We start from the raw sequence: 144,179 nt of genomic DNA on the forward strand, positions 1-144,179 counted from the left end.
TTCAATAACCAAAATCGAATCTTCGAATCTTAATTAATAGCAGATATTTAATCGGTTTTTTTTGTTGCATTAGTTAGTCACATATAATTGATGGTTGTTCATATGTCTCTGAGGTTACATTTTTTTAAAGTATATTTGTAGCGGGGAAAAAAAGATAGAACTTGCTAGTTTATCTGCCTAAACCCATTTGAACTGCAATACAATCACAAGCCTGAACAAATACAGACCGACCAATCAAAACACATCCCACTGGGCACACGGCTTGAGTCAACGTTATTTCCGCATTATTTAAATGAAATTACATTGAGCCAACGTGGAATAGGCGTTGAATTGACGTCTGTGCCCAGTGATTCGTTGCTGTCACATCGTTGTTCAGTGATGACAGTTATTCGTCTTATGATTATAATACATTTCTTAACGTATTTGATGATCTGTTTTGACCCTTTCTTGGTAAAATAGTGTTATTTGTAATTGATGTATTCAAATAGCTACAGTTTTCTTCAAAACTGAACATGTCTAATTCAGAAGTGTCAGATAGAACCTATCTGCAATTACACCCCCCCTAAAAAAACAGAGGAACAAAATGTCTCAGGATTTTGATACTCTTTAGGTACCTTCAAGGACACGACCTTAATGATTCATGAAAGAACAATAGACTAGAGAACAGTTCTGAGATCTGGGATGTGAAAACCTTGATGCTCAATATCTCAGCTATGATTTGCGCAGATAGAACCTTATAGTCCCAAGGTCATGCCGTGTAGATTATTCACAGTAGTCTTAGTGTATGGTTTGGTATACTTTCAAATCAATGGTTTTTGTTTGGAATACATTTTAAAGTGAAAAATCTTAGTCTCAGCTAATTACATGAATTAACGACTGAATGAATAGATTGAAGTAAAAATGTCACTGTTATTCTACACCTGTTGTTTATGAAGCATGGGACATTGCCCTACAGTAAACCAACTTCTGGTAGGCTTGGGTTGACTTAGCGGTGAGTGGAATGGATTTACATTGGTAACAATGCATACAGTCTTACATTTTAAACAGTCATCAATTGACACCTTTGCTTGTTCCACAAGTCTCTTATGACAATTCTATTAATTGCAACACAACCACCATTTTGTTTATAATTCAACTTTTCCACCTACATTGTTTATCACTATGGTTGAAAATGACATTATGATGCCTGGAGGTAACAGTTCCTTATGCTCTTTCAACCATTCATACATTACCCATTCTCATCACTTCCTCATTGTTGCCATTGTCTAAAATATTTTATGGTCTACTCATCCTCTATTGTTCCGGCAAGCAAGGGTGGAGGCCGATGACATCACTAATTCCCATCAGACCAACTCCTTGAATGCCCTAGTCCTTGAAGTTTGCAGTGTGTACTTTGCTGTATTTAAACAAGGGGATATTGCTTTTCAACAGTGAAACTTCAAAAACTGTTGGATGAGAACATTGTATACATTCTCAAGTTTCGGTGCCACACACACTCACTCACCTGTCTCGCAAGAGCGATGACATCATTTGCAACAGAGGAGCATTCTCTTTGATTAGAACTGAACAACGCTCACCACATGGTCTTTTGTTATGAGATGGCACCACCCTGTGGTTGAATCTGGTACTTCTTATCTTCAAACTATTGCAGTAGCCTATGAAAAACACAATTTGATGGACCTCCCCGAGGAGGAAACAGCACCGCTAAAAAAATTGTAATAACAAATAAACTGTATACACAGAGAAATGATGTGCTCGGCAAAATAAATAATGATAATTTTACAAAACTACTTCCAGAGGACAAAAAATGTCAACAATAAGCAGATATGTGAGAATGCAATATGTTTTGCTCCCTAATCATTGTTGCATGTAAGACGCATGGCGTTAGAATACAGTATGACACATGCAACTTAGGTTTCATCGGTTTTTAAAAGCTATCATTTTTTTTCGGAACAGCGTGGGCAACACAAATGGAAAACAAACCATAAACACAGCCTTACATGAATGACACATGCAACTCTACAAATAAACACGTAAAACATAGTTGGGCCAGCCAACATAAAGTATGAACTTCACAATACAACAAGACACAACAGCCAAACATAAAGGGGGAAAAAAACACATGAACGACATGAGGTGCAGTGGGGTTACAATACCAGCAGGTGGAGGCATAGAGTACAGGACAGTACAGTATAGTACAGTGCTGTGATCGAAGCCAATCACACCATTCAGAGGTGAAATCACTTCAGGTAACTCAGTTTACAATCCAACTGCATGGGAGTATATCCTTGACTACATCCAGAAACAGTGTTAAATAAGCACTGGGCTTATTTAACGACGACATCACCTGCTAAGACCAATAGAACCATTGTTGAGAGAAAATCCTTTTAACAACCTTCCAACTACAGGAGATGCAAAATGCCATACAGTACTGTACTATGATCCCATACAGTTAGTGCTTGTTGGATTGAACAGAGCCTGGTTAAGACTCCATCTGACAGACAGACAGGCAGTGTGAGACAGGATGGTAGACATTAGTGGGAGACCATCAAAGGGAGGGCGGATTCATAAGGCACATGTTGGAAACGTTCATTCAACATCTATTCCATGTTGGTTCAACCTAATTTCATTGTAATGACGTGGAAACCATGTTGATTCAACCATTATGTGCTCAGTGGGATAGTAAGTAGTGTGTGTCTGCTGTACATGACAGTAGCTGGTGCAGTTTGGTTCCATATTTTCTCCGTTTGTTTTTGTGTTATGGCGGTAACCTTTGGGACATATATGTTCAACACTGGTATATTATTACTTTGTCCAAGTCAGTGAATAAATGTCATTTTTTTTCTCAACCCTACAACCAAAATCAATACTTTCTCTTTTATTTCATTTAAATAAAATATCGCTTCAATCCCCACAGCAAAGCAGTGTGCGGGGAGTTTCCGTCAAATGTAATCGAACAAAATTAAATAAAAAAAATATTGAACAAAGACACATCGAGGAGGAACAAAAAAACACGAGGCAAAGGTCATCCAAGAATAAAAAAAACACACAACACATCTGACGCTGACAGGTTAACTGTGAACAGTAAACGTTGAATAATTACAATACAGTACATGAGTTTCAGATTCCCTTCAAACTCTGAAAATGCGGTGGGACAAGAACAGCGTTAAACATTTCAATACTGCATTGAAAAGGGAGGAAATGAAATAAGAATAACCCTAGACTGACAGTGTGTGACCACTGGCCCTGTTTTTCAGCAGGGAAAAGACAGCATTTCCTTGAGCAATACAATGCTTCATTGACCTGGCCTTATGAATCTTTCATTGAATGACCTATGAATCTTTCAACTACATTTGAGTTGGTGTGGCCTGCAGGATATTCACTGGGAAAAGCCAAGGTGCACCCAGTAATCTGTATACAGTGCATTGAGTGGATAAGAATGTGTGGTCGAATCTATCCACTTCATAAAATAGAGAAGACACTGCAATTCCCTAGTACAGTCCTGACAATCATTTTGATTTAGGCCTGCCGGTCAGAAAACATTAGAAAATGCTACAAATTAATTCATAAATTAATGATTATACATATTTGGTCCTGTGCGCTCAATAAATGACCTTAGTAATATATATAGAGAAAAACTATAATACTGTCGTCCTACTGTCTATACTGAACAAAAATATAAACGCAACATGTATAGTGTTGGTCCCATGTTTTATGCGCTGAAATGAAATATTTCCATACACACAAAAAGCTAATTTCTCTAAAATGTTGTGCGCAAATTAGTTTACATCCCTGTTCGTGAGCATTTCTCCTTTGCCAAGATAATCCATCCACCTGACAGGTGTTGCATATCAAGAAGCTGACCTTCGATGACCACTGGCACGCTGGAGAAGTGTGCTCTTTGTGGCTGAATCCCGCTTTCAACTGTACCAGGCAGATGGCAGACAGCGTATATGGCATCAAGTATGGTTTGCTGATGTGAACAGAGTACCCCATGGTGGTGGTGGGGTTATGGTATGGGCAGGCATAAACTACGGACAACGAACACAATTGCATTTTATCGATGGCAATTTGAATGCACAGAGATCCTGAGGCCCATTGTCGTGCCATTCATCCGCCGTCATCACCTCGTTTCAGCATGATAACGCACGGCCCCATGTCGTAAGGATCTGTACACAATTCATGGAAGCTGAAAATGTCCCAGTTCTTCCATGGCCTGCATACTCACCAGACATGTCATCCATTGAGCATGTTTGGGATGCTCTGGACTGACGTGTCCGACAGTTTCTTCAAGTTACAGCCAATATCCAGCAACTTCGCACAGCCATTGAAGAGGAGTGGGACCACATTCCACAATCAACAGCCTGATCAACTCTATGTGAAGGAGATGTGGTGGCAAATGGTGGTCACACCAGATACTGACTGGTTTTCTGATCAACGCCCCTACCTTTTTATTAAGGTATCTGTGACCAAAAGATGCATATCTGTATTCCCAGTCATGTGAAATCCATAGATTAGATTAGATTAGGGCCTAATGAATTCATTTCAATTGACTGATTTCCTCATATGAACTGTAACTCAGTAAAATCTTTGAAATTGTTGCATGTTGCGTTCGTATTTTTGTTGAGCGTAGTTTACCATACATGTGTATTTAAAGAGTCTTAATATTAATACGGTAGCATCATCAGTCACCTGGACATATTAGGACAAACGTGGACATTGTGCTGAAGCAACACAACATCTAAACAAAGCTCACGTAGAGTGGGGCGAGTTACAAACTAAACCTAGCAGTGCTCAGTCATTAAAGATCTCTGGTTCCACGACTGCATCGGTAAAGTTCTGCATGGGAGTTGCTGCAGTCTGTTTATTGCGGGTCTCTGTCTGTCTGTATCCAGTGTTGTCTGCTCTGAACTCTGATTTGAGCTGTACAGTAGATGGAGACCGTTGAACTCCCTCACGCTGTCATAACACAAGGCATTGTGTGGCTCGTGGAGGAAAACAATGTAATCCTGCACCGAGGGAGTGTTTTGACAGTTGCGCATATCAATATCATGACGGAAAACACAAAGCGTAGAAAGAAGCACCAAAGGGAGAAGTAAGAAGCTCTTCAGAAAACTAATATATACCTCATGGTAAATGGTAAGATGCCTCATTGTTAAAGGTAACATAGGTATCAATGTTTGAGCCTAAATGACAGATGTCCTACTGGTAGAGAAATTCCACTGTAGGGTAAAATGTTAGGATGTCAAGGCAGGATGAGAGAATCAAACCCCATTGCTTATTATCGTCACACAGAGAGTCTAGAATGCTGTTTCAAAAGAAAAGAAAGCAACAACAACATAAAAAAACTGGGCTCGGATCAGCGGTCATGGCCAGGCTTTGGCAGAGATACCTTGGCCAACGCTGGAGAGCAAGGGACCATTCACCTTCTCCCTCTAACCACTAGGTCACTTGGTCCAGTATACTGTATGCCATAGGACAGTCTGGGTTAAGAAAGCCAGAGGCTAAGATCCAGCGCCTAGAGAACAGTTAATTCATATCATGATTCTAGCCATGCTAACGCTACCAGCTGGCATATGAAACAACCTCTTCATTCTACCCAGCCCAGCAGATAGGTGCAATAAAATGTGTTGTTTTCCAGGGTCAGCCATTTTAGTATGGCGCCCCTGGTGCAAATGAGGGTTAAGTGCCTTGCTCAAGGGCACATCGGCAGATTTTTCACCTTGTTGGCTCGGGTATTCAAACCAGCAACCTTTTGGTTACTGGCCCAATGCTCTAGCCGCTAGGCTACCTGCCGCCCCAAGACAGTACGGTCTTGTCTTTCTCCTCCTGTACAACAGAACTTCCATGGGAAGCATTGCTAGGTTGGAGCAGGCAGGCAGGGGCAGTGGTATGACTGGTGGATGTAGTATTAGAGGTTAAGGTTCAGTGAGGACCAGAGGAGGCCATCTGTGATCAGCTGTGGTAGCTAGGCACGGCTTGCTGTTTCTGGGAGAGGCGCAGCAGCTCCTCCCTGATGGCCTTGATGAGGGAAGCAGAGGAGTGATTGGGGGGAGAGGAGGACTCCTCTGGAGGGTAGCCGAATCCGGTTGTGTGTGTGTCCAGGTGGGCCAGGGTGGATGAGGGCTCCCTTAGTGCACTTCTACTAGGCATCTGGAACATAGAGGAGGAGGAGTAGTCAGGGTAGCCCAGAAGAACCTGACGCAAACAGGGAAGGAGGGACAGAAGAAGAGGGAAAAGAGAAGAGAAAGAAGTTTTAGGAGAAAAGAGGAAAGTGTGTGTTTTTACATTGCTTATTTCACTACAGTTCTCAATTGATCATCGGAACTTTCATCTCTACAGATTGACAGCTAGGAGGTAAAATAACTACAAATGCAGGATCTTAATTTGCACCAGTTTGCTACAGCAGGAAAATGATTCTGCAGCAACAGCAACAGGAAATGTGAAATATTATGTGGATTATAATTCATGGACATTCGTGACCCGTTTCAGGAAACTAGGCCTTTGTCACAAGTCACGACTTCACAGGAGAGCCATTTTAGCATTAAAAAAAATAGAAATAAATGGAACATGTGAACATTTATGTGCCTTAATAACAAACTTGTATTCCATCTGTAAATGTGAATACAATTGTTAAATTATGAGCCTTGTTGGTTAAGCCAAAGAAAAAGTCAGAAACCTTCCCACTAGCCATGATTGGCTGAGATAATGAGTGGGCTGGACATACCGAGACAGAAGTTCGGATTGGTCTGCCATATAGATTGCTTCTGTTTATTTGAGCTGATCAGTCTATGTTGGTAATTCTGTTAAGCGCGGCATAAAAACAATGTGTAGTGTAATGGAGCTGCATAAACGTTGCTATCCACTTTCTGGAGGATCAAGTTATGAAATCAGTGGAATTAGAGTTTGCTAGCTAAAGAGATGGAAAAAACACCTGTCTCCAGATTACATCAACAAACTAAGGGCAAACGTGGCATAGCATCCGTGACAGGGAGACGCGTCCATCATGCATGATGATGTATGTGGGTAAGATAGTCTAGCTAGCTACATTTTCAGATATTACACGTTTCTAATTTTGACAAAGTGGTTTCACTTCAAGCTAAAGTGTACTGTTAGCTAGCTAGCTAACATAAGCCGGCTCTCCCTAGCTAACGTTACATGTATGATGTTATTATTTGTATCCCAGAACCGTTTGCTTTGTTAGTTAAAGCCTAATGTTAGCTAGCTAAAATTGAACTTGGTTGGTTAACTCCCAGCAGATTCATACACGGTAGTAACGACATGATTTAGCACTATGCTCATTGTTGTTTAACTAGCTAATGTTAGCTGGCTGGCTCGTTAGCTAAAGTTATGTGACGTGTGTGATCTTACACATTGTTTTCCGAGCTAGGTTCATTGTTTACCTAGTTAGCTAGCTTCATGTTTTAAGCTAAAGTGTACTGTTAGCTAGCTAGCTATGGCTAGCTCCCTAGCTAACGTTACATGTATAACGTTATTATTCGTATCCCAAAACTGTTTGCTTTGCTAATTAGATCCTAATGTTAGATAGCTAACATGTAACCTGGTTGGTTAGCTTCCAGCAGATTCATGCAGGGTAGTAACATTTAAAAAAAGTAGCATGCTTCAGTTTGTTTTCTTCGTGTATTGAACATAGATAATCCAGTCTTCAATTTGAGCGATTATTTACGTGAAAAAATACCTAAAGTTGTATTACAAAAGTAGTTTGAAATGTTTTGGCAAAGTTTACAGGTAACTTTTGAGATATTTTGTAGTCACGTTGCTCAAGTTGGAACCGCTGTTTCTCTGGATCAAACGCGCCAAATAAATGGACATTTTGGATATATATCGATGGAATTAATTGAACAAAAGGACCATTTGTGATGTTTATGGGACATATTGGAGTGCCAACAAAAGAAGCTTGTCAAAGGCCATGAATTATATATTTATTCTTGAGTTTTGTGTCGTGCAAGCAGGGTTGAAATATGCTTTCTCTCTTTTGTTTACAGAGGTGCTATCCTCATATAATAGCATCGTTAGCCTTCCCCGAAAAGCCTTTTTGAAATCTGACACGTTGGCTGGATTCACAACAAGTGTAGCTTTAATTTGCTATCTTGCATGTGTGATTTAATGAAAGTTTGATTTTTATAGTAATTTATTTCAATTTGGTGCTCTGCATTTTCCCTGGCTTTTGGCCAGGTGGGACGCTCCACATATCCCAGAGAGGTTAAGAGGGTGTGAACAATGCTGAATGGGTGTAGACAAAGAAGAGCTATTCACTAGATACCAAAACATTCAAAGGCCATTTTCTCAAGTGAGTTTACAAGTTTTATCAACTTTCAAAGCAGAATTACTTTCCCATTGTTCCTTAACTGTAGTGATATACCATTTTGTAGCTCTGAGTCTCTACTTTTATCCAATGTAAAAAAAACACAATTTCAAATTGTGCTACATAAGACCAAATCCAGGTGGTGAGATACATTTTTCTTCTGACATTTCAAAGTGAAAATTACAAACTTCAGAAGCATTTAAGGTTTTATATATATTATTATTATTTTTCCCCCCAATTTTGTGGTATCCAATTGGTAGTAGTTACAATCTTGTCTCATCACTGCAACTCCCGTACGGACTCGGGAGAGGCAAAGACCGAGAGCCATGTGTCTTCCGAAACACAACCCAAGCAACCGCACTGCTTCTTGACACAATGCCCATCCAACCCGGAAGTCAGCCGCACAAATGTGTCGGAGGAATCACCGTACACCTGGCGACCTGGTCAGCGTGCATTGCGCCCGGCCCGCCACAGGAGGCGCTAGTGCGCGATGAGACAAGGATATCCCTGCCGGCCAAACCCTCCCTAACCCAGACAACGCTGGGCAAATTGTGCGCCGCCCCATGGGCCTCCCGGTCACGGCCGGCTGCGACAGAGCCTGGACTCAAACCCAGAATCTCTGGTGGCACAGCTAGCCACCCGGGAGGACCCAGAAGCCTTTTTAAACCTCAAATACATCATTTCCATTTCCTGGGTTCCAGGCAAGTTCTCTTGCAACAGGGTGATCAAATTAAGAACCTACATCTGTACAGTGAACCAACATCCATAACTACAGAACTCAAATTGATATGCAGCAACATAGAGTCCAGAAGAACAAGAGCATGCAATTGTACAGTATATTTGGAGATCTAGAGAGGCTAGTTGGAGGAGGAAAGGATTAAAAACGAAGGTATAGTAAGTCTCATAAGGAGGTGTGAAGTCAGATCAGGACTCACAGGGTCTCTGGTGGGTCTGAAGTCATCGTCAGCGTACGGTCCCCACCCCGAACCTCCAGTCTGACCTGGAGGGGCCCTGCTCCCCGCCGGGTACCCCCCGTTGATCCGGCTCCCAAGACCCATCTGGGTCAGGTGATGGAGCTGGGCACCTACAAACAGATGCACACACAAATTAAATACAAATTTATTTGTCACATACACATGGTTAGCAGATGTTAATGCGAGTGTAGCGAAATGCTTGTGCTTCTAGTTACGACAATGCGGTAAAAACCAACAAGTAATCTAACCTAACAATTTCACAACAACTACCTTATACAGACAAGTGTAAAGGACTGAAGAATATGTACATAAAAATATATGAATGAGTGATGGTACAGAACGGCATAGGCAAGATGCAGTAGGTATCGAGTACAGTATAAACATATGAGATGACTAATGTAGGGTATGTAAACATTATATGAAGTGGCATTGTTTAAAGTGGGTAGTGATACATTTATTACATCAATTTTTACATTGTTAAAGTGGCTGGAGTTGAGTCAGTATGTTGGCAGCAGCCACTCAATGTTAGTGATGGCTGTTTAACAGTCTGATGGCCTTGAGATAGAAGCTGTTTTTTCCAGTCTCTCGGTCCCTGCTTTGATGCACCTGTACTGACCACGCCTTCTGGATAATAGCGGGGTGAACAGGCATTGGCTCGGGTGGTTGTTGTCCTTGATGATCTTTATGGCCTTCCTGTGACATCGGGTGGTGTAGGTGTCCTGGAGGGCAGGTAGTTTGCCCCCGGTCATGCGTTGTGCAGACCTCACTACCCTCTGGAGAGCCTTGCGGTTGTGGGCGGAGCGGTTGCTGTACTAGGCGGTGATACAGCCCGACAGGATGCTCTCGATTGTGCATCTGTAAAAGTTTGTGAGTGCTTTTGGTGACAAGCCAAATTTCTTCAGCCTCCCGAGGTTGAAGAGGCGCTGCTGCACCTTCTTCACCACGCTGTCTGTGTGGGTGTACCAATTCAGTTGTCCGTGATGTGTACACCGAGGAACTTAAAACTTACTACCCTCTCCACTACTGTCCCGTCAATGTGGATAGGGGGGTGCTCTGCTGTTTCCTGAAGTCCACGATCAACTCCTTTGTTTTGTTGACGTTGAGTGTGAGGTTATTTTCCTGACACCAAAGTCCGAGGGCCCTCACCTCCTCCGTGTAGGCCGTCTAGTCATTGTTGGCAATCAAGCCTACCACTGTAGTGTCGTCTGCAAACTTGATGATTGAGTTGGAGGCGTGTATGGCCACGCAGTCGTGGGTGAACAGAGACCCAGGGTCTCAAGCTTGATGACGAGTTTGGTGGGTACTATGGTGTTAAATGCTGAGCTGTAGTCGATGAACAGCATTCTCACATAGGTATTCCTCTTATCCAGATGGGTTAGGGTAGTGTGCAGTGTGGTTGCGATTGCGTCGTCTGTGGACCTATAGGGGCGGTAAGCAAATTGGAGTGGGTCTAGGGTGTCAGGTAGGGTGGAGGTGACATGGTCCTTGACGAATCTCTCAAAGCACTTCATGATGACTGAAGTGAGTGCTACGGGGCGGTAGTTGTTTAGCTCAGTTACCTTAGCTTTCTTGGGAACAGGAACAATGGTGGCACTCTTCAAGCATGTGGGGACAGCAGACTGGGATAAGGATTGATTGAATATGTTCGTAAACACACCAGCCAGCTGGTCTGCGCATGCTCTGAGGACGAGGCTGGGGATGCCGTCTGGGCCTGCAGCCTTGCGAGGGTTAACACGTTTAAATGTTTTACTCACGGTGGCTGCAGTGAAGGAGAGTCCGCAGGTTTTGTTAGCGGGCTGTGTCAGTGGCAATGTATTGTCCTCAAAGCGGGCAAAGAAGTGGTTTAGTCTGTCTTGGAGCACGATATCCTGGTCCACGACGGGGCTGGTTTTCTTTTTGTAATCCGTGATTGACTGTAGACCCTGCCACATACCTCGTGTCTGAGCCGTTGAATTGCGACTCTACTTTGTCTTTATACTGACACTTATCTTGTTTGATTGCCTTGCAGAGGGAATATCTACACTGTTTGTATTTGGTCATGTTTCCGGTCACTTTGCCCTGGTTAAAAGCAGTGGTTCACACTTTCAGTTTCGCGCGAATGCTGCCATCAGTCCACAGTTTCTGTTTTGGGAATGTTTCAATAGTTGCTGTGGGTACGACATCGCCGATGCACTTGCTAATATACTCGCTCACCGAATCAGCGTACACATTAATGTTGTTGTTTGACGCAATGCGGAACATATCCCAGTCCACGTGATCGGAGCAATCTTGAAGCATGGAATCAGATTGGTCGGACCAGCGTTGAACAGACCTGAGCGCGGGAGCTTCCTGTTTTAGTTTCTGTCTATAGGCTGGAAGCAACAAAATGGAGTCGTGGTCAGCTTTTCCGACAAACACGCGTACACACAAAAACATACATATCAACCCTCAGGCATATCTGACATTTAATCCTCACTGGCCTGTAATACACTTTTATGCAGTTCCTTCAATTAACATGCACTCTCTGTGCAGCAGCAGCACTTCATAAGGCAGAGTCCATTTATGTTAGTGTAACTCTCACAGCACACCAAGACCCAGACTATTTAATAATTCAATAGACTAGGCTGTTTGAGGCTGCCAGGCTCATGGGAGAGAGGTGAGTGGTCTGGGTTAGACACACATACATCCAGTGACTGTTGAGCTGTGTGTGTGTGTGTGTGTGTGTGTGCGTACCTGTGGTGCCCCCTACTGGTCGTGGCCTGGCTGAGAAGGGGAGGTCTTCAGTGTACAGGCCCCTGGTGGAATAGTGGCTGTCTGGGGGGAGCTGGTCAACATGTCCTGGGTCACCTGGTGGCAGGTAGCTGGAGCCCTGGCCCTGTCTGAAATACAGTACAAATGTCAAATACAGGTCCTATTGTATAATGTCATAGCTTATATGATGTGCATCAGCTGCAGACGTCGGTCATTGTTTCTGTGTGTGTGTGTGTGTAAATCAAAAGAAGATCAACCAAAGCAAATTGCCACCATCTCTGTCTTTTATTAGGCAGTTAGGAGAAAATTAAACCATTGGTTCCCAACTCCGGTCCTCGAGTAACCCCAACAGTAAATATTTTTGTTGTGGCCCCGGACAAGCACAGCTGATTCTACTTGTCAACTAATCATCAAGCCCTTGACAAGTTGAATCAGGTGTTTATGTCCAAGGCTACAAAAAAAAGTGTTCTGTTGGGGTTACTCGAGGACTGGAGTTGGGACACACTGCACTAAACTACTAAAATAAAGATGGAAAAAAATCATGTATGAGGACAAGTCCCTGCCCTCCGCATGGACACACGCAAAGGAAAACATCCCCCCACGAAAGATCTGGGAATACGAGACCATAGATTCAATGTATGGCTCAATGTAGCCTACAGTCGTGGGGGAAAACGCAAGAAAAATTTAAATGCTCTTCCTATCCTCTCAGAGATAGTTAGCTACACATACTATTACATTATATAACAAACAGTTGAAGTCGGAAGTTTACATACACTTAGGTTGGAGTCATTAAAACTCAATGTTCAACCACTCCACAAAATCCTTGTTAACAAACTATAGTTTTGGCAAGTTGGTTAGGACATCTATGTGCATGACACAAGTCATTTTTCTAATAATTGTTTACAGACAGATTATAATTCACTGTATCATAATTCACTGTATCACAACTCCAGTGGGTCAGACGTTTACATACACTAAGTTGACTGTGCATTTAAACAGCTTGGAAAATTCCAGAAAATGATGTCATGGCTTTAGAAGCTTCTGATAGGCTGATTGACATCATTTGAGTCAATTGGAGGTGTACCTGTGGATGTATTTCAAGGCCGACCTTCAAACTCAGTGCCTCTTCACTTGACATCATGCGGAAATCAAAATAAATCAGCCAAGACCTCTGAAAGAAAATGTAGACCTGCACAAGTCTGGTTCAACCTTGGGAGCAGTTTCCAAACGCCTGAAGGTACCACGTTCATCTGTACAAACAATAGTATGCAAGTATAAACACAATGGGACAACGCAGCCGTCATACCGCTCAGGATGGAGATGCGTTCTGTCTCCTAGAGATGAATGTACTTTGGTGTGAAATGTGCAAATCAATCCCAGAACAACAGCAAAGGACATTGTGAAGATGCTGGAGGAAACAGGTACAAAAGGATGTATATCCACAGTAAAACAAATCCTATATCGACAAAGGCCACTCGGCAAGGAAGAAGCCACGGCTCCAAAACAGCCATAAAAAAGCCAGACTACGGTTTGCAACTGCACATGGGGACAAAGATCATACTTTTTGGAGAAATGTCCTCTGGTCTGATGAAACAAAAATAGAACTGTTTGACCATAATGACCATTGTTATGTTTGGAGGAAAAAGGTGGGCTTGCAACCCGAAGAACACCATCCCAACCGTGAAGCACGGGAGTGGCAGCATGTTGTGGGGGTGCTTTGCTGCAGGATGGACTGAGGCACTTCACAAAATAGATGGCATCATGAGGATGGGAAATTATGTGGATATATTGAAGCAACATCTCAAGACATCAGTCAGGAAGTTAAAGCTTGGTCACAAATGGGTCTTCCAAATGGACAATGACACCAAGCATACTTCCAAAGTTGTGGCAAAATGGCTAAAGGACAACAAAGTCAAGGTATTGGAGTGGCCATCACAAAGCCCTGACCTCATCCAATAGAAAATGTGTGGGCAGAACTGAAAAAGCGTGTGCGAGCAAGGAGGCCTACAAACCTGACTCAGTTACACCAGCTAGTGTAAGGAGGAATGGGCCAAAAAACACCCAACTTATTGTGGGACGCTTGTGGAAGGCTACCTGAAACATTTGACCCAAGATAAACAATTTAAAGTCAATGCTACCAAATACTAATTGAGTGTATGTAAACTTCTGACCCACTGGGAATGTGATGAAAGAAATAAAAGCTGAAATAAATCATTCTCTCTACTATTATTCTGACATATCACATTCTTAAATAAAGTGGTGATCCTAACTGACCTAAAACAGGGAATTTTTACTTGGAATAAATTTCAGGAATTGTGAAAAACTGAGTTTAAATGTATTTGGTTAAAGTGTATGTAAACTTCCGACTTCAGATGTAGGTATTGTATCTGTATGGTAAACTACTCACCGCTGTAGTAAGCCTTGGACTGAAGGAGGGGACATTCCTAACTCAGCGTATCTCTGAGGAGAGAGACATTTTGTCAGGACAAAGACACACAGACACTGGGATGGACAAGTAAAGATTACAGGGACCTCACTGAAGCGTGCAGATCATGTACAAATCAAAACCGATATCACCCACTAACACAGTATATATCCAGATAAAGCACTTTACACACAAAAGGCTGGAGCATAATATTGCTATTTATGTTGATTGAATTTTACATTACGCCATGATAGATTTTGGCTGAGAGTCTAACACCGTACAGCACACATGTTTTGCTGGGAGACATGGAGAAATAGCCTATGGGATTCTCTTGTTTCAGCTGGATGTTGTTTTCCTGCTCTAAAAGTGACCTTTCAGAGCACATTAATGCACTGAACCAGAACAAGCACTGAGAAAATGGCTTTTATGAGAGCACAGATTAATTTAGAGCTCTCTCTACACCTGAGGTAGCCAACTGTCTTTATTGGGCTGGTTTTAGACAACAGAGCTATTACTCTGCTACGACGTCTGTATGAATTTAAAATGACTGGGAGTGAACTTTATAAAACTAAATAGGAAAGGTCAAAGAAAATGTTCATAAAGAAAGCTGAAGAGACTAACCTTTATTTGCTCTTATCAAATGTATTAAGGTCTGCTCTTGCCTCACATGCCCTAAAATCAACTTTGAACAATGACTTAAATGTAAATGTAACAGCAGAAGGTTATATATTTAAGAAAGGAATGCAGTGTACATTTAAAGCACTGGTATATCCACTACTATTGTATTATACATATAGTGCTGGTATTTGTTTGAAGAGGTTGAATCTGGACTGGAAACTCCCTAATATATATAATTCATGATAAACAGCTCCTTTCTGACATTTGAATGTATATTATATTGTAAATCTTCATAATATGATCAGTGTAATCGGGAACACACTCTATAGCAGTAATCTTATATAACCACACGTAACACAATGCAGTATCTTATCATTTAATTCATTTGCATGGTACCGCCTTGAGGGCAATTACGAACTTGTCATTTTCTTTTTTTAAGCACAGTCAACGGGTTGCTACATTGCACGTTAAACAGAGGACTGTACTGTAGTGTTTTGTTACGCCTTTTGGTAAATAACCATACCAAACCTCCAGCAGCCTTACGTCTCATATGGTTGGGCTGTGCAGCTCACATGTCCTAAGATTTAGGAGTTTGCTAGGAACATATGTACAGTATTACTGTAGACTTATGGCTCGTGCAATGTACTGTAGTAGTGTCCAGCTGCATGAAGGTCTCATGTGCTGTAGTAATGTAGAGGTGGGTGGGCGAGACAAGACGGAGACTTCCTTCACTGATTAGTAACTAAGAAGATCTCATTAAACCGGAACATGTTGGAAATGCAGTGTGTCTGTGCGGAGAGTCAAACTGACAGTGAAAACCTGAGAGTGGCGAGGTAAAGGAGGAAAAAGAGTCAATCGTGACGTATGTAACAGTTATCCATATTACATTAGGAAAACGGTGCACTGCTACACTTCACGCTTACGAAAGCCGGTGAAATCCCCCCTAAAAACCTCAAACTTACGAGACACCCTTCGGTGTCAATTGCACTCGTCTGTAGCAGGACAAGGACCAACCAGAGGTGTTAGTGAATCAATAGAGTTGTGGAGGGGGAGGCCATACAGACTCACCGAGGAGAAGGGGCTGAGTGCTGGGTAAGACGAGCCCCAGGGGCGGGTTCCACCGCGGGGTGGGGGGCTGGAGCTGGGGAGGTTGGAGTTGACACCAGTTTGGGTGAGGCCGGCCGTGCTGCCCTGGGAGGTGGGGGAGACCAGGGCAAAGGCATCGTCCAGCAGCGAGTGCATCTGCTGCCGGGCCTCCTCGATGGAGGGCTGGGGGGGCATGTAGGGGGGCGGAGGAGGGGCATGCCCCGGAGGGGGCGAGTTAGGGCCCAGGAAGACGTCGTCGTTGGGGGAGGGGGTCCCGGACTCTGGGGCCTGGTCAGGGTCCGACTGGGAACAATAAGAGATTAGATTTGACTAATGTATTACTAATGTAAAGAAGGGAGGAGAAAGATGGTCATTAGCCAAAGCCATTATACACATCATGACTCTAATATTCATTCAGATCAGTTTGGAGTTGAAAAAATATATATACATAAAACGAAAAATTATTATTATTATTTAACTTTTTTAAATCACAAAAATGTGATTATGTTATATTTTTGTAACAACGCCAAAAGGAACAGAAACGTTACATCTGGACCCCGACCAAGAAGACATTCCTCTCCGTTGACAACATAAAAGTACCTTTTACTCTCTGACTGAGATTTCTATTGTGTGTGTGTGTGTGTGTGTGTGTGTGTGTGTGTGTGTGTGTGTGTGTGTGTGTGTGTGTGTGTACAATATGCTCCACAGGTATACTCACCACATAGGCCACGTTGTTGACCCCGGGGTATTTCCTGTAGGTGCCGTCGCTGTCGTTGGAGATGAGGCGGTCCTTGTCTGCGTCCGTCAGGCTGCCGTTCAGCTGGTGCTTCTTCTTCTGCTTGGGAGAACGCCTCCCCCTGCCACTGAGAGAGAGAGAGAGAGAGAGATGTCAATACAGAGTAGCAACACATACAACACATACAGTATTATGGAAGGGCAAACAAACACCCACAAACACACTGAAATGGCACCCTATTCCCTACAGTTAACTATTGTTGACCAGTTGGTCTAAAATAGTTGGTCTAAAATGAAATAGGGAGCCATTTCCGACGCAGGGACAGAATCAAAGGGTTTAGGCCTGATCTCTTATCTACTGGTCGTTTGGAATGGAATGGAGGCCCGGCAATCTGAATAGACATCAAACGTGAGGGTTTTTTATTCAACGGAGACATCTTTATCTTTCTCCCTAAAATGTTAGCAAACTGAAGGTGCCTTTTTAAAAACTCCCTTCTACTTTCCCACTGTCTCAACTACTCTCCTACCGGTAGGAGACTTCTCCTCATTGTGACTGCAAAAAACACCGGAAGTTTCTCCCAAGTTCAAAGTGACCAAAGCAAATGAGTCTAGATGTTTCTGGGGGGCGTACAGCTCCAAAAAAGAATTTTCTGTGTCAGTCATCAGTGAAGAAAAGCTGGATGATAATTCTCTTTAGAAAACGTTCAGAATCGTGGTATCTTTTATAATGAGAAACATACAGCAGCTCCCTCAGGTACATTTACTGCACAACCACGCATGCACACCCCTCACTGTGTGCACCCTACCCCTCCCAAACCCCAAATAACTGACCCCTTTTTAGGCTCCATGAACAGCGAGGCCATGTGGATGTCGGGGTCCAGGATCTTGTCGATCTGCATCTGGGCCTTGTGGTAGATGCGGTCCTGGTCCTTGGGGTCAGTGGTCAGACCGTTGTCCACCAGGTCGTCCATGGCAGGGAAGTCATAGTGACCCTTCCTCTTGGCCCGCAGGCGGATCTTGTTCCGGTGGTGCTCGATCTCAGACTTGTGCCTCAACGCCACCTGGGTCTTAATAACAACAGCCAGACATGAGTGCAGTGACTCACTTGGCCAGATGCAGCTTTACTATACGTACTGCACACTTCATTTGACCTTGATTTATACAGCTGAGTCTGACTGAGGATGACATCTCTTTTGTCTGTACACGCTTAAGAGAAAAAGGTGCTATCTGGAAGCTTAAAGGGTTCCTCGGCTGTCCCCGTAGGACACGGGCGTCAAACTCACTCCAAGCAGGGCCATGTGTCCATGGGTTTTCGCTCCTCCCTTGTACACTAATTAGTAAGGAACTCCCCTCACCTGGTTGTCTAGGTCCTCCGTGGAATGTGTTTGACACCCCTGCCATTGGAGAACCCTTTGAATAAGCCTTTTTGGTTCCAGGTAGAACCCTTTTGGGTTCCATTAACCGTTTTTGGTCCCAAGTAGAACCCTTTTTTGGTTCCAGGTAGAACCCTTCTTTGGTTCCATGGAACCAAAAAAAGGGTTCTCCTATGGGGACAGCCGAAGAACCCTTGTGGATGTCCAGACAGTAGGGAGACTAGAGAGGATCAAGAAACTCATATTAGAATCTACTGTTCATTACTGTAACCTGCCTTTATGTGTCTGAGGAAGGGTGTTAGTGGGTCCTAGAGGTTCAGCGTCTCACCTCCTTGTTGAAGATGTTGTGTGTTTCTTGCCCACTACCATTGATACCGTTGACAGTGGCGCCGTGGTGCCGGGCTGGGAAGGCCATGGGCTGCATGGCGATCAGCTGGATCTTATTGGACAAGCGGCGGCTGTCGTCGGCCGAGCGGGACATGCGGTCCACATGCTCGAAGATGGAGGCCGACGACAGCTGCTCATCATGGCCGTTCATGGGTGGAGGACCTGAGGGGGACCAGGGAGGAAGACTAAGGTCAACATCACAGCCAGGCAAGTTTGTGATAGAACTTACAGGTGTCATGCAACTATTTTCACCACCAGGGGGCAGATTCTTTGAAATAGATTCATTGAACAGTGTACTTACTACACAGGCATGTAACTGCATTCAATCGGATTACTACTTTTAACATGATCAAGATATGTTTATATATGCATTCCAATGTAAGCTAATGTTGTTTTTTTTTGGGGGGGGGGGCTACAACAAGAGAAAGGCAAGTTCATGGCAAAGCTAACGTTAAAACTACTGTTGTTCAAGAACATTCATTGCTCCCCATCTCTGGGACGACATCTGACTTCTGAATAGTGGTGATTGATGATAAGCACGACACAAAGCAACCACGACACAAAGCAACCACGACACAAATTAACCACAACACAAAGCAACCACGACACAAAGCAACCACGACACAACGGACGTCACGTCACAGTCGCACAGACAGCAGCTACAGGTCCCAAAAGCCTCATGTCTACTTCAACACAGAGAGAAGTTGAACTGACAGAAAGCAAAACTCTTACCAATTCTATTCTTCCCTGAAAGCCAAAACAGACAAGACAGAGAAAGTGAAGTCACGGGAAAACAAGGGACAGAAAGATTCAAGTTAAACAGATGACAAGGTAATTCTGTTTAAAACATATCCATATAGGCTAAAGTCTCTCCCTACCATTTCTACGGGACTAAGTCAGTGGCAGACCCAGAGCATTTAGAGCAAATACTGGAGGAGTCGGACATCGCTCTGCACTACATCATCACTGGTGTGTATACACTACTCTGTCAGGTCTTTGACCATCCACAGCAGAGGGTCATTTAGAAGAATAAATTCCAGTGCTGATAACGTCCTGTCTCCTGGCCTCAGCCAAGCCTATTTAGACTGTGGAGAGAAGCGAAGGAGCCTCTGTTTAGCATGTTGAGTAGCAGCCCTGAGAGGTAGTGTGTGTGTGTGTGTGTGTGTGTGTGTGTCAGTGTGTGTGTGTAAGTACTGTAGCGTGCAAGAGGAAGGGCTTTGAGGTCGTACTGCTGGAGCCATTCCTCTGTGGTGAGTCAGGTTCAGTCTGTGCCTGGCTGGCGTTGTCTCGGTCTCTGTCTGCATAGTGTACACACCCAGCAACCAGGCCAGAGTGGTACTACACAGGTCTTTCAACACACTGTCAGACATACTACCTACCTCGCTTTCACGCTAACTCAGTCTCTCCCCCTTCTCTTGCTCTCTGTCCCTCTCTGTTCCTCCTTCACTCCGGGTCTGTCTATCAGTTGCTTGTTTCTCTTCCTCCAAGTCTCTATTTCCCTTGTTTTCCCTCTCTCCCTCTCTGCTCCCCTGCCCCGCCTCCTCTTCTCTCTATGTTGCCATGGACACTTGCCATTTAAAACATTGATGGGGATCTTGCGGGCCTGCTTGCTGTCGTTTGGCGTGGCGATAGCTCTCAGGTTCTCCTCGGCTGACTCCCTCTCACGATCACTGGACCCAGCACTCACCATGGAGTCCCCGTCCGATGGAGAGATCCTGTCCCCGGAAACACAAACTTGTCATGTTCGTACAAACACGCGAGCACGCACACACAAACATGCTTACACACGTATACACAATTCCGAAGCTCTATATACTATATAGAATGAAAACAACAGTGCTTTTCGTTTGTAATGGCTTTTTCTCAAAAGAAAAAAGCTTTTTTGTCATAATCTATCACTAGGATTATTCCCATTGACAGCATAATTCAGTTCCTAACTTGGTAGAGCAGCTCTCCAGAGTCAAGGACATGTCAATATCAATCCTCTCTTTCAATCATTACCGCTCTAATCCCCTACATTAGTGACAATGTGACAGCAAACTATCACACACATCACCGGATTCAGAATGCTGACTGCCACTCCTGCATTCAAGCCTAAATGATCTGCTATTAGCTGAAGCAATTAGCGAGGAGAAATGATCTTTCAGTCAGAGCGACCATTCTCCCGTCTCACGAGAATAGACCATCACGTATTGACACCATTGATTTAGCTGTGACAGTTCGGCCGTGGGGAGGCCAGCGATAGGCTACTCCACACAAACTGCTAACCCTGCTGTGTGGGTCATGGGACAGAACATGAACTAAGCTGTCCACAGTAGGTCAGAAAGGAAGTACAGTGGGGAGAACAAGTATTTGATACACTGCCGATTTTGCAGGTTTTCCTACTTACAAAGCATGTAGAGGTCTGGAATTTGTTATCATAGGTACACTTCAACTGTGAGAGATGGAATCTAAAACAAAAATCCTGAAAATTACATTGTATGATTTTTAAGTAATTAATTTGCATTTTATTGCATGACATAAGTATTTGATCACCTACCAACCAGTAAGAATTCTGGCTCTCACAGACCTGCTAGTTTTTCTTTAAGAAGCCCTCCTGTTCTCCACTCATTACCTGTATTAACTGCACCTGTTTGAACTCGTTACCTGTATAAAAGACACCTGTCCACACACTCAATCAAACAGACTCCAACCTCTGCACAATGGCCAAGACCAGACAGCTGTGTAAGGACATCAGGGTGACATTGTAGACCTGCGCTAGGCTGGGATGGGCTACAGGACAATAGGCAAGCAGCTTGGTGAGAAGGCAACAACTGTTGGCGCAATTATTAGAAAATGGAAGAAGTTCAAGATGACGGTCAATCACCCTCGGTCTGGGGCCCATGCAAGATCTCACCTCGTGGGGCATCAATGATCATGAGGAAGGTGAGGGATCAGCCCAGAACTACACGGCAGGACCTGGTCAATGACCTGAAGAGAGCTGGGACCACAGTCTCAAAGAAAACCATTAGTAACACACTACGCCGTCATGGATTAAAATCCTGCAGCGCACGCAAGGTCCCCCTGTTCAAGCCAGCGCATGTCCAGGCCTGTCTGAAGTTTGCCAATGACCATCTGGATGATCCAGAGGAGGAATGGGACAAGTTCATGTGGTCTGATGAGACAAAAATAGAGCTATTTGGTCTCAACTCCACTCGAAGTGTTTGGAGGAAGAAGAAGGATGAGTACAACCCCAGGAACACCATCCCAACCGTGAAGCATGGAGGTGGAAACATCATTCTTTGGGGATGCTTTTCTGCAAAGGGGACAGGACGACTGCACCGTATTGATGGGAGGATGGATGGGGTCATGTATTGCGAGATCTTGGCCAACAACATCCTTCCCTCAGTAAAAGCATTGAAGATGGGTCGTGACTGGGTCTTCCAGCATGACAACAACCCGAAACACGCAGCCAGGGCAACTAAGGAGTGGCTCCGTAAGAAGCATCTCAAGGTCCTGGAGTGGCCTAGCCAGTCTCCAGACCTGAACTCAATAGAAGATCTTTGGAGGGAGCTGAAAGTCCGTATTGCCCAGCGACAGCCCCGAAACCTGAAGAATCTGGAGAAGGTCTGTATGGAGTAGTGGGACAAAATCACTGCTGCAGTGTGTGCAAACCTGGTCAAGAACTACAGGAAACGTATGATCTCTGTAATTGCAAACAAAGGTTTCTGTACCAGATATTAAGTTCTGCTTTTCTGATGTATCAAATACTTATGTCATGCAATAAAATGCAAATTAATTACTTATAAATCATACAATGTGATTTTCTGGATTCTTGTTTTAGATTCCGTCTCTCACAGTTGAAGTGTACCTATGATAAAAAAAAATTACAGACCTTTACATACTTTGTAAGTAGGAAAACCTGCAAAATCGGCAGTGTGTCAAATACTTGTTCTCCCCACTGTATATGTCACTGCTTTTACATTTTCTACCAGGATTATGATCATAATATTTCATTTGTAAAGCGCATTTCCCACGCTCAATGTGCACAAGGTAGAAACCAAAACACAAAACAAAGCTCAGCAACAATACATCAAAAAGTAGAAAAAACAATCACAATAAATCAAACCATTACCTACTAAAATATAGACTATATGGCATTTCTATAGAAGGAAACCCCTTTAACAAAATACATCAAATGTCTAGTGTAATCCATTAATAATTGATTAAGATGGGCTTTTGTGAATGGAACATCTTTCAAAACCTGTCTACTGGAATCTCCCTGCTGAGGTGAATGAGGTAGAGCTGCACAGCCAGCCAGCGCCACACACACAGACACACACACACACACACACAGACACACACACACACACACACACAGTGGGGGCTACTGACCTTCCTCGTCTGCGTGCGCTACGGGAGGCCTTGGTGGAGGAGACGGAGGTCCCCTTTGACTTAGGGGTGGGGACCTCGCCGTACTCCGATGCGGCTTCCTTGGAGCTGAGGTTGGGCAGGGGAGGGCCGGGGGCGCCGGTCTCCTGGATTACCATGATGTCATCCTTACTGTGCTGGCCCAGGTGCAGCTTGGCAAAGTCAAAGCCCTTCACACTGGGAGCCTGGAGCTGGCAAGGAGGAGGATAGAGGACACACAGAGGAGGAATGGCGAGACAGAGGAGGGAGGGAGATTGAGAGAGAGAAAGAGATAAACAGAGGGCGGAGGGAGAGAGGAGGGGGATAAAAGAGAGAAGAGAGGAACAGGAGCAGGAGGATATATAACATCAAGGAAAATGGAGAGATTGAGAGTGGAGGTGAGAGGGAGAATAAAAACAATCAGTCATCAATTTGCCAGCAGCTTTCAGAGTCGAAGGACGATGTCATCAGACAGATAAACGACCGCAGCGGGAGGGAGGACAGACAGACAGAAGTAGGCCAGGCAGGCTGCCTTTCCCCCCAGGAGAGAGAGAAGTGAGCGAGCGAAGCGACAGAGAGATGGAGGGGTAGTGAATTGTGAGTGACTGGGGCTGACTGAGTGATGGGGAGAGCGCAGGGAGAGTACAACAGGGATGAATGAATTAAAAGCAGAGGGATAGTAAAGTGGGGTAAACACAGGACTGTCTCTCTGTCTGCTATCCTCAAGGGGGTTCGTGCACTGGAGTCTAAAGCCTCACAGGCTGTCTCACAACACAGGAGTAGACAGAGAGACCTGAGCTGTGTTAAGTTAGTGCAGTAAGTGGGTTTCTGGTGTTAAGAAATCAGTCAAGTCACAGGGATTCCTTATAGAATATTGAATGAAAAAGAGGAGACTGGTTGACACTGCCACCGTCCCACACTATAACCCTCGACAGCATACATTAAATCGACATATGGGAATTGATTCTTCTGGTGGATCACACCACTTTCTCTAAAATGTCCTGCTCTGATGGAGCGAAACATGGATGGCTTCACGAGAGGCTTGCTCGATGTGCGTTTACCACTGGGTCCACTGGGAAGCTGTGTGCTGCTCTGCCTCTCTCCTCCCCATCACTCTCTATTCTGCATGTTAATAGCTAATATCCCCTCAACATCGGACACCTTCTAATTTCAGACACTCTCTAGCTGTTGGAGAATGTGTATATATATATATATATATATATATATATATATATATATACAGTTGAAGTCGGAAGTTTACATACACTTAGGTTGGAGTCATTAAAATGTCACAAATGTCTTGTTAACAAACTATAGTTATGGCAAGTCGGTTAGGACATCTACTTTGTGCATGACACAAGTAATTTTTCCAACAATTGTTTACAGACAGATTATTTCACTTATAATTCACTGTATCACAAATCCAGTGGGTCAGAAGTTTACATACACTAAGTTGACTGTGCCTTAAAACAGCTTGGAAAATTCCAGAAATGTTTGTCACGGCTTTAGAAGCTTCTGATAGGTTGATTGACATCATTTAGGATGATTGACATCATTTGAGTCAATTGGAGGTGTACCAGTGGATGTATTTCAAGCCTTACCTTCAAACTCAGTGCCTCTTCGCCTGACATCATGGGAAAATCAAAAGAAATCAGCCAAGACCTCAGAAAAAAATTGTAGACCTCCACAAGTCTGCTTCATCCTTGGGAGCAATTTCCAAACGCCTGAAGGTACCACGTTCATCTATACAAACAATAGTACGCAAGTATAAACACCATAGGACCATACAGCCGTCATACCGCTCAGGAAGGAGACGCGTTCTGTCTCCTAGAGATGAATGTACTTTGGTGCGAAAAGAGCAAATCAATCCCAGAACAACAGCAAAGGAAAGGACATTGTGAAGATACTGGAGGAAACGGGTACAAAAGTATGTATATCCACAGTAAAACGAGTCCTATATCGACATAACCTGAAAGGCTGCTCAGCAAGGAAGAAGCCACTGCCCCTAAACCGCCATGAAAAAGCCAGACTACGGTTTGCAACTGCACATGGGGACAAAGATAGTACTTTTTGGAGAAATGTCCTCTGGTCTGATGAAGCAAAAATAGATCTGTTTGGTCATAATGTCCATCATTATGTTTGGAGGAAAAAGGGGGAGGCTTGCAAGCCGAAGAACAGCAGCAGGTAGCCTAGTGGTTAGAGCGTTGGACTAGTAACCGAAAGGTTGCAAGATCAAATCCCCAAGCTGACGGTAAAAAACTGCCATTCTGCCCCTGAACAAGGCAGTTAACCCACTGTTCCTCAGCCATCATTGAAAATAAGAATTTGTTCTTAACTGACTTGCCTAGTTAAATTAAGGTACAAGGTACACCATCATGTTGTGGGGGTGCATTGCTGCAGGAGGGACTGGTGCACTTCACAAAATAGATGGCTTCATGAGGATGGAAAATTATGTGGATATATTGCAGCAACATCTCAAGACATCAGTCAGGAAGTTAAAGCTTGGTCACAAATGCGTCTACCAAATGGACAATGACACCAAGCATACTTCCAAAGTTGTGGCAAAATGGCTAAAGGACAACAAAGTCAAGCTATTGGAGTGGCCATCACAAAGCCCAGACCTCAATCCTATAGACATTTTGTGGGCAGAACTGAAAAAGTGTGTGCAAGCAAGGAGGCCTACAAACCTGACTCAGTTACACCAGCTCTGTCAGGAGGAATGGGCCAAAATTCACCCAACTTATTCCGAGAAGCTTGTGGAAGGCTACCTGAAACGTTTGACCCAAGTTAAACAATTTTAAAGGCAATGCTACCAAATACTAATTGAGTGTATGTAAACTTCTGACCCACTGGGAATATGATGAAATAAATAAAAGCTGAAATAAATCACTCTCTCTACTATTATTCTGACATTTCACATTCTTAAAATAAAGTGGTGATCCTAACTGACCTAAAACAGGGAATTTTTACTAGGAATAAATGTCAAGAATTGTGAAAAACTGAGTTTAAATGTATTTGGCTAAGGTGTATGTAAACTTCCGAATTGAACTGTATATATATATATATATATATATATATATATATACACACATTTTGATATATATATATATATATATATATATATCACACATTTTGTGGGACTGTATATTGTACAATTTGAATGTGCAGAAGACCACACATCATTTAATATACAACTTTTTTTTACCTAAATGATTCATACTAATTCAAATGTTAGTATTAAACTTTTATCTACTTTCTCAAAACATAATATTCATCTGTAAAAAAAAATAATGAGACATTATTTGGTTACAACACTAAAGAAGATGTGGGTGAAGAACCATTTTTAAGAGTCTACAGAAGGGCGCAGCGGGATGCGCAATGAAAGGTTGACAGGCAAGTCTTTTTTTTACTGGAAGGTTAGCCTAGGATCTAGTAAAACACTTCAAATACGAGGTTGGTGTCTCTTTTTTGAACACAATGAAATGGATATATCTTGTAATAGAACAAAATAGTAAGGTGGCCAATAACTGGGGGCTGTATGCCAATAATACAGGGATGTATTTGTTTCTGCTAAACCTCTTATCAAAAAGCTGATAGTACTTCAACTGAAATGTCAAACATGCTAATTGCTAACACGTTAGCGAACATTTTTGCGACACGAATAATCACTAGACATTGATGGCTTGAACCCTGTTGAAGGTAATATATTTCTTAAACGCTGTTGAATATGCATATAATACAGGGTGCTACGCTAAGCTTTTGTCTTTGAGAGGGAAATCTCTCCAGTATGATAAACCGGGCATGCTAAGCAGTAAGCAGTCTTACAGTCACCAACTGAATATCTAGGTAAAAACATCACTACCCCACACAGATCTAGGCTATGCTACTGATTCTACTCACACACTATTCACAAAGTTGGGAAATAACAAAAGAGAGAAAAAAAATATTGAAACCTTGGCCTAGTCTAATGGGAACTACAGTACTTACTAAAGACTGATACAGTACATTATAGTATGGTATCCATCCAATATATGGCCTGAGACTACAAAAACTATGATGATAAGCATCAAAAACATTGAAGCCAAGTATTCAAAAAATACTTTGTTTTATTATATGTAAACATGAGTACTGCGCCAAACTAGCTACCATCTCTGTGTCTGACCAATCGCTCTCTCAGGCCTGGAAACAGGCCAACACGTCTAATAAGGAGAGGACTACTTCCTTTATACAGTACATTGTACCTTCTGCTTTGCCTTCTTCCCTTTCAACACGGTTTTCTCTTTCTCCTTTTTCTCTTCCTCCTCATAGCTCTCACTTTTCTGCGTGGGCTTTGGTTTTGGCTTGGGAGGAGGAAGCTTTGGCCCCTGAGCAGATGGAGATTGATACATGTGATAAGTTGACAAGGTCTCTGGGTGTTCACTACCATGGGACTTCATTGCCCCTTTAGTACCGGGACAATATGCTACCATCCTCTGCTCACAACAACCAATGGATCCAAGTCCACTACACAACCCATTTTCTTCAGGGTCTTCTACAAACTACTTGCTTCTACTTTGTACCTTCCCCTTTTTCTCATCTTCCTCCTCCTCCTCCTCTTCTTCTTCCTCCTCTTCTTCTTCTTCCTCCTCTTCTTCCTCCTCACTCTCACTAAAGGTTATTTGCCTCTTGATTGAAAGAGGAGACCTTGATTCCCTGAACGATGATTCCCTGAATGGTGATTCCCTTAACGATGATCCCCTGAACGGTGATTGAGTGGACTGAACAGAAACAGGAAAGAGAAATAGAAGTGGAAAGAGGGGATGTGTTATGTGATGATGGATGATAGAGGGGTTGGGCAAAGGTAGGGAACGATAGATGTGTCTGATCATCAATGTGTATGTGTGTGAGGATAGAGATTAGACAGCCCCCAGCAGCAGCAGCAGAAGGCAGAGCAGATCCTAACTGTCTGGGTAGCAATGAGTGTGTATTATGCAGGGTGTCTGTGTGAGCGCGTGTATGCGTATATGTGAGTGTGCGCATGTCTGTGAGTGTGTTACTGTCAGCCAGGGGGATCTTGCAGAGCAGTGTAGAGCTGCAGTACAGCAGGGGCAGCCATGGGCAAGAACACAGCCGCTGTGCCTTACAGCAGTGAGAGCCAATTACTGTCGGGCTTGCCTGCCACATAGGGAGCTTGCGATCCTCTCTAATGCATGGGATGCTGCCACATAGAGTGCCTGTGATCCTTTCCATGAATACACTGGATCACTGGACAACAGGGGAGGGAGATAGTACTACTACTCTATACTCCCATATAGTTTAGCCTATCAGCACAAGGGCAAAACTCCCACTTAAGTCACATTTTCACTTAGTCTCCAATTGAAACAATTCTACTTAAGTTGTAGGATTCACCCCAGAGACCCAGCCTGAGACTACCACAACCACCCTATATGGCGAGAACTACAGCCTTCCAATCATAACAAGGAAGTAGTGTCTCATACAGACATGGAGAAACAGAAGTGGTTTAGAGGAGTGCACTGCCAGGGAGATATAGAGACCTAGATATGGATATGTCCTTTAGAGGGGCGATAACCGTATAACACAAGCAGTGGAGACACAGAGGAGTCGACTGGCTGATAACACATCACTCTCTATGCTGTGTGTGAAGGTGGAGGAGGAAAAATAGCTGTCAGTATCAGAGATAACTGAAAGTACAATGTACTACGCACAGAGATGCTGCAGATTGATATATATACAGTGGGGAGAACAAGTATTTGATAACCTGCAAAATCGGCAGTGTTTCCTACTTAAAGCATGTAGAGGTCTGGAATTGTTATCATAGGTACACTTTAACTGTGAGAGACGGAATCTAAAACAAAATCCAGAAAATCACATTGTATGATTTTTAAGTAATTAATTTGCATTTTATTGCATGACAAGTATTTGATGCATCAGAAAAGCAGAACTTAATATTTGGTACAGAAACCCTTGCTTGCAATTACAGAGATCATACGTTTCCTATAGTTCTTGACCAGGTTTGCACACACTGCAGCAGGGATTTTGGCCCACTCCTCCATACAGACCTTCTCCAGATCCTTCAGGTTTCGGGGCTGTCACTGTGCAATACGGACTTTCAGCTCTCTCCAAAGATTTTCTATTGGGTTTAGGTCTGGAGACTGGCTATGCCACTCCAGGACCTTGAGATGCTTCTTACGGAGCCACTCCTTAGTTGCCCTGGCTGTGTGTTTCGGGTTGTTGTCATGCTGGAAGACCCAGCCACGACCCATCTTCAATGCTCTTACTGAGGGAAGGAGGTTGTTGGCCAAGATCTCGCGATATATGGCCCAATCCATCCTCCCCTCAATACGGTGTAGTTGTCCTGTCCCCTTTGCAGAAAAGCATCCCCAAAGAATGATGTTTCCACCTCCATGCTTCACGGTTGGGATAGTGTTCTTGGGGTTGTACTCATCCTTCTTCTTCCTCCAAACAAGTTCAGAAACAAAAAGCTCTATTTTTGTCTCATCAGACCACATGACCTTCTCCCATTCCTCCTCTGGATCATCCAGATGGTCATTGGCAAACTTCAGACAGGCCTGGACATGTGCTGGCTTGAGCAGGGGGACTTTGCGTGTGCTGCAGGATTTCAATCCATGACGGCGTAGTGTGTTACTAATGGTTTCCTTTGAGACTGTGGTCCCAGCTCTCTTCAGGTCATTGACCAGGTCCTGCCGTGTAGTTTTGGGCTGATCCCTCACCTTCCTCATCATCATTGATGCCCCACGAGGTGAGATCTTGCATGGAGCCCCAGACCGAGGGTGATAGACCGTCATCTTGAACTTCTTCCATTTTCTAATAATTGCGCCAACAATTGTTGCCTTCTCACCAAGCTACTTGCCTATTGTCCTGTAGCCCATCCCAGCCTTGTGCAGGTCTACAATTTTATCCCTGATGTCCTTACACAGCTGTCTGGTCTTGGCCATTGTGGAGAGGTTGGAGTCTGTTTGATTGAGTGTGTGTACAGGTGTCTTTTATACAGGTAACGAGTTCAAACAGGTGCAGTTAATACATGTAATGAGTGGAGAACAGGAGGGCTTCTTAAAGAAAAACTAACAGGTCTGTGAGGTCCGGAATTCTTACTGGTTGGTAGGTGATCAAATACTTATGTCATGCAATAAAATGCAAATTAATTACTTAAAAATCATACAATGTGATTTTCTGGATTTTTGTTTTAGATTCCGTCTCTCACAGTTGAAGTGTACCTATGATAAGAAAATTCAGACCTCTACATGCTTTGTAAGTAGGAAAACCTGCAAAATCGGCAGTGTATCAAATACTTGTTCTCCCCACTGTATATATCCATATGCAGCATCTCTGTGCGTAGTACATTGTACTTTTAGTTATCTCTGATACTGACAGCTATTTGTCCCCCTCTACCTTCACACACAGCATAGAGAGTGATGTGTTATCAGCCAGTCGACTCCTCTGTGTCTCCACTGCTTGTGTTATACTGCTTGTGTTACATCTAAAATACATATCTATGTTCATATATCTAATAACTACACAGACAGACCAGACAGACTGATCCATCAGAGAGACAGGATAGCAGTGTAGAGTAGGGCCATTTAAGACCGTGGTTATGGACAAAGAGACAGGCAACATAAACATGTAAGACCCAACACACCCAGACATGACAGCAGGTTAAAAGAGGTGAATAAACTCTAGGATCATGCTCCTTTCTATCAGGTTTTTAATCACCTTCTGTCTCTGCTGGACAGTGGTCATGGCGTCGGGCTGGAACTCCAGCTTGTCGGTGCGACACAGCTTCCAGTACAGGATGGAGATGATGACGACTGCCACACCTAGCGGCACCACCACGCCGACGATGATCCACACGCTGGTGTTCTCCGTGTCCGTGGGAGGGTAGCCCGCCACCTTCTCCACAGCTACAGGGCCATAGAGACATACTTAACACGTAACATGATATAGAATATTATAGAGTGTGTGTACATCATGTATGTGCAATTATATGCATATGTCTGCCTGCCTGCCTGTGTGTGTGTGTGCGCGCGCATCTGTCCGTGTTTATATATCCCCATCAGAAATCCAAACTAGCACACCAAGTTCATTTCTAAACAGCTAGAGTAGATGCACTGCATGGTACACACTGTGTTCCACGCACAACATCTTTAGGCTGTCGGTTCCCCTGCTGTAACCAAGGGACTTCATTAGGATTAATTAAGGCTTGTCGTACCCCTTGGGAGAACCCTTGCCTGCCGTAAGATGAGTCTTACAGCAGGGACAGAAGTCCCCTGAGGTGCTCTGACCGTGTGTTAGGTTTTCATCCCGAACATGGGTATATAATGAGGTTGATAGACATTTGACACAGTCTATAGGATAAAGTCATTAGTTGAGACACTGCTATAAATACATGTCAACATATACTGAGAAAGCAATTCATTAGTATTCTCTTTTTATCCTTTTTTACTGTGCAGATTCACTTTACTATGATCAGGAGCTCCAAAAGCTTAATGAACACGTTCTGTGTCAATGAATGCACTGGTGCATGGATATGTGCCTGAACAAAGACAGGATGGATAAAATCGATAGATAAGATAGATAAAATAGGATAGATGAAAAAAGGATAGATAAAATAGGATAGATAAAATAGGATAGACAAAATAGGATAGATAGATAAAAAAGATAGATAAAATATATATATCTTATCTATCCATTTTATATATATATATATATATATACATAAAGATAGATAGGATTTATAGATAAAATATATATAAATAGAAAAAAAAACAATATATCTATATATAAATATATATATAAAATAGATAGGATAGATCAAATAGATAGATCAAATAGATATATAGATAAAATAGGATAGATAAAATAGACAAGATATATAAAATAGATAAGATAAATATATAGATAAAATAGATAGATAGGTTAAAATATATATATATTTTAACCTATCTATCTATCTATCTTATCTATCCATTTTATCTATATACAGTGTCTTGCGAAAGTATTCGGCCCCCTTGAACTTTGCGACCTTTTGCCACATTTCAGGCTTCAAACATAAAGATATAAAACTGTATTTTTTTGTGAAGAATCAACAACAGGTGGGACACAATCATGAAGTGGAACAACATTTATTGGATATTTCAAACTTTTTTAACAAATCAAAAACTGAAAATTTGGCGTGCAAAATGATTCAGCCCCCTTAAGTTAATACTTTGTAGCGCCACCTTTTGCTGCGATTACAGCTGTAAGTCGCTTGGGGTATGTCTCTATCAGTTTTGCACATCGAGAGACTGACATTTTTTCCCATTCCTCCTTGCAAAACAGCTCGAGCTCAGTGAGGTTGGATGGAGAGCTTTTGTGAACAGCAGTTTTCAGTTCTTTCCACAGATTCTCGTTTGGATTCAGGTCTGGACTTTGACTTGGCCATTCTAACACCTGGATATGTTTATTTTTGAACCATTCCATTGTAGATTTTGCTTTATGTTTTGGATCATTGTCTTGTTGGAAGACAAATCTCCGTCCCAGTCTCAGGTCTTTTGCAGACTCCATCAGGTTTTCTTCCAGAATGGTCCTGTATTTGGCTCCATCCATCTTCCCATCAATTTTAACCATCTTCACTGTCCCTGCTGAAGAAAAGCAGGCCCAAACCATGATGCTGCCACCACCATGTTTGACAGTGGGTATGGTGTGGTCAGGGTGATGAGCTGTGTTGCTTTTACGCCAAACATAACGTTTTGCATTGTTGCCAAAAAGTTCCATTTTGGTTTCATCTGACCAGAGCACCTTCTTCCACATGTTTGGTGTGTCTCCCAGGTGGCTTGTGGCAAACTTTAAACAACACTTTTTATGGATATCTTTAAGAAATGGCTTTCTTGCCACTCTTCCAAAAGGCCAGATTTGTGCAATATACGACTGATTGTTGTCCTATGGACAGAGTCTCCCACCTCAGCTGTAGATCTCTGCAGTTCATCAAGAGTGATCATGGGCCTCTTGGCTGCATCTCTGATCAGTCTTCTCCTTGTATGAGCTGAAAGTTTAGAGGGACGGCCAAGGTCTTGGTAGATTTGCAGTGGTCTGATACTCCTTCCATTTCAATATTATCGCTTGCACAGTGCTCCTTGGGATGTTTAAAGCTTGGGAAATATTTTTGTATCCAAATCCGGCTTTAAACTTCTTCACAACAGTATCTTGGACCTGCCTGGTGTGTTCCTTGTTCTTCATGATGCTCTCTGCGCTTTTAACGGACCTCTGAGACTATCACAGTGCAGGTGCATTTATACAGAGACTTGATTACACACAGGTGGATTGTATTTATCATTATTAGTCATTTAGGTCAACATTGGATCATTCAGAGATCCTCACTGAACTTCTGGAGAGAGTTTGCTGCACTGAAAGTAATTTTGCACGCCCAATTTTCAGTTTTTGATTTGTTAAAAAAGTTTGAAATATCCAATAAATGTCGTTCCACTTCATGATTGTGTCCCACTGGTTGTTGATTCTTCACAAAAAAATACAGTTTTATATCTTTTTGTTTGAAGCCTGAAATGTGGCAAAAGGTCGCAAAGTTCAAGGGGGCCGAATACTTTCGCAAGGCATTGTAGATAAGATATATAGGATAGGTAAAATAGATATATATATATATTTTATAACTAATATAGTTAGATACATAAGTTAGATAGATAGATAAAATAGATTAGATAGATAAAATATATAAGATCGATAGATAATAGATTAGATAGATAAAATAGATAGATAAAATAGATAGATCTATAGGATAGATACGATAGATAGATAAGATATATAGATAGATGAAATAGATAGGATAGATAAAATAGATTAGATAGATAAAATAGATAAGATAGATAAAATATATTAGATAGATAAGATAGATAAAATAGATAGATATATAGGATAGAACAGATATATAGAGAGATGAAATAGATAGATAGGATAGATAAAATCGATTAGATAGATGAAATAGATAAAATAGATTAGATAGATAAATATATTAGATAGATAAGATAGATAAAATATATTAGATAGATAAGATAGATAAAATAGATAGATCTATAGGATAGATAGATAAGATATATAGATAGATAAAATAGATTAGATAGATAAAATAGATTAGATTAGATATATTAGATAGATAGATACTCTATAGTCAAGACCATAGGAGTTGGCAAGACAGCATAAAGCGATCTGGGACCAGGCTGTGGCAGATTGGAACTTACGTGTAGCCAGGATGCCCTCCACTCTGTATCCCAGTATGATGGCTGCCCTCTGCACGTCAAGACGGTTCAGCAGGTTGGCTGTAGTGATTGCAGGCTGCCGCTCCCCGCTGGGACTCTCCACAAAGTACACCATCTCCAGGGGGTGTTCCGCTCCCACCAGCCTGGTCGTACTCACAATCTGAAGGGAGGAAGATGTGTGATTTTTGAATGACTAACCCCATACATGTAACATCTGTATGGTCCCTCAGTCAACTATTGAATTTTAAAGACAGATTCAAATAACAAAGATCAGTGAGCTTTTCGAAAGCCTCATAAAAAAAGGGCAGTGATTGGTAGATGGGTTACAATAACAAATCAGACAATGAATACATCTTTAAGCATGGTGAAGTTATTCATTATGCTGTGGATTATGTATTAAACCATCCAGAGACATCAAAGATACAGTCATCCTTGAACTGAGCTGCAGGACAGGAATGATACTGCTCAGAGATGTTACCATGAGGCCATCGGTGATGTTAAAACAGTTACAGAGTTCAATGGCTGTGATGGGAGAAAACTGGGGATGGATCAACATTGCAGTGACTCCGCAATAATGAAAAGAAGAACACAAATACAGAATGAAAATATTCCAAAGCATGCATATTGTATGCAACAAGCACTAAAGTAATACTGCAATAAAAACACAGCAAAGGAATACACTTTTTGGCCTGAATGCAAAGCCTTGTTTGGCTGACCTTTTTTTCCAGAAGAATAATGGGCAAATATGGCACAATCCAGGTGTGCACAGTTCTTATAGACTTACCCATGAAGACTCACAGCTTTAACCGATGCCAAAAGATAGAGTATTGTTTGTAAATTGTCAACCAAAAAAGTACAATTAAATACATTTTAATCCCACTTAGTAACACAATAAATTGTAACGCAATAAAACGTGTAGCTCTGCAGCGACAATGCCTGGTACTAGCTTCCAGTGGTTTAAATGTGGTTTCTATTCTGCCTCTACTTTTCTTTCACCATTACCCAATAATAACATAACAATACTCTGTAGAAGGGTATTGGTGCATGTGGTTGCAAACAGAGTGGACTATACGGTGTTAGTCACATCAACTGGTAAAAGCTTCCTTTCTACTGATTCAGTCGATATTATTCCTTGTGGTGAGCTCTCTATGAATCGGAACAGTGAGACTCATTATCAAGGGCTTGTAGTCTTTTCTACCCAGAGCACCACTGCTTTACTAATCAAGCTCGGCCTTTTGTGGAGCTCCACAGCACCTGCTCTACTCTACTCCCCTCTCTCTTAACAACATTCAGGGGACAGGATAGGCAGGAGTATCCATGGAAACTCCACCTACAGTATTCATCACAGCGCCAGCCACTCAAAGACCAACCACCAAGTCAAATGGTCTTTCTTTCAAGACCCGTTACTCGACTGCTGTGTGCACCAGTCGCTAATAGCAGATCAATTATTAATTCTCTCTCTGCCTGGCAACTGGAGTTATTATAAACCCAGGAGGTGTGTGTGTGTGTGTGTGTGTGTGTGTGTGTGTGTGTGTGTGTGTGTGTGTGTGTGTGTGTGTGTGTGTGTGTGTGTGTGTGTGTTTTGGAAGGGGGTGGTTCAGGTGGGGCCACACACTGTTCATCATTCCACTCTAATAAACTTGGGGACTGGATGTGGATTAGAGGCTGGCTGAGGGAACACAGGTTGTTTTTCTGTGTCAGATCACACACGACCCAGACTTACTCTCTTCAGTAACACAGTACCTAGGGCAGCCTAGACTAGGGGCTATTACCACAGGGGGAGAGCTGTACTTGCTGTACTTAGAGTTATGGTAAAGCACAACATGAGATAACTGTAATTTGAGTTCTCAAATGTAATGCATCGTGTGTGTGTGTGGTGTGTGTTCATGACTTATTCTGTATAAATGTCTCTGAGTAGCAGTACACTTTTAGAAAAAAAAGGTGTTACCTAAAACCTAAAAGGGTTCTTCGGCTGTCCCCATAGGAGAACCCTTTCCGATTCCATGTAGAACCCTTTCCACAGGGGGTCCTAACTGAAACCAAAAAGGGTTCTACCTGAAACCAAAAACGGTTATCCTATGGGGACAGCTGAACAAATATTTTTTCTAAGAGTGTAGTACACACTCAGTCAGCCTTACCTCAGATAAACTGTACACACACATCTACCTGTGTATAGTATAGTGCAGGTGTATTCAAAACTTACCCTATGAGGTCCGGAGTACTGCTGGTTATCTGTTCTACCTGATAATGAATTGCACTTACCTGGTGTCCCAGGTGTAAAGGGAACATTGAAAAAAAGCAGTGGAACTGGCTTCAAGGTCCAAATTAGAATTTGATGGGTATAGTCGCTCCGATGCGGTTACCTGAACACTGTGGTTAGCCACGCTGGTGGCCCTCTTGGTGCGCCTGGCCGCCCCCAGCACTTCTCCTAGCAGCAGGGCCACACGACGTTCCATCTTGGCCTGGAAGGTCCGCTCGTCCACCCCCTGATCCAGCACACCCAGCAACACTGGTCAAGGACAGGAAACAGAGAGTTATGATATCACTCACAGGACAGGAAATACAGAACCAACACATAGCCTATCACACAGCCAGAACATAGGCCCTACATGTGTATGTCTTTCAATCCATCCTCTTGCTGCAGTTGAGATTTAGATTGGATGGAATATTTAAAGGAGCGTTTCCCAAAGTCAGTCCTTGGGACCACAAGAGGTGCACGTTTTGGTTTTTGCCCACAGCAGATTCAAATAATGAACAAATAATTCCAACAACCAAAACATGCACTCCTTGAGGTCCCCAGGACTGAGTTCGGGAAACGCTGACCTAATGTCAGAGTTGTTGACAAGGGGAAGCATACCTGTTCTAACCCAAGACGAGCGAAGCAACTGGGTGGTGTTCAACTCCGGGTAGTGGAATGCTATTGGGAAAGAACAGAGGAAAACCAGACAAGTACAGACAACCTGAAAATACTCTTTATTGAGGTTAAAATAGGTGTATAGAAGGTGAAGCAGATTGGCTAATAGAATACATTTGATTAGAATATATTTATTTTTCCCCAAGTGAACTTCCCCCAGGAGTGGCGTTTGGCATAAAATCCCAATCCATTAGACAATGATAATAGACTCACGCTCGGCGATCTGCAGCACGGGGAAGCCCAGGTAGTAGCTGAATTCCACCATGTTGAGCAGCCTCAGGTGGTTGCTGACCTCTGACCCCTTCAGGTAGCCTATGGCCCCACGCACCGCAAAGGTCACGTCCACCGGCTCCCTTTGCTGACTACTTGGCTGGTTCATGGTGATGTTCAGAATCTAGGAAAATATGACATATCCACACATCTTTGAGCTAGGGACGGATATCAAAAGTTCAGTAAATGGTAAAAAGATAAACCATGTGAGCATACACTGCAGTGTGATGTTCGCAATTTGCCACACATTTACTTATTTATTTACACTGGGCAAAGATGTAAATTTAACATTGGTTTAAACATTATTTTTTTTTACAAAAACAAGATGTTTTAAGCTTAGTTATAGTGAAACACGTCAATTCTGGTCTTCATTTTGACAGTTCGTTGCAAAAGTGATATATGTTGGTCTTTTAGTAGTAAATCTAGCTCTTTTTCCCCCTAGCGGTTCAACTCTACCATTTCAATTGTGATTGAGAAAGTGCCTCTACATCATCTTAAGGGAGGGTACTTCTAGATGTGCTGGGAGGTACAGTACCACATCAAGGCTTACTATAAAAGCAGGTGACAGCGTGCCTTATTTGGCATTGGTCTTGGTAATGACAATATATATTGCATGATGCTTCCTTGACTGACGTTACACAAAATGAAAGGTTTTTGCTTATGGTTTCAAACACATCTACAGTGCATTTGGAAAGGATTCAGACCCCTTGACTTTTTCCACATTTTGTTACATAACAGCCTTTTTTTAATCTCATCAATCTACACACAATACCCCATAATGACAAAGCGAAATGTTTAATTTATTAAAAATAAAAAACAGAAATACCTTATTTACATACAGTCAGGTTCATAAGTATCAGGACAGTGACACAATTTGCAGAATTTTGTCTCTGTACGCCACCACAATGGACTTGAAAGGAATCAAGATGTGCTTTAAGTGTAGACGTTCATCTTTAATTTAAGGGTTTTGTCAAAATGATTGTATGAACAGTGTAGGAATTACAACCATTTTTATACATAGCCCCCCAATTTTAGGGGCTCAATAGTAATTGGACAAACTAATATAATTATAAATTAAAGGACCAGAAGTAATTGGACAATTTGCTGCACAGCTGTTCCATGGTCAGGTTTGTGTTATTCCCTCATTAGTGAATTTACAAGTAAGCAGATAAAAGGTCAAGAGTTGACTTCAAGTGTGACATTTGCATTTGGAATATGTTGCTGTTAACCCTCAATATGAATTCCCAAGAGCTGTCACTGCCAGTGAAGCAAGCCATCATTAGGCTGACAAATCAAAACAAACCCATCAGAGAGATAGCAAAAACATTAGGTGTGGCCAAATCAACTATTTCATACATTCTTAAAAAGAAAAAACGCACTGGTGAGCTCAGGAACACCAAAAGGCCTGGAAGACCACGGATAACAACTGTGTTGGATGACAGAAGAATTCTTTCCTTGGTGAAGAAAAACCCCTTCACAACAGTTGGCCAGATCAAGAACACCCTCCAGGAGGCAGGCGTATCTGTGTCAAAGTCAACAGTCAAGAGAAGACTTCACCAGAGTAAATACTGACGGTTTACCACAAGATGTAAACCGTCGGTAAGCCTCAAAAACAGGAAGAGTAGATTAGAGTTTGCCAAACAACATCTAGAAAATCCTGTACAGTTCTGGAACAACAGCCTATGGACAGATGAGACAAAGATCAACTTGTACCAGAATGACGGGAAGAGAAGAGTATGGAGAAGAACTGCTCATGATCAGAGCATACCACCTCATCTGTAAAGCATGGTGGAGGTAGTGTTATGGGGTGGGCATGTATGGCTGCCAATGGAGCTGGTTCCCTTGTATATATTGACGATGTGACTGCTGACAAAAGCAGCATGATGAATTTTGAAGTGTTTAGGGTTATATTATCTGCTCAAATAGAGCAAAATGCTTAAAAACTCATTGGACGGTGCTTCAAAGTGCAGATGGACAACGACCCGAAGCATATTGCGAAAGCAACCCAATACTTTTTTAAGGCAATTAAGTATAATGTTCTGCAATGGCCAAGTCAATCATACCTGAATCCAATTGAGCATGCTTGCTAAAGGCAAAACTGAAAGCAAAACGCCACAAGAGCAAGTAGGAACTGAAGACAGCTGCAGTAAAGGCCTGGCATCTTTTACCAGATCTAATGTGTTATATTCTCCAACATTCATTTCACATTTCCACAAACTTCAAAGTGTTTCCATACAAATGGCATCAATAATGTGCATATCCTTGCTTCAGGTCCTGAGCTACAGGCAGTTACATTTGGGTATGTCATGTTAGGTGAAATTAAAGCTGAAAGTCTACACTTTATTGAATTAATTAAACTTCAATATGCTGTGGTAGACATCTAAAATAAGAATAACTTGGTCAATGTCCAAATATTTATGGAACTGACTAAGTGGTAAATTCAATTGATTGGAAATTATTTGGAAAGGCACACACCTGTCTATATAAGGTCCCACAGTTGACAGTGCATGTCAGAGCAAAAACCAAGCCATGAGGTCGAGGGAACTGTCTGTAGAGCTCAGAGACAGGATTGTGTTGAGGCACAGATCTGGGGAAGGGTAGCAAAACATTTCTACAGCATTGAAGGTCCCCAAGAACACAGTGGCCTCCATCAGTCTTAAATGGAAGAAGTTTGGAACCACCAAGACCGGGCCAGCCGGCCAAACTGAGCAATTGGGGGAGAAGGGCCTTGGTCAGGGAGGTGACCAAGAACCCGATGGTCACTCTGACAGAGCTCCAGAGTTCATCTATGGAGATGGGAGAACCTTCCAGACGGACAACCATCCTTGAAGCACTCCACCAATCAGGCCTTTATGGTAGACTGGTCTGACGGAAGCCACTCCTCAGTACAAGGCACATGACAGTCCTCTTGGAGTTTGCCATAAGGCACCTAAAGGACTCTACATAATGGGCAATTCCCCCACCCACAACTTTTCACCTGAAGGCATTTGAAGAGGTTGGGCAAAGGCTGAAATTGGGGTTGAGAGTTACCCTTTAACGTAATTTCAGTGAAATGACGTGGAAACAACGTAGATTCAACCAGTGTGAATATACAGCAGAAGAGCTTGGGTCAGATTGATCTCATTTCATTTGCGGAAATGAAAGGGAATTGAAAATGAAATGACCAGGCATAATTAAAATGGTGTTCTCCAGATATTAATTTATTATCCAGTCTAATCCGTTAATTTACTGAGTATGAAACCTACAGTTGAAGTCGGAAGTTTACATACACTTAGGTTGGAGTCATTAAAACTAGTTTTTCAACCACTCCACAAATTTCTTGTTCACAAACTATAGTTTTGAAGTCAGTTAGGACATCTACTTTGTGCATGACACAAGTCATTTTTTCCAACAATTGTTTACAGACAGATTATTTCACTGTATCACAACTCCAGTGGGTCAGAAGTTAATATACACTAAGTTGACTGTGCATTTAAACAGCTTGGAAAATTCCAGAAAATTCTGTCATGGCTTTAGAAGCTTCTGCTAATTGACATAATTTGAGTCAATTGGAGCTGTACCTGTGGATGTGGATCTCAAGACCAACCTTCAAACTCAGTGCCTCTTTGCTTGACATCATGGGAAAATCAAAATAAATCATCCAAGACCTCAGAAAAAAATGATAGACCTCCACAAGTCTGGTTCATCCTTGGGAGCAATTTCCAAACGCCTGAAGGTACCATGTTCATCTGTACAAACAATAGTACGCAAGTATAAACAGCATGGGACCACACAGCCATCATACCGCTCAGGAAGGAGACGAGTTCTGTCTCCTAGAGATGAACGTACTTTGGTGCGAAAAGTGCAAATCAATCCCAGAACAACAGCAAAGGACCGTGGGAAGATGCTGGAGTCAACAGGTACAAAAGTATCTATATCCACAGTAAAACAAATCCTATATCGACATAACCTGAAAGGCCGCACAACAAGGAAGAAGCCACTGCTCCAAAACCGCCATAAAAAAGCCAGACTACGTTTTGCAACTGCACATGGGGACAAAGATCATACTTTTTGGAGAAATGTCATCTTGTCTGATGAAACAAAAATAGAATTATTAGGCTATAATGACCATTGATATGTTTGGAGGAAAAACGGGGAGGCTTGCAAGCTACAAGAGCAAAGGACCATGTAAAGATGCTGGAGGAAACTGGTGCACTTCACAAAATAGAAGGCATCATGAGGATGGGAAGTTATGTAGGTATATTGAAGCAACATCTCAAGACATCAGTCAGGAAGTTAAAGCTTGGTCACAAATGGGTCTTCCAAATTAACAATAACCCCAAGCACACTTCCAAAGTTGTGGAAAATGGCTTAAGGACAACAAAGTCAAGGTATTGGAGTGGCCATCACAAAGCCCTGACCTCAATCCTATAGAAAATGTGTGGGCAGAACTGAAAAAGTGTGTGCAAGCAAGGAGGCCTACAAACCTAACTCAGTTACACCAGCTCTGTCAGGAGGAATGGGCCAAATTTCACTCAACTTATTGTGGGAAGCTTGTGGAAGGCTACCCAAAATGTTTGACCCAAACAATTAAAAGGCAATGCTACCAAATACTAATTGAGTGTATGTAAACTTCTGACCCACTGGGAATGTGATGAAAGAAATAAAAGCTGAAATAAATCATTCTCTCTACTATTATTCTGACATTTCACATTCTTAAAATAAAGTGGTGATCCTAACTGACCTAAGACAGAGCATTTTTACGAGGATTAAATGTCAGGAATTGTGAAAAACTGAGTTTAAATGTAGTTGGCTAAGGTGTATGTAAACTTCCGACTTCAACTGTATGTGTCTGAAAACTTTCCATACCCTTATGGTTTGCTACATTCAAGAACAGCAAACCCGAACAGCGAAATAAGCACTTTCTCAAGCATCTGAATACTTTTAATAGTGGAATCAAACCTGATTCAATTAACCAAAGCTGGTCATTTTGGTCTTGAATGAGTGACCACTGATCTAAAGACTTGTGTGCTGGAGACGGAGACCAACACTTAGGTTGTATTATTGCAGCACACACAGTCACGCAACCATACATTTCAACCATTACTCCCTGTCGCTCCACAAGCTTTAACAATTGTAATATAAAAGTCGAATATAAAAGCTCCTGCCTCTCTTTCTCTCTCCAATCCGAAGCAAGCCCCTGCAGCTGCAATCGGAGTACTGCTGGTGCAACAATCGTTAGAGGCAGTCCCAGTCTATGTTCGTCGAAGTCAGCAAACACGCACCACCAATTAAGACTGCAGTCTAGGCCAGGGGTATTCAACTCTTACCCTACATGGTACAGAGCCAGCTGGTTTTCTGTTATACCTGATAATTAATTGCACCCAGGTCTAAATCAGTCCTTGATTAGAGGAGAAAAATTAAAACAAGCAGCGGAACTGGCTTCAGGGTCCAGAGATGAGTTTGCGGGTCCTAGGTACTGCATTTGCACACAGTAACCCAATTAGTTTCTAACTTTCTAATTTCTTGGCCTCAGAGCTTTTCTCTCTTTTCCTTTCCACTTCCAGACTTATTTCAGCAGACGCTGCTCTTATCGAGCTCTCGCAGTAAGAGCATAGCTAAAGTACACGGCCAGTGGTCTTTAGAAATAACAAATGTGTGAGCTAAGGGTTCCTGACAGAAATGGGTTGCGATTAGGGGTGATTCCAGACAATCAGTACCAAGGCGTTGGACTCTAGGGTTGAAAACCTTGGAAGGAGTAAATGACTGCTAATGATAACAGAGCATTAGAAGAAGCTCTACTCTGTTCTAGTTGACTGGAGAGCTAAACTATATTCAGTCAGTCTCCACTTACATCCACAGTGAAGTTTGTGGACTCCAGCGAGCGCCGGCGCACTTCGGCGTACGCCATGGTCAGGCCTTTCTCAATGCGCTCGCTGAAGTTGCAGACGCGCACGTCAATGTGCCTGGGCACAAACTGCAGCACTGGATGGGAAACAGAAGAGAAGAATTACATTCAGACACAACACTAACAACATAGTACGTACTGGGAATGCACTATTCAAATCTCCATTTCAAAAGGAGCTTGTATAGTTCGATACCAAACAGTGCTCTTACCTGAGTGGACCTGGTACTGGTGGTCTGGTATCTTCCGGTAGTGTGAGATGGACAGGAAGCCTCGACTTGATTGGCGCAGGGCGTTGATGACTGATATGGCCGTGTAAACCACAGGACCCGACACTGCCCGGAACACAAAGTCTGGAGGATTCTTAGCAACCTTAACCAAGACACAGAAAAAAAAAACACAATTATAATTTCTCTTCCTAGCAAGAGTTATTTTAATATTTAGATGTATTCTTTCAATTCAACTCGGTCTTTCTTTTTGTCTTACTTTCAACTTCTATCATCCTCCAAGTGCAGCTGAATATCTCTTATTCAGTTCTGGCACCATGAACTACGAGGTACTGTATGTGTATGCACACTACCGTCTCCTTTTGCACTGTACAGCATATAAACCATTAAAAGGTAGACAGTTTCTTGAGGTCACTGCCTCTCTGCTGGGCCATGAAGTGTTGGGTGTGCAGTTAGTCATTAGTGTGGTTTGTTTATCAAAGAGCCTGGAGATTAAGAGTCCACAGGAAGTGGGCTGTCCTTCCTGGTGCGTCCCATCCCTATACCCCCACACACATGACCTGGGCCATTACACAACAGCCTCATACCCACTGCTGCAGCTCCCTATCGCTTGATTAAACTCAGAGCATGTTGCAGCTGTTAGGCGGTTTCTTAGGGAGCCTGCGTTTTCTAATGTAAAGCTAACAACAGTGCGAGCACTTTGAGGTTAGCCCTCGTTGTCATGTCAGACCACGATTATGGACTCATTTATATACAGTGCCTTCAGAAAGAATTAAGACCCCTTGACATTTTCCACATTTTGTTACATTACAGCCTTATTCTAAAATTGATTGATTAAATAAAATAATATAATAAAATATAATTTCCTCAGCAAACTACACACAATACCCCATAACGACAAAGTGAAAACAGGTTTTTAAACATTTTTACAAATTTATTAAAAATTAAAATACAGATACCTTATTTACATAAGTATTCAGACCCTTTGCTATGAGACTCAAAATTGAGCTCAGGTGACCTGTTTCCATTGAGCATCCTTGAGATGTTTCTACAACTTGATTGGAGCCCACCTTTGGTAAATTCAATTGATTGGACATGATTTGGAAAGGCACACACCTGTCTATATAATGTCCCACAGTTGACAGTGCATGTCAGTGCAAAAACCAAGCTATGAGGTTGAAGGAACTGTCCGTAGAGTTCCGAGACACAGATCTGGGGAAGGGTACCAAAAAAATAATGCAGCATTGAAAGTTCCTCAAAACAAAGTGGCCTCCATCATTCTTAAATGAAAAAAGATTGGCCACCTGGCCAAACTGAGCAATTGGGGGAGAAGGGCCTTGGTCAAGGAGGTGACCAAGAACCTGATGGTCACTCTGACAGAGCTCCAGAGTTCCTCAGTGGAGATGGGAGAACCTTCCAGAAGGACAACCATCTCTGCAGCACTCCACCATTTATGCTTTTATGGTAGAGTGGCCAGATGGAAGCCACTCCTCAGTGAAAGGCACATGACAGCCTGCTTGGAGTTTGCCAAAAGGGACCTAAAGACTCTCAGACCATGGGAAACAGGATTCTCTGGTCTGATGAAACCAATTCAATCCTCTTTGGATTGAATGCCAAGCGGTGAAGCATGGTGGTGGCAGCATCATGCTGTGGGGAGGTTTTTCAGTTACAGGGACTAGTCAGGATCGAGGCAAAGATGAACGGAGAAAAGTACAGAGAGAACTTTGACGAAAACATGCTCCAGGGTGCTCAGGACCTCAGACTGGGGCAAAGTGTCACCTTCCAACAGGACAAAGACCCTAAGCCCACAGCCAAGACAAGGCAGGAGTGGCTTTGGGACACGTCTCTGAATGTACTTGAGTGGCCCAGACAGATCCCGAACTTTAACCCGATCGAACATCTCTGGAGAGACCTGAAAATAGCTGTGCAGCAACGCTCTCCATCGAACCAGACAGAGCTTGAGAAGATCTGCAGAGAGGAATGGGAGAAACTCCCCAAATACAGGTGTGCCAAGCTTGTAGAGTCATACCCAAGAAGACTTGATGCTGTAATCGCTGCCAAAGGTGCTTCAACAAAGCAATGAGTAAATGGTCTGAATACTTATGCAAATGTAATATTTCAGTAGTTTTTTTGTAATACATTTGCAAAAATGTTAAATGTAACTTTTTGCTTTGTCATTATGGGGTATTGTGTGTAGATTGATGAGAAAAAACAAACATTTACATCAATTTTAGAATAAGGCTGTAACGTAACAAAATGTGGAAGAAGTCAAGGGGCCTGAATACTTTCCAGATGAACTGCATAACATAACTTTATCTATGTAAAGACTGAAGAAAAAGTCTGCTTTTTCAGTTCACTCTTATCTCGACCCATTTCATGAGGTATTGAAGTGAAGAATAAACCCCAATAAAAATGCCCCATGCTGCATAATAATGTACCTGCAGTTCAACTGACTTATTGAATTCAGTCTTCAGGACATCTCGGACTTGGGATTTGGCATATCCAACAGTGGCCCCAGCCGGAAAACCTGCATAGGAAGATGGAAGCACACATAGGTAGTAAATCTCATTATCAGATCATTATCTCATCTCACATTAGCTCATCGCTCATTGATAAATTATGTTATAGATTCATTTAGTGGACAATATTATCAAAACATTACATCACAAACCATGACTTTCATACTAAAATGGATAAGACATAGTTTTTGATTATATCTTAGTAACATTTATTAGGTTGACATTCCACATAATGTTGCTGCATTAAAAAAGTATATTAATATGACAAAGAGGTAATACAACTTACCGACTTCAACAAAGTACACAGGCTTGGTGACGTTACAGAGGTACTGGCGGCCTATGGTTGTAGGTGGGCTCTTAGTAGTAGTTAGGAGGGTAGTGGTGGTGGCCAGAGTGGTGGTTGTAGAGGCCTCAGTAGTGATGCCGGTAGTAGTAGTGGTGGTGGTGGCAGGATCAGTTGTGGAAATGTCTACACCGCTAACTGTAGTCTGGCTGTCGTTGGTCACTGCTGTGACAGGACTATCAGTAACAACGCCTTGGTCAGCCATGACTGACACCGGAGGGATGGTGGTGGCATTGGTGGCTGGTTCTGTCGGGCCTGAGGTGACATTGGGGGGTAATTCTGTCTGGCCGGGAAATGGGGAGAAGGCGATAGAGGTGGTCACCACAGGAGTTACGAGAGAGGTGCTGAGGAGGGCCGTCTCTGTGGCGGAGGGAGAGACGTACCACAGGATGTCTGTCTCCGAGGCAGTAGCACTAGGCTGCACTGACACTAAGACAGAGCTGTTGTCCAGTCCGACACTGGAGGTGGCCACGGGGCCTGTCCATTCACCGAATACTTGACCAGTGACACCCCACAGGGAGGACGAGAGGTCCATGGAGGGAGTTGGCACTACTGAAGCCTCCAAGAATGGCACTGAGACATTCAGCGGAGTCATCTCCATAGTGTCTGCTGTGGTCGTATTCAGAGGCTCTGAGCTGGAGATATCAGCGGAGGACTCTTCGATCCAGGAAGTGTTGTCAGAAGGCTGGACCTCCACTCCATCCACTCCATAGAAAGCTGTGAGCATGTGGCTGAGGTCCAGAGTAAAGGTGCTGGTGGCCACGATGTGCGTGGTGCTGATGGACATCAGGGAGAAATGCCTGGAGGTGGTGGTCACGTTAGTGCCCCTGTGTTCTTCTGAGTCATCCTTGGTCAGCTGGATGGTGTAGTACTCCAGGCTATTCATGTCTGGTAAGAGGAGGTCTGTTGGTTCAACCATAAAGGTATCTGTCCAGTCAACATCTGAACCTCCTGGTAAATCCCCTTGAGGTGTTGGTATTTGTGTTGAGGCTAGCATGGGGTGACTGGGAGAGGGATGGATGGGGAGAGGAACGGACGTGGGGGCCACACTTCCGACGCTAGAGCTGTAAGCCGCTGTTGTGAGACTAGGTGAAGACGTCATGTGACGCATCGAGGAGAAGGACACGCCGACCCTGGAGGGGAAGGAGGTGTCGTAGCTTTCCGCGTTGGAGTCCTCCAGGTCGTACATGTCCGTGGGCAGATTGGTGACCAGGGAGAAGTCGTCCCTTTCCAAGCCCATGTAGGACGCGGTCTCCGGGTAGTCTCCGGAGCCCCAATCCACCACCATGGTGTTGGTGGGGAAGAAATCCTCAGGAGGGACCATGGTGGGTTCGGACGAGAAGGATGTGGTGTGAGGGTTCAGAAAAGGCACGTAGCTGGGAGCCAGCTGCATCTCAGGTGATGGTTTCGGGAGCATGTGGATATCCTGAGCAGCATCGCCCTTCTGCATGAGCTCACTGCTGGGACGAAGGTGATCCAGATAGATTAACCTACTTGAGGGATCAAGGGGCAGTTTGGGAACCAGCAAGAGATCGCCTAAACTCTGGGACCTGTCTGGATTAGGTTTAGACTCTGGCCTGGCTTGGTCTGACTGGGCTTCTACATCTACCAGATCGTCAACAGGCAGTCTAGGCTGGCCGAGGGGTCCAACAGGAAGTGATGTCATAAATGCAGGGGTTGTCTGTTTTGATGTGTCTTGCTGGTTGCTGGGGGATAATAATGGAGGTTCATCTGGAGCTCTCTCATTAGAGTTTGGGACAATGAACTGTACCAATGTAGTCCAACTGGTGGCTGTAGAGAAGTTCAAGGGTGTTGTGGATTTGTTGGACTGTGGTCCGAGAGGTTTCTGGTGTGGTACTGTAACAAGGGTTGGAGAGAAAATTGCCATGGTTGAGTCAGGACCATAGAGCTTCAGCTCCCTTGAGAGTCTGGTAGGGCCTTTAGGTTGTTGCTGAAGGCCAACCACAGGCTCTGAGGAGCTTAAAGTGGGAGTGGAGAGAGGGTCTGGACCAATGGGGAGGGGATCTCTAGAAGTCAATGATTTGGAGTTGTGAGAAGCTGAAATACCCCATTGAGTAAGTGTTAGTGTAGATTCAGGTGGTAGGTGACCAGGTGAAGGGAGAGCTGTAGTTGCAGTGTCATCTGGGTGCTCAGAGGCCTCAGTGTGTGAAACAAATAAGGCTGAGGGTGATTCAGTCCAGCTTGATGCTTCTTCCCGAAACTCATCCAACACGGTGGGATCCAACGAAGAACAGTCTACTGAAAAATAAACAACATCAAACATGAACAAGAATGGCAAATTATAGATCAGATAAATTATCTGTGAGTAGCCTAACTAAGACTGCACTGAAATAAAGTACTGTGGAAAATAGCGTGCTCTTCAAATGGACTAAGAGATCAATATGATCTCATTCTCATTGAAGACTTGTTGTTGATATACAGTGAAGCTTTTTCATTTCATTTTCTTGCTCAGTGAGTTTTGGCAACAACAACCTTTGGAAATGACCAGGAAGGAAGCCATCCATCACTCTTCAGAGAACAAAGTAGGCTATAAATGTTGAACCAAATTGCAGGATCAAATCAAACACTGGATAAAGTCAACCGATTTAGCCTCGTGACTCAAAGGGGAAAAGCTGTGGGGGTATTTCCACACAGGCATATAATTATAGATATTTCCTACATCACATCAACAGGACTCAAATATGTTCTGCCAGGCTCTTTAGCCTTAATTAGTAGGCTACTTTTCTCCATAGAATAAACATTGATCTGTGACTGTCAATAAATAACATACAAATTAATGAGAAGAATCATGAATGGTCCCAAGGACATAATATAGGATTACCATTTATCATCGGAGGCCTCCATATGGGCCTAATCTGATCCTCACCTCTGGAGCAAAGGTTATGGGATGATTATTGGAAGCTAAAGGTACAAAATTGAGGCCTATTCTTCATCTGTCGTGGTCAGAGATGGGGAGTAGGCCTACTCAATTACATATAATCTGATTACAAAAAAACTGTGACTGTAATCAGTTACTTTACCAGCAAAAAATATTGTAATCAGATTCCAGATACTTTTTAAAAAATGAAATGATTACTTCTTGGATTACTTTTAAATTCAGAAAGGATGTGTGCTGAGAAAAAAATACATTATGACACCTTTCTGTTTTCTCAATGACATTCAATTCAGCATTGGAAAAAAGGTGCAAGTTTAAGTTTGTTCCACCTGAACGAGTCTGACCACAAGTCAGAGACCACTATGATGACACACCAAATGTGTTTGATGGATCCTTTTTGTCTTCTTCTAATGCCTCTTAAGGGGAAAGTAATCCAAAAGTAATCAGATTATGTTACTGAGTTTTAGTAATCCAAAAGTTACATTACTGATTAGGACTATGCTACAATTTTAGACAGGTAACTAACTAGCAACTGTAACGTAATAAAAGTAATAAAATCCACACTAAAACGTCAACTTAAGTCTGATAGCCTAATTTGAGTAGGCCAGTTTATGTGCAAAAAGACTCCAACCAACAGCGTTACATAAAATGTACAATACCACTTATAGGCTGCAACATTGTGTTTGTGCACTTCTACAAAATCACTACAGTGCCTTAGGCATCAGGCTAATCACTAGTCTAACTAATGCAGTACCATTTGCCAAAGTGGCTGTAAAATGGAAAAATCTATTCAGAACCACAAAACACTGTTACAGCCCAGTGTGACTGGATGCACACAACAATGACAGATAAAGTTATCCACAGAACCCTCATGGAACAGCTTTAGCGTGATCCACAGCAGTGAATAAACAGGTCAGGCTATCTCACAGTGCACATTTTGTGATGGTGTACTATCATTTAATTTGTGTGTATGATAATACATGTTGTTTGTATAGCCTAATTAATGTTATGTGTGGATGAGGATATTTGGAGACCATATGTTCCAGGCTGAAAACCTCAGGTCATTCTAGTTTAAGGGTCCAAAGTGAGCTATGTACCAAAGCACACAAGTCGGAACAACTAGCTAGTTACCATAACATTTTCTGGTGCTTGACCTTCGTATGTCCCTATTCTCCCTAATCACAAGTAATTGTATATTATATTCAAAAGCCATCACAAACCTAACAGGACTAATTCTAGTCATTTTGTAGAGTGGGGTTTTGTTGGGCACTGAAGTGCTGTAATGGACCGTACGTCTTCGCTGATGCAGTGAGTATGTTTCTGACTAACTTGCCAGACTAGAGAGTGCTAGAGAGTGCCAACGGCCTTTATTCAGTCATTTGCTTCTTGCGTAACTTTAAGCATCATGCATGATTTAATTGGGAACTGCCATGATTATACAAGTCACAGTCTAATACACGTGTGTGTGACCCGTGTTTTGTGTGTATATGCGTGTGTTTGTGCGTGTGCTTGTGTTTCTGGGGCAGGGTCTGTGTGTGAGCTGCCGGGAAGCCATGGGTGCCACACTACAACACTTTGAATAATTCATAGTAGTGGGCCTTCAAATCGGGTTCCAAAGAGCTGTATCAGTTTGCCTAGTTTATATTCTAAACCGTGTTCTATAACAGTTCCATTAGAATCTCGCTTAAAGTCCAAACAGAGGCTTGTAATGTTGAATCAGGGAACTTTGAGAACCAGAAAGCTATATTACTCTGCCATCAGACGAGAGGTGTACTGTATGTCATCCCAGTTAGATTACTAGGCAGATCAGACAGCTGAGTTGAGGTGGTCTCCTAATGGTAACTGAGATGGTATCTGGAAGAAAGTAGATTGTTAACATGAACCTTCTGGAGGAATACTGTGAGTGTGTGAGTATCAGGTTTTGTTTACACTGAGGTGAACTCATGGCAGGTAACCAACAGGAAGCTGCTGAGGGGAGAACGGCTCATAATAATATCCTGAACGGAGCGGAATGGAACGGCATCAAACACCTGGAAACCATGCCCTTTCAGAAAGTGTAGCCATAGCTTATTCGCAAGAGATCTTATTGATTTTATGGGCGAGATAGAGAAACGTTGAGTTGTCCACAGTTTCATTTGAGTGGACGCAATAAAGAAAGCAAAATACGTTAGAAAAAGGGTCCGACTTTCTGTAATTCTTCTGTAACGTAGGCGTATCTATTGTAAACTTAACAGAGATCTTCATCTATTCGTTGGGTGTTAAAGCAGTGAAGTGAGCTTGATCGGGCTATGGGCTTCAGTATGCCATGCTACTGTAAATGTTTTATACTGTCTGTGTGACTCATGCTTGAGAGAACATTAGAGGGACTTCAGAGTTCAGACCCTGACTAGGCATCACTAGCAGCACAAGCCACAAACAGACTCATCATATGGAGTGACTCAGCAACTGCCTGCCATGTCTCTGCTCGAGCTCTCTACACATCAAAACAACCACAGTACCAGATGACATCTATTTATTCAAAAGAAAGATAGAGGAAAACTCTTAAAACACACACATCATCATCATACAACCCAAACTACCAAGAACCAGTGAGAGATCCAGCCAAATAACCACAGCTGCTCAGACATCTAGACTGGCTATGATGCATCTGAACTTTGATTGTGGAGATGAACTTGAACTCAATCAAGGTGCTCTTTTCGATCTTTGGTTTCCTTCATTGCTCACATTCAGTCAATATGATAGATCTAGACAGTGGCTGGCTCCCCTAAGAGGAAAAAATGCTGAATGCTATCCTATGGTTCTGTAACATGTACGCTGGGAGATGTACGCTGGGGAGATAATCAGGCAGGTGATTGAGTCGAGGTGAGTCTGATGAGGTGCTGATGCGCGTGACGATGGTGACAGGTGTGCATAAAAATGAGCGGCCTGACGACCTCGAGCCCCGGACAGGGAGTATACGTGACAGTACCCCCTCCCTGACATGTGGCTCAAGGCGCATGAAGCAGACCAGAGGGACGATCCCGGGGACCAGGAGCAGGCCGATCGCTTCTGCTGAGGTGCGGGATCCTGACGAGCCGGCTGAGGTGCAGGAGCCTGACGAGCCGGGTGAGGCATGGGGAGCCTGCTGAGCCAACCGAGTCTTGAGAACCTGACAAGACAGCTGAGGCACGGGAGCTTGACGAGCTAGCTGAGGCATCCTCGGTATACTCGGCAACGGACGCTTGGCGGGGCAACCAGGTCTTGTAAACCTGACAAGCCGGCTGAGGCATGGAAGCCTGACAGGGCAGCTGAGGCATCCCCGGTTGCTCCACTAGTAGCACCCGGACCCGACATCACCTACACTAACAAAAAGATTTATATAAGATTTATAACAAAATGATCATGCACCTATGCACTTAAATAGCGAATGGAGGATGCTTTTCCCATGGTTCATTTTCATGCCAGACAGGTAGGCTATACTTCTGTTGTAAAGTGAAGCAATGTGCTTAATATTAGGAAAGTTCAGAAATAAATATAGAAGGCCTAGCCTATAGAAAGGCGATGGGATCCTCCTCTTTTTAATAGAGGCCATTAAAACTCTAAACTTCACTAGAGTAGGGGGCAGCATTCGGAATTTTGGATGAAAAGCGTGCCCAAATAACTGCCTGCTACTCAGGCCCAGAAGATAGGATATGAATATAATTTGTATATTTGGTTAGAAAACACTCTAAAGTTTCCAAAACTGCTAAAATAATGTCTGTGAGTATAACAGAACTGATATGGCAGGCAAAAACCAGAGGAAAATCCAACCAGGAAGTACTATTATTTTGAAAGGCTGTTTTTCTATTGAAAGCCTATCCACCATACAAAGACTTAGGACCCAGTTCACGAGCTCCGTGGCTTCCTCTACATGTGGCCAGTCTTTAGGCATTGTTTCAGGCTTTTACTCTGACAAATGAGGGACATACAGCACTTTCAATCAGTGGCCAATGGAAATTTCCATTCATCAGCCATGCGCCCTGATTGTGAACGCGCCTTTCTTGTTTCTCCTTTCCTATTGACAAAGTTTTTGTCCGGTTTAAATATTATTGATTATTTCATGACAAAAACGACCGGAGGATTGATTTTAAACATTGTTTGGCATGTTTCTACTAACTTTTGATGTACATTTAAAAAAAAAAATGTAAACTTTCATCTTGAATTAGTGCACGCGCCTTCTGCATTCGGATTATTGGACAAATGCGCGAACAAAAATGAGGTTTTTGGTCATAAAGAGGGACATTATCGAACAAAACAAACATTTATTGTCTAACATGGAGACCTGGGAGTGCCACCAGATGAAGATCATCAAAGGTAAGTGACTAATTTTAATGTTATTTCTGACTTTTGTGACCCCTCTCCTTGTTTGGAAAATGGCTGTATGGGTTTCTGTGGCTCGGAGCTGACCTAACATAATCGCAAAGTGTGCTTTCGCCGTAAAGCATTTTTGAAATCTGACTCAGCGGTTGCATTAAGGAGAAGTAATTCCATGCTTAACACTTGTATCGTTTATCAATGTTTATGATGAGTATTTCTGTTATTTGATGTGGCTCTCTGCACTTTCACCGGATCTTTGTTTGAGACAATGCATTTCTGACCATAACCAATGTAATGTAAACTGAGATTTCTGGATATAAATATGAACTTTATTGAACAAAACATACATGTGTTGTGTAACATGAAGTCCTATGAGTGCCAGCTGATGAAGATCATCAAAGGTTGGTGATTAATTTTCTCTATTTCTGCTTTTTGTGACTCCTCTCTTTGGCTGGAAAAATGGCTGTGTTTTTCTGTGACTAGGTACTGACCTAACATAATTGTTTAGTGTATTTTCGGGTATGCATGGGTGTCCGAGCTGTGTGCCAGTAGTTTAGCTGTGTGCCAGAGAGCTCAGTGCATTCAACATGTCAATACCTCTCATAAATAAAAGTAGTGATGAAGTCAATCTCTCCTCCACTTTCAGCCAGGAGAACATGCATATTATTAATATTAGCTCTCTGAGTACATCCAAGGGCCAGCCATGCTGCCCTGTTCTGAGCCAATTGCAATTTTCCTAAGTCCTTTTTTGTGGCACCTGACCACACGACTGAACAGTAGTCAAGGTGCGACAAAACTAGGGCCTGTAAGACCTGCTTTGTTGATAGTGTTGTTAAGAGGGCAGAGTATCGCTTAATTATAGACAGACTTCTCCCCATCTTAGCTACTATTGCATCAATATGTTTTGACCATGACAGTTTACAATCTAGTGTTAGTCATCTCAACTTGCTCAATTTCCACATTATTTATTAGAAGATTTAGTTGAGGTTTAGGGTTTTGTTCCAAATACAGTGTTTTGTTCCAAATACAATGCTTTTAGTTTTATAAATATTTAGGGCTAACTTAGTCCTTGCCACCCACACTGAAACTAACTGCAGCTCTTTGTTACGTGTTGCAGTAATTTCAGTCGCTGTAGTATAGTATTGAGTCATCTGCATACATAGAAACTCTGGCTTTACTCAGTCAGTGGCATGTTGTTAGTAAAAATTGAAAAAAGCAAGGAGCCTAAACAGCTACCCTGGGGAATTCCTGATTCTAGCTGGATGACATTTGATAAGCTTCCATTAAAGAACACCCTCTGTGTTCTGTTAGACAAGTAACTCTTTATCCACATTATAGCAGGGGGTGTAAAGCCATAACACATACATTTTTCCAGCAGTAGACTATGATCAATAATGTCAAAATCTGCACTGAAGTCTAACAAGACAGCCCCCACAATCATTTTATCATCAATTTCTCAGCCAATCATCAGTCATTTGTGTATGTGCTATGCTTGTTGAGTGTCCTTCCCTATAAGCATGCTGAAATTCTCTTGTCAATTTGTTTACTGTAAAATAGCATTGTATCTTTTCAAACACCAAACTTCTTTTCCAGAAGTTTACTTAGGGTTGGTAACAGGCTGATTGGTCAGCTATTTGAACCAGTAAAAGGGGCTTTACTATTCTTGGGTAGCGGAATGACTTTAGCTTCCCTCCAGGCCACACACTGTCTTGTAGGCTTAAATTGAAGATGTGGCAAATAGGAGTGGCAATATCGTCTGCTATTATCCTCAGTAGAGGGACAATAGAGTGCTGAGTACCAGGCACTTAGCAAGTTTGGTAGGCTACTAATGACCATCAGCAGCATTAGAGCTCAGTTTTGGAGAAGCCTTGTTACCGTGACTAAATGGTCACGTGGAATATGACTGCGGTCATGACTCGTAACCGCAGGTGTGGCGGTAATAAGGTCACCGTAACAGCCCTAAATCAGGCCAACATGTTCCTTTTCCTTGGCTGTCCTGAAAATGAGTAGTGTCTCAGTGCCTGAATATTCCAGAGCGTACACTAGCTAGCTACCTTCCATACGGCCTGCAGCGCCACGGGGCGGCATGCAGTGCCACGGGGCTCCAAACGTTTGAACCCCAGTAGCTGGGTAACACTCCTCCACACCTCCCTCCTTTTCATGACCATTAGTAACACACAAACAGAGAGAGAGAGAGATATATATATATATATAGAGAGAGAGAGAGCGAGAGAGCGATAAAAATAAAAATGTCTATATTCTTTAAAAACGTTTGTGAGTGTAATGTTTACTAATGTTTCCCTTGTTAATTTCCCTTTTGTTTATTGTCTATTTAATTTGCTTCGACAATGTAAACATATGTTTCCCATGCCAATAAAGTCCTTTGAATTGAATGAGAGAGACAGACAGAGACAGAGAGAGAGAGAGACCATCTGCACAGATTCTGCCAGACCTGGGCCCTGACAGTAAAACTCAGTAAGACCAAAATAATGGTGTTCCAAAAAAGGTCCAATCGCCAGGACCACAAATACAAATTCCATCTAGACACCGTTGCCCTAGAGCACACAAAAAAACTATACATAACTTGGCCTAAACATCAGCGCCACAAGTAACTTCCACAAAGCTGTGAACGATCTGAGAGACAAGGTAAGAAGGGCATTCTATGCCATCAAAAGGAACATAAAATTCAACATACCACTTTGAGACTCTGCATGCAGAATTCTGCAAAAATATCCTCCGTGTACAACGTAGAACACCAAATAATGCATGCAGAGCAGAATTAGGCCGATACCCGCTGATTATCGAAATCCAGAAAAGATCCGTTAAATTTTCCAACCACCTAAAAGGAACCGATTCCCAAACCTTCCATAACAAAGCCATCGCCTACAGAGTGATGAACCTGGAGAAGAGTCCCCTTAGCAAGCTGGTCCTGGGGCTCTGTTCACAAACACACCCCACAGAGCCCCAGGACAGCAACACAATTAGACCCAACCAAATCATGAGAAAACAAAAAGATAATTACTTGACACATTGGAAAGAATTAACAAAAGAAACAGAGCAAACTAGAATGCTATTTGGCCCTAAACAGAGAGTACACAGTGGCAGAATACCTGACCACTGTGACCGACCCAAACTTAAGGAAAGCTTGTACAGACTCAGTGAGCATAGACCTTGCTATTGAGAAAGGCCACCGTAGAGACACCTCCCTCTCTCCCTCTGCTTAATGCTGGGCCTGAGAGGAAGCTACTAGCTACAGAAGCATCCTTCATTAGACAGAAACATTGTTACTTCTTACAGTGTCTCGGCCTCCAGAAAGTGTTCACACCCCTTGACCTTTTCCACATTTGGTTGTGTTACAGCCTGAATGTAAAATGTATTAAATTGAGATTGAGATTTTGTATCACTGGCCTACACACAATACCACAGTTTAATATTGTTGAAATTGATCGACATGAATTAAAAATGTATTAAAAATGAAACGCTTAAAGGTCCCTTTTGTTATGGCAAGCCTTTTATTTCATTTATTTCAACTTTATTTAACCAGGTAGGCTAGTTGAGAACAAGTTCTCATTTACAACTGCAACCTGGCCAAGATAAAGCAAAGCAGTGCGACACAAACAACAACACAGTTACACATGAAATAAACAAACATACAGTCAGTCAATAACACAATAGAGAAAAAAAAGTGTATATACAGAGTGTGCAAATGAGGTAAGATAAGGGAGGTAAGGCAATAAATAGGCCATAGTGGCAAAATAATTTAGTAATTAAACACTGAAGTGATAGAAGTGCAGAAGATTAATGTGCAAGTAGAGATACTGGGGTGCAAAGGAGCAAAAAAATAAATACCAGTATGGGGATGAGGTAGATGGATGGGCTATTTACAGATGGGCTATGTACAGGTGCAGTGATCTGTGAGCTGCTCTGACAGCTGGTGCTTAAAGTTAGTGAGGAAGATATGGGTCTCCAGCTTCAGTGATATTTGCAATTCGTTCCAGTCATTGGCAACAGAGAACTGGAAGGAAAGGTGGCCAAAGGAGGAATTGGCTTTGGCTTTCCTAACTGCCTGTGTATATTGGTTCCTAACTTCCCTAAAAAGTTGCATATCGCGGAGGCTATTTGATGCTAATGCCGTATACATAAAGGAGAAAAGATTTGCTTAACAAGTCGCATAATAATTAGCATGGCCTCTGTGCAATAATTGTCTTTAACATGATTTTTGAATGACTACCTCATCTCTTTACCCCACACATATAACTAACTATCTGTAAGGTCCCTCACTCGAGCAGCAAATTTCAAACACAGATTCAACCACCAAGACCAGGGAGGTATTACAATGCCTCACAAAGAAGGGCACCTATTGGTAGATCTTTTTTTTCTGAAGCAGACGTTGACTATCCCTTTGAGCGTGGTGAAGTTCTTAATTACACTTTAGATGGTGAATCAATACAACCAGTCACTACAAAGACACAGGAGTCGTTCCTAACCAAGTTGACGGATTTCACCATGGTGACTTTAAAACAGTTACATAGTTTAACGGCTGTGATAGGAGAAAACTTAGGATGGATCAACAACATTGTAGTTACTCCACAATACTAACCTAAATGACAGAGTGAAAAGAAGGAAGGCTGTACAGAATACAAATATTCCAAAACATGCATCCTGTTCGCAATAAAACACCAAAAAAATGTGGCAAAGGAATGTACTTTATGTCTGGAATACAAATCCAACACAACACATCACTGGGTACCACTCTTTATATTTTCAAGCATGATGGTGTTTACATCATGTTATGGGTATGTTTGTTATAAAAATAAATGGAATAGAGCTAAGCACAATAAACATCCTTGAGGAAAACCTGGTTCTGTCTGCTTTCCAACAGACACAGGGAGACAAATTCACCTTTCAGAAGGACATAAACCTAAAACAAGGCCAAATATACACTGGAGTTGTTTACCAATAAGACATTGAATGTTCCTGAGTGTCCTAGTTACAGTTTTGACTTAAATCTGCTTGAAAATCTAAAATCTTTCTAGCAATTTTCAACAACCAACTTCACAGAGGTTGAAGAATTTAAAAAAGCATAATCTGCTAATATTATACAATCCAGGTGTGCAAAACTCTTCGAGATTTACCCAGACAAACTCACAGCTGTAATCACTGCCAAAGGTGATTCTAACATTGACTTATGTAATCAAAATGAGTATATATATATATATATTTTTTTTTAAATATTTTTTACAAATGTTAGACTTGACAAAAAGACAACACTCAAGTATTTAGCGTAGCTTGTTGACAGAAAAGGGCAATTAAATTGATTTTAATCCCGCCTTGTAACAATTTTGGGAGGGGGTTTTAAGTCAAAAGGGTGAATACTTTCTGAAGCCACTGCACATGTTTTACTATAGTTTCATTTCCCATCTTCAAATAGACTAGAGGGTAGTAAGAGTACAGAAACTAACAGAAAAATGGACTTAATGAATAACTGAAATAGCCGAGCAAATAACTGAATTATGATGCCCAATTTTGCTGACGTTAATAATTAACAAGGCAAGGTTTTACCCACTGAGCAAAAACTGGTTGAATCAACGTTGTTTCCATGTCATTTCAACCCCAAAAATCTATGTGATGACGTTGAATCAATGTGGAAAAGTAATTGTATTCCCAAAAATGTACCAACGTAAAATTAACCAACATTTAGCATTTTCTTCACCCAACTTTTAACCCAAATCCAATCACATGGTGATTTTTTGGTTGTTGAATTCACATTAGTTGACAACTCAACCAAATGTAAATCAAAACTAGACGTTGAACTGACATCTGTGCCCAGTGTGTAATTTGACCGAGGACAACACAACAGCCAGCAGACGGACAGGTGACTTGGGTTGACATTACAGTAGGCACGGCTGGACAAAGGGTTACAGGACAGAGTACCGCTGCCACCTGCTTGCTGAAACACGAGCGTTTTGCGCACCACTGGGTTTCATCAATTTAACAGGCATGGAATGCACGCACAGAGACACCTTCAAATATCCCATCATCGTAGCACAAATGTCAAGTGCGTGAACTGGCAAGAGACGTGTGCCATAGGACAGGCTTGATGAAGTACACTTCTTTTGTGAAATAGGCCTAGTCATGCTCTCAAAAGTAACATTTGATAAAGAAATGTCCCGTTTTTATCAAAATATGACATATTATGCCAATGTTTCTTTGTGTAACTTGTGGTTAAATTAGCATAATATTCAAGGTCAACAAGGATTGTGGACTATTATACTGTACAACTTTATGGTTACTGTTTGTCTAAATTATATTTTTTATTCCTTCATTAAACCAAAATAACACTGAAATAAGCCCTGGTTTCATTAAAGGCTGACAGCATTCTTGAATTAATGTGGAGGGAGGTTAATTCATTCCTTACATGAAAAATCCCCAAATAATGAGATTCCAGCTGCACGTGATGGGGCCTTGAGGTGTCTCATTGCATCAACACACAACATCTACATACTGACACAAATTGTCTTCATAACAAATATTGGTCTGCCTCCTCACTCCTTCTAAAGACTTTGTGGATGAAAGAGTAGCTGAGATGATCATAACGTCTACTAGCAACACAGGCCCATTCATATGACAGAATTATTCAATCAGTTTGAGCATCGGAGTAGCTGGCAGGTGGCCTGCACAACAGGAGGATTATCAGTGCTGCCAATGGCTGATCCTACCATTTCTTGTCATCCTAATAACATAACAAGAGATACACATAGCCAGAGAGAGAGAGAGAGAGAGTGAGAGCGAGAGAAAAGTGGGACACAAAATGGGACAAACACCCAATTGAGACTGCATGCAGAATTCTGCTAAAATATACTTTAATTACAACGCAAAACCCCAATCAATGCATTAGGTCTATACCCGCAGGTTATCAGCATCCAAAAAAGAGCTGTTCAATTCTACAACCACCTAAAAGGAAGTGATGCCCACACATTCCACCACAAAGCCCTCACCCTGCACAGAGATGAACCTTGAGAAGAGTCCCCTCAGACAGCCAGAGCCGCAGGACAGAAACACATTTAGACCAACCCAATTATGAGAAATCAAAAAGATAACTAATTGACACACTGGAAAGAATCAACCAAAAAACAGAGCACATTGGAATGCTCTCTGGCCCTAAACAGAGAGTATACAATGTCAGAATACATGACCACTGTGACTGACCCTAAATGTATAAAGTCATTGACTATGTACAGACTAGAGTTCGACTGATTACTCATCATGGCCGATTAATTAGGGCCGATTTCAAGTTCATAACAATCGGTAATTGGCCTTTTTGGACGCCGAATATGGCCGATTATATTGCAATCAATGAGGAGACTGCGTGGCAGGCTGACCACCTGTTACACGAGTGCAGCGTCAAAAAGAGCCAAGGTAAGTTGCTAGCTTGGATTAAACTTACCTTATAAAATACAATCAATTTTCACATAATCACTAGTTAACTACACATGGTTTATGATATTACTAGGTTAACTAGCTTGTCCTGCGTTGCAAATAATCAATGTGGTGCCTGTTCATTTATCGTTGAATCACAGCCTACTTCACCAAACGGGTGATGATTTAACAAAAGCGCATTTGCAAAAAAGGCACATTCGTTGCACAAAATGTACCTAACCATAAACATCAATGCCTTTCTTAAAATCAATTCACAGAAGTATATATTTTTTAAACCTGCATATTTAGTTCAAATAAATGCATGTTAGCAGGCAATATTAACTAGGGAAATTGTGTCACTTTTCTTGCCTTGAGTCAGGGTATATGCAACAGTTTGGGCCGCCTGGCTTGTAGCGAACTGTTTCTTCCTAACAAAGACCGTAATTCATTTGCCAGAATTTTACATAATTATGACATAACATTGAAGGTTGTGCAATGTAACGGCAATATTTAGACTTAGGGTGGCCACCGTTTGATAAAATACGAAATGGTTCCGTATTTCACTGAAAGAATAAATGTTTTGTTTTCGAAATGATAGTTTCCGGATTTGACCATTATTAATTTCTACGATTGGTATTTATATGTGTTTATTATAATTATGTCTATGATTTGATATTTGATAGAGCAGTCTGACTGAGCGGTGGTAGGCAGCAGCAGGCTCTTAAGCATTCATTCAAACAGCACTTTACTGTGTTTGCCAGTAGCTCTTAGCAATGCTTGATGCACTGCGCTGCTTATGACTTCAAGCCTGTCAACTCCCGAGATTAGGCTGGCAATACTGAAATAAAAGTGCCTATAAGAACATCCAATAGTCAAAGGTATATGAAATACAAATGGTATAGAGAGAAATAGTCGACGCGTCATAATTCCTATAACTACAACCTAAAGCTTCTTAACTGGGAATATTGAAGAACTGGGAATATTGAACCACCAGCTTTAATATGTTCTCATGTTCTGAGCAAGGAACTTAAACGTTAGCTTTTTTACATGACACATATTGCACTTTTACTTTCTTCTCCAACACTTTGTTTTTGCATTATTTAAACCAAACTGAACATGTTTCATTATTTATTTGAGACTAAATAGATTTTATTTATGTATTATATTAAGTTAAAATAAAAAGGGTTGATTGTTCATTCAGTATTGTTGTAATTGTCATTATTACAAATATATATATATATATATAAATAAATAAATAAATAGGTAAATTAAACTGGTATCGGCTTTTTTTGGTCTTCCAATAATCAGTATCGGTATTGAAAAATCATAATCGGTCAACCTCTACTACAGACTCAGTGAGCATAGCCTTTCTATTGTGAGAGGCCGCCATTGGCAGACCTGGCTCTCGAGAGATGACAGGCAATGTGCCCACTGCCCTCAAAAAGGTGGAAACTGAGCTACACTTCCTAACCTCCTGCCAAATGTATGACCACATTAGAGACGCATAACTCCCACAGATCACACAGACCCACAAAGAATTTGAAAACAAATCAGACATTGATAAACTCCCATATCTGTTAGGCTAAATACCGCAGTGTGCCATCACAGCAGCAAGATTTGTGGTCTGTTGTCAAGAGAAAGGGGCAACCATTGGAGCACAAACTGCATTGTAAATAAAAACCTATATTTATCTGTTTATTTATTTTCCCTTTTATACTTATTAATATAACATCTGAAATGTCTATATTCTTTTAAAACTTTTGTGAGTGTAATGTTTACTAATGTTTCCCCTTTTATTTATAGTCCTTTCCATTTGCTTTGGCGATGTAAACATGTGTTTCCAATGCCAATAAAATCCTTTGAATCGAAAGAGAGAGTGAGAGAGAGAAATAAAGAAAGGGAGAGAGAAATGGAGAGAGAAAGAGGGAGAGAGAGAGAGAGAGGTGGGTGCATCATCGAAAGATCTGAGGTGAGCCTTGTACACACATTTCACTTGCACATTTTGTGGGAAAAAAAAACATTCTGTGGAAAAACTCTATGGATCCTGGCCTGATACGTAAGGATCCTAATCAAGACCCATTGCAGAGGTATGCTACCACAAGAGTTCTACAGGAAATGGAGTCATAAGCTCTGTAGTTTCCCTCATCCTGACCTAAATGACTGGCGATAAAGACTAAAAGCTACATTATCTTTCTAATGCCAGGGCGCTGTGCATAGTAGACTGCATAGTGATTAGACGATGGAAACAAAGATCAACTTTGTGTTAGACATTTCCAGATTTAGGAAATTTATTTTAAAGGGGAAATTTGAAAGCTAGTTTTAGGCTAGGCTGCAGACAACAATGTGTCACACAAAATTTCACATGACATGACTGGGCACAAATTGCTTGATTCAACATTGTTTCAATGTAATTTGTCAATGTATTCTGACATGGAATGTGGAAAATACACTGGATTTGAAAGAAAGTCATCAAAGTAAACTGTTGCTTTAAGGATGAAATTTCAACCACAGGATTATGGTAACCAAATTTCAACATAGACAAATCTTGTAAGATGTTGAATTTGTACTTTTAAAACAGGGGATGTCAAACTCATTCATATGTCATATTGAAAAAACACAAGGAATTTGCAGGCCAGACATAACCTAATATGTTTGTTTTAACACCAGATGAGCTGACAGCCGTTATGCACTGTTTCGCTATGGCTTCAGTCATCAATCTAGCAAGAGGGCAATATTTTATTCATGTAGTAGTGTCAGCGGGAAAGCAATAAAATAGGCCAATGTAAACATACACATATTTTAAGTCATTCTAGCTCCCGATGTCGGGGACTGTCAATTTAAAAAAAAAAAAAAATGTGCATAGGCCTAAAACTGCGATCCAAACTGGCCATTGTTTAATCCAGAAAAATATAGCTCTATATAATTTCCACTCATCTACAGTTGAAGTCAGAAGTTTACACCTTAGCAAAATACATTTAAACTCAGTTTTTCACAATTCCTGACATTTAATCCTAGTAAAAATTCCCTGTCTTAGGTCAGTTAGGATCACCAATTTATTTTAAGAATGTGAAATGTCAGAATCATAGTAGAGAGAATGATTTATTTCAGCTTTTATTTCTTTCATCACATTCCCAGTGGGTCAAAAGTTTACATACACTCAATTAGTATTTGGTAGCATTGCCTTTTAATTGTTTGGGTCAAACATTTTGGGTAGCCTTCCACAAGCTTCCCACAATAAGTTGGCTGAATTTTGGCCCATTCCTCTTGACAGAGATGGTATAACTAAGTCAGGTTTGTAGGCCTCCTTGCACACACACACTTTTTCAGTTCTGCCCATAAATTTTCTATAGGTTTGAGGTCAGGGCGTTGTGATGGCCACTCCAATACCTTGACTTTGTTGTCCTTAAGCCATTTTGCCACAACTTTGGAAGTATGCTTGGGGTCATTGTCCATTTGGAAGACCCATTTGCGACCAAGCTTCAACTTCTTGACTAATGTCTTGCGATGTTGCATCAATTTATCCACATAATTTTCCATCCTCATGATGCCATCTATTTTGTGAAGTGCACCAGTCCCTCCTGCAGCAATGCACCCCCACAACATGATGCTGCCACCCCCGTACTTCACGGTTGGGATGGTGTTCTTCTGCTTGCAAGCCTCCCCCTTTTTCCTCCAAACATAATGATGGTCATTATGGACAAACAGTTCTATTTTTGTTTCATCAGACCAGAGGACATTTCTCCAAAAAGCATGATCTTTGTCCCCATGTGCAGTTGCAAACCATAGTCTTGCTTTTTTTAATGGCGGTTTTGGAACAGTGGCTTCTTCCTTGCTGAGTGGCCTTTCAGGTTATGTTGATATAGGACTCGTTGTACTGTAGATATAGATACTTTTGTACCCAATTCCTCCAGCATCTTCACATGGTCCTTTGCTGTTGTTCTGGGATTGATTTGCACTTTTCGCACCAAACTACATTAATCTCTAGGAGACAGAATGGGTCTCCTTCCTGAGCGGTATGACGGCTGTGTGGTCCCATGGTGTTTATACTTGCGTACTATTGTCTATACAGATGAACGTGGTACCTTCAGGCATTTGGAAATTGGTCCCAAGGATGAACCAGACTTGTGGAGATCTTGGCTGATTTCTTTTGATTTCCCCATGATGTGAAGCAAATAGGCACTGAGTTTGAAGGTAGGCCTTGAAATACATCCACAGGTACACCTCCAAATGACTCAAATTATGTCAATTAGCCTATCAGATACTTCTAAAGCCATTACATAATTTTCTGGAATTTTCCAAGCTGTTTAAAGGCACAGTCAACTTAGTGTATGTAAACTTCTGATCCACTGGAATTGTGATATAGTGAATTATTAGTGAAATAATCTGTCTGTAAACAATTGTTGGAAAAATGACTTGTTCAATGCACAGAGTAGATGTCCTAACCAACTTGCCAAAACTATAGTTTGTGAACAAGACATTTGTGGAGTGGTTGAAAATGAGTTTTAATGACTCCAACCTAAGTGTACATAAACTTCCGACTTCAACTGTACATAGGATGCTGTATATAGCATTTTAACATATTAAAACAAAAGAAGAGAAAAATAGTATTTGTCCAGCCTTTGCTGCAGTGCTTGCAGATGTGCATAATATGCTGTGACCCTAATCAAAAAGTGTTTAATAACTCCAAACAACAACAACGCAGCTAGCTTGTAACATTTAAACTTAGAACATGTCACTGGTGGGGATGAAGGCACCATTGCAGTATGGTGCAATGTCTCGTAGTTGAGTAGCCAGCCGAGGCTACTGCTCACATGTTGCTGTAATAAGCCTACATGTATTCATTGTCACGCTTTAACAAACCAAAGCTCCACTGCGCTGTAAACAGGACACATGAAAGCAGCGCAATTTGTCTTTGAATTCACCGATGCGAGCACATCAGGCTACACTTTCATAAAGTAAATGACTCAACTGTTGACTCATTTATATACTCGCTTGTGTGTCCTCTTGTCCTTTGTTAGTAATTTATACCCGCATGTGAATCTTTTATAGGGCTGTCCACGAATAAAACAAATATTGGTCGACCAAACAATATACAGACATACCCTATGTGTTTTAATAAAATTAACTATATATGCATTGAGTTTGTCTGATGCTATAAGCTCAGTTTGATGAAATATGACACACATTACTCAAGTGGGAGCCAGAGATCAAGATAACCTGCAGAAAAATACTTTACCTGTCCCGACCATCCTCCTCCCGCTCCTACTGGCATTCGCAGATTCTGCCATTACTCTCCTGAAGTAGCCAGTAATAGGCTACACGAGGAATCTGCAAACTTTCTCATGTGGAATGACCATTTATCTTCCCATTTCTACCGATCTGTGTTGCGTGCCAGTTATGGTTTTTCACATGCACATTTTCGTGGAACATTTTCATTTCATTTATAATAAACGTCTTCGTATCTCGAAATCATTGTAACGTGGTTAATCAAAACTCTAACCAAATCTACACTGACCAAAAATATAAACAGAACATGTAAAAAAAGCGTATTTCTTATATATTTCATTCACAAATTTGTTTATGCAAATGTTAGTGAGTATTTATCATTTGCCAAGATAATCCATCTACCTGACAGGTGTGGCATATCAAGAAGCTGATTCAACAGCATGATCATTACACAGGTGCACATTGTGCTGGGAACAATAAAAGGCCACTCTAAAATGTGCAGTTTTGTCACAACACAACGCCACACACATCTCAAGTTTTGAGGGAGCGTGCAATTGGCATGCTGACTGCAGGAATGTCCACCAGAGCTGTTGCCAGATAATTTAATGTTATTTCTCTACCATATGCCATCTCCAATGTCGTTTAAAAGAATTTAGCAGTACGTCCAACAGGCCTTACAACCGCAGGCCATGTGTAGGCCATGCCAGCCCAGGACCTCCACATCCGGCTTTTTCGCGGTTTGCGCGAAGGTCGTCATTGTGAACTTGGTGCCCCATGGTGGCGGTGAGGTTATGGTATGGGCAGGCATAAACTACGGACAACGAACACAATTGCATTTTATCAATGGCAATTTGAATGCAGAGATGTCGTGCCATTCATCCGCCATCATCACCTCATGTTTCCGCATGATAACGCAAGGCCCCATGTCGCAAGGATCTGTACGTAATTCCTGGAAGTTGAAAATGTCCCAGTTCTTCCATGGCCTGCATACTCACCAGCGACATTGATCATGTTTGGGATGCTCTGGATCAACGTGTACGACATCGTGTTCCAGTTCCCGCCAATGTCCAGCAACTTTGCACAGCCATTGAAGAGGATTGGGACAACATTCCACACGCCAAAATCAACAGACTGATCAACTCTATGCGAAGGAGATGTGTCACGATGAATGAGGCAAATGGTAGTGTCACCAAATACTGACTGGTTTTCTGATCCATGCCCCTATCTTATTTTAAAAGTATCTGAGACCAACAAATGCATATTATCTGTATTAATGTGAAATCCATAGATTAGGGCCTCATTTATTTATTTCAATTGACTGATTTCCTTATATGAACTGTAACTCAGTAACATCTTAGAAATGGTTGCATGTTGCATTTATAATTTTGTTCAGTGTATTTTAGCATATAGCATTTGTAAAGTCATCAACAGCAGTTGTTTTAATTCAACCCAGAATTAAACTAAAAATAGGCAATTCAATAGGCCTAGGATTTTAAGCTCTGGTTGATATCAAATGTTATGATATTTAGTGATATTGACTTGTCAACACAACCAAATACAAACATTTTAATGAGATAGTACTATCTGTGCCACTAATTATTCTGGCTTTAATTCTAGTATTTATTCAAATGAATAATTGATATGTTGAATTCATGTCTCCATCTCAACCTAAAATCAAAGTTAAAGAATAGGATCAAATCAAACTTTATTTAAAGTTAATTTAAAGTTTGATTTAGTACTATTTTTTAACTTACATTTTTCATTGAGATGTGAATCCAGCATATCAATTATTCATTTGTAGACCAACTGGAATTAAAGCCAGAATAAGTCAGTGGCAGAGACGGAACTATCCAAGCAGAAGATAAATCTTCAAATGTTGCTATTTGGTTGCGTTGACAACCAAACACAATTCAATATCACTTTTGACAAAGAATAAATACCCTATTAACTTGTTTAGAAGTTAACAAATGATATGTTGGAGTCCTGTCTCCAACTCAACCAAAAATAAAAGTTAAAGAATGTGATTTAGCTACTGACTCAGATGGAACTATCCAAGCAGTAAACACATCTCCTTTAAAATGTTGATATTTGGTTGCAATAAACGCAATTCAAAATGACTTTTGTAACACAGTAAACAGCCTTACAAACTAATGTAACGTTCAAACGTGGCCACATTTTGAGGTTGCTGTAACTATACATTTCTTCTGACGTAATCATATAAAGTGTGGAGATCTTCACAATTGCTGTAATAATCTGTGCAGAATCTTGGACAGCATTCATCACATTCCCCATGTACTTTTATACTCAACTGCAATCCAGGACACTTGGTTCTGCTATTAGATGAAGCACAGTGATATCACATTAACATGTTGTATATATAAACAAAAGATCTTACATGATGTAGTGTGCCCAGTGGGCGGGCTATACTTTTCACACGGATGGATTTTCATACAGTGCTCCCATTTACTAGTTTCTTTCTTGGGCACAAACCGAGATGCTGTGTTGAGCTCAAATCAATATGAATCATTCGAGTGAACCAAAATGTAATTTACCCCTCCCACATGTCCTACTGATCCCAGCTCCGAAATATAACTAACCTGATAAGGCCCGTCTGCAGAATCTCTTGATTTGATTTGATGTCTGTGACGTTCAGTGATTCAATCACAACCCATCCCGTTCTCTCTACACATCCATACCCACGCTGTAGGCTTGATAGAAAAAGCAACAGTATTGCCAGCTATGCAGAGTTTTTCTGTTCTGCCATTTGCAGGACAATATAAAAAAAGTTAAAAAAACACATCTCAATATTTGTGAAACGCAAAGGAAGATAAATGGTACCTTCCAGATCAAGGCCAATTTTCCTGAAAAATATAACTGCATTCACGACTCTAAATAGTCTTCGTCGGGCTTCCCTATGCTGAGAACATTTAGCAGAGATAGTGTTGGTGTCTGCGAAAGATGGTATGTTATAGCTACAGCCAAGTCTGAGTGGAAACATATGTATTTAGATGAGACTAATAATCTATTTTCACAAAATCTGTGAAGCATTCACAACTCTGAATTGTCTTCATTGGGCTTCCCTGATGAGAACATGATGTAGCTCGGAGAGGAATACTGGTACCGCGGAGGAGCCAAAGGCAACCCGTGTGAGTCTGGGTTTGAGGCAATGACAAAACTCACTAAATAAACAAACACACACACACACACACACACACACAGCTCCGAGCAGAATACCACCGAACCATCCAGTACACTCATATGGGTCATTTTATGAGAACCCACCCCACCTTTCATGATCAGAGTCACATTACAAATTATGTTTTAGCCAAGCAGCTATGAAACACACACAGACATAGACAGGGCCTATATGAGCTGCTGGGAAAGCTGAGATATGAATTACAGCCCCCCCCCCAATGATATCATATCCTTTGTTTGACAGGCTCCTAAGAGCAAAATAATACGTCATTTAATGGGTTGTGCAATTTGAAAAAAGGAAAGGGTGGGAGAAGAAAGAGGTATTTTGGTATTAACGCTAACTACAAACCCACACATGGTTCTGTTTTGAGCAGAGCCCCTCGCGTGACTGGTTCTTCTGAGTCTGGCAGTCGGCTGCAAACCCAGAGTGCAATAGAACAATCAAGACATGTCTGTGTTCACGTTTGCTTTATCTGAGGAGCTTTTGAGGTGGGAAAGATTCCATTGTTTTTATTAGCTGACGTTCATTAGATCTAGCTAGATCCCAGGGAGAAACAGCCGAGCTCTGAGCAGACCCCCACTAAAAGTCAATAGTTTCGTGTTATAGGATCAGCGTTATCGTTGATCAATTGCTTTCCCACATGCTCACTCACCGCTCACATTTGCTTAGCTTATGGATGTAACGATAAAATCAAGATTGCATGGTGATTCAAGTCCTCATGACAAGGGAGAAATTAGAATAGAAAACCGTTTTAAGTCTTTCCCTAAGGAGCTAAGAGAGTGAACAAGTGAGATAAAATAGTACGGCTGGTTATTCTACTTTAAGAAAATAACATGACAAAAATGTGGGTCCATGTTGTAAAAAAAACATCACTTAAATAAATCTCTTTTTATAAGCAACAAAAGAGTAGTAGAAATAAGTGATGTCCTTTTTGTCTGTGAAGGACATTTCTATCCTTACAGAACCTCAAACCTCTGGCAGTAGAACGTCTATAATAAAACACTATCAATGACAATTAGCTTGGCACTATCAACAGTTTAACAGGCCATAGTGAATTACATCACCGAAAATGACAGCTAGCTAGGGTCCGTGACAGATGACCACATACTGTAGCTTAGCAGCTACAGAGTGGTTTTAGTACAACCTAGGGTTGCAAAGCTACCAGTAATATACCAAAGTTAACGGAATCTTCAGTCATTGTGGTAATTAACAGAAAATCTTGGTAATTTATACTTGAACAACTTTTATAAAATGTATTCATATATAGTATTCTTTTTACATCTGTGACCATATTGTCCATGATGTTTGGTGGATAGGCCATATGGTACAAGAGAAAATAGCATCTAATCAACAATGGCATTATTTTCAATTACCTTGGTGAAGTCTTATCACATGAATATACAATATGAAATAATGACATAAGATGATAATAAAATTAAAATAAAAAATAGAATGACAAAGTTGTAAAACATTATTCTAAATATAAACCATTAACTTAGTGAATGCCATTGGTGTTTCGGCATGCAATATCCTGTGTATTTTATTTGTTAGACTGTGTCAGTATGTATTTGTTGTCAATGTTTTTGCATCAAACTGGTGGCAGTTTTTTTTCACCACTTACATAATTATTTCATATTGTACATGTATATGATAAGGTCTCACAGTGGACCAGAGATAGTTACAGACACCTGTGATAATCTGACGTACCCAACAGGGCTACTAGATGTCTTGTGATAGATGACATAAAATCCTTGAAAGATACCACAATTCTGGTAGTTTACTGGTAAACTTCAAAAGTTTGCCCTTTGCAACCCTCGTCCAGCCAAGTGCTCTTGTCTGGGCTGCCCAGCCAGATGGAGCATGAGTGTAGACCTGACTGAGGTCATGCCTGCATTTCATCAAATATTCATGGAGCCCTTGTGTTTAATCCTCTGGGAATCCATTTTAAGATAAGACATAGAGAGGAAGAGGGGGAGGGGAGTCTGTGTGAGAGGGAGACCAGGAGAGAGGAAGAGAGATACAGACAGAGAGAGACAGAGAGAGAGAGTTAGTTTAGTTAGCAACCACATTATTTTCCAGTGGTTTTCTCCAGAGAAGCAGACTTTTCCATTGCCGGAATATCGTGTAATTCATTGGAGAAGACTGAACTTCCCCATGCGTCTTCTCCCACTCCCCGCCCCCCTCCACTCAACCCGGCCCAGATCTTCTTCGAAAGACAGGAAGGCAAAGGGAGGCTTGTAACTAGAGGAGCCCTGAGGACTGTGTCATTGGGACCATGGGTGCAAATGAGCTTTTGGCTAACCCCGGCACATTTACATGGACGTGGCATTATTGTAATATTCATGTTGATTAATGTGCATTGTCATCTAAATTGTTTATTTTTATTTATTTAAAAAGGAATTGCACTCCTCTAATCTGCCTCAGTCTGGCCCTGGATACGACTGGGGATTCTCAGGCCTGCTCCTAAGAAAGCAAACACTGTTACTGGGACAGAAAAACACATGACCTCATAAGGGAAATCATTCTTAATCAATGAAGTCGGCTATATAAGCCTGAGAGGGTGGTTTATTGCTATGTTGGGTGGCTGGGTGAGTCTGGCTACTTAAGGGTGCAGGCCAGGGTGGATGAGGAACCAAAACAACAATCCACAATTTACCCCACAGTACCTCAAAAGAGGCCGGACCGAGCGGTACCATCTGCTGAGAGACTCATATAAATAATTTGTGGCCGTTCGTTGAAGTGTAGAGTGATTTGCACCCAAAGCAATATGGCCCTAGTGTTGCCTTCTGCCAAATTTGGAACTTTGCCTCCGACAAAGTTCACAACAGTGATGTTTTTCTTTTCACACCCCATTGAAAGCACCCACATTTATTTTGAGTATTTCTCCATGCCTGTGTGATAACAGGAGCGCAAAACTAGGATTGTGGTAATGGAAAACTATAGACACTCTATTCAAGTCTAAGTTCAACTGATTTGAAAGGCTCAAGTTAGAGTCCCCAAATGCTGATCTTTACCCTACTGACATCACAATCTTTTTTTTTTTTTTACCTTTATTTTACTAGGCAAGTCAGTTAAGAACAAATTCTTATTTTCAATGACGGCCTAGGAACAGTGGGTTAACTGCCTGTTCAGGGGCAGCACGACAGATTTTGTACCTTGTCAGCTCGGGGATTTGAACTTGCAACCTTTCGGTTTCTAGTCCAATGCTCTAACCACTAGGCTACACTGCCGCTCTCTGTTATCCAACTGACACAGCCAGGCTTTCATTCAGAGTAGTCAGTTTGTTATCAGGTTTGATTACAAACTGAGACATAATGGTCTTACCTGCAGAGAGAGAGAGAAAGAGCTATTGAGAAAGGCCGCCGTCGGCAGACCTGGCTCTCAAGAGGAGAAAGGCTATATGCACACTGCCCACAAAATGAGGTGGAAACTGAGCTGCACTTCCGAACCTCCTGACAAATGTATGACCATATTAGAGACACATACTTCCCTCAGAATACACAGATCGAAAGAATTCGAAAACAAATCCAATTTTGATGAACTCCCATATCTACTGGGTGAAATACAGCGGCAAGATGTGTGACCTGTGACCACAAGAAAAGGGCAACCAGTGAAGAACAAACAGCATTGTAAATACAACCCATATTTATGTGTATTTACTTCCCCTTTTGTACTTTAACTATTTGCACATAATATTACATTTGAAATATCTTTATTCTTTTGGAACTTTTGTGAGTGCAATGTTTACTTTTAATTTTGTATTGTTTATTCCACTTTGGTTTATTATCTACTTCACTTGCTTTGGCAATGTTAACATCTGTTTCCCATGTCAATAAAGATAAAATTGAGAGAGAGAGAGAGAGAGAGAGAGAGACTTTCACTTTGGAATACTCTGTAGCAGAAATACAACAGGAAACAAAGCCTTGCACATGGAGTCACTGAAAAAGACCTCTAGCCAGGGCAATTCAGACCTTACTCATACAAATACCATCAATAAAGGACTATTTTATGACCATCAACGATGGCGTATGATCCAATCACATAGATGAGCACAAGCAGGCCTAGGACCACACAGTCCAGACCTGGACATATACAGTAGGTCTACTGATATTACCCACCAACGTCTATAGAAACAAGTCCCCCAGATAAACATCCCTCACGTTTGATACATGACATTTAAAACATTGTAACCTACTACACGCCCACGCCCAGCCAAAGACCACCCACCTGGGAGTCCTTGATTGCCCTGGATCACTGTCAACCATCGTAAGTACAATAAACAACATTTAGAGGTGAACATTTTGTGGGACTGAAAAACTGCAGTGGAAGATGGCCTTGTTACAATCAGAGCCAAATGGTGCTCACCTTCACACACCAGCTTCATACGGTGACCTATGCTATATTACTGCTAGTTATATTGCAGCTAATAGGGCTGCAAATGTCCTGGTAATAAGCAGCCAGGAGGAGAACAATATTTAATGCTCTTACTGTAGCTTGAGGGGCAGTGCTATACCGTCCATAACACAACTAAAAGGCACCCTAGGTTCGGTTTGCTCCTAGCAGAACTGGGCTAGGCGAAGCAAACGTCTGTGCCTCACACTCCCTTAAAACACATTTGCTTGAAAATGAGACTAAAGTGGCAATATTTCTATTGAGATGCTGTAGCAACAACATAGCCAGTTCCTCAAAATACAAAATCTGCAATTCATTTAGACGCTTTTGCAGAGGAGGTTTTAGTCACACAATTTTACATCTAATTAAGACGTTAGGTGCAGTACTTCACAAGTGAAAAAATATGCATGAAAACTAGTCGTCTCCCATTGAATGACAAACACTTTATTGAAGAATCCTGTCCACTCCTACTAAGAGTAGTACTGGTGACCAATCACCGAGGAATGGGTGTAGACTTCGGCCAACAAACTTCGACTTGCCTCAAGAACATTTTTTGTGTGCGCGAACAGCTGAAAAAAACCCTGCTGGACACCAAAACAAATAAAAACCGTCACAAAATGTCATAAAATAAGACTGTTTCAACTAGGAAGCAAGTGACAGGCTTAGAGGTAGGGAACATTTTCACAGAAATATCCAAAGATGCCTACCTACTTACAGTATTCACATTCATAACAAATACATGTCATTTGTTTATAGATTATTGTAATATGATCTTGTAAATTGTAGCATACTTCTAAACCCCATTACATTGCATTGACCTGTCCTTGACCAAACAAAAGCAGACTACCGCTCTCCTCAAAAGCGATCCCTAAGCCAAAGAATGCAGCTTCAAAGGGCAGAAAAAGATAGCAATACTGGGGTTGTGGTTCAATAAAACTGTTTGGTTGTGCTACGGGGCCTGGCGACAGCATCAGCACCCCAGTGTTTGGCTTTTGATGGCTGCTGCCCATTGATCTGTCTCTGGCTCCCTGCTCTAATGAATAATGAATGGCTCCATTGTCATCCAGCATGCATCACATTTCACATGGCAATGGACGCTACTCATAATTAGCCAGAGCTTAGGCTAGTTTGGACTTAGAGCGTTGCCTAGAGTCCGTGTTTTCTTTTTCTTTTTCCGCCTGGGTAGCCTATAGTGTGATGCTGCTGGAAAACGCACTAGCCCCGATTCCATTCACAGCGACAGGGAAAGAAGCAGAACTAGGACCTATAAGGAAGTCAAGTAGAACAATTACTCTGCTGTGTCTGGGGGAACAATTATGCCAGAGTCATCATGGTCAATTTGACCTAGAAACTTTTTCTCTGAGCCAGAAGGAGGAAAAGCTGATAGCTGCCTGCAGAAACAGAGCATGGAACTGTTGTCATCACTTTTCACTGTGCTGACGTGAACTGTATGGTGATAAGTAAGGATTATGTGCAGCTCTCCACACAAAGGGAGGCCAGACCCACAGATAGCTGAAATAGATCACTGTAGCCAATATTCCTCCCTTTACTGCTACTGGTCTTGGGATGGCTAAAGTAAAGACATTGAAAATACTGATTCAGAGTCAGCCTAAAGATTGTCCAGTTCAAGGTCAGTTCACTGTCCCTTTAACTGTCTGTTTTGGGGGGGGGGTGGATGACTGTTTCCAGTGGGCAGAAAACTGATATGAAGAAGTCTGAGGGAGCTGACCTACACTGTGTGGCTGTAAAATGATAACACCAGAGGGAAAATGAGTCTGGAGTAGACTACTCAGTATGGTGATTTCATCATCAAAGCCACTTCATTAATGCCTAATTGAAAGAGGCACTGCTGCTGCTGAATCTACGGAGTCTTTCAGCTGCGACGGTACACAATGAGTCTGCTGAATACGGTGTCGATCTGAATACGCTGTCGATCTGAATACGGTGTCATTCTGAATACGGTGTCGATCTGAATAAGGTGTCGATCTGAATACGGTGTCGATCTGAATACGATGTCGATCTGAATAAGGTGTCGATCTGAATACGGTGTCGATCTGAATACGGTGTCGTTCTGAATACGGTGTCGTTCTGAATACGGTGTCGTTCTGAATACGGTGTCGATCTGAATACGGTGTCGATCTGAATACGGTGTCGTTCTGAATACGGTGTCGATCTGAATACAGTGTCGATCTGAATACAGTGTCGTTCTGAATACGGTGTCGATCTGAATACGGCGTCGATCTGAATACGGCGTCGATCTGAATACGGCGTCGATCTGAATACGATGTTGATCTGAATACGGTGTCGATCTGAATACGGTGTCGATCTGAATACGATGTCGATCTGAATAAGGTGTCGATCTGAATAAGGTGTCGATCTGAATAAGGTGCCGATCTGAATACGCTTGTGATCTGATTACGCTGGTGATCTGAATACGCTGGTGATCTGAATAAGCTGGTGATCTGATTACGCTGGTGGTCTGAATACAATGGTGATCTGAATACAATGGTGATCTGAATATAATGGTGATCTGAATACGATGGTGATGTACATCTGTGGTCCCCATCAGCCGCTGGGGAGAAGGCAGGAGATTCCAGGGGCTCCTTCGCTCACTACTGCTTCTACTTCCAAGTGCCAGACTCTTGGACGATGTGATTCAAGTTGTCACTGTTACCACTGCTCCTCAATTAAGGCCCCACCTACAGCCAAGCAGGAGCCAGTCAAGCGGAAAGCAAAGCAGCGGGCATGATAAGAAATACTTATTTATAGGAGTGCTGCTCGGCCAATCCCAGAGGGCCTAGCCCCTGATGGAAGAAGAGTTTGTTTTAAATATTCTTCCTCCCTACCAAGAACACAGATTACAGTAACGTCAAATATGTCAGAGGCACGGTAAACTGAAACAACTAGCCTAGCTAAGTCCTGGCTGAGGCTAGCTCGTTTAGGAGTTAGGGTAATAGCAATGCTGCATGTTGCTGTCTTGAAGGGTCATTCAACCATGTCTTTACTTTATGATAATAGTGATGGGTGAGTAAATAGCCTATGCATATGATATTACTGTGGGCAGCCATAAAGCTAATAGTTGTACCATTGTGGATATAGCCCTCTTAGGGCCCTATAGAATCTGCATCGCGGAATCCAGATATTAAAACTGAATTCAAATATATTAACAAATGTATCGAACTTAGTAGGGAAGCAACTACATGTGTTGAACTTAGAAGTGGCATTGACTAAAATACAGTAGAATAGAATACAGTATATACATATGAAATGAGTAAAGCAGTATGCAAACATAAAAAATAAACAAAATGATTCGTATTGTCCTTCAGCTTTCTGAAGAGGTAACGGCACAGGAATGGTCCTGTCTGTGTATGCACGTTTGTTTACCACTTTGTGTAGCCGTTAGCGATGATGCTAATGTAATGACTGGTAAATGGAAAGGCTTCCCCAAAAACAAATCTCAATTCAATTCTACCTACAAAGTCATCTATGCAGACCCGGAAAAATTATATCACAATTATATGCATCAATCCAGTGGCCATATGTTTTTGCAAACTACACGAGCGCTAAAGAAACATCGCTAACCAAACAATGGTCTCTGGCTGGTGAACAGTTGACTTAATGTCACGCCCTGGTCGAAGTATATTGTGTTTGTCTGCATTTATTTGGTCAGGCCAGGGTGTGACATGGGTTTTTTGTGGTGTGTTTTGTCTTGGGGGTGTCTAGCATAGTCTATGGCTGCCTGAGGCGGTTCTCAATCAGAGTCAGGTGATTATCGTTGTCTCTGATTGGGAACCATATTTAGGCAGCCATATTCTTTGAGTATTTCGTGGGTGATTGTTGCTGTCTCTGTGTTTATTGTCACCAGATAGGATGTATAGGTTTTCACGTTCCGTTTGTTGCTTTTGTATTGGTCATTTTCATCGTCATTAAGCATGTCTCTAAAATACCACGCTGCATTTTGGTCCGCTTCTCCTTCACCAGACGAGAACCGTTACACTTAAAGGGAAACGACACCCAAAAAATTAAATGTATTTGATGTGTAGTCCTGATGTGGTTCAAGCATTGTTGTGGACTTACAACATCCAATTTAGTTGTTTTTCTATGGAAAAACTGAATTTGGGAGAAAACTAAACGGAACAGATTTGATAGGGCCCCCTCTTACAATGTTCATTTTCAGAAGGCCACGCAAAGAGAGTTCCATTCAGAACACAGGCAAAGAAACGCAGACCAGAGCTTTCCTTTGTCTGAAGGGAGTCCAAGCCATTGGTGATAAATATGCACATGCAGTGGTTCGCTGCTCTCCCTGCCAAGGGGAATCATCCCAGTCCTAGCGAAGCCTTGCTCCAGCCAAGCCTTGCAGATCCTAAGTGTAAAGTGGTGGGCTTGCTGAAATCATCAAACGAGCGAGGATAGACACACATATTCATTTCCCTCCACGGGCCTAGATTATAAAACCAGCCTCTCTCATCCTACAACTCACTTCCAGCAGGAGAGGAAGCCACTTTGATGAATCTCTCTCTGCACAGCACAATCCCTTCTTCCGCCGATGTAATTTCAACCCCTCGTGGGAATAAGCCTGGGCCTGCATCATCTGCAGAGATCCAGAGTCAGTTATCAGAGTTATCAGCTAGAGTCGGGGTCCTCTTATCTGCAGGCAGGAACTAGCTATATATGGGCTATGGCAAACGTCTACAGACACTGAGGCACAACTAGATTCTAAAGACCTCCCATCTCTTCACACCTCTGATAACCTCTTTAGAGCAGATGGGAATGTTTCTGGGGGCCTCTTGGATGTCAAGCAGGCGAGACAATCACTGTAGCATTGCCTCTACTGTAGTTCTAACACAGATTGGTAGGCACCTACATACTTTGGTAGCGTAGAACAATTTCATGCCTACAAAGCAATCAAAACGAGGCACGGGTGAGCGCTTGTCGATTGTTAGGGAGGTATTAAAAAAGGATTGTCTTTTGGTAATCTGATTGAGCTGCTTGCAAAATGTTTAGCGATGTAACAACGTAGGCTACTGTGGATGCGGCTCATCTCTACATGGGGGCATGAGCTGCCCCTGCCATGCCTGCTTGCTGCCTACTGACTGTACTGAACTTTTCACAGCCATTCAAATGCCTGATTGTGCAGAACAAGAGGAGGCAGCACTAATAGGAGATCATAACCAGCACTGGGCAAAGCTCACGTGAACATGGGCCCTACTGAGTAGGGAATCAGCTATATTGGGAATCTTTTGGATTCATCCAATTCTTAGCCCTTTCCCCAACAGCTCTTTCTCTGTGTCCCGGGATAACTTTTTTAGGCTAAACATTGTCGTCGGACCATCCTCAACACTCTCACTACAGTCTCTCTCTCTCATTACCAGTCCAACACTACTACAATGGGAGGCAGGGGGAATAGGATACCCCTCTGTCTGCCAGTGAACAGTTATGTTTAACAGGTGTTTAATGGTTCAAACTGCTATTAGTTAAACAGTTGAAAAATAAGTGAGTTGTTGTGACTGGCCAATGGCCGGGGAAGTGTGGCCATGATTAGAGCTGAATGAAAAGGAATACAATTTTATAATTCCTGATTTCCTGGGGGGGGAGGCTTCCCTCAGGCGTTCCAAATTAAATCCTATGACCATAGTTTAATTAGTTTTTGACAGCTCTTTAAAAAGCCTTTTTCATGGCACATGATAGATGGAGAGGAGGGGAGCTCAGGACATGATCTATAAAGTAGCCCAGAGTAAACAGCCATTTAAATTGAAGGATTGGGTCCTTTCTGTCTTTCTCCTCACGACAGGAAATTGGTTTAAAAGTCAAGCTTTTACTAAGGGACCATGCCAACCCTCGTCTCTGAATCCTCTCTTTATTAGGAGTACCAGCATCAAACAAACCCTCTGTCCACACTATGTAAATCACACCACCATGCAGACGGTGCCCCTGGAGCCACTAAATCCAGTGTGGTGGAGTCACATCACTCATCAGAAGACAATGGTTTGCCAAAGGTTTGTCATTCAGTGAAATACAAACGAACTGTGTTCAAATCTGCTAAATGAATTTCCTAAATAGGCAGGTAGGCCTACTCAGTAAAGACTGTCTGAGCCCAAACATTGATCAAGGTCTGACAAATTACAAAAATAGTAGCCTATCTATTCTTGGTTCGGTCTTGATGTTGCTGCTGATATTGTGAGCGCACAAGCAAAATAGGACAAAATAACGATGATTCTGTTCTTTTCGGTAAGTGACCCCAATCCAACCCTCTGAGTTATGCCACAGGCCAACTTTAACAAACCCACGTAACTATGAATGAGAAGCTCCAGCAACTCCAGGGTAGTGGTTCTTAATTAGCTTTTTGTTAGCAGGAAAAGCTGTGCAAACACTCAACAAAAAAATACTTGTCATACAGTCCACTAAATAAAGTAAAAGACTATTCGCATCATAGCATCAAGGCAAGACCAAGAACAAGCTACTAAGTGTAGGTCTAAATGGAATATCAATAATGCATTGTAGACATTTCATGGCACAGTAGGTATAATAATAGAACCATTCAACAAAGCCAGAGCAACCCTAAAATAGGATCAGAGAATTCAGAAGAGCTGTCATTGTTGAAGCCTGGGGGGAAAACTAATCCATTACGATTTTGATCTTGAAATGACATCGCTTTCATATGAAAATAAACTGCAAGTTTGCATGAATGATGCAGACTGTTTCACCGCCAAATCAAATCATTGTGGATAGGATAACCTCATTGCTTTGACATCAGAAGTTATGAGCAGTGATATGACAACGATATAAGCTACCGAAATCAGTCTTCTTAAAGCGCACTTCTGATTCTTGTGTGCTATCTGCAGTCTTCTCCATCATTGCGTCTTCAAAACCCCCTCGTTCCTGCTAGGCTATAGCCTAACTCATGTAGGCTATTAGTCTAGCCTGGGGCTGTTGCGGTGACCGTATTACCGCCACACCTGCGGTCACAAGTCATGAAGGCAGTCAAATTTAATCTGACCGTTTAATTAGGTAATTAGGCTTCTCCTAGCGCTGATGCTGCGGATGGTCATTGCTAGCCTACCAAACTTGCTAACTGCCTGGTACTCAGCACTCTATTGTCCATGTAATCACTCAGACATCGATGCAAATGTAATCGGCTATGCAATTGCGCGAGAAAACAAGAGTGATGGCTTTCTTAATAAGAGGAGGATCCCATCAGCTTTCTAGGTCTACTATATTTATTTCTCGACCTTCCTAATATTAAGCACATTGCTTCTCTTTACAACAGGTGTATAGTCTAGTTGGGAAAAGCGTCCTCCATTCGCTATTTAAGTGCATAGATGACATGTCATTTTTTCCTCCTGCCCCTGTTCCAACAGGTGCATGATAACGGTCCATTCTAAATCAAAACTAATTTCACACATATATTATTTAGCATATGTAAAGACAAGATTAAATCAAGAATAGTCTGATGGGTGACAATTAGCCTATCACTTGTGAATGATATATTATCACTTGTGAATGATGCCCAGAGTAAGGCAAGAAACAATGCCTTTTCCCCTGCTTTAAAAAAAAACATAGTCCCACACACATCATGTAGCCTAGCCCATGGGCCTATATGTTTTGATAAGGTTTGTATCACAACTAAAGTGGCCACATAACTTCTTAAAATTAAGCACATGAATCCGCTTTACAAGGGGGGTAGAGCCTAACTGCCATACATACATAAGCAGAGCGTGAGTTTCAAGTTTGGGGAAGATCATTTTCACCATAAAAATGCACCTTTTATAATAAAAGCATTACATGCATAATCACATTTGTGGTCACTTTTGATAATGGTGTTTTCCACTAATGGAACATTCACGCTTATAGCCTACTGCCGCGTGTGCATCGCTGCACTTATAATATGAAGAAATAGGCTGATAGTTCATCAACATTTTAAGCTAAACGTTCTCATCTGTTGCGTCAGCCAGATTGCGTAAAAAAATATTTTTGATGCTGGTGGTTGTATTAATTTGGGATCTATAGCATCCCACAACTGTCCCAGACTATAGAATAGGTCAACCTTTGTACTATGGGGGGTAGTGGATTGACATAGACTAGTGCTTTTACTGTTCGTTAGGCCTGCTCATCTTGTTGGCTGACGAAAAGTACATGTGGACAGTTCCTCCAATATCTTCAATATGCACCTCGAAATTGGATAAGGACGCATGCAGATGCGTTCCTGAGAGGTGCATCGGAGCACGCAGCACTCAGGGAGAAGGGCACAACGCAGCACTCCGGGCCAAGGGCACAATGGCCACATGCAAAAGGCATGTATTTTAGGGTGCATTACGGCCACACAAAGGGGATGCCATCAGGAGATTAGAGGCATTATCAAGTGCTTGTCAAATTGTGAATGAGAGACTGATGAAGTGTGTACAGCCTGCGCAAAAAACAAAGCAGAGGTCATGCCTTTCAAGCAACTTTTTTCAAAGCATCATTAGAGTCGCAAAATTGCAACCTTACAATGTATTAAAAAATATGAGCATATAGCCCAATATTGGTACAATGACTAAAGTTATATTAATAACTCTAAATTAAGCATATAGGAATATCTATTTCTTTGTTAACTGCTCAACACAGAAAAGCCGAATGTGTGCACTCCCGCAAATCGTTTGGAGAAAATATCCTTTTGATTTTATTCAGCTGTGTTCAATTGTTTTCTTCATACTATAAAATAATATAAAATAATGCAACAGAATTCTAAGCAAATATTGTCTGCTAAATGAACTAGTGTAGTCCACAGCCATATGGCATAGTCAGATCAGGACCTAACATAAGGACAACTCAGAGGATGCTATTCTGTTCTTCTGAAATAGACTACATTCTCTTCATATCATGTTTCTTTAGACCTGTCTAAAATAAATAATGGATTTATTGTGAAGGTGCAGGCTATATTACATAGATTGATTAGACTTTTAAAAATTTAGATGTTCCAAAGGTCTGCATCAGTGGCTTGTAGGCTGTGTGTGGAAGCCAGGAGGTGCTAAATGTGTTTGTTAATTCATTAATGGTCAATTACAATGAGACCAACAGTTATTTGCTTGACAATCACCAGATGACAAAATTTTGTGAGCGCCACAGCCCTAGTCTAGCCTAGGCTACACTCTTAGAAAAAAGGGTTCCCTCGGCTGTCCCCATAGGATAACCTTTTTTGGTTCAGAGTGGAACCCTTTTTGGTTCCAGGTTGAACCCTATGTGGAAAGGGTTCTACATGGAACCCAAAAAGGTTCTACTAGAACCTAAAGGGTTCTACCTGGAACCAAAAAGGGTTCTCCTATGGGGACAGCCGAAGAACCCTTATAGGTTCTAGATAGACCCTTTTTTCTAAGAGTGTACACAAAGAGAAGGCAGCCTAAGCAATAAACAACTGTAGGCATCATTACCTTCAGAGCATAAGATGTAATACATTAGTGTTAATAACCTAGCAATCAATATCCAACAAGCCACAACAAGGTGCAGATAAGGATAAGCTTAGGGTAGCCTAGTGGTTAGAGCGTTGGACTAGTAAGGTTGCAAGTTCAAACCCCTGAGCTGACAAGGTACAAATCTGTCGTTCTGCCCCTGAACAGGCAATTAACCCACTGTTCCTAGGCCGTAATTGAAAATAAGAATTTGTTCTTAACTGACTTGCCTAGTTAAATAAAGGTAAAATAAAAACTAAAAACTTACCCATTCACATCTAGGCTACACAGCATATAGTCTTGAGTGTCTTCTTCAAAACTATAGCAGCAAAACTAATAGCACACAGGGCTGTAAAACCCTGTGTGGGTATTGGGTACAGTGTTTGGGAATAGCAACACCCTCTAGTCGATTTCATATTCGTCGAATTCCCTATTAGTGGTTACAAAAACTGCCACTCATACAAAAGGCAAGCCTGCCATTAGTCACCTGAGTAAAAGCTAGTGTGATATGCGGTAGACTACAGTACATTGTGCATAAATCCAGTTAACCGAAGTGCAGATTAAAATATGAGAAATCAGGAGGAGTTGGCTGGACTTCATTTGAGTGCTATAGATATAACTGATTTATGGACTGACACTTTCAATAGAACAAATGACTGTGGTTGGTAACATGTTCCATCAGAAAGCATGATCATACAGCAGGCTATCCTATCAAAAATTGAGATATTCTTTTAAAAGATCAATTCAATACCCTTTCACATAGACTAGTGTCTAGTAACACTGATGGGTGAACAGACAGTCCTGAACGTAAGCCTTTAAAGCATGCTCAGTTACGAGCCAATAGCTTAGACCTACTCCCTATTTTTCACATTAGGGATGCATTATTCTTCATTTCAAAGAAAATGCTAGGAATTCTGTTATATTAACATCTGACAGAATTAGCCAAGAATAACAGCTACTTGCCTAGGTCCATTAGATAAACACAAAGACAGGCATTTCAATGTGCACCTTCAGCCGACAGACATATAATTCCCCATGGCCCAATTTTTGTTTGCACCAATTCAGGTTTAAGGATGCACTATGAAGAAATGTCTCCGCCATTTCCTGGTTGCTAGAATTCTAAAAGTTTGCTTAATTTTCAGCTGGTGTACAAAATCGAAAGTAAAAGACACAAAAATGTAACGAGAAGCATAGAAATGGCGTACATAGAACATATCTACGCCTTCTTAGACTTGTTTTCAATGAGAATGACAGATCTATAACACACATTTTTATGTGCATTTGGTTGGGCCGCCCAAAAAGTAACACATTGCAGCTTTAAGATCAGGCAATAGGCTACTTTGCCAAGGACATCATTCAATGTTCTCAGTAATACTGTAATTACAAATAGTGATAATATTGTATTAGCCTAGATATAGATAAATTATGAAAAAAGGGCAATATAGAAGAGTGAATCAAGCCAAACAGGCCAGTAAAATGCCTGTCACTCTTTTTGTTAGGCATTGACAATAGCGCCATTAAAATATGAGTGTGCACTATCTATCTCTGAATGACTCTTGTGTGTGACACCCACTTAAGAATGCAACTGCCTGATTCAGACCATAACGTGACTCCAAACAGAAGTGGCCGTGTCCTACTCCTCTTGTTACTCAGCACAATCAGAACAATGTCCCCATGTTCACAATTGCTTTTCTGTTTCAGTGCTTTCAGAAAGTATTCAGACCCATTTACTTTTTCCACATTTTGTTACGTTACAGCCTTATTCTAAAATGGATGAAATTATTTTTTTCCCTCATGAATCTACTGTGTGTAGCCCATGACAATTAAAAAATATATATAATTCCTATTTATACAAGTATTTACTATGAAATTGAGCTCAGGTGCATCCTGTTTCCATTGATCATCCTTGATGTTTCTATAACTTGTTTGGAGTCCAGCTGTGGTAAATTCAATTGATTGGACATGATTTGGAAGGGCACACACCTGTCTATATATGGTCCCACAGATGACAGAGCATGTCATAACAAAAACCAAACAATGAGGTTGAAGGAATTGTCCGTAGAGCTCTGAGACAGGATTGTGCCGAGGCACAGATCTGGGGAAGGGTACCGAAACAATTATGCAGCATTGAAGGTCCCCAAAAACACAGTGGCTTCCATCATTCTTAAATGGAAGAAGTTTGGAACTACCAAGACTCTTCCTAGAGCTGGCTGCCTAGCCGGGAGGTGACCAAGAACCTGATGGTCACTCTGACAGAGCTCCAGAGTTCCTGTGTAGAGATGGGAGAACCTTCCAGAAGGACAATCATCTCTGCAGCACTCCACCAATCAGGCCTTTATGGTAGTGGCCAGACGGAAGCCATTCCTCAGTAAAAGGCACGACAGCCCGCTTGGAGTTTGCCAAAAGGAACCTAAAGACTATCAGACCATGAGAAACAAGATTCTCTGGTCTGATGAAACCAAAATTGAACTCTTTGGCCTGAATGCCAAGCTTCATATCTGGAGGAAACCTGGAACCATCCCTACGGTGAAGCATGGTGGTGGCAGCATCATGCTGTGGGGATGTTTTCCAGCGGCAGGGACTGTGAGACTAGTCAGGATCAAGGGAAAGATGAACGGAGCAAAGTACAGAGATATCTTTGATGAAAACTTGCTCCAGAGTGCTCAGACTGGGACAAAGGTTCATCTTCCAACAGGACAATGACCCTAAGCACACAGCCAAGACAACGCAGTGGCTTCTGGACAAGTCTCTCAATGTTCTCGAGTGAACCAGCGAGATCCCAGACTTGAACCCAATCGAACATCTCTGGAGGGACCTGAAAAGAGCTGTGCAGCGACGCTCCCCAATCAACCTCGCAGAGCTTGAGAGGACCTGCAGAGAAGAATACAGGTGTGCCAAGCTTGTAGCGCCATACCAGAGAAGACACGAGGCTGTAATCACTGCCAAAGGTGCCTCCACAAAGTATTGAGTAAAGGGTCCGTGTTTATTTGTAATAAATTTGCAAATATTTCTAAAAACCTATTTTTTGCTTTGTCATTTTTGCTTTGGTATTGTGTGTCGATTGATAAGGGGAAAAAACTATTTAATACATTTTAGAATAAGGCTGTAACGTATCAACATTTTGAAAAAGTCAAGGGGTCTGAATAATTTCCGAATGCAATGTAATGTGATATTTCACCAACTGTGAATAGGCTATTGTCAATATGGCAAATACAATTAAAGGTTATTCAACTAAGGGTTAATACACTGACATTTTCACTTAGTATTCCATAGCATTTCCCGCCTGTTGATTTGCCATCTGTCTGTTACCAGGCATAGGCTACTTGCCCATACTATGTGACGTTCTCAAACATTAATATAACTTTGCATTCTAATGGATGCTATGTGTGTAATAACACACAGTAGATGGCTCCCTATAGTTAAGATTGACTTGCCATCCTCATATGACCTTCAAAACCCATTGGTCCATGGTTGTTACATCATGACTGTATAGGTTTGTTACATGACATCAACGCAGTACAAATTGGTGGTAAATGCTGTCTGTGAGAGGTGTGCCTGCTTACCTGCTGCAGGTGAAGCTGCTGTGATCATCGTAACCAACACGATCAGCCCCAGGACCGCTGCACCAAAGCATTGAATGCGCAGCAACGTCTTGGGAATCACCACTGAACCCATAGAGAAGCTTAAACCCTCCATTGCATGGAAGTCAGGGCATTTTATCCACTTATGAAGAGAATAATCATCCCAGTATATACCGCAAACTTGAGAATGCAGGTCTTGCTTGTGTGAGCTCCCTCAATGTGCCCCTTCTTCCATATGATCTGCTTTTGGTAACAGAAGGGTGATTAAGCTGTGTGCAAAAAGAAACGACTATGTCAGAGAAATGCAATACGTTATGTGAGCATAGACAGAAGTCCGTCCGTCTACCAATCTGAGGACATAACAAAGCAAAGAATATAGGCAATAAATATGCAGGCCAAAAAATATGAACACACACAATACGGAAAGGCAACACACATTAGGCTAAAACGTTCTGTTTATCGAAAAATCACTCAATCTTAATGACCCTGACCTGACGGTGTGCTAGGCTGGATGCAGGCATGCTAGTTAGGTCAACCCTGGCTGGGGGGGGAAAGAGTTCCGCTGCCTGGTTATGTCCTTTGTTGTCTCCTGGGGACTTGCACTTGCAACTTATTAAGAAGACACTCATCTGCAATAACAGGCCAGGCACTTGGCAAAGGTGATGTAAATGCAAAATAGGGATTAGCTACAGTAAATTGCAAAGTGCGGGGGAATTTACCTGCAGGTGCCAAAACCAGTTACAATGTAACATAACAATTGTGAATATGTGAGTCTGACTGGCAGCACTAGTAAATACTAGTATTCTTCTTATTTACTATTTCAGTTGCTTGGATTCAACAGCTGGAATTGTAAGAGTTGTTGCCCTTGTCCCTTCCTCTGCTATTGTCATTCTAATGGAATCCAGAAAGAACAAAACCCTGTCCATCAAAATGTGCAAATTTATGGGCAAAGACACAAAACATCCACATCGAATGAAATATTTTTCTTGACCAAATAACATGGAAAACCACTTTTTTTTGTGCAGTATTAATTCACCATTCTTACAAACCACTTAATGTCAATGTACTTTTGTGTACATAGGCTGGTCATCTAGGGTACCTGTTGACTTTCCATTACCATGAAGAAAAATGTCACAAAAGTAGTGCACTGGGCCTTTACTAGTCCTTGTATTAGCAGACTGATATAGACAACAGGATTTTCTCCCTCCTGCTCTCCCAGTCAAAAATCGCTGCACCCCCACTCACAAACTACTTCCCTCGGCTCTGCCTAACGGGTCTCAATGGGATATTATTCTCGTTCACTACTAACGTTAGCTAGCTAGCCTGCTGCCTGGCTGGCTGTCTCGTCATAAGGTTGTCTCCTTATACTCCGTCCTATCCCGACCCGTTTCCTAAATACCACTTGAAATATCTTATGATTAAATAAAACAAGTTATACTTTGTTTTTCTCATTAACAATCGTGAGTCAATATTCAATAACTGAAACAAATCATGGACATGTTTTAAACAGTTTAGCTCGCGAGCTTGGTAGGGCTCGGTGTTAAAATAGATAACCGGAATCCTGTGCCCATCCATCCCATGCATTTACTACGTCCCAATCACTGACATAGCAGAGCACACATCCTCTTACCAAAACGGAGCTTCACGTTCTCTTTCTCTTTGTCTGGACGTTTTCATACCCATAAAAGCAATAACATGAAACCGGAATAGCTATCTAAATACCACTTGAAATATCTAGCAAGTTAGTTAAAGATCAAGGAAAAATATCATTTCCCTTCCCGTTTTCTTTAGACATCTCTCGCTCTCACAGTGACCACTCGTCATGAGGATTGCAATAACTCCTCCCCCTGAACCCATATTCAATGTCTATTCTGTCAGGTCCCACGGCCATTGGCTGCAGGGGCAGTCCTTCAAATAGGTCATTCGGTTGTCCAATTCAGTGGTCCTGAAGGGTTGTCCATCTCTGTTGGCGTCTGTGGTTTCACCGCAACGTCGCGACGCACCCAAGCCCTTGAGCGATCTGCATGGGATCAAATGAAATGGGTAGACAGACACAGACTGAAGGATTCAATTCTGAACTACATCATACAGAAAATGTTGACCTTTTATTTTCCTTAAAGCATTGTCATTGAAGGTAAGGGCGTCTGCTAAATTGCTCAAATGTAGATGTATACAATACATTATTTTCCCTACCTCGAATATTTGTTAGTAAAATCAATAGACAGACCACTTATAGGCTGGGATATTGTGATTTTATAAGAAACAGCGCATGTCAACAAATATAGACAAGACTATTAAACACTTTGAGTTAAATATGCAAATAGAGGAAAAAAATGATTTGACCATAATGAAGTAGCACAACAATAAAATATGGTTAATGGTTGCCATCTAGTGGCATAAAATGTTCAGTAGAACATTTACATCAATGATTGATTTGCAACTGAGCTCAGTCTGGTTGACTGTACCTCTGATACTGAATCAATCTACAGAGCTAGTTAAATATTTTCTAGAGTTATAGAGTTTATAGGGTAAAGTTGATTGTACCCACAACAAAAAAATACAAGAGTAATTTGGCATAAAACACAGAAGAAATGAGTGATTTATTCATGTATTTGACTCCAATTGCAGGGAAACATCAACCATCAACTAACTGGACTTCACCTTCAGTGCGATGACTTTCAGGTTTCTTCAGGGGCATATCCTTTTGTCTGTCAAAACCATCCATCAATTTGCCACGTTGATAAACTGTATTTCTATCTGCTATTGCTATCTGCTATTCCACACACACACACACACACACACACACACACACACACACACACACACACACACACACACACACACACACACACACACACACACACACACACACACACACACACACACACACACACACACACACACACACACACACACCAGATTAAAAAATAATGATACTGCTATGACACAGGAGACTGGTGCCGTGACTTAACAGTTTAATGTAAATCCAAGACAAAGTGTGATTACATTTCTACACATATACAATATGCATATGTGAGCATACAAATTCTCATGAATAACTCGATTCACCTCGGAGACCGAAGAAATGATCAAAAGTGACAGTGAATAACAAGCTAGAACATAGTTCACCACAACGCCAGCCCCTTTTCACCCTACAGTTAGTAAAGAGGACAATTTAAATCACTTTTTTTTTCTATGACAAAGTTGTCGGTTAAAATCCTCCTGTAAATGTACAATGCTATCATTAGTTTTTCGAAGCCTATTATAAATTCACTCAATTTTTCTACAACGAAAATGATTAAGAGAAGCACACAACATCTTAAATGGTAACACAAGCGCTTAATAGCCAATTACTCAACTTGTTAAGAGTTTAATGAATCATTCTTCTTATTCTCATTATTATATTTAAACATTCTATAAAGCCAGTAAAATATCCATTCTCATAACATACTCAGTAATATTAGTCTAAGGAACAGGGTAGATAGAACGATACATGAACAGATTGAAACAAGGAGTCAACAAACACTTCTCATTAAATCCCTGATAAACGTCATGAGAGACAATTAACAAAGAAGTATACTAGGAAATACTGCAGCACACAATAGCCTGAACGACAACTTATGAGATTTGAACATCATTAACAAACCATATAGCAATGGACACACAACGGGGTCAGGGTTTGATGCTTTTTAGGTCTTGAGACTTTGTAGAATGCTGTTGTGCAAGTACAAAATCACGATCAAGATGACTGCAAAATGGCTACAGTATGACAGTTACAGCGCTTTACTGCTACGTCTCATCTCTTGTACCGCTGTCAACTGTGGAGAAATAAGGTTCGTGTTGGGCTTTATCTATGGGAATTCATTAGGCAAGAACCCATCCTCTGAAGGACTTTACTACAATGCTTATTTACAATTTGAGCTGGAAAGAACTAGCTAAAGAATAAACGTTCTAAACCAAATTGTTTCAACCTGTTCGTCCATAATCAAAAAAGAGACCTCTGACATGTCTTTAGGAAGAGTTGAGAAGAAAAAGAAATCATAAAATACATTTTGGTTCTCAAGTACATGTGTACAAAAACTGGCCAAATGATAACACTTGATCTATTCCATTACGGACAGCATCAAACCCTTAACCAATTCAGCCTGAATCACCAAAGAAAAAAACAATGAAGGAGGTGATTCCCTTGACAAACACACACAGACCAACTCTCATACAGAAGGGCTTTAAGAATGTGTTGTTACTGGTTTATGGAGTTTCTATCATGTATATAACCTAAATTATCCTAAAATAAGTACTTCTCCCACCTCCCTGCTTCTTTGGGAGAATGTGCTATGCAAAGCTCCAATGAAATGATTGCAAAACGTTTCAAAGGAGTGTAGTGGGTGTAAGATTATTATTCTTGTCTAGTAAGGTGTTAAAATGATTCCAGTCACTTCAGATGGGTTTGGCCTGAGAGGACTAACTGGAAATGTGTGCCATGCCTTCAGGAATGTTTCGCAATAACTTCAAACAAAACTCCAGGAAGAGTACTCGCAAACACACTGTGGGAAAAGTTGGAAGCTGAGTGCTTCTTGTGTAGCGAGAGTATTTCAAGAACAAAGCTGTAAAAATACCAGGCTTCACAAAGAGGCCGCTTTACACAGCTCTCTTTCATTGAAACCACATCTTAAAGCTCTGATGATATCGTTCAGTTATTTGGAAGGCAGTATTCTAACATTGAAATGGCTACAGTAGCAGGGGAGAGACAATGTTTCAAAGTAAAGCAACTTCATTACCACAATAATTTCTTGACACTCTAAAGAAGCACATTTTGGTAATTGTAAGGTCACTGGATCTATGTTGATGCTCACATTTCTGATTAATATTTTCCTTAATAAAAACACATAACGCATGTTAAACAAAGTAGCACGATACTAACATATTTTACACATTCAAATACATGTTCTCATTCAAAATATAGCAAGTACGTTGAAAGAAAATTGAGCGTAAGATTCAAAGGGCTTCTCGTAATTTGCTAAATTTAGATTATACATGGAGAAAAAAAATAGAATGAAATCGAATATATCATATTTGAAAACCCCATATCGGAATAAAAATGTTGACTTTTTCAAATGAATTTATGCTGACTCAAGTTGTTTTTGCTGGAATCACAGACTTATTGCATCTTGCATGGCAACAAATAATGTAGAAATCAAATCTTTACTTTAACTAATGGTCACTCAAGCAGAAATATTTAAAGCATTTCAGATGAAGCAGGTCACATATTACATTCATGTTGTGCTCGTGACCATTATTTTAAAGGTATTATTGATATATATTTTTTTATTCATTTCACTCTATAGGTCATTCCATGGCACACTAACTTATAACATGTTTTTGTTTTTAAAAAATTCATTTGCTTACAACATTAATAAAGCTAAAATACAACTTTAACAACGTAAAAAAACACTTATATAAAACAATTCGAAGAATTCCATTTTTACATTTAGGGGGAAACAAGTGACAGATATCAAATAATACATTGTTCAAATCATAGATGTTTGAGAATGGTGGACTGCAATTGACAGTAAACTCCTTCAAAATAGCTCAACCATAAGCAGATATTGTGGCAACTCTAATCACTCATATGTGTGTGTTGTGCACATACTGTATGCATTTCTACAGTACTATATGTGCGCACATCTCACTTGTCATTTGTGGACTTTTGTTTTTCCCACCAAAGAAATTCAACATGTTGATGATGTACAGTACAAATGACAAATGAGCAGAGAGCTGTAGGGGCTGTTGGGTGTGGAGTATGGATGTCGGATTCTCTCTGCAGTGGAATGTTTCAGTAGTCTACCCCTTTATGGAGGCGCCAAACTCTCGTGTGGAAAAGCATCTCTCTTATGTGTGTGCTTAGGCCCACAGGCCTTATGGAAAGGAACAAAAACATACAAACAAAGGTACAACACAGAACAGAAAGGAAATGATGCAACCAGCAATGTGTACCTACGGCACGGTATCTCTACACCACATCTTTGACTGCCAGGAACCCAAGGCTTGCATGGTGGAGCCGGTTGGAGGGAGCGCGTTGGCATATTGGTGAAGTACCAAGATGCTGTTGTTTTAGGTTTGGTTTGAGGAACCTGGGTCGGCCCCCCTCAAGGCTAAATGACCTACAGTACCTATAAGGGCCCCAATGGATCATCATCAACTTCACAACCTTATTATTGTCAACGGTGCCTGAACACTTTACACAGGTATACACACCCTCCTAGGAATACTTAGCATCAACGTACAGCAACTCCCAGTTACAAATCAAAATAGAAATGAGCCGAATAACAAATCATCAAAACACTTGATTGCAACTATCTGTAAAATAACACAATATATACTGTACCTACAGCCATTTCAAAAGTTCAATAGTAACATAAAAATAAAACAATCACTTCAAATGCAAGTACTATGGCATGATATGAAGGGATAAGGGGGAAGGCTCTTCCTAAAACCACAAGCAGTTCTGATGTGCCCACTTAATGAGGACAGTATAACATATAACAGAGAGATTATTCATATATCATTGGCTAAGACAAATGAAACGGATGTTAAATTAAGTAGCAAACACATAGAAGCAATAGGCCAATCAGTTCTCTTACTACATATCTGGTATCCCTTTCTGGTGGTGTGGTGTCTGTGAACACATTCCAAAGACAAAACAGAGATAGTGTTAACAAATGAAGCCCATTTCATAGGAAGACCTTCCAGGTGTACACTGTAGCATTTCTGTTCCGTTCCAGTCTCTCGCTCTCTGCTGAGAGGTGCGACACAACCCTCAGAGCAGAAGAGACTAAATCACTTCCATTTATCTTTGCAAGACAACAACAACACAACAACTTGTATCAGAGTTAGGTCTGCATCCATGGAGCCAATGTAACTCCTACCCACTGTTCCTACCAACCTGCTCAGTGCCAACATGCTAATTCTTTTAGTCCAATTAACATGAGGAATGCCACACTACCACTCTGCCATCCTCAGTTCCTACCCATCCCAACCCAAATCTTTCTAGTAGCCCCTCACTTACTCAGATCTGGGTTTAAATACTATTAGGAATCATTTCAAACACTTTAGCTGGGCTTGCCTGAGTTTGCCTGGCGCAATGGAAGTAATACTTGCTAAACTGCAAACATAGCCCATCTGGCAATCCAGGCTGGCTAAAACAAATGTTCAATGTATTTGAAAGATTTCAAATATTATTTGAGTCCAGGTCTGACTCCTACCCAGCAACCCCTCTCACCAGCCCTCAATACTCTGCTTCCCCACTGCAACCAACCAGACTCTCTCTCACTGGCCTTCTCGGGATCTCAGCCACAGCAACCACAACTTCCCATCAGGCCTTTGCTATTTTTTTGTCGAACTCTGGACTCTGTCACCCTCGCCCTATGTTGAACTCATCACATACATGTTTTTGACAGTCACATTATTGTATTTCTGCATTTTCCATTTCCCCAAAATGGATCCTTGTGCTAATACTTCTCTGTTCTATCATTCCTCTGAACCAATTCCTTATGTGATGTAAAAACAAAGTAAGACATCTTGAACCTAAGCCATCGTATGTATGGATATCACGGTGAGAAAGGCTTGTACTGTACACATATTAACATTAATACCCAGCACACAACGTGACGAGGATTGATCTAACAACTTTGGTTCAGTACCCTAAGCAAGTTAAACTCATGCACACTTAACAAAAAAAGCCAAAGGTCAGGCAAATATGAACTCTGACCTCTGAAGTATACTGTCATAAGGATAGGAAACAGAGCTCGGGGCTAAGCCTACACCTGGAAGAGAAATCAAAACTGCCCCGACAATAACATGTCAAACCAAGGAACCAGTTCCAGCTCGTCTGTTGGTTCTCAAGGTTCCAGCGACATAAACTGTGTGGTTCTATCTGTAAGGCACTACGAGGGAACAATGGTCACACCTAAGACTGCGGAGGATTCAGAGAATTATAGCACAAATGTGCAAGAGGAGGTGGACTACACACACATGGCTGACAGTAGCACACGCACACACAGATAATCACGTTGTACATGCCTATGTTATTATAACCACTTTGTGCAATCACATTGGAAAAAAGAGAAACAAATCAATTCTATTGGTATCAGAAAAAGCTCTTGATAAAAGAATCTGGGTGCAGACTGCTACATTCTAAAAACAGGGCCCGGCTAAGACTCCTATACCTATAACATAAGTCTCCTCAAAAAGGTGAGAACGAAAAATCGAAGGGAAAATAGCTATAAATACATTTAATGTTTTTTTTGTCTTTTGTTGGTTATATTTCCAGAAGATTCCTGACTCCGGTTGTCTGTTGGAGAAGGAGGGTGCTTCGTTCTCTCTCCCACACCTTGAATGATTTGGAAATGTTTAAGACAGTTCAAGGCCATCGTTATTTTTTTAATTCTTTGAAGAGCAGCAGGTTTCCGTATTTCACCTTCATTCCCAAATCCTCATGGGAATTCTCACATTGGGAATTCCAACATCCAGAGAGGGACCCCCAATTCAAGAGGAGAAGACAAAACAAAAAGCTGTGTTAGAAGAACAGAAACCCTCCATCTCTCTCAAACGCCTGTCACGAAGACCTTGCTGTAAAAGAATGAGAAAAATAAAATAAAACCAAGAGAGAAAACAAAGCAAAACTGGCCCTTTTGGAGAAAAAAATTCACACCTCCTTACCCTTAGAGGGGCTGTGTATTTCCCTTTTCCTCTCTGTCGTTATATCTTCAAGTTAAACGTGACAGTTTCATAAAGAATGCATGTCTCTCTATCTCTCTGTCCGTGGAGTAGGGATAGGGAGGGAGGACATGGGGTGAGCAGCATCAGTAGTGCTGGGGTTGGGGGGAGGGGGGGGGGTTCTGGGTCTCCAGTGTGTTGGCTTGGCTCTAGAGGTAAGGGTACTGGTTCACCTTGGTGGGGCTCAGTGGGTATCCAGTGTAGACAGTGGAGGCAGGCGAGGCGCTGATGTACGTCTGGTGGGTAAACTGGGCCTGGTACTGGCTGTGGTGGAGGGTGGGCGAGGGCAGCACACCGTGCCCCATGCTGACAGGCACCTGGTGGACGATGCCCGGTGTGTGGTATGTGGCATGTTGGACCGTGTGGCGGGCCGAGCCCTGAGTTGCCACCAGGTGGGCCACGGTGCCTGTGGAGCCCAGGGCGACGGGCGCGGCGGTGTAGGTGTAGAGGTGAGGCTGGCCGGGCAGGTGGGTGGCAGCCAGGTGGGTGGCAGACAGGTGGGTGGCAGCCAGGTGGGTGTGCACGTTGGCAGTGTGAGAGGGGCTGTTGTGGTGCTGGAAGGAGTAGGGGGCCTGGGCTGCGATGGTTGGGGTGATGTAAGCCTGCTGGCGCCGGTGGCCTCCATTCCTCTCAGCTACCATGTGCTGCTGGGCCTTGAGAGGGAGAGACACGAGGATGGAGTCAGTGCAATCCAAATTCTAGTCTGTCAGAGACAAACTTTCTACACGGTAAATGATACGAGGTCATTTAGATGGGTTCTTACTTGGCTCTCTCTCCATACCTGGCTGAGATTGAGAGGCTGCTGCTGCTGGAAGGGGTGTGGCCCCGAGCGCTGCTGTCGGTAAGCCATACCCCCCGAAAGGTGGTTGTTGCCAGACATCATGCCCACGCCGTTGGAGGTTTTGAATTTATACGCCGAATTCTGATGATTCATTGCATCTGAAGTGTAAATGGGACAAGGTAAAGAGGTCAATCCAGGTCAAGAAAATAACACAAGTACAGTATACAAACACAAAACACCCAATTGTTGACCAAGGTAGCAACAGTAACCAATGGGGCGGGACTTAGCGAATGGGTAAACTGGAGTACCGACAATGATAATAATGACCATATTCAACTCAAATAAAAAGCTATCTTTACAGTATATAGTAGACTCTAGATGAGTATCGACCATCCCTCCTTGTCTACATGGGTGTGCGGATCTGTGTAGGTACCTGTGTAGATATCTGTGTAGATACCTGGCATCAGGCGCTCACACTCGCTCAGCACCTCGCTGGACTGGCTCTTCAGAGGGGGGATGATGATGGTGCGGGGGTTGTTGCCGTTGCTGTAGTTGTCCAGCAAGGTCGTCTTGGAGTCATGGTAGCCGTTGTTATTGGCCAGCCTGGACTCTACGGCATAGGGACTGTTGTTACTGGACAGGTCCGAGTCGGGGGAGTCGTGTACCGTCACACAGCTGATGACGTTCTTCCTATGCTTGGACAAGCTGCAAGGAGGAGGATGCACTCTATTTAATGCTACATATAGTACTCATCAGCCTACTAAGCTACTGACCAATGTTTGTGTCGATTCCATAATAACTTGTGAATTCAGATCAATTCACTGATAAATGCCCTTATGCCAATCATGTCCAATCTTATTACAGAATTCAATCAATCAAACATATTTATAAAGCCCTTTTTACATCAGCAGATGTCACAAAGTGCTAAACAGAATCCACAAATAGCGAGAAACGCAGATGTAGAAGCACGGTGGCTAGGAAAAACTCTCTAGAAAGGCCAGAACCGAGGAAGAAACCTAGAGAGGAACCAGGCTCTGATGGGTGGCCAGTCAACTTCTGGCTGTGCCGGGTGGAATTGTCTGGAACTGAAACGAAATCAAACCCAACTCTGTCAGTAATGACACTAAACATGGCCTCCTGTTTTGCATTAAACCCTGGCTCCCAGATCTCTGCACGCGTGTAATGTCTGACCCAAAATGGCTGACTTGTACCTGGTATGGTTGGTGTTGCTCTGCTTGTGATCATCCTCCTCGTCCGTGTCACTGCTGATGGTGATTATACTGACAGCGGGGCTGGGTGTATCAGGGATGATGATGGTCTGACGCGGCCTGTTGTGGTGCTGGTGGTGGTCCTGGGTGGTGCTGGAAGCCTGCTCTGCTTCACCCACTCCCCACCCTCCGCAACCCTGTGGGGGTCCACAGCCAGAGCTGGAGGAGGGGGCGTGGTTCTGGAGCACAGCACAGCGTGGAGGGGTGTTCTCCTTCACCCGCTTGGAGCGCTGTGGGGACAGTACTGCCTGGGAGGAGGACACCTCGTATGCAGACACGTTCCTGCCAGGAGAGAGGAGAGAAGGATGAGCCATTATTAGGTTAACAACTACTACATACTATATACTTCTTACACATGTAAAAGGTCCTGTGTATGGACATAATAACAATACTTAAGACACTGGCCAGGGTCAGCAGAATATTAGCATTTCTTAAGTTTCACTTTTGTCGTCGCGTGGGGAAAGCGTCCTTGTGTTCTGATTGGTTGAAGGTTGAAAGTCAGCAGCACCGGTCAACTGCGGGTGATGGCCAGTCACGGACTGTTTTGTGTTCAGACCTAAAGATATCCTAGTTGAGAAAACTAGTTGTGTAGGAGATCCTAGTTGTGTTGGAGGTCCTAGTTGTGTAGGAGATCCTAGTTGTGTAGGAGGTCCTAGTTGATAAAACGAGTTGTGTAGGAGATCCTAGTTGTGTAGGAGATCCTAGTTGTGTAGGAGATCCTAGTTGAGAAAATGAGTTGTGTAGGAGATCCTAGCTGTGTTGGAGATCCTAGTTGTGTAGGAGGTTCTAGTTGAGAAAACGAGTTGTGTAGGAGATCCTAGTTGTGTAGGAGATCCTAGTTGTGTAGGAGGTCCTAGTTGTGTAGGAGATCCTAGTTGTGTAGGAGGTCCTAGTTGTGTAGGAGATCCTAGTTGTGTAGGAGATCCTAGTTGTGTATGAGGTCCTAGTTGTGTAGGAGATCCTAGTTGTGTAGGAGGTCCTAGTTGATAAAACGAGTTGTGTAGGAGATCCTAGTTGTGTAGGAGATCCTAGTTGTGTATGAGATCCTAGTTGTGTTGGAGGTCCTAGTTGTGTAGGAGATCCTAGTTGTGTAGGAGATCCTAGTTGTGTATGAGATCCTAGTTGAGATCCTACGAGTTGTGTAGGAGATCCTAGTTGTGTAGGAGATCCTAGTTGTGTAGGAGGTAGGTCCTAGTTGTGTTGGAGGTCCTTGTTGTGCTTACCTGGCAGTCATCTGATGCTGCTTGGTCTTTTTGGAAGAAGAGTTGTTGTTATTGGTCAACGGTTGCCTCATCACATGGGCCACGCCCACATTGAGAGGCTGGTTCTGGTTGGATGGTAGGGTGACGTGGCCAGACAGCAGCGCCGGCTGTTGCATGATGGGATTGTAATGGCCGCTGTGCTGGTGAGAATTCCTGAAACACAACATATGTCTCATCACTACTCTGAACCTGTGTTTTATGTGTATGTGTTTAAGTTTAAACATTGTCATGGAGAACTTGCCGATTTTAATCTCTAAGCAAATATCTATAACAGCACATACGCACATACTGCTTCATTTGAGGGACTAGAGTTTAAACAAAGCATGTGTATTTCCCAGAGGAGCCTGTGGGTGGCAGCAGTCACCACATGAGACAGAGGGGAGAAAAGAGAGCGGAAGAGAGGGGAGGGCATGCGGAGCTGACACCAGAAGCTGTAGAGGGATAACGCTGCAGAGAAGTGTGACACTTTCACAATCATCTTTGTGAGGATAATGGAGCTGTGGGTGGCGAGAGAGAGAGAGAGAGAGAGACGTGTCTGGCCAACACCCTGTCCTTAGACGGCACTGCTAAATTACACACACACACAAACACACTCGTATACCTGCATCCTGCTTATCTTCCTGCAGGCACCATCCATCTAACATGTGATCCATGTGACATGCCAGGCCTGGGATGATGTCCTTTTATGTGCATACATCTCATCTCCCTGAGGTAAATGTGCTCTTATAAAAGCCTCGCTGTTCACTTATAGACTGTGATTCATAGCAGCCCTCTGAGTGCCTGTCACAAGGCCATGCTCCTCTGTCAATCAGGACACTGCTGTGCTGTCCTCTCTGCACTTTGTAAACATCCAAACTTTCGCTGTTGACCAGGCTTTAATACACAGTTGGTCAATGAAACTAGCCTGGAATCCAAAGCGATACACTCTGTCTCATGGTGAAATGGAGGATATAAAATTGGATTGCAGGCTACAATGAAACTGCTGTACCTTTGTCATTTGGCTTCACTTACAGATATGCCAGGCTTATACTGTTGGTATGTGAGACCAAGTCTAATGTTTCATGACTATTCTGGTCGTATAGGTTTTGATCAATTGATTTGTTATGGGAGTGTCTTGCATCTTTTCAGATGCCCAGCCCACATGTGCTTATAAGCCACTGGATTGCCAAAAAGTATACAATTTACAGTGTGCAACATAAAGAGGAGGCATGTTCTTTACCTCCAGTTAGCCAGGGGCTGTGAGGCCATCATGGAGTCTGGGATGACGGTGGCGTGCTGGACCGAGGTGTGGGTAAGCTGCTGCCAGGCCGGGGGTAGGAGTATCTGCTGGGTGCCACTGGGCCAGGCCTGCTAGGGGGAGAGATGGAGAAGACAGGGGAGAGAGGAAGGAGGAGAATAAGAAGAGTTCTGGACAGCCTCAGAATGAAATAGAACACTATTTCCATTCTATATCGTATTCTATCATATCTCTAATTAACCCTGCGCTTCAACCATGTGAGGTATACTTAAGCAATAAGGCCAGAGGGGGTGTGGTATATGGCCAATATACCACGGCTAAAGGCTGTTTTTACACACGCCGCAACGTGGAGTGTCTGGATACAGCCCTTAGCTGTGGTATATTGGCCATATATCACAAACCCCCGAGGTTCCTTATTGCTATTATAAACTGGTTACCAACGTAATTAGAGTAGTTTTGTCCACCAAGTTTAAACACTCAGTTTATAATCAGTCTTAGGTAGGAAGAACACATCCTAAAAAAATGGGTTGTTTTATCTCCCATTGTTTTAATTCCAGAGATTAAAGCAACAGGGAAAACAAGAGAAAATAATTGAATGCGCTAAAGTGTAACAAAAGATAAGGACTCCCTGTAAAAACACAAAACAGCCAATAGGTTTGCAGATACAAGCAGAACAACTGGCCAGCGTCAGGCTGTTTATACAAAACCAGTTGAATTCTCTGGCCTTGCAGACAGCACACATCAACAGAGCATAGATAGGACTTTGGATGTTTGATAAAGATGTGTTGCCTCTCCCCTCCTGGTTCCTGTGTGTGTGCTGAAGTGTTTGGCATTATCCAAATCAGTTCCGCTTTTAATTAAATTCACATTGTTGCTGTGAAAGGACCTGCTTTTGTATTACTGGTGCAACACACAGAGAGTTTCCAGGCATAATATGCCACGAGTCGAGTGTGTGTGTGTGTGCGAGCGTGTGTGTGTTCGCGCGTGTGTGTGTGTGTGTGTGTGTCTGCAGCCCTAATAGTTTAATGCAGCTCTATTGATTAGCACATTAATGTGGGGTTCTAATGAATTGTTCCTTTATCAGCATTTGCACATTCTATTTACCTCGGCAGCATCGGTACGTGTTGCAGCACACAGCACAGCACAGAGGACAAAGCACTCAATACTTCAGCCTACATCTGGGCTGGGCTCATACGGAGTGCCAAGCATACATCTCCAGGTCTGTTCTTCGGGTGTCGTCCGCATTTCTTGGCACAATGTAACTGTTCAACTCTACTGTTAAAAAATGATTGTGAGGTTGAACAGTGTATGACCACGAGCTTGTGGGAGTGGAATTGTTTTGTCTGAGGTACGTTGGGAGAGATGATTAACTTCAAACAAAAACAGTCCATGGGTGAAGGGGGAGGGAGGCATCTTTAGGTCAACAAAGCATGACCGGGCTGTGGATGGATAAAGGCACAGCCAATGGAAAAGCACGAAAACCCGGCCAATAGAAGACAACCTAAGCCACTTGCAGACCCCCTTTACATATCCCATGGTTAAATTCACATCTCAAGTCCTTTTATCAACATGCCAGAACACATTAAGAGCCACTAATACTTCCATCGCCTTCTCTCCACCCCTCTATCTCTTCATCCATCCTGCTCACTCCATTCCTGGCAGTATGCATTCCTCTCTCGCCGGGCGTCTGTGTTGTGTAATCGGCCTGTCTGCCCCTAACCCGGTTAAGAGGCCCTTTTCTTTTCTTCCCAGGCCCATCGCCCCAGTAGCAGCGGTGCTAGCTAGTTCCCCACCTCCCAACAACAACCTCTTCTCCCCGAGGAAAAAACCCTTTGTCACCTCAGGGCCCTGAAAGCCCTGGCTCTCACTCCCCAATTGTTTCCAAATTTTCTGCATTCCTGATCCAGATAAAGGTCCTGCCTGGCTGCCTGCCTGGGGCCCTCCTTCACAGCTCCACCATCCAGCCTCAGCTCTGCTCTACAGACACCCGGAGAGATTGAGCCCGACCTGGGCCGAGGGTGGGCTGTGGCTGCAGAAAAGCCTGAAGGCTAAACCGACCCACACCCACTAGAGACCTCCCAGAGCAAAGGGAATGAGCGATTTAGATCCAGTACTTCTACGTATTGGATGTGCTACTGATCTGTACAAACGGCATGCTTTGTACTGTAGAATTGAATATACTGTAGAAATATTGTATGAAAGCTTCTTTTGAGGCAGTCTTTCTGAATTAATGCTATAAATGAAGTTAATGCTATAGGGTATAGGGTGACCTTTGTAGCCTTTTGGAGTTGAGCGAACCCTTCAAAACCCTCAAGCGTTTCCTAATCTGTCCCTCTCTTCTGAGGCCTATAATTCCAGAGTGCCTGACTTGGAAGCAGCCCTAAAGCTAATCATCATTTGGAATCTGACAGATTAGTCTTCTACACAGCACAGAGAGCCTCGCTAGTTGGCTACTGCATGATTAACAAGAGATAAGGGAACCCTTCTTACTCCTAGGACTTTAAAGCGCTTATGGAAATTTCCAGAAACCAGAGGGGGAGGTGGCCTACTGCTCCACTTTACAACTTTATAGTCTATTGTAGGAATAATGCATGGGTATGTATGTTCTTTCAAACGACTGTACATTAGCTGGTAAACCTACTACAGCTCCACTGCTAAAGATTTTAGTGAGAACTCTGAACGCGAACATACAAATTCTCCCTCTTGTTCATCAAACCATGGCAGCCTCTTCCTCCAGGAGAAAGGGAGGGTGGGAGGACACTAGAAACAGGGTTTAACTCACTCAGGCAAAGCAGCTACCAGCAGGGGCAGAAGGATCACAAGAACACACAGACTGACTCCCTGCCTTGATCAAAGGCTAGCCTGTTACACTGATGTAGGTAAAGGATACAGAGATATGGCCTGACATTTCCAAAGTAGCTTTCATCAACAAAAGCATACAAAAGACCCTTTTAGCCATATGTGTGTTTAGGGAGACATTCATGTCTCCCAGTAAATAGAATAGGTTCAGTGTATTGTGCACCACAGGGGAACAAAGATGAGCTATCATTATGAGTTCAGAGATGCAATTAAGGGACTATATGTGGGCCCCCTGATCTCCACGACGACGGCCGCGTCACTACTCCCTACCTGTGTCAACAGGCCTGTCTGGATCTGCAGCGGCTGGGCGCCGGGGGCCTGCGTCACTATAGGAACGGCATTCTCCATCCGCACAGAGTACCCTGTGTGCTTGGACGGGGAAGCCTGCAGCCCTGAGGACACACAACAACATAGATGAGGTCAACAACAACAACAGTACTCTACGTGTCACACAAAAAGGCCTGCACCCTGGAAGAAGCAATGATGGCAAAATTGTTAAAGAAAAAACATTCATTTCAAAACTGTTTGTTAGTTTATAGGGATACTGTACTCAATTACTGATTCATCTTGAAAACATGAAGTCAGTAATGACAACATAAATTATATCTATATAACCCTTGGTTGAGTGGAGCAAACAGGAAATGGAAATTCTTATCCGCTGTTCCACAGGAACCCCAACCCCCCCCCAAAAAAGAATGTTTCATTCAAAATTAACCTCATAAACAGAGGTTAGACCAGAGCGGTAGTTCAAAAGCATCAATCATAGATAAATGCATTTTTAAATGACTAATTAGCTCATAAATGTATCACAGCATATCTCTTCAACATGAAGACTGCCGTGGCCTTGGGGGGTCAGTGGAAGTTACAGAACAAAAAATCTACACAGCCAGTGGTGTGCAGTGCCTGCTCACAGCTTGATAAGCCCTTCTCTCTTCAGGAGAAAAACAAAACTCCCTGGTTCTGATCTAGTCTACTGAAACTGACTGAGCCTTTGACAGGCAGTGTTTGAAATAGGTGCCGTTACTCATTTTGGGTGCCCGTACTGTTTATATTTCCTTTGAGCTAATATTCTATAAGACGAATAGGAGCTCAAGCAGTAGAACATTTGAGGTGCCAGTACTCAGCACCAGTGAGCTCCTTCCCAAGTCAAGCACTGTTTCCTATATAAAGGCTTATAGAGGCTATTTTAATTCACTCATTTAGCATTTATGTATACAATCTTTTATCTTTCTGTTGCTTTTTCAAAGTAAACCTGTTCCATCCATCATTACAGACGGGGCGGCACGGTAGCCTAGTGGTTAGAGCGTTGGACTAGTAACCAGAAGGTTGCAAGTTCAAACCCCCGAGCTGACAAGGTACAAATCTGCCCCTGAACAGGCAGTTAAGGGATAGAGGAAGCTGATCCTAGATCTGTGGCCTTTTTACACAGCATGCACTGTGTTGGTTTAATCTCTTACCTTGGAAGCCTGGTGGACACACGATGAGGGCCTGCTGGAAGGGGTCAGGCCGGGCAGGACAGAGTTGAGGGGCCCCAGGCTGCAGGGGCATGCTCCTTTGGGCCACGGCAGCCATGGAGGCCGCGGACGGCTGGTAGAGTGCCGATGGGTAGTTTAGGATGGAGACTTCGGGGTTGGCAAGGGAAAGGGTGGCACTGGTGGTGGAGGGAGCCAGGTTGGTGGCCTAAAGTAATAATGGGATTGGAAACAAAAAGCCATGAGGAAATGCTGGGTGGCGGTGGTAAGCTCAAAAGGTTCTGAAGGTTGGTGGGTTGCTGGGGGGGGGGGTGGATACTATCATAACTCATCGCGACATAAAATATCATTGTCATTTATTTATTATGCGTTGGGATGTCTTAATGGTACATTAGTGATACATTCAAACAGAGGGCAAAATTAGGGCATTGTAATATCTCTCTGAATAATATAAATATCAGTGTGATATTTCTCAGCCTGTGTCCATCAGCTTTAATGTACTGTACATGTTGCATTTCAGTGAAACGAGTGAGAGAACCTAGAGAAAGAGAGAAATAGAGTATGTGATGGAAAGAGAGAATCAATATGACAAATCACTTCCATCACCAACCTAGTATTTGATAGTGCTATAATTACTGTACATAAACAATACATTGAGCCACAGAGGATGATTTGTCCATACTGTACATGTACATACACACATACTGTTATAACTGCCACAAGTATGCACGTCAATGGCGATTCTCTCAATGTATTGTGTACACAACTAAATATCCACATACATGTACACACTCAAGAGGCTTCAATGAAGCACTATAGGAACCAAACAGAAACACTGATCTGGGTTATATTCATAAGGCACCAAACAGATGAAACTGGACTGAAACAAAGAGGGACTACCTGAGCTGGTCCAATAAGAAGCACTTGTTTTTGTTTTCCGTTGCAAAACGTTTTGCTACATTTTGCTACAGTGAGCCTAATGAATAAAACCCAGGTTAGAGGAGACTGTGATATAGAGACGAGACAAAAAGACAAATCCTTTCTCCTCCCAGTGTCTTTGTCCTCCCTCTGGCTACACAACAATATGTCTCAACGGACCCAAATAATCCTGGACCCAGTACTCAAGACACGCAATTATCTCTGTGAAGGGTCAACATTGAAAGAGCCAACTGGATTCCTAAGTGACAGAATCGAGTCTTATGCAATGCTCTTAAAATGCAAATGTTGCCAAAGTCTAATAATGAGCAGAGTAGTTGCTGGGCAAACTGACATTTTGTCTCTCGGCTTCACTATCTTGACTCCACATTTTTATCCTTGAGCAGACATATTTCAAAAGATGTCAGGCACTTGCTAATTGCATGAACTGCTGTAAACCTGGGTCGTATTCATTAGGGCATACCGTAACAAAACGGTTTGCAACGGACAACAAAAAAAGAGGGTTCTTAATAGACAAGTTCAGGCAGTCCCTCCCTGTTTTAGTCTGTTTTCTTCTGTTTGGTGCCTAATCAATACGACCTTGGACATGGGGAGATCATCAATGAAGCCTAAGTAAGGCTTAAAGATAGCTTTGATAGGAACAAATGTTTTTAAAGACACCCAGTGCGCTCAGGTCTTAACTCAAATACTATTTGTTCGACAACACCCGGATTAATTAGCGTCTTTTCATTAAGCCTGAGTGGTTGAAAATTCAGAGACGGCACATTCATTTTTCATTTTGCACATTTTAGCAAGCTCGATGAGCACCGGAGGAGAGGAGTTAATCAATATGCAAGTGTGGCATTCATCATACACAACACAGAGAGAGCCTGCAAATAAAAAACTCAAAGACATTTCAATGTTTTCCGGCTACATAAATCACTTACTTAGCGCTGCTCATACCACACAGAACCAAAGTTGCTCTGATGGCGAAGTAGAAAAATGAGCGTTAAGCTATTTATTACAGCGCAGTCTAGGTTTTACCTCGACCTGCACAGAGTGGGTTCTGTGCCTGTCAATATGTTTAGTGATAAAGAACACTGTTTGCCAGAAAAAAACGAGAGCTGCAAATCTAATTCAGCACAATCTGAAAAATGTAAGTATGCAGCCATTTCATGATTCCAGCAGAAGCAAAAAGTCAGCAGTATAGAGTCATATACACCCCACAAAGCCCTACATGCTGAAGCTCAAAAGGCAAAAGGAAGAGAAACAGGAGGAGGAGAGGAAGCCCGCTGGTGGGATTTTGAAGGCCTGAAAAGCGCTAAACTGCAAGCCAAGCAGGAAGTGTAAGTTTGTCATGTATCTCTTCAGCAGTTTGTGACAGTCCCCAATGAGCCTGAGGCACAGACAGACACCGAGCTTGGCTCTCTTGGCCTTAATATGCTCCTTTAGCGTTCTACTATAGGGAGTGTTTTCTTGCAAATGGTCAATGCATGGCCTTCAAATAAAGAGATGTGGGCTGATTGTGCGTACTGTGCTGTGTAAAGTATTAGCCTGAAAAAACACTCGAACCAAGCTAATGGTTGCCCAGCAAACGGGACGTCCTGATGATATTAGGTGACATTCCCATTAGGTCCCTTAAGGGTTTTGACGCAACGTTCTAAGAACATTGTGTGATAGTCCCAAGGGAAAGTTCTCTGGGGGACCTTTGTCTACTTCCCTGTAAGCTCTCAGGACGTCACTGAGGACCATGTGAGGACCTTATTAGGACGTTCTCAGGACCATTCCACCTGCGTTTTTTATTGAAAGTCAACCGTGTTCTTTTTTGCTTCAGTAGTGACCAGCGGCATGAAACTATAGTTTTCCTTCACTCAAAATAAAACATTTGTCAAAATTTTTATTTTTGATACTTCATTTTAATCAGAAAAGTGTAACGCTATTTGGCTAGCAGCCACACATAATTAAATTAGCTTACAAGGTCTTTTTTTGCAAAAATAATGCATGGCCATCAAATTTCTAATTTCGCCAGCTACATTTCCTAATGTTTTGATAAAGTCAATCTTGCAGGGACAAACTGGGGACTAGACAAAACCTCCAGGGGACCACGACACAATGTCCTGACGACTTTAACAGGCCATTTCGTTACATCCCGGGGACGTCCTAATGACACATTGTTTGCAGCGTGTATTGCACACGGGTAGTAGTGCATACGCTTCATTACTGCATTAGCTTGCTACATGTCCTGGTTATGGACAGTGCTGGTCACCACCGACAGTAGCTGAGGTTGTATGAATTGTGAGGAGTATGTGAAGTAAAATCATCCACACGGTGCACAGTAGGTACCTGGCTGTGCACAGTGTTGAGCTGGTTGTTGAAGGTCATGGTGAGGTTGGTCGAGGTGCTGGGGGCCACGTGGGTGATGAAGGGGGTCTTGCTCTGGTTGACCGTGTCGTACATGCCCACACGACGCTTACAGATATCCATGTTCTGGAAGCAGGACTTGACACTGGAGTGAGAGAGGGGGAAGGGGAGAGAGAGGGGTGGGGGGAAATGTGAGTATGAGCCTGCCCCATTTCGATTTAGTTCAGTTACTAGGCTACTTTTTGCCCAGTTATCTATTCACTATCTAACTATGTCCATGAGATACGGGGTGGAATCTCTAGAATAGACGTACTGTGTGCTGTGGGGGAGGAGGTGGGTCATGGTTATGAAGGGATGATTGAGGGTCTCGATGGGGGTGATCCTTTTGTCCGCGTCGATTGTCAGCATCTTGGTCAACAAGTCGATGAACTCTCTCCTGTCTGCCTTCTCCGCGAGCATGTCACTACCCTCCAGATCTGCCGTCATATTCACCTGCAGACAGACAACATACAGAATAGGCATTAGCGATTAGCATTTCAGAGGGACATTTTCAGACCTTAAAGGGGCAATCTGCAGTTCAAACAATAACAAAGCCTGACCCAAACATTGATATGGTAAACAGCTGAAGGATGGGGTTGGAGAAATGTAACCGCTCTTAAATTCATAGACAGAGTTATGGATGCAATGACTGACCATAAAAATGACATTTTTAAACCATATTTTGAGGCTATAGAGTGTGTGTTTACAATAATTTTGTTGATAAACAAAGGAGTAAAACAAGCTCATATTTGGGTAAGATGGGGTAAGATAATTTAACTAAGCTCATACGTTTAAATAAGCTTATAAGTTATAGTCTTCAAGAATCAATGGGTATATATCATACATTTAAAAATAAAAAAATGGATGTAGCAAATCGCAGATTTCCCCTGACATTAAAGTGTTTACTGAGGCTGTGTCTGAAATGGCACCCTATTCTGTATATAGTGCATTACTTTCGGCACCCTATTCTGTATATAGTGCATTACTTTCGGCACCCTATTCTGTATATAGTGCATTACTTTCGGCACCCTATTCTGTATATAGTGCATTACTTTCGGCACCCTATTCTGTATATAGTGCATTACTTTCGGCACCCTATTCTGTATATAATGCATTACTTTCGGCACCCTATTCTGTATATAGTGCATTACTTTCGGGCACCCTATTCTGTATATAGTGCATTACTTTCGGCACCCTATTCTGAATATATAGTGCATTACTTTCGGGCACCCTATTCTGTATATAGTGCATTACTTTCGGCACCCTATTCTGAATATATAGTGCACTACTTTTGACTAGAGCCCTATGGGAATACTGTGCCATTTCAGAGGCAGCCTGTACTATTGCTGCGAAGGACAGGAAAAACACTGCTGCCTTTCCCATGGATAGAACTATTTATAAACACACATGCGACCTTCATAAGGCTTCATCAGTTAGGGTGTCAACACCAGTGTCACAGCGCATAGTGATACCCTTGCACCTTACTGACATTACAAACATTTACACTGGTATTCATAGAAAAGAGCGGAGCCGCTTCAAAACTCCACTGGCGCCGTCGCTGAGATTTTTATCTACTGCTGAGAAGCAAAATAAACGAAGAATTAACCCGATATGTGTTGCTGTTTGCTTATTAAAAGAAGGTAAGGGGGGAGGTAGAGGTAGGTAGAGGCTGAAGGGGGGGGGCTGAGGCAGACTGAGGGGAGGAGGAGGAGGGGGAGGTAGAGACTGAGTCAGAGGGGAGAGGAGGAGGGGGAGGTAGAGACTGAGGCAGAGGAGGAGAGGGGGAGGTAGAGACTGAGTCAGACGGGGATGTAGAGGATGTGGCAGAGGGGGAGGTAGGGGCTGAAGCAGACGTAGAGGAGGAGGTAGAGACTGAGGCAGAGGGGGAGAGGGGGGGGAGGTAGAGACTGAGTCAGACGGGGACGTAGAGGATGTGGCAGAGGGGGAGGTAGGGGCTGAAGCAGACGTAGAGGAGGAGGTAGAGACTGAGGCAGAGGGGGAGAGGAGGAGGGGGAGGTAGAGACTGAGGCAGAGGAGGAGAGGGGGGGAGGTAGAGACTGAGTCAGACGGGGATGTAGAGGATGTGGCAGAGGGGGAGGTAGGGGCTGAAGCAGACGTAGAGGAGGAGGTAGAGACTGAGGCAGAGGAGGAGAGGGGGGGAGGTAGAGACTGAGGCAGAGGAGGAGAGGGGGGGGGTAGGGGCTGAAGCAGACGTGGAGGAGGAGGTAGAGACTGAGGCAGAGGGGGAGAGGAGGAGGGGGAGATAGAGGCTGAAGCAGAGGTTGTGACTGGGGCAGAGGGAGGAGGGGAGGTAGAGTCTGAGGCAGAGGAGGAGAGGAAGGTAGAGACTGAGGCAGAGGGGGAGGTAGAGGCAGTGGGGAGGTAGAGGCTGTGGCAGAGGGGGAGGTAGAGGATGAGGCAAAGCGGGAGATAGAGGTAGAGGCAGAGGGGGAGGTAGAGGGATATGTAAAGGCAGAGTGGGAGGTAGAAGTAGAGGCAGATGGGGAAGTAGAGGCAGAGGGGGAGGTAGAGGTATAAACTGAGGCAGAGCCGCTCTGGAGCAGCCCACAGCCTTCAGTGGCATGTCTGAGTTGGGGGACAGGGACACAGACGGGGACAAGCGTGCTTGTTTATTGCGATTGCTATGCTGAGATAGCGGGCCCGTTTTTCATAAAGATACAGCTTACCTATAGCCCTGCTTCAGGGGCTATCTGATCTACTGCCAGTCAACGCCAAACAATATGATTGAGTTCTCGTTCCTACGCAAGTTATTCAGGCTCCGTCCCTAACCCCTCCCTGCCTCGCACATCTCCACTCGCCGTGATAAAGGAATAATCTCTGGAATGAGGTGGGGAAAATAATCACGCTGTCCTCTGCGAGAGGGAAAAATTACTTTGGGAAACGCACTCAGTCGAATTGCGAATGTGTCGCCTTGCCTATGTATGTGTACGGAGGCAATCTAACTCCATACTAGCATTGTAGCACAGCAGAAATGTACAGTATATATGATAATGTTACGGAGAACAGCAGGCATTCTATTGTAGTGAATTGATTGAATGCCGAGCCATAGCAAGACCTCTCTATGAGTATGCTAGATCATAAAGTCAAAGAGCAACAAAGCAGTAGAATACTTTTAGTATAATCATCATTTCTTTTTATCCTGCCCACAACACAAAAAGCTCTGAAATTGAGCATGGTCCTATTATACACTGAACAAAAATATAAACGCATATAAAGTGTTGGACCCATGTTTCATGAGCTGAAATAACATTTTCCATACGCACAAAAATTATTTCTCTCAAATATTGTGCACACGTTTGTTTACATCCCAGTTAGTGAGCCTTTCTCTTTTGCCAATATATCCATCCAGCTGACAGGTGTGGCATATCAAGAATGATCATTACACAGGTGCACCTTGTGCTTGGGACAATAAAAAGCCCCTTTAAAATGTGCAGTTTTGTCATACAACACAATGCCACAGATGTCTCAGGTTTTGAGGGAGCCTGCGATTGGCATGCTGACTGCATGAATTACCATGAGTTGTAGCCAATTAATTAAAATGTTATTTCTCTATAAGCCTCCAACGAGAATATGTCAGTATGTCCAACAGGCCTCTCAACAGCAGACCACGTGTAACCACGCCAGCCCAGGAACCCCACATCCGGCGTCTTCAACCTGCGGGATCGTCTGAGACCAGCCACCCGGACATTGTGGGTTTGCACAACCGAAGAATGTCTGCACAAATTGTCAGAAACCATCTCAGGGAAGCTCATCTGCGTGCTTGTTGACCTCACCAGGGTCTTGACCTGACTGCGGTTCAGCGTCGTAACAGAATTCAGTGGGCAAATACTCACCTTCGATGTCTACTGGCACACTGGAGAAGTGAGTTCTTCACGGATGAATCCCAGTTTCAACTGTACCGGGCAGATGGCAGACAGCGTGTATGGCGTTGTGTGGGCGAGGGGTTTGCTGATGTCAACGTTATGAACAGAGTGCAACATTGCTGGTGGAGGTGGGGTTATGGTATGGTCAGGCATAAGCTACGGACAACAAACACGATTGCATTTTATCGATGGCAATTTGAATGCACAGAGATACCGTGACGAAGTCCTGAGGCCCATTGTCGTGCCATTCATCCGCAGCCATCACCTCATGTTTCAACACGATAATGCACAGCTCCATGTCGCAAGGATCTGTACACAATTCCTGGAAGCTGAAAATGTCCCAGTTCTTCCATGGCCTGCATACTCACCGGACATGTCACCCATTGAGCACGTTTGGGATGCCCTGGATCGACGTGTACAACAGTGCGTTCCAGTTCCCGACAATATCCAGCAACTTCGTACAGCCATTGAAGAGTAGTGGGACAACATTCCCCAGGCCACAATCAACAGCCTGATCAACTCTATGTGAAGGAGACGTGTCACGCTGCATGAGGCAAATGGTGGTCACACCAGATACTGTTTTTTTGGTTCAAGCCCCTACCTATTTTTTAAGTTATCTGTGACCAACAGATGCATATCTGTATTCCCAGTCATGTGAAATCCATAGATTAGGGCCTAATGAATTTATTTCAATTGACTGATTTCCTCATATGAACTGTAACTCAGTAAAATCTTTGAAGTTGTTGCATGTTACGTTTCTATCTTTGTTCAGTGTAGTTTACATGACGAGTGCAGTGTCTGTATACGCATGTCTATGGATATTTCGGGCCTCAGAGACATTATATCATAGAAATAGAATCTAGAATCTAGTAACTCCTGAGGACCTATGACATGGCACTCCAGAACACGAGGACACGACAGCAGATGCTATTATAGAAATATCATCTAGAATCTAGTAACTCCTGAGGACCTACAACATGGCACTCCAGAACACAAGGACACGACCGCAGATGTTATTATAGAAATATCATCTAGAATCTAGTGCTTCTATTTCTATACTAAGGAGCTGTGACATGACATGGCACTGGAGAACATGACAGCAGATGTCCAAGCTGCACTGGGACACATCCGGCTGCCTGTGCCTGAGGAGAGGTGGAGTTAACCATGCAAGACTATTATGTGTACAGAACAAACTCACAACCCTAGTGTAGAATATCAGGTTGGACAACTAACAGCATCCCATCTGAGTTGAGGTCAGTAATATTACTTAGAGGAAAGGGGGAGTAGTTAGTAGTAGTGAAACTGAATGTTAGGAGCTTGTCTTTCGGCCATTGTTTCGCTGTCAGCAACTGCTATTGTAAAGTCATGCTGGGTCGCAGAGTTGTGTGGTGAAAACATAGCCACGACTATAATCTCTTGGCCTCCGTCTATCTTGTTCTCCATTCAGGCTGCATCCAGTTTAGCTAGTGCTAACTAGAGATCAAATGGAGATTGGTCCTCCAGAACTTTACGCTCTCCCCATATTTCCCAAGACAGTGTGGAAGCAACAAGAATGTCACCATTGGCAGACATCCCAGTAATCAACCCAAGTCTCTCTCTCCAGTCCCTCTGTGCCTTCTGATATGATCCATTATACAAATGAAGACAGATGTCCACACTGCAAACTTATCTATCTGGCCAAAGATTCTGACTCGGCATGAGCTCTTCTCCCAATTAGGACTGGGCTCCTCTTTTTACTTTCTGTTTATTTTAGTAACCTGTGTGTGTGTGTGTGTGTGTGTGTGTGTGTGTGTGTGTGTGTGTGTGTGTGTGTGTGTGTGTGTGTGTGTGTGTGTGTGTGTGTGTGTGTGTGTGTGTGTGTGTGTGAGAGCCTGCCTACCTGTGCGTCAGTGGAGGCTGCTTAGAGGAGGACGACTCATAATAATGGCCAGAGCGGAGCGAATGGAATGGCATCAAACACCTGGAAACCATGGAAACCACGTGTTTGATGTATTTGATACCATTCCACTGATTCCGCTCCAGTCTTTACCCACGAGTCCGTTATCCCCAATTAAGGTGCCACCACAACCTCTTGTGCTGTGTGTGTGTTTGTGTTGGATGGGGTCCTGGCATGTTGATTTCATTAGATCAGTGTTGTGTGTCTGGGAGTAGGAGCAGCTTGGAGGTATGGCCTCCTAAACTAACCCAGGCAGAGGCACTAACTTCAACCGAGCACCACTTCCGCTGAGGCTGCATACTATGCCAGACCTGGAGCACTCTGGCTGGGCACTGGGTCAACTCTAATAGTCCAGATGGGACATCAGTGAAGTGAACAATTGTTGGTCCACATGAGGTGGACAATGTAAGGACTTAACATGCCAGACGATTTGTGTGTGTGTGTGTGTGTGTGTGTGTGTGTGTGTGTGTGTGTGTGTGTGTGTGTGTGTGTGTGTGTGTGTGTGTGTGTGTGTGTGTGTGTGTGTGTGTGTGTGTGTGTGTGTGTGTGTGTGTGTGTGTGGTGTACGGAGCAAACTGCAATCAGATTGTAGACCTCAAGTCATATTTTACCTGACTTAATCTGTCATGTACCGTGACAACTTTTTATCCTCCCCTCAAGGAACAAGACATTTTAGATGCCTGGGAAATGTATCATGGTTTCCATCATTACCGGTATGTACGCTGCAGTATGCATGTTGATAAAACTAGTATGTTTGGGCAGGTGACAGTGAGAACAAAATATGGGCAGGGACACTATCGTATCATCATCTGCAAAATGTCATAGGTCTGTGTCAACTTTCCCACCACAATCGGAATGAGAGATGGGGAGAGGAGACGTGTTATGAGAAGGATCACATAAGATATAAGCCGTTTGGCGACAGTGCTTTTCTACACCAGGGTTTAGTTGTATGAGTCACTTCCTGGTTACGTAAACATTGTAATGCATCCTTTCTTTGTTTTACTAAACAAACGGGTTCCCACAGGTGTTCTCTCTGTAAACGTCGCGCTAGAGAGAGCTTTTGTTCATTGGGCACCAAACGGAAGAAAACGGATTGAAACAGGCAGGGACTACCTGGACTATTCCAATAAGAAACCCTAATTTAAATTTGCCCTTGTGAAATGTTTTAAAATGATTTCCAGATGAATATGACCTATCTAAGGGCTAAAGGCTATTGCCTTGCTTCCCACGCTGCAACTCCTCTCGCCTTCTCTGTCTCGTTGGGTACATGTCCTACACAGACGAGTCCAGTTAGGTGATGGCCACAACATTCACCCAGCTTAAATAAGAAAGCAAACTACACACAGGAAATACTGTGACTGAGTTGACCAAATGCTCGAATACGATGTCAGCCTGTCATTTATTAAGCGGTGGTTTTAGAGAAAATAAGAAGAAAGAAAATAATCTGAAATGAAGAAGGGTTTCGGTCGAAGCACAGCCGGTTTCATTTCCCTTGTGCGACTGCATATGCAAAGGGCTCCACTGCGTGTGTGTGTGTGTGTGTGTGTGTGTGTGTGTGTGTGTGTGTGTGTGTGTGTGTGTGTGTGTGTGTGTGTGTGTGTGTGTGTGTGTGTGTGTGTGTGTGCGTGTGTGTGTGTGTGTGTGACTGTGCATGCGTGCATGTGTGTGTATTGTATATACAGTGCTCTGAACCTGCGCCATATCGTCCAGGCAGTTGAAGATGTACTTCCGGGCCTCCTTCGACTTGATCGCTGTCTCTCCTTCATGGTCCTCAGGTGTCTGTGAAGACAAGAAACAGATGTTTCATTCAGTTCCCATGAGACTTCCTCTAGTCTCTGAAAATACTCTATTTACATGTCCCTCATTACAGACTATTGTTTATAGGCAGCAAGACTAAGCTAGCTAGAAGGACTGAGCACTATTGTTTATAGGCGGCAGAACTGAGCTAGCTAGCAGGACTGAGCACTATTGTTTATAGGCAGCAGTACTGAGCTAGCTAGCAGGACTGAGCACTATTGTTTATAGGCGGCAGAACTGAGCTAGCTAGCAGGACTGAGCACTATTGTTTATCGGCAGCAGTACTGAGCTAGCTAGCAAGACTGAGCACTATTGTTTATAGGCAGCAGTACTGAGCTAGTTAGCAGGACTGAGCACTATTGTTTATAGGCAGCAGAACTGAGCTAGCTAGCAGGACCGAGCACTATTGTTTATAGGCGGCAGAACTGAGCTAGCCAGCAGGACTGAGCACTATTGTTTATCGGCAGCAGTACTGAGCTAGCTAGCAGGACTGAGCACTATTGTTTATAGGCAGCAGAACTGAGCTAGCTAGCAGGACCGAGCACTATTGTTTATAGGCGGCAGAACTGAGCTAGCTAGCAGGACTGAGCACTATTGTTTATCGGCAGCAGTACTGAGCTAGCTAGCAGGACTGAGCACTATTGTTTATAGGCAGCAGTACTGAGCTGGCTTGCAGGACTGAGCACTATTGTTTATCGGCAGCAGGACTGAGCTAGCTAGCAGGACTGAGCAATATTGTTTATCGGCAGCAGGACTGAGCTAGCTAGCAGGACTGAGCACTATTGTTTATCGGCAGCAGTACTGAGCTAGCTAGCAGGACTGAGCACTATTGTTTATCGGCCGCAGAACTGAGCTAGCTAGCAGGACCGAGCACTATTGTTTATAGGCAGCAGAACTGAGCTAGCTAGCAGGACTGAGCACTATTGTTTATAGGCAGCAGGACTGAGCTAGCTAGAAGGACTGAGCACTATTGTTTATAGGCAGCAGGACTGAGCTAGCTAGCAGGACTGAGCACTATTGTTTATCGGCAGCAGGACTGAGCTAGCTAGCAGGACTGAGCTAGCTAGCACTAGCAGGACTGAACACTGCTGTTTTTCGGCAAAAGGACTGAGCTAGCTAGCAGGCCTGGGGTTGTGAAACACACACACTGGCGCGGACACACTTTTGGGGTGGCAGGCAGCCTAGTGGTTAGAGCGTTGGGGCAGTAACCGGAAGGTTGCTGGATCGAATTCCAGAGCGGATAAGGTGAAAATCTGTTGTTCTTCCCCTTACCAAGGCAGTTACCCCACTGTTCCCTGGTAGGCTGTCATTTTAAATAAGAATTTGTTCTTAACTGACTTGCCTAGTTAAATAATATAAAATACACACACAAAACGTGTGTATGGGCAAAAGCAGGGACATACGTGTAAGCATAGAAACACACACACCCACATGTAGTATGTGGACACACACTAATCTTACGGACCTATTAATCAGAGGAAAACTCTCTGACCAAACACGCTGTATTCATTTTAATTACAGTATCAGCATTATCACGGCTGCTGTAAAATGGAAATACACGACAAGCCAAGGTCGAAGCGAAGCTTAGCAATCACTCTGACAGGCCTATCCCTGTTTCTGTCTCAGCGAAAGGGAAAAAGTTGTTGGTTACTAGCTATCTGATTTTCCATTGCCAACAACCATGGACAAATATGAGGCTGTAGCCGTGTCCTAATATACAAGGTAATAACTTATCGCTACCTTTTCACACAGTGACAGCCTCTTGTATAACTTAAGAGCGTGCACACACACACACACACACACACACACACACACACACACACACCCACACACACACACACACAGGGTGTTATCCTCTATACTTACTGAAAGGCCAACGTTGCAAGGACCTACATTATTGGATGTCAATGTGTTATGTTGTTGTGCCTCATTTTGTATGAATAAGAACAAAGACATGGGGTGTGTCAGGCAATGGCACATTGGTCAAAAGTTGTGCACTTTATAGGGAGTGAGGTGCCATTTGGGATGGACTCGTGGTGAGTCTCCAAGGAGAGCTGATCAATCTTGGGAGAGAATATTGCTAAGTGCAGTAGAGCAGTGAGGGCGTATATATCCAGCTGAGATATTGGTATTGTAGGGTCAGGATGTTCAATACTGTAAAAATATGTCTGCAGATTCACTGCATGACTCCAAAGTACTCCCAAAGGGGGAAAATGCTGGTGCTTGAACAGGTCAGCACCTTATTGAGTGGCCTGAATAGAGCAACGTTTTTTGGAGCCAGCATTGAGTCTATCCTGTCAATGCCTCACACTGGGCTTCTGAAGCTCGTTTTTTAAAACACATTTATTCAGGGGGACCCATTGAGACCATTTTCAATGGTGGACTAAGGACAACAATACACCAAATTAAAAATTATTAATAAAAATAAAAGAAACTAGAATTTACAGAATCAACACTACAGCTTCAAACACCACACATACAATTATTTGCATTAAATCCAAACAGTTGCAATTATCACTAAAGTAATTTAACATTAAAGTCCTAAACTGCTCTAGACGCACCAGAGTTAAGAGTTTTGTAGGCTTTTCCAAAAATGGGGGGTACTGAAACTGAAGGCGGATTTACCTAGATCGTTATGTAGTAGTGGAACCTCGAGAGTTAACCATCCCTGTGAACGGGTTGGCTGTCTCATATTTTTTTCATTTTAACAGTGAAGTGAGGTAGGTCGGAAGCTTGTGTAGTAGAGCTTTGTAAACAAAGAGGGAATAATGTAGTGATCTACGGGACATTAATGAGGACCAGACAATGTTTTGAAACAGGATGCAATGGTGAGTATTACAACTGTCACCTGTGATAAAGCGAAGGGTGCTATGATAGACAGCATCCGAGGATTTAATAGTAGTGGCTGCTGCATTCCCATAAATGGTGTTCCTATCGTCAAGAACTGGCAGGAAAGTTGACTGTTTAGGCAGAGGCATTAAATTGCAGCTTTTTAACTAGCTCATACGTACATTTTTTTATAAATCAAATTGTTCTCAATCCAAAAGCCCAGATATTTGTAGGCGGGAACCAGCTCGATTAAACAAACACCCAATGCATACATGTGTAGACCATCTTAATTATTTCTACGAGAATTAGAAAACAACATACATTTAGTTTTTTCTCGCATTCATTTATTTTAAATCAACAAGGACTTTCTGCAAGGTGACAAAAATCTAAAATTGCAGCTGCAACAGCCTGGTCAGCCATAGGGGCAATAGCATTCATAACAGTCTCATCTACATACAGATGAATGTTACAGGTTTTTGCAGAGAGACCAATATGATTTATATAGTATAAATAGTAAAGAGGACACCTTTAGGAATATCGAGGTAACTTGACCTGACACCATCAGAAAAAAACACATTGTGTCCTGTCTGACAGATAGTTCCCACTTGCACGACGCCCGGTCGAGGCCCATTTCAGACAACCTTCGAATGAGTAGGAGATGGTCGACAATCTCAAGCCTTGAAAAGTTCTATAAATAATGGCAGAACAGTGATTCCTATGATCTAAGCAATTTAATATATAATGTAAGTGTAGATGCTAAAACTGTGCTCTAAACCAGACTGGTAAGAGTATAATTCAAAGAGCAAAAAAATGTTATTTGCTGAGAGTTTGCCAGTGATTCTAATATTTTTGCAAGGCAAGATAGTTTAGAAATTGGGTGGTAGTTATCTAGGTCAGAAGGATCCCCAGCTTTGTGAAGGGGGAAGACAGGTCTTAGGGATACCACCAGAAGCAATTGTTTAATAAAAAATCTAGGTCAAAGGTTCTACAATGAGGAGGGCAGAAAGCTGCACTAGGAAGGGATCAAGCCAATCAGCTCCTGTGGATTTTTTCACATACATTTCTTGGAAGGCACTTAATACATCATTGACATACTGGGTAGGTCACTTGGTGGGCAAATATAGTTTTACATGATCGACTCCACTGAAACCCAACTCCTCTTTTGATGTGTATGGAGAGTATTGACGCAACAACAGGGCAATCGTAATTAGTGTCTCTCAATGTGTGTGTGTGTGTGTGTGTGTGTGTGTCTGTGTGTGTGTGTGTGTGTGTGTGTGTAAAAGAGGCCTACCTTCAGTCTCCACAGGGGGTAGTTGGTAGAGTCTGTGACTCGGTTGAAGAACCTGGTAGTCTTAGTCCCTGCACTCAGGAGGAATTCCGCAGGCAGCCCCTGTGTCTGAGAGATGTACCGGATCTACAGGACGAGGAGAAATTGTAAAGTGGCTGTTCCACTGGATGTCAGAAGGTGAATTCACCAATTTGTAAGTCGCTCTGGATAAGAGCGTCTGCTAAATGACTTAAATGTAAATGTAAAATATCAAATAACACATCAACTTTTCATTCAGAGTTTCAAACACAATCAGCCAAACAGCATTCAAATGCAGACGTGCAAAATAAGGCACGCTTAATTGGATATTGTTAGTTTTGCCCTTTAAGGCACAAACGTGTTTGACTGAAAATGAAAATTATTGCTGGCACAAATATTTACGGTGATAACACTCAAATAATCACATCTGGTAAATATGTTCACTGCAGAGGGAATATGCCTAGACCCAGATTCACTATAATCCATTACTGATAAAATCACAGTGTGTTAGGCCTTAGCTGTGGCACATTTTCACAGCAGGGTCAATCTGGCAAGGTCATATCGTCAGGAAAAACTCTAGGCCCTAGAGGCCCTGATTCACGACTATGGTCATGAGCTTTTGCCCACCATGAGACCTACCCAATAAAAACTCCTGTATGTAACTCTGAGCTGGTGTGCTTGTATCTGGTACCCCGTGTGTAGAGACAGGTTATTATTACTCATTGTGTATTTATTATTATGTGTTTTCATTTTCTATTATCTCTCTATTTTCTTTCTGCATTTTTGGGAAGGGCCCGTAAGTACGCATTTCACTGCTAGTCTACACCTGTTGTTTACCAAGCATGTAACTAATAAAAATGTATATGATTTGTTTAGTTCTGTGAGTGACCGGGATGAGGCCTGAGTGTGTGTGTGTGTGTGTGTGTGTGTGTGTGTGTGTGTGTGTGTGTGTGTGTGTGTGCGTGCGTGCGTGCGTGCGTGCGTGTGTGCGTGCGTGCGTGCGTGTGTGTGTGTGTGTATGTGTGTGGTTCAAATCAAATGTATTTGTCACATGCTTCGTAAACAACAGGCGTAGACTAACTTACTTGGTTGTGCACATGTGTGTGTGCGTGTGCACGTGTGTGTGTGTGCGCGTGGGTGGTGTGTGTAGGAGTGTCTCGTCTCCTCCTGACAAACAGGCAGCTCCTGATCCCTCTGTTTATTCCAGCAGATGCCACTGAACCACTTGCACCAATTAGCAGCGCTCCAGTGCTCCAGAGCAACAGATCTCTCTGTTCCTCTCATTTCCTATCTCTCTCTCTTGCTTTCTCTCTCTGTTCCTCCTCTTCTCTCTCTCTCCCTCTCTCTCTTTTATGGCTCTATGGGAAAGCCTTGAGCAAACCAAGCAGTTTGTTTTTCTCCAGTCCTGAAACATATTATCTAATTTCCAAAGCTCTAATTTGCAAAGCTCTGCTACTAAGCATTGATCCTCTCCCTTCCTCTCTGACTGACACTACTACAGCATGACTTGTAGTGATATATCAGTCCTCGTCTAGAAGTGGACTAGAGACTCTTCGTATGCCACTTATGTAGAATGCACACCTTGATGGATTTAAATGGTGTTTTGAATTGAGAAATCTTTCACATTTCCTGTTTATTTAAGCATTCAGAAACAACTTATTCTAGCTCTTGTCCTGGAGGTTCTCTCTCATTTAGGCATCATCTTCCTGGTTGTCACCCACCTATGCCCCCCCCCCCACGGGCAGACCCTCAGACCTACCTGGTCGTACTCGGAGGCCCCTGGGTAGAGGGGCCAGCCCAGGAAGAGCTCAGCGATGACACAGCCCAGGGACCACATGTCGATGGCCTCACAGAACGGCAGGCCCAGGATGATCTCTGGAGCTCTGAGGACAGAGAGATACAGCATTGTTAGATCCAGGCCAAAGTATTTCTGTAAGGTAAATGTGACAAGGGGAGTCAGATGTATGAGCTATGGAATTGACCACACTTTGTCTCTAACCGGGCAAAAGACCATGATGAGCTTGAAACCAACACAGACAAAAGGCCCGTTCACTGCCATTGAAGTTCATTTCTGCTTGAGTTGAACATGATCTCTGTGACCCGTCTGGGAAATTGCATTTGAAAGTCTTTCGTTTTGGATTGAATCCCGTCCCTTGTCGAACGAACATTTGTCGATGTAACATTTAGCTTTAGTTAAATATCTTGTTTGGAAGCAGCAAACAAATGAGTGACATTCACTTTCTTTTCCCACCCAATATGTGTTCAGGGAGAACAGACCAATGTAATGGACAGAAGAGCTAGACTAGCTAGAAGACCTCGACTCAGGCACTTCAGTGTTAGGAGCAGCAGATAACCCTACCGAAACATAAGACAACCAGGCAGCTCTATTAAAAACACCCCCTAAACAAACATTATTTAATTAGACTACAACGCCAGCAGCCTTATTTCAACACTCCGCCCAAGATAAATGAATCAATCAGCCTGTCATTCTCTGATATGTTATTTTACACTGATCTCAGACCAGCTTTGTGCCTTTAATACAAACTCCTTGCTTGTTTAGAGGAGCTTTGAAAAAAGTTGGATTCTAGGACTTTGTTTTCTTTGATTGTCCTTCAAATGGCACTGGCAGTCACGCTGTTCATTTCAGTGCTAACTGTGTGTGTGTGTGGGGGGGGGGGGGCAGAGCTAATTGACTGATAGCCGTGCAGGAGCCAATCGGGATGACTGATCTCGGGAAGTCTGGCCTCAGGGACAAAAGGCGGGGGAGGGGAGGATAATCTGGGAAAGAGGATGGGTCTTGGTTGCGGTGGCCCAATGTGGAATCAATTGTGCCGCCATGAAAGATAAAATCAAAGTAAATATCCACAGAGTCAGAGCAACCCTCGTTCGTCTCCGGGTGGATATTTAGTTAATAACAACAAAGCCCGGTTCCTAGACTCCGGGGGCCTTTACGCAACACATGGGGCCAAGGGTCCACCTCACGAGGGCCACCGATAAATAACTGGGTCTGATTGAACACTGAACAGGAAGAAAAACACGGTCTCGGGTTATAAGAGTGTAACAAAAACAACAAAATTATACATTTTACAGTGGACCCAGCCTGAGCTCTGTTACATTATACCATTTAGGTTATAGTGCAGTCCACTGAGCTGAAGACTCTGATGAGCCTTTAAAATCCCCAAGGTCCCCGAGGCAGGTCCTCGCACTGTGACTTCAGAGTGAACTGGAGATGCTGTCACTCACACACACATACACAAACTAGAGACGCTCTACTTCATCATAAAACATTATTAGCGATACATTTTAATGGCGCGAGAGCAATTCTCTGAGCTTTAGGCTGATCCTGGAACATTTCTGTCCCCAGTTTGCTCCGAGAGCCCCTCGCGGAGTTCCCAGCGTTTCCTGCCTGAGGTGGTCATGACAACGAGGAGTGTGGAGAGGAGCAGAGGAGCGCGGGCTCCAGGCAGCACAGCAGAAGCCTGGGAGAGAGACAGAGACGTAACGCCTGGCCTGGAGCCTGTTGGGCAGGCCCGGAGAACAGATCATGTGGAAAAGAGCAGGGCTTTATGGGACTGGGGTGAGGGGGAGTGGGGGTGTCTTTTGGGGGGGAAATGGCTGCGGGAATCGGATCACATTTTCCACATGGGCTTCAGACTCCTCTCCTCACAGACCCGCCTCCCTTGTCTATGTGTGAAAGAGATGGCAGGTTTAACACTGTGAGAAACAGCTGGGACGCGGCTGTTTCACAGTGGCAGACCTACACAGGGGATATCTCACTATCAAAAGAGAGAGACAAGACAGTACAAATGAGAGAGAGAGAGAGGGAAAGGGCGACCAAGAGAGTAGGGAGAGAGAGAGAGAAAAGGGCAGACAGGGAGAGCCAGAAACAGCGAGACAGAGAGCGAGACAGAGAGCAGTAGCCTCTCAAGCGAATATCACATTCACTGGAGAGGGCTCAGTAAACACAAATGGTGGTTACTGGGGTCTCGGGGGGCAGAGGTGGAACACAGTGTCTGAGAAGGAGGGGCTACATTCCACACACAAAGACACCTTCAACACAATGAGCTGGGCCATCTATCGTGGGTTACCAAAGCACCGTTGAGGCGCCTGCTTGGAGAAGATGGCACTGGGCAGGACACCGTGTGCTGAGCGGAGAGAGGGAGCTCGAGTTATGGGCCAGGAACTAGGGTCAGTCAGCACAATACTCCCTCTTCAAACTGCCTGGGGTTTCACTTTAGAGAGGTAGGAGGCTAGGAACATTATGCATAGGATCACACACACACACACAAAATAGATTCTATGGTTCTGGCTGACGGGTTGCTTTTCTACACCCCCTCCAGTATGAAATGCATCCGGCAAATAGCCAAGCTTATAGAAAACGACTTTGTAACTTTCCACTGCAGGAGATAAGCTGTTATTGCATGCACACAGATTTGACACCCCTCCCCCATTGATGTACAGCTTTCGTTTCCCCCCCAGAGAGAGATAGAGGTCTTTGCTCTGTAATTAGCACTAAAATGGGACACACACACACACACACACACACACACACACACACACACACACACACACACACACACACACACACACACACACACACACACACACACACACACACACACACACACACAGAGAAGCACTCTACTGGCATGAGTATATCAGCCCCATTAGGCTTTAAAGCAGAGGGGCCATTGCAGCATGCCAGCCAGGCTACTGAAAAAAATACTTTGAACCGCGACTCAAATTGAGCTGAAATCAGCCTTGGGAGGAAACACATCATCATATTGACCCCTAGACCACGCTGGACCGCACTGGACCGCTGGACCACTCTGGACCGCTGGACCGCTGGACCGCACTGGACCGCTGGACCACTCTGGACCGCTGGACCGCACTGGACCGCTGGACCACACTGGACCGCTGGACCACTCTGGACCGCTGGACCACACTGGACCGCTGGACCGCACTGGACCGCTGGACCACTCTGGACCGCTGGACCGCACTGGACCGCTGGACCGCACTGGACCGCACTGGACCACTGGACCGCACTGGACCGCACTGGACCGCTGGCCCCCATTGCTCCTAATATTCAGGTCACAGAACCTTCCACTCCCACAAGGTACTTTCTACTACAGCAGCACCCCGCCCTCCCCTGCATATTCAATCTCCACCCTTGGAATATTAGTATCAAATATTCGTATCATCTCAGCATGAAATGAATATGACACAACAACCAATCATGGGGAAAATGGTCAAGTCTGTGCCGGCCGCAATGTTGTTTTTTCCATGGTTGATGCTGTGCCACATTTGATGTCATGGAAGTGTGGATTTTTATAACAGTCGGCTTTGGACCCTACTATTTCAATTAGTCCTGCATCTTTAGCTGTGTGCGTGTGTGTGCGTGTGTGTGTGTGCGTGTGTGTGCGTGTGTGTGTGTGTGCGCGTGTGTGTGTGTGCACCTCCCCAGGCATCATGTTGAGGACCGTTAACGTTGATGATGTTGTGCTTGGATGCGTTCAGGCAGAACCTCCCTGGCCAGGCCCTTTCCCATGATTCCCCTGCCCTGGCCTCACCAGTGTCCAGCTGCACTCCACCCAACCCAACCCAATGATCGCGCTGACTTAATCAAACCAGTAATGCAAATCTCCTCAATGCTTCCATGGCATCCAAAACACAGCAGCAGCTGCAGGCCTCTACACAGGCAAACAAGAAGCACACTACACTGCTCACACACTCCTCTTCTCCCTCCCTCCCTTCCTTCACTCTCAGTACGCAGAAGCAGATATTGGACGTTGCCTGTCTCGTGTAGCACACGGGGGCACAATGTCTTAGAACCGTCCGTAATAGCTCACAGACGGAGGTGAATAAAGGAGGTTGTGGAAAATGTCAGGTAGTCAGGCGATAACGACTCACCACGTCCTGGTGCTTTATGAGCAGCGCTGCTCTGCATGCATACCTCAGCTATGCACACACGCACACACACACGCACGCACGCACCCACACACACCCACACACACACACACACAAACAGCCACTCAAGATTGTGACGTTTGCACCAGAGGGTGGTGTGCTGTGTGCAATGCAAGGCCTGAGTGGCACTCACACGCACACTGAAGTCAGTGGCCTATATCTCTGTCTTATCAGAGTCGGCTTACTATATTCAGCATTTGTGAACGCATAGCTCCAAGCTGTCTTCTTCTGGAACGTTCCATCGGCCACACACTCCAGAAACAGCAGCACAGAAACCCCATCACTTTGACTTACACCTCCAATGTAACAGCTTTAAACTAGACCTCACCGAACAGCGTTCTCAAAGTGTTGTACAAGTCAACACTATGAGGGGGTGGATTCAGAACACTGACCATGCCTGTGGTAGACTGGTACACTCATTGCTTCAGTACTGCATGTGCACTGTGCCTGATGTAACCACACAGACAGGCACACATAGAAACAGTCAGGCTCTTCCTTGCATTTTGATCCCTGGCCGAATAAGAGGCCAGTTCTGCTGTGTTCAGGCTGTGGGCTCGTGCAGCAGTGGTCCCTGGTCAGGGAGGGCGAGTGGAAGGGAAGCGAGGGGGGCGAGCACTGTGACATCCTCCCAGCTCGCCTCTCATTGACAAGGCCAATCCCCTGGGAGCCACAGGGATGGCATACCTTCCCCAGAATGTTTCTTCTGCCTCTCTTTAACTAGGGCAGAGCAGACGGGCAGGTGTGCAGAAGGGCAGTGCTGCTCCTCTCCTCCCCACCCGTACCGCGCTGCAGCTGCTACTCCGGGCTCTGACATCCCGGGCGTTGGGCACGTCAGGATGCTACCATCACCCTGACCTTCCCTCAGCTCGGCCTCACTTCAGTCTCCTGGCAGTCTGGCACATTACCAGTCTGGACCAGCGCGTTTACATTCTATTGCCATGAGGTTGAACCATTGACATCATTTGCTGCATATGACATATTTGTCTTGGCATGTGCAGCATTTACACTGGACAACGTTTCTGTTGCAATAACTCTGAAACATAGACATTATATGTATCATAAATATTACTGTATTCATATACTGTACGTATAACGTCCTTGGTTTGAACTGCTCTTGTATAATGGAGTGCAACTCACAGCCCACTTAACAACTCTGCTGAGTAATGGCCTATTTACTGTGGAGAAAATTGGGCTGGTTGAGTTAACTTCCTTCAAAGAGCTCTCTGCTTCCTGGCGTGATGAAGGGAGGACAGAAAGCTCTTTTGTTATTATGTACAGTATGTTCATGACCTGTCTGCTCTTTTCCCAGCCATAGGGAAGAGATGGGTGGGGGTCCGGGTGGGGGAGAGGGTAGATGGGAAATTGGGTGAAGGGTTGGGGTCAACAGTGTGTGGGTGGCCAAGAAAAGACACATTCCTGTGGTATGAATTACTGTCCAGCTGTATATTATGTTACTGTGCAGGAATAATTATGAAAACGTAATACAAGTATATTCATCAACAACAACAAAAACTCTGGTGGTTGACAGGAAAAAGCTCTTGTTGGGGAAGGTATTGTTCTGGCCTGTGGTTTCCCCTATTGCCCTCTCGTCCTCTACAGCCATCACTCCTCTCCCCCTGGCTGGTCTTTGTGAAAGAAGCCTGGGTCTGGGTCTTCTTCTGCTCTGTGAATGAAGGACTTCACCACCCAGTCCCCAGAGATCCAGCTCCATAACATGATGTATGTCCTCAGCGTTTCACTGGCGACTAATCAACCTACAACTCTTTAAAGGCCTGTTTGATTACACACAATGTGAAGGCCAATGACTGAGGGACAGAGTGACGGTGGTATCGCCCAGCCCTATCCTGCACCTGGGGCCCCTCCTCTGACCCCAAGGCTGGTGGTTTCCTCTGTCAGAGAGGCTGAGACGATGACACACATACACACTAAAAAGAACCAGCCCTGCCCAGCTCAGCCATTACGTGAGGGAGAGCAACGGGGCAGAGTGAATGCTGAATGCCTATTGAGGGCTGCGTGATAAAAGGCTTTTAAATGTAGTTTCTGGTCCACCCCGAGCCCCCGGGCCCCAGTCAAGGGATGTAACTAGTTGGGTAGTCAGGACATAGTAAACTTTTACAGAGACCTTGGGAAATAGTGTCCTTTCATTCAGGGTCCAGTTAACATTATTTGTACTCAAGGTCTTGTAAAGAGGGCTCCATCTCTCCCCTCAAAAGGCACAGAGAAGTGCTGACGGTGCTGTCACTGTTTCACCTGTTAATACATTCGCATAGCTACCGATGAGCATCCGCAGGACTGGAGGGAGGGAGAGAGGGAAGGAGGGAGGGAGAGAGGGAAGGAGGGAGGGAGAGGGAGGGAAGGAGGGAGGGAGAGAGGGAAGGAGGAGGGAGGGAGAGAGGGAAGGAGGGAGGGAGAGGGAAGGGGAGGGAGAGAGGGAAGGAGGGAGGAGGAGGGAGGAGGGAGAGAGGGAGGGAGGAGAGGGGAGCGAGGGAGAGGGGGAGGAGGGAGGGAGGGGAGGAGGGAGGGAGAGAGGGAAGGAGGGAGCGAGAGGGAAGGAGAGAGGGAAGGAGGGAGGGAGAGAGGGAAGGAGGGAGGGAGAGAGGGAAGGGAGAGAGGGAAGGAGGGAGGGAGAGAGGGAGGGAGGGAGGGAGAGAGGGAAGGAGGGAGGGAGAGAGGGAAGGAGGGAGGGAGAGAGGGAAGGAGGGAGGGAGAGAGGGAGGGAGAGAGGGAAGGAGGGAGGGAGAGAGGGAAGGAGGGAGGGAGAGAGGGAAGGAGGGAGGGAGAGAGGGAAGGAGATTGGTAAAGGCAAGATAAAAATTAATAAAGGGGATTTAGTCTTCTAGTAGAATGACCTGTGATTCTATAGGGAAACATACTTGAGTAAAATCACGATATGTTCCACTTTAGGTAAACATTAGATGGACTGACAGAAAGAAGAAGAACATAAGCCATCCTAGAGCTCGTCAGACATTAAGGACAGCACAGCACTCATCTTGTACCCAAAGCTTTTTCTGTGCCATTTTAAAAGCCCATACAATATTAACTGTGCCCCCTCGCTGGCACAGGGTGCCATGATCAATATTTGAAGACTTTATTTCCAAAACGCTATATCCACAAATTTTTCACATTTGTGTTTTGTCATCAGAAATGATTGCTTCTGGTACCTTCATGTGTGTAAAATATCACTGTTCTCAGTCGTTTTATTCATAGATTTTAGATGTGTTGGAAAAACATATTTTGTTTTTGCAAAACTCTGTAAATCCATTGTTTTGCTGGAATGGAACGTTCATATTCTTTATATTTGACTGTGATATGTGGTTAGTTAAATAAAGGTAAAAAAGTTAATTCCACTTTATGGATGTAAGAACATCTGTCAAATGTAAATGTTTTACATACAGATCTCAGATGATCATTTCAGTGAAACAGTGATTCAATATCTATTGTACTCTTATCAAACGTAATGTTCCTTGCAGTTGTCTGCTATAGAACTAATCTCTCTAGTTGGATTGGTCCATAGACAAGACTGCCATTCCATTTTCCAGTGTGTGTGTGTGTGTGTGTGTGTGTGTGTGTGTGTGTGTGTGTGTGTGTGTGTGTGTGTGTGACAGAGAGTGGCTGCAGAGCTGCTGCCCAGGTAATTACCTCTTTTACTGTCCTTTTTTGCGTTCTCCAGATGGACAGACAGACATGAAGGATAAAAGACGTGCCGGGCAAGAGCCAGAGCCTGACTGAGCAGTCTCAGCTCATGGCATGGTACCCCGAGTCTGACTACCTGCTCTTGACCCCCTTCAAATGGCCACCATGGCATCTGTTTGACCCGTGGAGCAGCACAACAGTGAGCCACAGCCCTCCACTCTCTCCACTCTCAAGGAGTCTCTGGCCCCGCCGAAAATATGTGGGTCACGACAAGTACTCTCCACCAGGAGGAGCGGTGTGGCAGGTGGTGTCTGTCTCACCCAATCAGCCGGCCAACCAGCCAGCCGGAGACTGTCTGTCTGGTCAGTCAGAGAGCAGAGCAGAAAGACTGTTTAAACCTCCGAGCCCCGATCACTCCAGGCTAATTATACGGTGTGAGGGATTTTATCAGCAGCTAGAGCTTAACCCTCATCTCTGAGTCTGGTAGAAATGTCTGGCATAAGGGAATCATGCATTGCACATACACAATAAAGACCGGAGCCCAGCAGCACATACAGGAAGAGCTCACCGCTCAGAGACCTCATCAGTGCACACACAGTGTGGAGGTTTATAGTGGCTCGGACACAAAGAAGAGACTAAGAGGAAACATTAGCAGTGCTGCAGGGGCCACAGTAGAGCGTCATTCATATTGGATATTTAGTCAAATGTAGTAAATGTAGTAAAATGTAGTAAAAATGAGATGCCTGTGAAAGCTGGGATGGGAAGACGTGCCATGGTGTCATGGTGTTCATGCAGTCGTAATGGATACATTTTTGAAGTCTGTACTCTTCAAGCTCTCATCAACTTCCCCTTATTAAGGGATTTCTTTCTACTGCACAGTGACAAAGAGCAGGGGGAGACATTTGCAAACACACAGGCTCATAAATCTCCCCCTCCATCTTTCTACATTCTGAATCCTCCTCTCAATTAAATTCAAAGGGGGCTTTATTGGCAAGGGAAACATATCTTTACAATGCCAAAACAAGTGAAATTAACAATAAACAAAAGTGAGAAGAAACAACATCAACAAAAAAAACATTTAAAAAATGTCTTGCTCTCCCCCTCACTCCCTCCCTCCACCTTCCCCTGCCTAATTAAATTCTGGGTTACATGCATTCTCTGTGCCTGAGGTGCCGCTCCCTCCCTCGCAACAAGCAGCAAGGACCAGAGGGAGTTGTAACCAAACCTAACCAGTAACCATGAGCCTCCAGTACAGGACAGGACAGTACAGTACAGTATGAAGGCAGGCACAGAGGGGCTCTTCTACATATGATATGTCCCCCTGTCTGTCTGTCTGACCGCCTGTCTGTCCATCCGTCCGTCCGTCCGTCCAACTGTAGATCTGTCCCTGGAGTGCAGCTGTGTGCCAGTTGATTAGACAGTAGTATGAGATGAGCCTCCCTCTGACAGTCATACATATAGTGCTGCTCCACTACAGTATTCTCTCTCTCTCTCTCTCGCTCTCTCTCTCTCTCTCGCCGTCAGACAGCTAAACGATATTAGCCACACTGCATTCTTCCCTGAGAGGAATTAGAAATGTCATCACGTACAGAAACAAAAGCAGGATTATCAACGTTTAGAGAGGAATTGGCCAAATGAATCATTCCCTCTCATTCCCTCATACGTTTCATATCAGAGAGGGGACTGGGAGACCGTGTTGTAGGGGGTGTTGGGAAAGGTCCAAAGTGCCAGGGCCAGTAGTGTGGCTTCTGATTTACCATGCTCATTTAAAACATGGAGAGAGGTGTGACACTGCAACATAATGCAGCCAATTACTGTACCGCTATCACAAGCCACATGGATACTGATGCATCCTCATACAGATGTAGGATCTTAATTTGATCACTCTTTTGTTGCTCAGAATTTTCCTGCACTACAGGAAATGCAAATGTGTAATGTATTTGAGGTTTAAAAGGGATTTACAGTTGATACTTTTCCCACTTTATAATGTCAGACTTGATTTTCTCTAACAAAAAAATATATCAAAACGTTATTTTCCTGCTGTAGTAAACTGACGAGCTCGAATTAAGATCCTACGCCTGTAGTTCATCGCTCACATGTTTTCAATAAGTTATTGCTGTATTGTCAATCACTGACTAAAATAGAAATGACAATATTCACTACTCAGCACCTCTGTTGTCAGGCACCAGCAAATGTAATGCATTTTTGCTTCAAACATATTCATAAAATCCCCCCCTGAGATTCTGAACCAAGATAAATAAAGTCAAACCAGCTCCCTGACGTCTCATTTGAATGTACAGAAAACACACACACACACACACTCCTAATTATTACTATTCCTGTTCCCGCTGCGTTGCCACGCTGCCTCGGTTGTTTGTTCACCGCAGTCCCTGAATAGTGAGGGATTTCTCCAATAACAATCACTCACAATGACAGGTCATTCATTTACCCAGCCAGCGGTGCCCTGCAGTCATTTGTAAGTATAGTTATTGTTAATCACCTCTCAATGACAATGTTCTTCTATAGTGATAATCCCCCCCCCATCTTCTACACAATATGCCCGTCATTAAAGAACGTTGTTTAATCTGCTATTCTTTGGCCTCCCAGTGAAACACAATTATGGCTGGGTAAAAATCAATACAATATGATCCATTTTATGTTCCTTCCTTGAAGACTCAATTAGAATGGACATAATTATGTTGTCCTCTCGCTGGCCCGATTCAAAAGGAATTCTGTGGGAACGGGGGGCAGACAGACAACAGCATGATGAACGCGGTCGTTGGGAGGAAACTAAAACAGATTCCGCAAACCATTCTCCGTCGGCCGTGTTGTGCTGTGTTAAGTTAAGAGTGTAGCCGAAGCACAGAAGGTCACATGTAGGTAGACAGAGATACATTATCTTGATTAGGCGACGCCTCCTCTGTCGGCGTGTCAAATGACAAAGGGAGGAGAAATGAATGTAAGATATCTTTTAGCTGGTTTGTTTGTGAGGGGGGCTTGTTGGATTGGAGGAGGCAGAGACAGTCTGGTTGTGATCCAGAGTCTATCCTGACCACATGACCTGACCAGGAAGAATACTAATACACTATAAGAGTTTTTCCTATACTCGGGTCAACCCTAGTGAACGCACAGCACAGTTTCTGCTGTCACAGTCTGCTGGAGCTAGGCTAATCATGCTGCCATTAAACATGACATGCTTTCTTTACCCTAGAAACACAAAAGTGGTAGGCGGCCAGCAGAAAGGTCATGTTTACGAGCCAAATGACAACATACATAAAGAGGTGATGACGTATATAAAGAGGTGATGACGTATATAAAGAGGTGATGACGTATATAAAGAGGTGATGACGTATATAAAGAGGTGATGACGTATATAAAGAGGTGATGACGTATATAAAGAGGTGATGACGTACATAAAGAGGTCATGACGTACATAAAGAGGTGATGACGTATATAAAGAGGTGATGACGTACATAAAGAGGTGATGACGTATATAAAGAGGTCATGACGTATATAAAGAGGTCATGACGTATATAAAGAGGTCGTGACGTATATAAAGAGGTGATGACGTATATAAAGAGGTCATGACGTATATAAAGAGGTCATGACGTATATAAAGAGGTCATGACGTATATAAAGAGATGATGATGTATATAAAGAGGTGATGACGTATATAAAGAGGGTGATGTATATAAAGAGGTGACGTATAAAGAGGTCATGACGTATATAAAGAGGTGATGACGTATATAAAGAGGTGATGACGTATATAAAGAGGTCATGACGTATATAAAGAGGTGATGACGTATATAAAGAGGTGATGACGTATATAAAGAGGTGATGACGTATATAAAGAGGTGATGACGTATATAAAGAGGTCATGACGTATATAAAGAGGTCATGACGTATATAAAGAGGTCATGACGTATATAAAGAGGTGATGACGTATATAAAGAGGTCATGACGTATATAAAGAGGTCATGACGTATATAAAGAGGTCATGACGTATATAAAGAGGTCATGACGTATATAAAGAGGTGATGACGTATATAAAGAGGTCATGACGTATATAAAGAGGTGATGACGTATATAAAGTAGCACCAACTGAGATTGGAAAACTCTGCCCTTGAGAGATTAATGACAGAGTCCATTGTTTGGCTTTGATGAATACCACAGGGTTGTGTGTGTGTGTGTGTGTGTGTGTGTGTGTGTGTGTGTGTGTGTGTGTGTGTGTGTGTGTGTGTGTGTGTGTGTGTGTGTGTGTGTGTGTGTGTGCGTGCATGCATGCATGCGATGAAGTGCTCCGAAGCAGTCTGAGTTACGACTGCACACAGCAATGTGTTGCCGTGACAGCTCTTTGACCAATGGTTACCTCCTAAACAGGTGTTGTCCCTTTCAGAGCGTATCTTGCCCTGATGGGGAGATCAACCAACCGACTCTTCTGAATGTGCACATAACAAAAGCATACAGGGTATGGGCTCTGGACTTCTGAAAACACTTCCTTTAGTTAGCAGACGCTGAAGCAACAACACACATCCCACTGGCCACACACTGGTTGAATCAACGTTGTTTCCACATCATTTTAATGAAATTACGTTGAACCTACGTGGAATAGACATTGAATTGACGTCGGTGCCCAGTGGGGTGCAAGCTGGGCAGCGGTGGCAGTTCTGACACAACTACCTGTGAACATCAAACTAGTATTGAACAAGACACCTCCCAGACATCAAGTAGACTTTACTACAGACTATACTGTGTAGACTGTATACAGTTGAGCTCTCTCTCTCTCTCTCTCTCGCTCTCTCTCTCACTGTCCATCTCTCCTGCCCTGGGATAGGGTGAGATGACAGGGTCACAGATATGCCCTACACACACACACGCATACACAAAACACACATAGGTGCATAGGCACCCCCACTCCCACCCCCACCCACTGCTCTCAGAGTACACTCGACTCCTGCAGTTCTTACAGCTGCCAGCCCCAGGCAGCTCCCGCCCGAACCCCAGACCCAGATCAGCCGCATTCCTGGCCCCCCGGACCCCCAGGGACTCCTCCACAGCTGGGCACTGAGTACAGCCACTGACTCCATCTCCCTCTCCCCTTTGTTCACGCTTCACTTCCATGACTTAAATAGACATGACTGAGGCCAACGGGTCCATAATCACTGGAAAAGGCTTTTTTTCCAGAGTTTTCCTGGGATAACGTGGAGCTTTTACTAACGACGATGTTCCCAGGTTTGACAATACATCACGAGGGCCATGGTAACAGAAGTACATTCACATACAAAGAATTGAGTACATCATTGGCTCATATCAACAGAAACTGAAGAGTGACTGTATGATTGCAACTGGCAATGACTAATATACTGTATGTCCAACAGCCGTCCAGCCTGCTTGATACAACCTGAGATGTCCAAACCAGAAACGTGACCAACTCCAGCAAGACACTGACAGCTCCTCCAAGTGAGCAAATACCAGTCAGAGGAGCTCCCCAATACTCCAGCCATCACTCCCTTTTCTAATTGTGCGGCTTCAACATTCAACATGCTATCATTTGCCCAGCTGTCAAATCAGGAGTGACCAACTGACCGCGTGCATTGCTTTGAGGACTGAGACTGATGTCCTCCTCTGGCCTCCCATATTAAATAACATGATCTCAGAGATCTACTTCCCCTGCAGGAAAGCTTCACATAGCAGGAAAGCTTCACATAGCAACAGACTTATCACGCCCACATGCATGTACACACACACACACACATACACTAACGTGCACACAGGCACGGGGGTTTCCGTTAGGAAAACGTGAGCGGCAACATTTTAATTTAGGGGACATTTGAAAATTTGTGCGGACATCCATATGCATTGGGTGTGTAACGCATTAGGCCGACCACCCACGGTGATCAATATCATATTTACATTATTGTAATTCATCTAAACAGAGTAGAAATGAGCCTGTAAAGTTGTAATAACATAGAATTATGTTCTTATACCAACATGACATGTTTTATTGAAAATCAAAACATTGCCTGCTGCGTCTTCATCCCTGCTATAACACAGTAATAAAACACAACTTCAAAATATAATATCATCTCATATACGAATGACCTGTCCTGTTGGCTATATGTATGAACATTTTTCTGAATAAATAACAAAACACAGCTGTTTTCAAATACAATCTAGGCCTGAACATTTGAATTAGGCCTACTAAATAACAAAACACAGCTGTTTTTAAATACAATCTAGGCCTGAACATTTGAATTAGGCCTAGGATAGGCCTAGGATAGGATAAAATCCTTCACAGCTTAATGATTTAGATGCACTATTATAAAGTGGCTGTTCCACTGGATGTCCTGAACATTTGAATGGATAAGGCCTAAATGACTTAAATGTAAATGTAAATGTAACAAAGCACAGCTGTTTTCAAATACAATCTAGGCCTGAACATTTGAATTAGGCCTACTAAATAACAAAACACAGCTGTTTTCAAATACAATCTAGGCCTGAACATTTGAATTAGGCCTACTAAATAACAAAACACAGCTGTTTTTAAATACAATCTAGGCCTGAACATTTGAATTAGGCCTACTAAATAACAAAGCACAGCTGTTTTTAAATACAATCTAGGCCTGAACATTTGAATTAGGCCTACTAAATAACAAAACACAGCTGTTTTCAAATACAATCTAGGCCTGAACATTTGAATTAGGCCTACTAAATAACAAAGCACAGCTGTTTTCAAATACAATCTAGGCCTGAACATTTGAATTAGGCCTACTAAATAACAAAGCAAAGCTGTTTTTAAATACAATCTAGGCCTGAACATTTGAATTAGGCCTACTAAATAACAAAACAAATACAATCTAGGCCTGAACATTTGAATTAGGCCTACTAAATAACAAAGCACAAAACATCTAGACCTGAACATTTGAATTAGGCCTACTAAATAACAAAACACAGCTGTTTTTAAATACAATCTAGGCCTGAACATTTGAATTAGGCCTACTAAATAACAAAGCACAGCTGTTTACAAATACAATCTAGGCCTGAACAGCTGTTTTTACAAATACAATCTAGGCCTGAACATTTGAATTAGGCCTACTAAATAACAAAACACAGCTGTTTTCAAATACAATCTAGGCCTGAACATTTGAATTAGGCCTACTAAATAACAAAACACAGCTGTTTTAAATACAATCTAGGCCTGAACATTTGAATTAGGCCTACTAAATAACAAAACACAGCTGTTTTCAAATACAATCTAGGCCTGAACATTTGAATTAGGCCTACTAAATAACAAAACACAGCTGTTTTAGGCCTACTAAATACAATCTAGGCCTGAACATTTGAATTAGGCCTACTAAATAACAAAACACAGCTGTTTTCAAATACAATCTAGGCCTGAACATTTGAATTAGGCCTACTAAATAACTGTTTTTAAAACAAAGAACATTTGAATTGCCTACTAAATTTTTAAATACAATCTAGGCCTGAACATTTGAATTAGGCCTACTAAATAACAAAACACAGCTGTTTTCAAATACAATCTAGGCCTGAACATTTGAATTAGGCCTACTAAATAACAAAACACAGCTGTTTTCAAATACAATCTAGGCCTGAACATTTGAATTAGGCCTACTAAATAACAAAGCAAAGCTGTTTTTAAATACAATCTAGGCCTGAACATTTGAATTAGGCCTACTAAATAACAAAACACAGCTGTTTTTAAATACAATCTAGGCCTAAACATTTGAATTAGGCCTACTAAATAACAAAACACAGCTGTTTACAAATACAATCTAGGCCTGAACATTTGAATTAGGCCTACTAAATAACAAAACACAGCTGTTTACAAATACAATCTAGGCCTGAACATTTGAATTAGGCCTACTAAATAACAAAGCACAGCTGTTTACAAATACAATCTAGGCCTGAACATTTGAATTAGGCCTACTAAATAACAGAGCACAGCTGCCTACATGGCAGCCTACGAACACCAGGGCCGGCCCGGCCCACTCCCCATTCCCGCTGCGATTCATCACCACAGCAGTGGAAAGAAGCCACTCTAGACGGCTACAAAATGAAGAAATGATAAACCTGATGTTGGACAATCAAACTCAATATGTAAATAAATTCGCTAAGGCTGGTTCATTGAGAGAAAGATTATTTTACAAAGCCCCTGTGAAACGAGGACTCTGCGCCACGCATTTATGAAAGCAACTTGTTTCCAAAGCTCACACTATATCTGCGTCTTTTTACAGTTCTACTGGGTGATGTTAGTAAATGTTATGTTTGTTGTCATCTGAAGATAATGGAGTCATCACTCATGTCATGTGTGATATGCGTAGCTTATTGATAAACTACTCTGTTTCCTACTATCGGCAGTTGGCTGCCGAGTGACATTGTAACATCTCCTATGTGTGTTGGGCAACGATGTTTAGTCACACTACTGAATAAGCTCAACTGAAATGCACCAATTGTGCATGATAGCCTACACATAATTACCCTACTCCAGTTTATCAATCCATTCCACATCTATATACTATTCCTGACATAGGGGAGGCAGATCTTGATCAGGCCTAGGGCCGGCAGTAGCACTGCTACTATCACAATCATTTGCTTCTAATTTAGTTGCATTTGCGGCAGAGCTTGATCTGATCAAAGTGAGCCGCTGCTGTTGGGAAGTGAAAAACGGTCCACCTCCTTGGAGCAGCTTGATGCACAACAGCCTCGTTATGCAGTCGTCTTTCCTCTGTTTTGGAGAAAGATCCCCCCTCTCGGCGGGCACACTGGAAACGGGGATAATCAACACAATATTCGCCAATTTCTCCCAGTCGGGGTACACTTAGCTGAAGTCCCTTATGACAACCTTGCATCTTTTGTGTGAGTAAAGCTAGAAACACACTTCATTTCCCAGCAGCTTGAGGATTTATTAGCCTACGAAGTGTATTTGCCTTTGAAGTTGGAGCACATCCTGCTATTTCCATCAATGAATAAAAAGCATTATTTTGCCATGGATATTTTTTCTTCTCCCGGACAATTTGGCCGGCAACAATTTTATTTATGGGCTTAAAAAAAAAGGCCTAACAGAAATCCTGGTGCGGTCGTGCGCACACACATGCAGGCATAGAGAGAGAGAGACACACACGGACAGACACACACCCTCTCAGCCCTTTCAACCCTTATGGAATGTGCACAACTACATTTTGGGAAAAACAAACCCAAATGAAGCCTTATCCTCACATGTATATGTAACCCCTCCCTTACCATAGACACATTTCCACTGCCCTTCCTATGACATACACCATGAACAGTAAACCCTCCAACCTTCCAGTGCCCCAGACAGATCATAGCAGAGCACGAGACTCCTGGAACGCATCCCAAATGGCACCCTAATCCCTATATAGTGCACTACTCCTGACTGTAAGTCTCTGGTAATAGGCTGACATTTGGGATACAACCCATGCCCTGGTCTGTAAAACACTCAGTAAGTAAGGAGGGAGTTAAGGCTTCGGCTCTGATTCATCATGTTGGTAAATGCCAGCAGTATATCAGTCTCAGTGTGTCTGTCGGAGCCCATTTCCATATCTGTAATAGAGGAGCCCCATCTACCAGCCTGCCCTGCCTCTCTGCTTGCCTGCCTCCTTCCCTGCCTGGCTGTCCTGACTGCCTGACTGACTCACTGCCTCCTTGCCAGCCTGCTCCTCCACAGCTCACAGAGAAAGTGAGAAGGTTATGGCTATGCTAATACGCAAATGTGTAGTCAAATGGGCAGGGGAATCCTGCCGTCTGACGGATAGACAGACACACAGACACACACAGACTCATAGGAATTCAAAAAGCCAGTGAAGACCCCTAGTACAGTAGATACCACGTTTTAGTAGATCTCCTCACAGTAAAGTGCATTGCTTCAGCAATACAAACAACGATCGCACCATTGTCTCTGCCCCCCCGCAGAAAAGCCACTGTACTGAGTGCGAGCCGCGCCCCGCAGCCCCCAAAGAGCTCCCTGTATGCCCCGCACGCCACTTTCAATTAGTTCCACAAAGAGAGTGTTCCACTGCTGGGAGGAAGATGGGAGCTCATTAGTAAATTCCTCTCCTCTGGCTTATATAGATCAGGGGGCTGTGTCTACTCTGTCTGTCTGTCTGCTCTGGTTGTGTCACTGTGGCACTTTCAGCCCAACTGACTGTAGAGAATTAGCCACTGTTCAGCTTGAAAAAAAGAAGAAAAAAAACCCACAAAATAGCAGAATTGGTCAGGAGTCTATATATTATATTTCAGCAGCATTCTTTCCTCATTAGCTCTGCTGCTACTGCTAAGCTACTGCTGGTGCTGGTCCTGCTACTGCTGCTGCCGCTGCATTCAAATTCATCCTAACCACCCTTGCTCGCTGTGGCGCAGACAGCAGTCTTACTGCCTGACAAAGCACAAGGTGAACACCGCTTGAATCTATCTGTTAACTTTTTAATAAACGGACACAAAAGGACCATTAACTACGCGGAACAACCCAGACAAGACATGCTGGGGTTTTGTCATGCCTGACGACACTGTAGGCCCATAGAGTGTGTTTGTGCATGATGCGTACTGTTGGTTAGACAGCTCCAGCCACCTATCCATGTTGATGTGTCTAATTAACGACTTCAATTAGCAAGCCCTCCCAATGGAAATGCCATCGCCTAGTAAACAGGGCCAAATTCAACGGAGGCGATTGGATGTGGCCGGAGTGTGACGCAACAAGGGGGGTGATGGAAGCGTGACTGAGGGGGAGAAGGACCTGCGCTGCTGGACAGGGCTCTGGATGGAGTCTCGCCCTACTCTAAGCCCCAGCCCTCTCGCCCACCTCGCCACTCAGAGATTTTAGGCATTCCTCTAGCTCACCGTTGCTAGGGCCACTGATAAGATGGTGGCTCAGCAAAGCGTGGTGGTGAGGGGAGGTAAGAATGGGAGAGGAGGTGGAGGAGGTGAGGGAGGGAGTGCTTCTTGATGATTCCCTCTCTGATTTGCTCTATGCAAATGACAACAATCACAGGAAATGCCTGAGCCCCAGCTTCCGAGTTAATTGCCATGGCAATAACAAAAGTGCTTCCTTTGAGCGGATCAAGGCAAATGAAACATTAGTTTAGAATATTTTCTTCTCGGAGAACGACGACGAGGGACGTTCTGATTGCTCAGAAATCAACACATCAGCAGTTTGTTGCGTCTTACTTTCACACAAGCAGGGAGAGGAGGGGAAAACAACTGCAACCGCGCCACACATTCCGTGAGAGAGAGAGAGAGAGAGAGAGATAGAGAGAGATGAGGGAGAAGGGTGGAGTAGGTGCTGGGTGGATGGAGGTGGTTCTCATTCCCACCACCCGTTCCATCAAAGTGGAAATAAGGTAGCAGAATGCACGCACACACACACACACACACGCACACGCACACGCACACACACACACACACACACACACACACACACACACACACACACACACACACACACACACACACACAAACAGCATGTTGGCCCCAACCTCTCTAGCTGACCCCTCTCCTATCTACAGTGAGTCATAATGTACCAAACCAGTTCATTCTCCATTAACCATTCAGATTCCGCAGACTGTCAGACATGCGGCCTGAAACATAGGAGAGGAACATGCTGCAGTGGTTAAACAGACCGCCCTGGACTTTAAGAGGATCTCCCCTCCAGTGAGGGAGGCAGGGTCCATGGCTTCCCCACATTATTGAGGCGAAGCTGGGCACTGGGCTCCGAGGGAGGGGGACCCTGTCTGGCTGTCTGTTGAATGACGAGTCCCCTCCTGGACACAGGTAGATAGAAAACTACAGACGGCCAGTTTGTGCAACCTAAATGCTCACTGAGAGAGCCCACCTCCCCTGCACCTCTCTGTCTGCCCGTCGGTCTGTCTGCCTTCCCATCTGACTGCCTGCCTGCCTGTGTCTGGATGACTGAACTCACACGATCCGCTGCCCAGGCCCCGGAAATCTAATCATTCAGCACAGATGGTTGTGTGTGTGCAGTGACAAAACACACACAGATGTGCATACAGTGATGCAAACAGCCAAACACACAAACTGACTCACACACACACACACATAAAACAAATAGGCTTCATTCATCTCCAGCTGAGAGACATGTCGTGCTGTGTGCTATACACATGACTATTTGAGCCCAACATGTTAGGGGTGATAAGTCAGTCACGTCACACAAACAGGGCACAGGGAGAGACAGAGAGAGACAGTGCTGCTATGTATAGTGGCAGTCCAGCCTATTTCATGTTCTTCCCCTCTCATAACACAGACTCTGACCAGAGGGAAAAAGGTCAACTCAAGGCTGCAAACACATCTCCGTCACCCAGATGGAAATATCCACGACTGCTCTGGAGGAAATCAACTGGTTGTCTCAAGCTGGTTTTCATTCTCCCGACTCACACTAAAGCTCCTTGTACCAGCGAGGCAAGAGGGTCATAAAATGTTTGCTCTTTAATTGCTATGCGGTAATTGCGAGTTCTCATAAGTAAAAAGGGCATTTTACCCCATTTAATGTTTAACGCAAATCACTAGGCTAGCCTATATGTTATCGCAAGTTAATGATAGACCTAAAGGATTTCACTTTCACATCAAAAGTCTATTAGGCTACTCTACAGATTTAGCTTTTTCTTCCAAGATGCTGGTAACGACATGAGTAATTCCCGAAAATTACATGCATACAGTATCTCACACAAAACTTGACAGCTTATGACAATAGGAGGACAGTCTTCTAAATGGGCAGCACACAGTGTTTCTGACACACATGTTGAGAACTAGGATTACATCATCCTGTGAGGGTTACACAATCAAATCAAGTTGTATTTGTCACATCAGCCGAATACAACAGGTAGATCTTACAGTGAAATGCCTACTTACAAGCCCTTAACCACCAATGCAGTTTAAGAAGGAAAAAAAACAAAACAAAATAAGAAATAAAGTAACAAATAATTAAAGAGCAGCAGTAAAATAACAATAGCGAGGCTATATACAGGGGGTACCGGTACAGAGTCAATGTGCGGGGGCACCGGTTAGACCCAGGGCTGTGGAAGGAAGATCCTTCTGAGAAAGCACTGGGATGGAAATTACTCGTCTCTACATGTCTGTCTCTGTGAGTGCGAATCAAGAAAAATAACCAGCCTTGGATGAAGAAAAAGTTAATGTATTTTACAGTATCGTAGGAAGCGCAATCCAGGGTTGTATTCATTAGGCATCAAATGGAAGAAAACGGACTGAAACACAGAGGAACTACAGTAGGACATGTCCAAATCATTTTCCATTGCAAAATGTTTTAAAACTTTTTCCTTTGGGTGCTCTTATGAATAGGACCCTGGCTGACACTCCTCAACCCAGGCTGAAGGAGGGAGTGATCAGTGACCTCTTCCTGTGACCAGGTCGTTCTGCAGTACAGGATGTGAGAAGAGCAGAGCATCACATCTCCCCATCAACCATCAGAGTAATTCCAATCCCATGGACACACTAAGAGCCACAGTGGAGAGATCAAATGATGAGCGCAACGACTAGTGAAACCTGTGACATCACCACCCGTAGCTACGCTGCTAGCTACGCCAGAGTTGGGTCCTTTCCTTCGAGGACAGCCAGACCAGGTCAGTGGGAGAGCGGAGAAGAGGAGAAAAGAGGGGGAGAGGAGAGACCCAGTACGCTGCTGCATGGCCAGGCCCCCACACCATGCAGCCTAGCCTGCTCAGTGCTCAGCCACTGTTGTAGACTAGACTGTAGACAGAGGCTGTGCTAATTTCCCCCACCTGTTGGGAAGCTAATCCAGGGGTCCAGCTAGCACCCTCTGGAGAAGACGCAGCAGGAGCAAGAACAGGATTGCTTCACTTTTCCTCTAATCTCTTCTCTCACTGGAAAGGCATCTCTCAACAGGCCTGCTATTGACCCGGGGGAGCGAGAGGAGGAGGGAAAGAAGGAGAGCGAAGGGATAGGGTCAATGCAGAGAAAGCCAGGAGGCCATTTTGTAACCACTTAACTATAATCAGTAAGTATACCCCAACGCAATTAATGCTGGGCCACCCTGAGAGTGTTACATTTACATCACAGTTCTTTCAGTGTTTTCATGCCCTCTGTCTGGAGAAACCCACAGAAGGGCAAATAAATAAATCTTGCTAAAGTGGGGGGCAACAGGTAGGGGTACAATGGAGTGGTGGTGGCGTCATCCTTGGTTTTACACTCATTCCTGTGAGGAGGGTTGACCTATAAATCTTTATTGTCTGACCATTTTGTTCTAAATAGCTGCCAGCTCACGTGAAAATAAACCTTTCAACTCACTGCCTCACGTAGGAACTGGGAAGTTACCGAAAAGTCATGATCTAATGTACTCAGTCTCAATATTTAACATGGCTGTCGAAGGACTGATTATTTGCCTTGGTTGAAGCTCGAGCGTCCTTTGTCATGCTTCTCGTCCTTTCTTTTCTACACCAGAGATTCTTTAAGCAGGCAGTCAATGAGTGATACTACTTCGGGTCCTCGTCCTCGTCCTCACATCCATCACTACTGAACTTCATACAATTAGCTCCTTACAAAATGGCCACCCTTTCATAAATCAACCCGGGCAGAGGAGAGAAGTACCCGGGTGAAAACAAAAGAGACTTTGTCATAGACAGACAGGTAACGCTACCATCACACTGCAGAGCTGACTGCACTGACGCTCATTTGGAATTCACAGCACTTAGTCATCCCCATTCCTACCTGTGGAAAAGCAGAACAAACAAACAAACAAAGAGACAGACGGGGGCCCTTTTAACCAAGGCCGTCAACAACATTCTTGAAGAAAAGGTGTTGAATTTGTGATTGATTTTCTGCCGCAGTATGAATAGCTCATTCAAATGAGAGAGGGAGAAAAATGACTGCACTTAGAGGTCAAAATAAAAAGCATCATC

General features: G+C 43.1%; 2 protein-coding genes across 13 annotated transcripts in view; both read right to left on the reverse strand.

The window, feature by feature from the left end:
- Positions 1-2,858: 2,858 nt before the first annotated feature.
- Positions 2,859-88,752, reverse strand: LOC135524211 (UPF0606 protein KIAA1549-like). Of its 3 annotated transcripts, none has more exons than XM_064951543.1 (21): positions 88,565-88,752; positions 86,917-87,203; positions 46,408-48,723; positions 46,041-46,129; positions 43,588-43,747; positions 43,325-43,455; positions 37,435-37,615; positions 37,165-37,224; positions 36,671-36,816; positions 34,290-34,467; positions 30,775-30,962; positions 23,029-23,249; positions 20,227-20,369; positions 18,596-18,816; positions 17,726-17,961; positions 16,878-17,022; positions 16,142-16,462; positions 14,438-14,490; positions 12,013-12,158; positions 9,262-9,410; positions 2,859-6,198 (listed from the first exon to the last, which is right to left on the reverse strand). In XM_064951543.1, the coding sequence occupies exons 2-21, from the start codon at positions 87,047-87,049 to the stop codon at positions 5,956-5,958; spliced, it is 5,460 nt and encodes a 1,819-aa protein (XP_064807615.1). In that variant the 5' UTR covers positions 87,050-87,203; positions 88,565-88,752; the 3' UTR covers positions 2,859-5,955. The 3 variants fall into 3 exon arrangements, with proteins under 3 accessions (XP_064807615.1, XP_064807617.1, XP_064807614.1); XM_064951545.1 differs by having other exon boundaries at positions 2,859-6,153; positions 23,029-23,255; XM_064951542.1 differs by having other exon boundaries at positions 23,029-23,255.
- A 1,135-nt stretch (positions 88,753-89,887) lies between these two features.
- Positions 89,888-144,179, reverse strand: part of LOC135524212 (homeodomain-interacting protein kinase 2-like) — a 97,520-nt gene continuing 43,228 nt past the window's right edge. For 2 of the 10 annotated variants that reach the window (XM_064951546.1, XM_064951550.1), the window contains 14 exons: positions 121,415-121,538; positions 119,641-119,763; positions 115,404-115,502; positions 108,178-108,356; positions 107,847-108,009; positions 104,574-104,796; positions 103,387-103,508; positions 100,240-100,370; positions 98,982-99,173; positions 97,702-98,040; positions 97,507-97,575; positions 96,924-97,195; positions 96,473-96,648; positions 89,888-96,362 (listed from right to left, as the gene is read on the reverse strand). In XM_064951546.1, coding sequence (XP_064807618.1) covers positions 95,859-96,362; positions 96,473-96,648; positions 96,924-97,195; positions 97,507-97,575; positions 97,702-98,040; positions 98,982-99,173; positions 100,240-100,370; positions 103,387-103,508; positions 104,574-104,796; positions 107,847-108,009; positions 108,178-108,356; positions 115,404-115,502; positions 119,641-119,763; positions 121,415-121,538 — 2,716 coding nt within the window. In that variant the 3' untranslated portion in view covers positions 89,888-95,858. The remainder of the gene's footprint in view (positions 96,363-96,472; positions 96,649-96,923; positions 97,196-97,506; positions 97,576-97,701; positions 98,041-98,981; positions 99,174-100,239; positions 100,371-103,386; positions 103,509-104,573; positions 104,797-107,846; positions 108,010-108,177; positions 108,357-115,403; positions 115,503-119,640; positions 119,764-121,414; positions 121,539-144,179) is intronic. The other 8 variants (XR_010452917.1, XM_064951548.1, XM_064951547.1 and 5 more) reach the window with 8 other exon arrangements.

Source organism: Oncorhynchus masou, chromosome 31 (assembly GCF_036934945.1).
Source record: "Oncorhynchus masou masou isolate Uvic2021 chromosome 31, UVic_Omas_1.1, whole genome shotgun sequence".
Taxonomy (NCBI): domain Eukaryota; kingdom Metazoa; phylum Chordata; class Actinopteri; order Salmoniformes; family Salmonidae; genus Oncorhynchus; species Oncorhynchus masou.

What these genes read in the sequence shown, in the direction of transcription:
- LOC135524211 (XM_064951542.1), bottom strand. Translation starts at nt 87,049, where the DNA reads ATGGAGGGTTTAAGCTTCTCTATGGGTTCAGTGGTGATTCCCAAGACG. An exon ending in ACAACATCTTCAACAAGGAG is followed by an intron (nt 17,962 to 18,595) that starts GTGAGACGCTGA and finishes GTTGTTATTAAG; the next exon opens with ACCCAGGTGGCGTTGAGGCA. An exon ending in ACCAGTAGGGGGCACCACAG is followed by an intron (nt 9,411 to 12,012) that starts GTACGCACACAC and finishes ATCTGTTTGTAG; the next exon opens with GTGCCCAGCTCCATCACCTG.